This window comes from Microcaecilia unicolor, unplaced genomic scaffold, assembly GCF_901765095.1.
Source record: "Microcaecilia unicolor unplaced genomic scaffold, aMicUni1.1, whole genome shotgun sequence".
Taxonomy (NCBI): domain Eukaryota; kingdom Metazoa; phylum Chordata; class Amphibia; order Gymnophiona; family Siphonopidae; genus Microcaecilia; species Microcaecilia unicolor.
The window spans coordinates 1-144,179 of NW_021963132.1; the positions used below are offsets into that span (position 1 = coordinate 1).

The 144,179-nt window shown below is 47.0% G+C and overlaps 1 protein-coding gene across 1 annotated transcript; it reads left to right on the top strand.

Annotated features, from left to right (window-relative positions):
- Window positions 1-3: 3 nt before the first annotated feature.
- Window positions 4-99,989, top strand: LOC115458985 (equilibrative nucleoside transporter 1-like; the record flags this gene model as incomplete). The annotated part of the gene is made up of 7 exons (XM_030188842.1): window positions 4-87; window positions 25,191-25,284; window positions 34,489-34,583; window positions 64,680-64,791; window positions 80,813-80,898; window positions 97,351-97,550; window positions 98,994-99,989. Coding segments are annotated over 7 exons (783 nt in total), but the record flags the coding sequence as incomplete, so codon positions are not given.
- Between the last annotated feature and the right edge of the window lie 44,190 nt (window positions 99,990-144,179).

Here is a 144,179-nt window from a genome sequence, read left to right on the forward strand (position 1 = left end):
TTGGAAGAGAGTGCCTTTGGTTACTTCATTACTGCCTGTGTTGTCATTCTTCTGGCTATAGTGGCTTATATCGCTCTCCCAAAACTGGTGAGTGATCTTTACTCCCATGGAGACCTGAATGCTCACGTTATTCCTCACAGGGAATCCCTGACTCTCCTGAGGGGGAAAGCAGGGTGATTGAGGGCTACAGTTTTCCCTTGGTAATATGCAATGCCCAAGGTTGCCAGCTTGGAATCTTTCAAAAACATTCCATGGAGAGTTTTGAGCAAGAACGAGTTTAAAAATGGTAACTCTGTTGACTGGGTTAGTCGCATATTGAGTGCTGTGCGTTTGGAAACTCAGGGGCCCTTTTACTAAGCCGCGTAGGTGTTTACGTCCTACATGCGTCAGTTTGGAGTTACCGCCCGGCTACCGCATGACCCGGACGGTAATTTCGTTTCCTGCACGCAGCGGAAACCAGGCGGTAATGGTCATTCTATGTTCATAGACAATTACCGCACGGTTACCGCGTGAGACCTTACCGCTAAGTCAATGGGTGGCGGTAAGGTCTCAGACCAAAAAATGGATGTGCACGCGGCCAGAACACGCGCCTGCACTAGCGCAGCCCATTTTTTCAGCTCATCTTAGCAAAAGGACCCCTCATTACATTGTGTTAATTCGGGTGTGTTATGGCTTTGTGCTAGTTAAATTATTTAGAGCCTGATATTTAAAGAATTCATGATCGTAGCTTTGGGAATTATTCTTATAAATTAAGCTTCTTTGAAAATTTACTAGGGCCGAGTGCATACATTTATACTCAAAATTTCACTAAAACTCTCAAATTTAGGAGCCTAAAAAGTAGGTGGCAATGGGGCCAGATTTTGGGTAGGGAAAAAAGTTAAAGAGCTTTCCATGTGGGGCTGCAACATTGCTGACCAGGTGTGTGTCAATGACATCCATCCCCACCAGCATGCATACACCACTACCTTCTCGTACAGGAGTACACAGCTATGGAACGCACTACCCACAGCCCTGAAAACCAGGGATGATCTAAATAACTTTCGCAAATCTTTGAAGACGCATCTCTTCAACAAAGCCTACAGAGAGAACCCTTAACGACACAAAATCACCACAACAACCCACCCAGATATCAAAATACACCTCTTACACTACCCTATCTAACACCGTCTTCTCTAATTCCTCATCCAACCTCTGCTTATTACCGATTGTATCTAAGATCCTGTCATTTTTATTTTATTTTATTTTATTTTTTTTTTATTTATTTATCACTTTTACAGTTTAAATCAAGTACAATCTTGAGATCAGTAAAGATGACTATTAGTCATAACTATATACAGGAAATACAGAGAACAATCTAAATTCAATCACATCATGATCTATTGCTCATCTTTAGTCCACAATATGGAGGCAATACAAAACTATACCACAGGAAATTATCTTAATATTTGCTAAGGAAAAAGGTGGCAAAGCAGACGAGCCAAGTGTTAAACTTTTACGGCGTAGAAGTTATCACAGTCTTGGTAGCGAGACGGATGAGCCAGCTAGCTTAGATTCCAAAAAAGAGGTCAGTTGTTTAGAATCAAAAAATATATACAGTGGTGGAAATAAGTATTTGATCCCTTGCTGATTTTGTAAGTGTGCCCACTGACAAAGACATGAGCAGCCCATAATTGAAGGGTAGGTTATTGGTAACAGTGAGAGATAGCACATCACAAATTAAATCCGGAAAATCACATTGTGGAAAGTATATGAATTTATTTGCATTCTGCAGAGGGAAATAAGTATTTAATCCCTCTGGCAAACAAGACCTAATACTTGGTGGCAAAACCCTTGTTGGCAAGCACAGCGGTCAGACGTCTTCTGTAGTTGATGATGAGGTTTGCACACATGTCAGGAGGAATTTTGGTCCACTCCTCTTTGCAGATCATCTCTAAATCATTAAGAGTTCTGGGCTGTCGCTTGGCAACTCGCAGCTTCAGCTCCCTCCATAAGTTTTCAATGGGATTAAGGTCTGGTGACTGGCTAGGCCACTCCATGACCCTAATGTGCTTCTTCCTGAGCCACTCCTTTGTTGCCTTGGCTGTATGTTTTGGGTCATTGTCGTGCTGGAAGACCCAGCCACGACCCATTTTTAAGGCCCTGGCGGAGGGAAGGAGGTTGTCACTCAGAATTGTACGGTACATGGCCCCATCCATTCTCCCATTGATGCGGTGAAGTAGTCCTGTGCCCTTAGCAGAGAAACACACCCAAAACATAACATTTCCACCTCCATGCTTGACAGTGGGGACGGTGTTCTTTGGGTCATAGGCAGCATTTCTCTTCCTCCAAACACGGCGAGTTGAGTTCATGCCAAAGAGCTCAATTTTTGTCTCATCTGACCACAGCACCTTCTCCCAATCACTCTCGGCATCATCCAGGTGTTCACTGGCAAACTTCAGACGGGCCGTCACATGTGCCTTCCGGAGCAGGGGGACCTTGCGGGCACTGCAGGATTGCAATCCGTTATGTCGTAATGTGTTACCAATGGTTTTCGTGGTGACAGTGGTCCCAGCTGCCTTGAGATCATTGACAAGTTCCCCCCTTGTAGTTGTAGGCTGATTTCTAATCTTCCTCATGATCAAGGATACCCCACGAGGTGAGATTTTGCGTGGAGCCCCAGATCTTTGTCGATTGACAGTCATTTTGTACTTCTTCCATTTTCTTACTATGGCACCAACAGTTGTCTCCTTCTCGCCCAGCGTCTTACTGATGGTTTTGTAGCCCATTCCAGCCTTGTGCAGGTGTATGATCTTGTCCCTGACATCCTTAGACAGCTCCTTGCTCTTGGCCATTTTGTAGAGGTTAGAGTCTGACTGATTCACTGAGTCTGTGGACAGGTGTCTTTCATACAGGTGACCATTGCCGACAGCTGTCTGTCATGCAGGTAACGAGTTGATTTGGAGCATCTACCTGGTCTGTAGGGGCCAGATCTCTTACTGGTTGGTGGGGGATCAAATACTTATTTCCCTCTGCAGAATGCAAATAAATTCATATACTTTCCACAATGTGATTTTCCGGATTTAATTTGTGATGTGCTATCTCTCACTGTTACCAATAACCTACCCTTCAATTATGGGCTGCTCATGTCTTTGTCAGTGGGCAAACTTACAAAATCAGCAAGGGATCAAATACTTATTTCCACCACTGTATTTAACAGAATTTAATTTTATAACACATTTGCATGGAACGTTTAGCCAAAACAACGCTCCCAATTGCAATGCTTTGGGGTGAAGTTTAAGAAATTCTTGTCTTTTTTTCTGCGTTGCCTTTGAGACATCTGGGTACATTCTTATTTTACAACCAAGGAAATCCTGTGCTCTATGTAGGAAATATTGCTTTAGTATCCAATCTCTGTCGGGCTGCAGAATAAATGTAACTTTGAGTGTTGCTGCTGTAAGGCCTGCCGTATCATCCTCTATCATTTGTGTCAGATTTATGTCTCCAGACTCTACTGGGGTATTACTCTTTCTCGTTGTTCAAGATCTCTTTTCAGGAAAGGTGTTATGTAGAATATCTTTGAAATAGGAGGATATGACTGTTCAGGTACTTTCAGTATTTCTGTAAGGTATTTTTTAAAGGTAATAAGAGGTGGTATGAACGGCTGCTTTGGAAAGTTTAACAGTCTAAGCGTGTTTGAACGTTGATAATTTTCAAGCATTTCAACCTTATTTTGTAAATACAAATTTTCCTTGATCAAATTGATTTGCAACTGTTGGCAGCTTTGTATCGCTTTAGAGTTAGTTTCATTGTCTTTACTCAAAGTTTCCATCTTTTGATCTAAAGAAGGTAATTTTCCAGACAAGGATTCAATCTGCTGATTAACAAATGTGAGTTACAAACCAAAAGAAGCTTCTAGACAAACTAGAGCTTCCCAAATTGATTCTAAAGTTATCTCCTTCGGTTTTTGGGGTAATAAAGACTTACTTGGTAAGCCAAATTCAGCTGGGTTCTTCGGTAGTTGACTCCCTCCTATCGCCAGATTTTATCCGAAGGCACTCTCCCCCTGATCTCCCACCGATACAATCGCGGGAGCCATCGGCGTCTGTAGTCCTGTAGCAGCGCCCGTGCCAGGAGACCCCATTGACGATCGCGCGTCCCGAGTCTCCTGGGTTGCTTCTGGGATTTCCGCCGGCATCGGGGGAGGATTACGCTCCTCGGGGCTCCATGATGTTTCAGCTTCAAGCCACGGGTATGGGAGGCCCCCTTCCATACTCAGCGGCTGCGAAGACAACGCTCCCGAAATCACACTCGGCACCATGAAGCGGTCTAAAGTTCCAGCAGAGGGTATAGACTGCACCGACGGGCAGGTGCGTGGTCTACCTCTTCTTTTAGGCATGAGGAACTCGATTACAAGGTAATTCAGAATACAGAGCTGGAGCTGCTTCACTTGCGACTTACTCGGCCGCCATCTTGCCTCGTAAGATCCTGTCATGACTATGTCATAACAACACTCTGTAAGCCACATTGAGCCTGCAAATAGGTGGGAAAATGTGGGGTACAAATGCAATAAATAATAATAAAACTTTTCATTGGAAAGGTAACATATTAACATAGTAAATGACGGCAGAAAAAGACCTGCATGGTCCATCCAGTCTGCCCAACAAGATAAACTCATATGTGTATACCTTACCTTGATTTGTACCTGCCTTTTTCAGGGCACAGACCGTACAAGTCTGCCCAGCAGTATTTTCCGCCTCCCAACCACCAGTCCCGCCTCCCATCACCGGCTCTGGCACAGACCGTATAAGTCTGCCCTCCACTATCCTCGCCTCCCAACCACCAACCCCTCTTCCCCCCACCGGCTCCGCCACCCAATTTCGGCTAAGCTCCTGAGGATCCATTCCTTCTGCACAGGATTCCTTTATGCATATCCCACGCATGTTTGAATTCCGTTACCGTTTTCATCTCCACCACCTCCCGCGGGAGGGCATTCCAAGCATCCACCACCCTCTCCTCAAGGAAGTTGGCATTTCCAAATGCAATCTCTCTGTCTATTGAGAAATGTTTTGTCCTTCAAGCTGGGCTCTTCCCTCCCCCCCCCCCCCCCCCCCCCCCCCCCATCATTTTCCTCTTTCTGTCCTGAACTTGGGTAGAGAAGCAGAGAGTAGTAGAAAACAGAAAGACAATGGGGGCTGCCCCAGAGTTCTCCAGGGGCCACCACTGGCCCCTGGGCCTTGCATTGAAGAACACTGCAATGAGACATTGAGAAGGGGGGGGGGGGAATCTTTCTAACTGTCTTCTGTTGACAGCTCCAGTTGTTCTTGCTTCACATTGGAAACGTCAGGAGGTTCCCTCGGAAGAGAGCAGGTGGTCAAAGATCTGGGCCATAGTTGACGATGCCACCTTTTTGGTAGAGGGTGGAAAAAGAACGTCTGTTTGAATGATGGCATGGATGCATTTCACTGTGCCCCTCATAGAGCCCATTCCCCTGTGAAATACATAGGTCACTTGGGATGTTTGACAGCTGTGCGGAGGGAGTGGAAGCCCAGCAGGAGAGACAATACGCTCTGCTCATCTGAACACAAGACATACAGCTGACATTTCATGTTCATATCTGGCTACCATCTCATTTCACTGATCACTAACCTCTAATTCTGAGAAGGACAGGGCTCGGTGGAGGTTTAAATTTGTATTTATTTATTTATTTGTTGCACTTGTATCCCACATTTTCCCACCTCTTTGCAGGCTCAATGTGGCTTACAATACATCATGAATAGTGGAAATATATGAGAAAATATACATTTAGTAATAACAAAGGATCTTGAGTAACATACTAATGAAAAACATGATGGTTGTTTAGCACGCAAATATTGTAAAGTCACTTCTGGATGTGTGTATAGGAGTTCGTATTTGTTGGTCTTTGTTGTATGCCTCAAAAGGCTGAATTTGTTAGCAAGGTCACAGAGGCCGTGAAAGAAATTGGACTCCATCACCCACAGAGGAATGCAGTCCATTACTAAAATGTGAAATACTGAAAGTGGTAATCAGAGGCAAAATTATAAGGTAAAGCAGTCATTTGCAAAAAAAAAACAAAAAACATGGCACTGCAGGGAGTGCAAGTTAGTGAGATGGATCAGGGAGCAGGAGGAGAAACTTAAGGAAGACTGCTCTGATAACACCGTGAGCTGTCCAGGGCTCTGCCCTGCCTAAAAACTATGCAAATTGGTTAAATCAAAACAATCTCTTTACTGAGCAAACATTACTTGGGGGGGTGATTGTATCTGATGACCTTAAGGCGGCCAAACAGGTAGAAAAGGTGATACTCAAAGCCAGAAGGATGCTGGGGTGCATAAGGAGATGGATGACCAGCAGGAATAAAGAGATGATAGTGCCCTTGTACAAGTCTCTGGTGAGGCCCCATTTAGAATATACTGTGTGCAATTCTGGAGACCACAATTATGGAAAGATATAATCAGGATGGAGTCGGTCCAGAGGGCAGCTACAAAATTAGTCAGCAGTCTCGGTAATAAAACAACAGCTCATGAACCTCCTCAACACTGGAAGAGAGGGAATACGATAAAGACATTTAAATACCTCAGTGGCGTTAATGTACAGGAGGTGAGCCTTTTTCAAATGAAGGAAGACCCTGGAATGAGAGGGTATAGGATGAAGTTGAGGTGAAAACGAACCTGCCGATTGAAAAGAGCTAATCCAACAGAGAATATTGTCATCAACACGGGTTTAGATAAAACTGAAACGATAAAAAAAGAACAGTGATAATAACATGTAGACTCTGGAAATAATGGTCAGCCAGGGATTATCACGAGCATATACTGACGATGCTATGGTGCTGATAAAGGAAACGCTTCAAAAAATATAGACTAAATAATCCACGGATCACAACCCTCTCTTTTTAATGCTTAACAACCTACCGGGAATAACACACATGGCTCCAGCAAATAAAGTGCCAAAGACACTGTGGAACAATATCTGCAAGTAGATAAGAAGAACATAAGAGTAGCCCTACTGGGTCAGACCAGTGGTCCATCTAGCCCAGTATCCTGGCCAAGCCAAGTCACAAGCACCTGACAGAAACCCAAATTGTGGCAACATTCCATGTAGAACCCCAAAGAACAGCAACATTCCATGTAGAACCCCAAAGAATAGCAAGATCCCGGAATCCTAAAGAGTGACAAGATTCCATGCAGAATCTCAGAGTAGCAACATTCCATACTACAAATCCCAGGGCAAGCAGTTGCTTCCCATGTCTGCCTCAATAGCAGACTATGGATTTTTCCTCCAGGAATTTGTCCAAACCTTTTTTAAACCCAGATACGCTAACCGTTGTTACCACATCCTCCGGTGAAGAGTTCCAGAGCTTAACTATTCGTTGAGCGAAAAAATATTTCCTTCTATTTGTTTTAAAAGTATTTCCATGTAACTTCCTCGAGTGTCCCCTAGTCTTTGTACTTTTGGAACGAGTAAAAAATCGATTTACTTCTACTCGTTCAACACCTCTCAGGATTTTGTAGACATCTCCCCTCATCCATCTCGTTTTCAAGCTGAAGAGCCCTAACCTCTTTAGCCTTTCCTCATACGAGAGGAGTTCCATCCCCCTTATCATTTTGGTTGCTCTTCTTTGAACCTTTTCTAATTCCGCTGTATCTTTTTTGAGATACAGCGACCAGAACTGAACACAATACTCAAGGTGTGGACACACCATGGAGTGATACAGAGGCATTATAGTCTTTTTTGGTCTTATTCACCCAAGAGTTCTTACATATACTCTAGAGAGTTCCCTTAAAGTATAAGTACACTGTACCTGCAGCACTAACAGTTTTGAAAATCAGCTGATGAATAACTATGAGCTGAGGTGTTTGAGGACCAGACCCTGAAGCATGTTCCCAAAACAAAGACCATGTCGGTGTGGGTCTGTTTATGCTTGATTAAATCTGCTAATAAAGCTAAGTAGCTTTTACTTCTTAAAAAATTATAAAAAAGTTGGAAAACCAGTGACGATTGTTGTGAGCCTCTGGGCAGTGACCCAGTGTGAAACGAGTGACTGCTGAGATCTGTGGGATAATTTCCACAACTTTTAACAGTTTGAACTTATTTGACAAACCAGTGCAGGGTTTTTTCTGTCGCTTGGACTGATTGCCCCCACCTACATTGATGCAACAGGGCCAACCGACACAAAAGGCCCCCAAAGCGGCAGAATCCGTACCGCCACATTGCCGCACTCCAATCTCCTGGTTGTGCCTGCCCCCAATGCACACCATTTCCAGTGCGTCAGATTTTTTTCAATTGTTTTTTTTGAGCTGGGGGCTTGGACAGCGCCATACACTGCCTGGTTACCGCCAAGCTAACACAGGAGCGCTTCCTGCTCCTAAATAGGTGGGCGGCAGGGGCTTCCCCAGGAAATGGCTGTGTGGCAAGAGTTTCACTTACCGTACGGCTATTTCTGTCCACTGTCCGGAATTTCCTTTTTCCGGGTGGCAGTAAAAGTGGCCCATAGTGCGTCATATGTCAATAGTGATGTCACGTCACTCCAAAATTAAAACCCAACCAACCCGAAAGAAAAAAAAAGAAATATTAAAGAAAAAATGCTAAAAAAAAAAGAGAATGTGAAAAGTAAAACAAAAAATGTTAAAAGGGAAAAAAAAATAGAACATAGATGACGGTCCAAGGGCTAAGGGAAGAAAAGACTGATCCAACAGCAAGGAGCATCAATCAAAATGGAAGACTGAGTGATTGTAGTAGAAGCAGCGTTGGCATATCACCTCCAGCAGAACAAAGCGAAACACTCTGAGCCCTGTTTACTAAGCCATGTTATAGGCTCGTCAGTGGCATAGCTATGTGGGGCCACAGGGGCCTGGGCCCCTGTAGATTTGGCCTTGACCCCCCTGCTGACGACCCTCTCGACCCCCCCTCCCGCCGCCAACCCGCCATCACCATCGCCTACCTTTGCTGGCGGGGGACCCCCAACCCCCGCCAGCCGAGGTCGTCTTCTTCCTTCGTTCTGTTTCTGAGTCTGATGTCCTGCACATTGTACGCCAGCTGAGGTCCTCTTCTTCCTTCGTACGTTCAGGATTTCAGACTCACAGAAACAGAACGAAGCCTTGGAGATCAGCCAGCAAGGTCCTCCTCTTCCGGCGCAAGGCTTCGTCCTGTTTCTGTGAGTCTGACGTCCTGCACGTACAACCCCTGCCAGCCGAGGTCCTCTTCTTCCGGCGCAAGGCTTCGTTCTGTTTCTGTGAGTCTGACCTCCTGCACGTACAACGTGCAGGACGTCAGACTCAGAAACAGGACGAAGGAAGAAGACGACCTCGGCTGGCGGGGGTTACAAGATTCCGGAATCCCAATTAGTAGCAACATTCCATATAGAACCCCAAAGAGTAACATAGAGGGGCATAATCGGCGCCGCAAACAGCAGTCCCGAACTGTATTATCGAAAAAGATGGGCGGTCATCTTTCATTTTGATAATACAGTTCGGGCCGGCCAAATGTCAGAGATGGCCAGGTTTGAGATGGCCGGCATTGGTTTTCGCCGATAATGGAAACCGATGCCGGTCATCTCAAACCCAGCCAAATCCAAGGCATTTGGTCATGGGAGGGGCCTGCATTTGTAGTGCACTGGTCCCCCTGACAAGCCAGGACACCAGCCGGGCACCCTAGGGGGCACTGCACTGGACTTGAAAAATTGCTCCCAGGTGCATACCTCCCTTACCTTGGGTGCTGAGCCTCCCCAAAACCCACTCCCCACAACTCTACACCATTACCATAGCCCTTATGGGTGAAGGGGGGCACCTACACATGGGTACAGTGGGTTTTGAGGGGGGGGGGGTTGGAGGGCTTCATGGACCTGCATACTGCTGTCAGGGAGCTGGGGATGACATTTCAGGCTGGCATAAAGGCTGACAAAAAATATATATATCTTTTTTTTTTTTGGGTGAGAGGGGGTTAGTGACCACTGGGGGAGTAAGGGGAGGTGATCCCCGATTCCCTCCGGTGGTCATTTGGTCAATTGGGGCATCTTTTTGAAGCTTGGTCCTGAAAAAGAAGGGACCAAGTGAAGCCGGCGAAATGCTCGTCAAGGCCGGCTTTCTTTTTTCCATTATCGGGCGAAGCCAGCCATCTCGTACCACGCTCCCGTCCCGCCCCATCCCGCCTTCGCTACCCTACCAACACGCCCCCTTGAAGTTTGGCCGGCTCTGCGTCGGAAAGCAGTTGGCGCCGGCCAAAATCAGCCTTCAATTATACCGATTTGGCCGGGTTCAGGGGATCGCCGGCCATCTCCCGATTTGTGTCGGAAGATGGCCGGCGATCTCCTTCGTAAATAAGCTGGATAATAACATATAGTAATATAGTAAATGATGACAGATAAAGACCTGTACGGTCCATCCAGTGTGCCCAACAAGATAAACTCATTTACATGGTATGTGATACTTTATATGTATACCCGAGTTTGATTTTGTTTGTCCTTGCCATTCTCAGGGCACAGACCGTAGAAGTCTGCCCAGCACTACTGTTCTACTAAAAGTTCTGAAGATTCTGGAATCCTAAAGAGTTACAAGATTCTGGAATCCCAATTAGTAGCAACATTCCATGTAGAACCTCAAAGAGTAACATAGTAAATGACGGCAGATAAAGACCTTATGGTCCATCCAGTCTGCTCAACAAGATAAACTGATTTTACATGGTATGTGATACTTTATACCTGAGTTTGATTTGTCCTTGCCCTTCTCAGAGCACAGACCGTAGAAGTCTGCCCAGCACTATTCTTGTACTAAGTTCTGAAGCTAACACCGAAGCCCCTTAAAATTTACACTCCAGCCCATCCTTATCTATTCAGTCACGATCAGGGCGTAGACCGTAGAAGTCTGCCCAGCTCCCGTTTTGTTTCCAATTACCGGCGTCGCCACCCAATCTCCGCTAAGATTCCACGGAACCATTCCTTCTAAACAGGATTCCTTTGTGTTTATCCCACGCATGTTTGAATTCCATTACCGTTTTCATCTCCACCACCTCCCGCGGGAGGGCATTCCACATATCCACCACCCTCTCCGTGAAAAAATACTTCCTGACATTAGTCCTGAGTCTTCCCCCCTTCAACCTCAATTCATGTCCTCTAGTTCTACCGCCTTCCCGTCATCCGGAAAAGGTTCGTTTGCGGATTAATACCTTTCAAATATTTGAACGTCTCTATCATGTCACCCCTGTTTCTCCTTTCCTCCAGGGTATACATGTTCAGGTCAGCAAGTCTCTCCTCGTACGTTTTGTAATGCAAACTTAATGTAAGCAAATACAAGACAAGGCATTTGACCATATTTCTTAGAATGTTATATTTGCTCAGTTTTCCCTAAGATTATATTCTTTGGCTAGGAGCTTTCTTTTTTTTTTTTTTTTTTTTATATTTATTAACCTTTTCCAATATTTTACAAGACAATCCGCTTGTTCAGGAAAAGTATCTAGTAATTTACAAAATATGTAAAAAAAAAGAATAATAATACAAACAGGAAAAAAAAGTGAAGCTAGAGCTTCACAATAACAGGAAAACTATACTCAAGTCCATACATATGATCCAAGATTTCAGGAAAATGCTGGAGACAAATTATCTAAAGGTTTATCAAAAAAAGGAAATTATACAAATACTGTTAAGTAGAGCAAACATTTATAATTAACGCTTATCCGTTTTCACTGAGGTTATGAGTGAAGATACATGAGACGGCTCTGTAAATACATATTTTTTCTCCTTAAGCCTTATTATACACTTGCAGGGGTATCTTAAAAAAAAGGTACCCCCCAAGTGCAGAACTTCAGGCCTAAGGAGCAGGAATTGTTTCCTTCGTCGTCGAGTCTCCTTAGAGACATCAGGAAAAAGTAAAACTTTTAAACCCAAAAAGGGTTTATCTCTATTTCGGAAAAACAAACGAAAGATCCAATTCTTTGTCTGGTAATAATGCAACTGTAGCCACCAATGTAGCCGCAGTTGCTAGTTCGGTATCAGAAGTCTCAAGCAAGAGAGAGACATTAATCGGAGCTTCGGGTTGAGAGGTTCCTTTCCCAGGAATATAATAAACCATAATCATTGGTGGCAAATTCTGTTCGGAAATTAGTAAATTTTCACGCATGTAGCGTTTCAGCATATCCATAGGAGTAACATTTTGAAGTCTAGGAAAGTTGATAAATCTTAGGTTATGATTTTTAGTGTAATTATCAAAGGTTTCCATTTTATCTCTAAGACTCGTCAAATCTTTCACCATAGTAGGTTGTAGCGTTTCAAGCTTCATAATTCTCTGATCCAAATTAGCAAATTTCCTGTTCAGGTCTTTAATCTGTTCCTCTTGTACCCCTAAATTACTTTCCAGAGATTTAACTTTAGGCTGAAGATCATTTATCTGCTTAAGGAAAACTTGTCCTAGATTGGAAACCAAATCCCACAAAGCTTCTAATGTCACATCTTTTGGTCTAGTCATAAATTCTTTAGGTAGTTCAAACCTTACAGGCTGGTCTCGGTCCTCACTCTGCCCCTCTGCTTCTCTCCCCTCAGTTTGCGGCGTTTCCACGGGCAAACTGTTCTCCAGTCCCGCCTCTGTAGTAAGGGAGGCTTCGATTCGGCGTTCTTCTGGGCCCCTAACCTCTACGGGAGTGGACCCCGTCGAATCCAAGAGGAAAGAGCTGGCGCCAATCGGCTGGGGAGGAGGAGTGCGTTCGGCGGGGCTAAGGGTCACTTCAAAACCAGAGAGCGCCGAAGTCTCCGTTTCGCCGGCGCGCACCTCTGGAAGCGAACCGCCGTCTCGGTAAACTCCCTGCGATCTCAAATATCGATCCATCGGACCACGTAATGAGGGAGTTAGCGGGGAAGCCCTACCCGCTAATCTCCCTCTTCGTTTCGGCATTTTTTTTTTTAGGAGCGTGAGTCGCAGCAACCTAACAGCTTGCGGCCATCTTGGATCTTGCTGTGGCTAGGAGCTTTCTATCGAAACTTGAGAACTATGACTCTATGTGATTGAGACTAACAGGTGTTTTTTTTTTAATTTCTCATCTGAATGATTTATTGCTGTATAAACAAATTGCCTAAAAAAAAAAAAAAGAGAGAAAATTGGCTCCCTGGAAAATTATTTTTCAGGGAGGAAGTATGAGATCTTTCATAGCTGAGAAATTAATTTATGCCTTTTGGCTTCCTATGACTAGTAGCAATCAACTCAACTTCTCATATCTAAAAAGAGATACTTCCTTTGGCAATAATGTGCTGGAAGTGGCTGATTGGTATCAGCGTCGTTAGCTATTGTTGAAATTCCAAGAGATCGACTTCCTTCCAAATAGAAATATTATCTGTAGATCATATCCATATCAACAAATGGTCATTAAAAAGTGGGTGGGGAAGCATATTTCTCCTGGAAATTGCCCATATAGAACTTGGCAAAGCTGGGCAGCATTCTTCTGCCAGTTTAAAATGTTCTTTTCTACTTGTTGGGAAATTCTATCAAAGTTTTTTTTTTTTCAGCTAGGGACACAACGAAAAGTGTTGGGAGGATTTCTGAGCATAGGAGGGCCACACGTCCGATACGTACTAGTACAATTAACTAAATCAATTGGGGTACATTGCATTCAATGCTTACTGATACCAGGATGCAAATGTTTTATCATAGTAATACCTTAATAGTAATACCTTAATCATAAAACATTTAAAAAAAACCTCAACATAACAGTGTAATCAACTATAATAGACAACCAGCCAGCTCATTTTCGAAAGAGAAGGGCGCCCATCTTCTGACACAAATCGGGAGATGGGCGGCCAAATCGGCATAATCGAAAGCCAATTTTGGCCAGCCTCAACTGCTTTCTATCGCAGGGACGGCCAAATTCAAGGGGGCATGTTGGCAGTGTACCGAAGGCGGAGCAGGGGCGTGGTTAACAGATGGCTGTCCTTGGCCGATAATGGAAAAAAGAAGGGCGTCCCTGATGAGCATTTGGCCGACTTTACTTGGTCCCTTTTTGTTCACGACCAGTCCTCGAAAATGTGCCCGAACTTACCAGATGACCACCGGAGGGAATCGGGGATCACCTCCCCTTACTCCCCCAGTGGTTGCCAACCCCCTCCCACCCAAAAAACTAATTAAAAAACATTTTTTCCCAGCCTCTTTGCCAGTCTGAAATGTCATACCCAGCTCCCTGACAGCAGTATGCAGGTCCCTGGAGCAGTTTTTAGTGGGTGTAGTGCACTTCAGGCAGGCGGACCCAGGCCCATCCCCCCTCTATCTGTTACACTTGTGGTGGTAAATGTGAGCCCTCCAAAACCCACCTGAAGCCCACATCTAGGTGCCCCCCCTTCACCCTTTAAGGGCTATGGTAGTGTTGTACAGTTGTGGGTAGTGGGTTTTGGGGGCTTCAGCACCCAAGGTAAGGGAGCTATGCACCTGGGAGCAATTTGTGAAGTCCATTGCAGTGTCCCCTAGGGTGCCCAGTTGGTGTCCTGGCATGTGAGAGGGACCAGTGCACTAGGAATGCTGGCTCCTCCCATGACCAAAGGGCTTGGATTTGGCCGTTTTTGAGATGGCCGTCCTCGGTTTCCATTATAGGCGAAAACCGAGGCCGGCCATCTCTAAGGTCGACCTGCTGGGCAGACTTATACGGTCTGTGCCAGAGCCGGTGGTGGGAGGCGGGGCTAGTGGTTGGGAGGCAGGGCTAGTGCTGGGCAGACTTCTACAGTCTGTGCCCTGAAAAAGACAGATACAAATCAAGGTAAGGTATACACAGAAAGTAGCACATATGAGTTTATCTTGTTGGGCAGACTGGATGGACCGTGCAGGTCTTTTTCTGCCGTCATCTACTATGTTACCAAGTTTGCTCTATAACGTCTGAAAACAAATATAGTAATACCTCGGTTTTCGTTGACTTCGGTTATCGTCTGTTTCGATTTTCGTCTATTTTTTCCATGAAAATTTTGTCTCGGATTTCGTTAGCGAGTGCTAATACTACAGTTACATGCAAGTGATTACTGTGTATACAGTATTTGGTGTAATGTGTTTATTTTGCGTTTTTCAGTTAAATGTTCATTTATTCTTTACATTAGTCTTTTATATTCATATGGAAATAATTGCCTCGGATTTCGCCGATTGTTTTCGAACGGATTATCAACGAAAACCGAGGTATCACTGTACACCTAAACACAGATGTATCAACACAGGAGCGCTCACTTCCAAAATGGTTTTGCTGTGCATTTGTTGTGATTTTGGAAGTGAGCGCTCCTGTGTACATACATCTGTGTTTAGGTGTATTTGTTTTCAGACGTTATAGAGCACTGAGGAGTTAAACACTTCCACACTACAGGGACTCCTGAGAGAGGTCTTTGTGGCCGAAACACGATGCTGGTTGAGTCCATTGCATGCTTTGAATAAAACCTCTGACGCGAACTACCTGAGTCTGTTGGACATTTTGCTTTTCCATCATCTTCGGTGTCACCTCCGCTGTGTTTTCCTGCTTGCTTCTGTGTTTGTCAAGTTTGTTCCACTCGACAGGACCCTGCTACTGAGAAAATCCTCCTCCTTGTAAAGTTCAGGCTGAAAGAGCTGGAAGTTTGGTACTTCCAACATACAGGAGGCTTCCGAGTGAAGTGTTTGTGCAGGTTTATACCAATGCAAACAGTCAGATAGCGTGATGACTCCTGATACGGACTCTTACGAAGCGTCTGTTCACGCTTTCCAAAAATACTACGACTAGGGGGCATGCGATGAAACTACAGTGTAGTAAATTTAAAACAAATCGGAGAAAATGTTTCTTCACCCAACGCGTAATTAAACTCTGGAATTCATGGCCGGAGAATGTGGTGAAGGCGGTTAGCTTGGCAGAGTTTAAAAAGGGGTTAGACGGTTTCCTAAAGGACAAGTCCATAAACCGTTACTAAATGGACTTGGGAAAAATCCACAATTCCAGGAATAACATGTATAGAATGTTTGTACGTTGCCAGGTGCCCTTTGCCTGGATTGGCTGCTGTCGTGGACAGGATGCTGGGCTCGATGGAGCCTTGGTCTTTTCCCAGTGTGGCATTACTTATGTACTAAAGTCAGCAGTTAAAACCAGATCCTCTCTGATACAGTCAACCACTGCAGTTTCTTATGAAAAGGCGAAATATGTTCATTCGTAGACAACCCACATAACAGACAAATTGTAGAATTATGAACTATTTGCAAGACTGAATGCAAGTGGCTGGTAAAACCAATATACTCAATGTTGCAATAGTCGAGTCCTGTCCATACTAGGCTCTGTAGTACTTGTTGAAAATCTGTTTGAGAAATTAATGAAATCCCAGACAGAGTCGATCCTCTAGTCAAAATAAAGAAGATTTTTTTTTGCATGTATCTTGTCCATCTTTTCCAAACCCCTGAGCAAAATGGGCTCAAACAGCCCAACAAGCAGGTTGAATGGTTCTGGAGGATAGCTGGGAACCAGAGAAACCAGGGTTCAAAACCCACTGCCAGAGTTAGCTTGGCAGAGTTTAAAAAGGGGTTGGACGGTTTCCTAAAGGACAAGTCCATAAACCACTACTAAATGGACTTGGGAAAAATCCACAATTCCAGGAATAACATGTATAGAATGTTTGTATGTTTGGGAAGCTCGCCAGGTGCCCTTGGCCTGGATTGGCCGCTGTCATGCACAGGATGCTGGGCTCGATGGACCCTCGGTCTTTTCCCAGTGTGGCATTACTTATGTACACCTTGTAATCTTCAGCAAGTAGCACAGGTACCTTTCTTGCAAACATAACACAGCTAAATTTGAAAATACAGGAATAAATTGTTGCTTCCCCAACATAACTCTACCTTCAAAATTCCTCCACAGCCATGCAAACGAAAGTGTCCCTGCTGGAGATGATTTGATAAGCATTTCCATGTGAAGAAAGCATTGTGGAGGCAGAAATAGCCATTCACAAAATTGCCTGGTGTATCTGCATTTAAACTCATACATACACACCCTGTATATGCAGGGGTTGCTGTGACCCCAGCGTTGCCATTCCAGGGTGCGGGATTGTGACTTGTGCTCACAGTTTATAAAATGAATACATAGAATAAAGCAGGAAATGTATGCACACTTCAGCCCCAGCTGCATGTCTTTCCCATACGGTCAAAATACTAGGGAAATTATAGACACATGTTCCCTTTTTCAAGCTGGTGAAACTTTCATGTGCAAATAACCATTTGACCCGTCTAAGTAGCCATTTCTAAAGGCAAATATCTTTTCAAAAGTGTCCTGTGAGGGAGTAATTTGATAAATCATTTTCTGTGTGGAATTCCTCTCATATGAGGAAAGGCTAAAGAGGTTAGGGCGCTTCAGCTTGGGAAAGACACGGATGAGGGGAGATATGATTGAGTGGTGGAGAATGAGTAGAAGTAAATCGATTTTTTTACTGGTTCCAAAAGTACAAAGACTAGGGAACGCTTGAGGAAGTTACATGGAAATACTTTTAAAACAAATAGAGGAAATATTTTTTTCACCCAAAGAATAGTTAAGCTCTGGAGCTCGTTGCCGGAGGACGTAACAACAGCGGTTAACGTATCTGGGTTTAAAAAAAGTTTGGACAAGTTCCTGGAAGAAAAGTCTATAGTCTGCTATTGAGGCAATAGTTCTCTGGCAACCTGACAGCCTGTTGAATCTTTTCTTGCAGATCCTATGTGTTCTCTTACGTCTTTTCTCCCTATTATTGTTGTATTACTGTTCTGTTACTTTTTCGTTGTTGTTTTCATGTATGCTCTTATTGAAGTAGCAAGAAAAAGATTGAGGGCGGATATTTGCATATTGTATTGACTTTGAAAAGCTTTTGACTCTATATGGAACCCTGACCTCAACCTCCAAGTACTGTAAACTGGAATTGGGGGAAAACCTATGATATAATTAGATTAAGGAATTCATCTATCAATAAACAGAGAACGTCAGATGTGAGTGGAGGAGTGGCCTAGTGGTTAGGGTGGTGGACTTTGGTCCTGAGGAACTGAGTTTGATTCCCGGCACAGGCAGCTCCTTGTGACTCTGGGTAAGTCACTTAACCCTCCATTGCCCCATGTAAGCCGCATTGAGCCTGCCATGAGTGGGAAAGCGAGGGGTACAAATGTAACAAAAAAAAAAAAACAAGGGATGAGACAGGGATGTAGGCCAAGCTCATCAATGATCTTCAGCCCCAGGGCTAAAACATGGGTTAATAATTTCCAAACTTCCACAGAAAATGGAGATAATTTTAGAAGTTGCCGTTGGAGGTCGTGGCGGCCATTTTGACTGTGGAGGTGGCATGGGCAGGATTGAGTGGGGATTGCTCATGCCCCCACTCACCACTAGACTACTGGGCTGATATATAGGCCCATGGGGGGGGGGCTATGGGTGGGTACAGAAGAAGGGCTTTTTCTGTTCGGGGGGGAGAGCGAGGTAGTGGGAGATCTTTTGATTTGAGGGGGGGGACCATGGGGGGAAGGGGAGGAATGCTGGAATATAAATTCTTTCACTTAACATCCTCCCCTTTATTTTTTAGGGAAAATGCTATCTTGCTTTGTATTTATATGGGTTTCTATTGGAGTATATATGGTATCTAGCAATTTCCTTCCTATGCAAAATCCGACTTTGTAGTCTGATTTTATGAAGCTCACCCCAGCACATTAGTAATGTCGTTACAGCTTTGGTGGACCATCGGCCAGTGAAAATCTTAGTGAAATGTATTTAAACTAAGATTATCTGTCACCGCATTTTGGCACTGCTCCATTTTAACTTTCATGCTTCATAACATCGGCTCTCACAACTCTCCCCTGACGCACGTTTAAGTCTTTCGTCAGGCATGTACTCCATGTGCACACGTATCTTATTACCAAGTCCGTATGTACATCACAAGTCCGCCCCCTGGGAAGTTTACATGTATGACACGTAGTTGGCACGTGTGTACATTATATGTTATATAACATGTCTTATAGTCCACCATGTTCCTTATCAGTTCAAGGCGGGTTTCAGGAACAACTTTCTGGGAATTACAATAAGTACATAAGTAATGCCATACTGGGAAAAGACCAAGGGTCCATCGAGCCCAGCATCCTGTCCACGACAGCGGCCAATCCAGGCCAAGGGCACCTGGCAAGCTTCCCAAACGTACAAACATTCTATACAATCAAGCCATTGTGACATCACTAATGAGGTTGGCTCTTATTGGTGGAATGAGCCACTATGACATCACAATAGGTTAAATCACTGCTCTATGTAATAAAAGTGAGCCAAGTAGAGGACATAAGTACATAAGTAATGCCACACTGGGAAAAGACCAAGGGTCCATCGAGCCCAGCATCCTCTCCACGACAGCGGCCAATCCAGGCCAAGGGCACCTGGCAAGCTTCCCAAACGTACAAACATTCTATACAATCAAGCCATTGTGACATCACTAATGAGGTTGGCTCTTATTGGTGGAATGAGCCACTATGACATCACAATAGGTTAAATCACTGCTCTATGTAATAAAAGTGAGCCAAGTAGAGGACATAAGTACATAAGTAATGCCACACTGGGAAAAGACCAAGGGTCCATCGAGCCCAGCATCCTGTCCACGACAGCGGCCAATCCAGGCCAAGGGCACCTGGCAAGCTTCCCAAACATACAAACATTCTATACAATCAAGCCATTGTGACATCACTAATGAGGTTGGCTCTTATTGGTGGAATGAGCCACTATGACATCACAATAGGTTAAATCACTGCTCTATGTAATAAAAGTGAGCCAAGTAGAGGACATAAGTACATAAGTAATGCCACACTGGGAAAAGACCAAGGGTCCATCGAGCCCAGCATCCTGTCCACGACAGTGGCCAATCCAGGCCAAGGGCACCTGGCAAGCTTCCCAAACGTACAAACATTCTATACATGTTATTCCTGGAATTGTGGATTTTTCCCAAGTCCATTTAGTAGCGGTTTATGGACTTGTCCTTTAGGAACTCTGCCAGTAACACAATACAACATATTCCTTCCTAAACCATAACTAGAATCAAGTTCATGGAACTAAAAAAATGTTTAAACATTTTTCCTAAACAATGCATAATGTTGGCAACTTCACAAAAGTATGCGAAGTGAATTCCTTGATGAAGCCATCTGATAATAAAGTGAGGCAGAGAAACGTCTAACTTTTAAAGCAGTAGCCCTAGGAAATTGCAAGAAAAATTGGTTTCGTGTATTGGATCTACGAAGAAGATTCACAAGATGCATTATATACAAAGGAGCTGGACCTGACAGAACCTTAAATACCATTACACAGGTTCTGAATAGGATGCGTTCTTTGATTGGCAACCAATGTAATTTCAGAGAGTGTCCGCTCACTGAGTCCTAATGTGTCAGCCCATAGATTAATCTGACCGTCGTATTTTGCATGATCTGCAGTTGGTCTAAAAATAATACTCTGAACAGCCTGTTAGCGCTAAGTTACTGTAATCAAGAGGTCCTTTTCCTAAGCCATGTAGGCACCTACACGCACCCAACGTGCGTCAATTTGGAGTTCGGTAATTTCATTTTTTACGTGCGTCCTTTACGCGCACTGGCAAATAATTTTATTTTCTGCCGCATGGGGACGCTAATCAGCATTTGAACACACGCGTACACCATTACCACCCGGTTAACGCATGAGACCTTCCCGCTGAGTGAATGGGTGGTGGTAAGGTCTCAGACCCAAAATGGACGTGCGCCAATTTTTATTTTGTCACACGTCCATTTTCGGACAAATAAAGAGGCATTTTTTACAGGCACGCTGAAACATGGATCTGCGCGCATCCAAAACACACACCTATACTTTCCAAAAATACTAGGACTAGGGGGCATGTGATGAAGCTACAATGTAGTAAATTTAAAACGTATTGGAGAAAATGTTTCTTCACTCAGCGTGTAATTAACGTGCCAGAGAATGTGGTAAAGGTGGTTAGCTTAGCAGAGTTTTAAAAAGATTTGGACGGCTTCCAAGTCTATAGACCATTATTAAATGGACTTGGGGAAAATCCACTATTTCTGGGATAAGCAGTATAAAATGTTTTGTACATTTTTGGGATCTGAATCAACATTAATTCAATTCTGTAAAAGTGAGAATAGCTTTTTAGGATCAGGTTCACTCCCCACTAATTTGGAATAACTACTACTACTACTAAACATTTCTAGAGCGCTACTAGGGTTACGCAGCGCTGTACAGTTTAACAAAGAAGGACAGTCCCTGCTCGAAGGAGCTTACAATCTAAAGGACAAATGTCAAGTTGGGGTAGTCTAGATTTGCTGAGTAGAGGTATAGTGGTTAGGTGCCGAAGGCGACATTGAAGAGGTGGGCTTTGAGCAAGGATTTGAAGATGGGCAGGGAGGGGGCCTGGCGTATGGGCTCAGGGAGTTTATTCCAAGCATGGGGTGAGGCGAGACATAAAAAGTGTGTTTCTTAACTATCAAAAGAGCTTTATAGTTATGAATCTGCTTCCTCCATGGATACCCTTGCACGGTTTCAGAAGAGCCACTTTCCATTTCTAAAATATAAGAACATAAGAATAGCCATTCTGGGTCAGATCAATGGTCCATCTAGCCCAGTATCCTGTTTCCAACAGTGGCCAATCCAGGTCACAAGTACCTGGCAGAACCCCAAATAGTGGAAACATCCCATGTTACCAATCCTGGGGCAAGCAATGGCTTCCCCCAAGTCCATGTCAAATAACAGACTATGGACTCTTCCTCCAGGAACTTATCCAAACCTTTTTTAAACCCAGATACGTTACTCTATGCATCCCCTCAGCTTGCAAACCAAGCTCCGCCCAGGGGAATGTTTTTTTAACGTTTGTTAATCAGTGTCTTGTAAGCTAAAGTTGTGACCGGTGGTGGGTAGGTGCTTTGGAAGAAACCCAGTCAGACTTCAGTGCAGAGTTACACAGTTCGTTAGGAATTTTAGTATTCCAGCACATTACAGAATAGTTTAGTGATGATACAGTTAACACAAATTCCTCTTAGTGATTTCATTAGGGGTATCCCCATGTTTGTCGACTGATGATGTGAAAAGATCGCTTCTGATATCTCCAGTTGACATACTATGGTAAGTGCCTTCTAGAAATGAAATAAAAGGGTTAACGCACAGCATCTTATAAATCGGAGGACGTCACCAGCCCCCCCTGTGGCATCAAGTCCATGTGCTGCTGGATATAAAGTTACTGAGGGACACAGCAAACTGTGCTTGATTTAGACAAATTTAGGAACGAGTCAACTTCTTATTCTGGCACAGCATTTGAAAGTTACGCCCTGTCAAAGGACGGGGATTAAAATAAGCAGTCTGACAGAGCCTGGGGCTCCTCTCAGCAAAGAATGTCAGCCACAGGGCGGCAATGTGTGGCAGGTGTGTATCATCACACCCTGCTTGGTTCACCAGGGCTGTGCTAGAAATATTCCTAACCCCATATTCAAGCAAGGTGTGTCGTTCGTGCCCAGTGCAGCTCCCTGCCAAGCCATGAAATCACTGAAAAGCAAAAGCAATCTGTGGAATAAGTTCAAGTCTCCAGCTTCATGTTTTGGTTCTTCCTCTCAGCCAGATATTCACCTCTGGCTCCCTGACCCCCAGTCCCATCAGTTCTCTTGTCTTTTGTTTCAGCAGGGTGGTCTGGCATTTCAAGCTCTCCTTCCCCTCCGGACTCCATCTCCAGGGCTTTAACAAATACCTTTGTATCTGGAAGACCAAAGAGAATCCAGGAGTCGGCCAGGGCTGTTTTCCAGTTTCAAGTTTACTAAAAGCTTGATATACTGTCTATAAGTAGAACTTTCTAAGCAATATACAATATGTACTTCTCAAAAGAATGAAAAGGAAAGGAACTCCATTATAGGGTAGGAAAGGGATAGGCTGGAGGCAGGAGAGGAGTGAGTGGGGATCCTGCCCCCTTAAGGACCCTGCAGCTGTCAAGTAAGGTGGGAGAGATTGGGGGATAAGGCAGTAACCTGTAAAGGGGGGGGGGTCTACTTTACCGGCGAGTGGGTAGGACTTCATGGCCAACGATATGGATTCAAAGTAGCCATCTTTTTTTTCACAATTTAAAATCCGGGTTGCCTGGAGGGAGCATGGGCAGACATGGACCGTGGTCCACTAGGAATTTTTACAAAAGGGAAATCTTTAAAAGGCCCAACCAGTGTTCCCAGAAGACAGTAGCTAATTCTGTTCAGATATAGTCAACTTTCAAGAGTACTGCAAGCTTGCCAAATATTTTCATGAGTTGTGCTACTCCATTTGCATAATAATGAGTTGTTTTGCTTACATTTGCATGCAACATAGTTCATTACTTTTTAACTTGTATTACGGTGTATGTACTTTGTTATCCACACTGGAGACATGTGTTTCTGGATTTGTGTAATGTTCTGAAATAAATGAGGCAAGCAATCCCACAAAAGTCAACACAAGCAAGCCAAGGAGAGGGAATGACCAGGATGTTGAACCAAGGAAGGTAGAACGAGTCTTTATTGTAAAAAGTTCACTTAAAAACAGCACATCATAAGGTAAACCAGGCTTCACTGAAGCATGAACTACACCTTCTGTGTTTCATCAGGAGTCCAGGCAAATAGGACCAAATATAACACACAGCAGCAGGAACATCCAGGCATGCAATCGGTGAACACATAAATACCCCAAGTCTAACAAATCAACTCATACATCTCCTTAGGCTCAAATAATATTTTTTAAATTTTCTCTTAATGCAAGTAAAAACAATTCTACAAAAAAAATTTTTGTATATCAAAATGTGCTCAGTCCGTGCCTGGTGCAACCATTATATCCCCAGGGAGAATATGTGGTCATGTCACAGTTCCAACCATCACTGCACATTCGATGTTCCACCTCCTTAAATGTATGTACAAACACCCAAACCTAATGTAAGGCCTTCACCATATATAAGGTAGTATATTAAATTGAAATGATCACATTTTCATATTTGTTGACAAAACATTGCCCAACCTTCTTAGACCCTACTAACTTATTCCTACATTAAATATATGGAGGTACATGCATATTCAGTGACACTAATATAACTATCCCCACAAACAAAACAAACAGATCTGTCCAAAAGAATGCACAGCTAATATTATAATAATCACTTCCCTTAAGGATATCTCGTGCTCTTGTTGGTGCTCAAAACATACTCCTACATTCATCCATTCTTTCTCTCAATTTCAATCCATATTCCCTTTGACTCTGGCCGAGTTTCACACATCTTCATCAGAAAGGGAAATCATAACAAAACCATTATAATCCTGTAACGGTCAGCAACCCCGAGTGGGTTCGTATCTGGAACAACCCCCACACACCGGGAAGAGCCGGTGAAGCCAAGTTGCTATTGTAAACAGTCAAATACTGCTGGAGCCGATCGTATTTCTAGATGGACACTTGTGAACCGAGTATCATTGTAGGGAGATACGATGATACTTGGTTTGCAAGTATGCCCGGATTTTCCCAGTTCTGTGTGTTTTATTTGGTCCTATTTGCCTGGACTCCTGACGAAGGCATAGGCAGAAACACGAACAGTGTAGAGTCCATGCTTCAGTGAAGCCTAAAGACTTGTACGTTCCTCGGTTCATCGCCCTGGTCATTCACACTCCTAGGCTGCCTGAAATAAACGAGTAAATGTAGCAGGACTGGATATTGAGATTCATATGGGAATTTATCTGCTCAACTATCCTCGAGTGAAGAAATTGCTTCAGGGCACACTCAATGGGCCGTTTTAGTCTTTAATTCACTGTTATTTGCTGTACCGACTCTTCTCCTCCCATACTTCCTCAGCCCTCACTTCTGCCCCGTTCTCTCCTGTTACTGCATCCTCCGTCCAGACCTCACTTCTCTCCCATGACTGTGTCCTCCAGTTGAAGCTCCCTCCTCTCCCATTACTGCTTCCTCCACCTGGATCTCACTCCTCTCTCATTACTTTGTTTTCCCCACCTTCTACCTCGGTGACTCCTCTTCCCCTGTCCTCACCACTCATCCCTTCCCCCACTATTTCCTCTGTCCCCCTTCTCTCCAGTTAAATTCCTCCTCTCTTGCCTTCACCTTTTCCCCCACACTTCTGCTCACACTCTCTACCATTTGCACCTTCTCCCATTATTCCCCTCCTCTCCTCTCCCCTACCCTGCCCTGAAGCTACTCCCATTTTCCCCCCTCTCGCTGTTTCTCATGTAACTATGCCTCTCATTACCAACATCCCTCTGTTGCAGGAATTTTTCTGCTACCACGTTACGAAAGAGAAGACTTGCCAAAGCAATGAAGCCAATGCCGAACACGAGACAAAGATAAACCTGATGAACAAAGGTGAGACAGCCATCGTGGGGCGGAGGGGCAGGCAATGTGAGACTTTTCCAGTTTTTCCTGATTGCTTAGCAGCACAACCAGGTTACCCTCCCTGACAGGTAGAGTTCTGGATGACCCACTGGCACAGATCCAGCACAGATTTGCCCTCGCAGACGCCACTCAAGGGTTTCCACCTGCACAGACCTCCCTAATGGCACAGATACGGCACAGATCTCCCTATGGGCACAGGTGTGGTGCAGGGCTCGTCCCCAATATTTATTTATTTGTAACTTGATATACCACCTTAACTGTCGAACACAACAAAGCAGTTAACAAACGTAAAATATCAAAGAGTAAAAGAAAGGAACTGTAATATTTTGATAGAAAAAGTAATACATACATTCACAAGAGAACCCAGAAAAAATTAGCACAAGCATACCAGTTAAATAAAAAGTCATTCTTCTCACTCTCTCTCCCAGCCTTCTCATTTGCCAGTATAGGCCTGCTTAAATAGCCAAGCTTTCAACAGTGATTTAAATTTCTTTATATTGAATTCACCACATAAAGACAAAGGTAGAGAATTACAAATGAATATGGTAGAGAATTGGCAGCCAATGAGTATCCTTTGAAGCAGATGTAACATGATCTAATTTACTTAAATGACAGAGGAGGCAAATAGCTGTATTCTGCAATGTCTGAAGTCTTGTAAGCAAAGATTTAGAAATACCTAAATAGAAGCATAAAAACATGATAGCAGACAAAGGCCATATGACCCATCCAGTCTGCCCATCCTCTGTAACCCTTAATTCTTCCTGTTCCTAAGCGATCCCACATGCTTATCCCAAGCCTTTTTAAATTCTGGAACAGTCCTCGACTCCACCATCTCCACCGGGAGGCCAATCCACGCCTCCAGCACCCTTTCTGTGAAATACTTCCTTTGGTTACCCCTAAGCCTATTCCCTCTTAACTTTGTCATATGCCCCCTCATTCCAGAGCTCTCCTTCATTTGAAAAAGGCTCTCTTCCTGTACATAAATGCCCTTGAGATATTTAAACGTCTCTATCATGTCTCCTCTCTCCCAGCGTATACATGTTGAGGTTCATAAACCTGTCCCTATAATTTTTGCATTCAAGACCACTTACTAATTTCGTAGCCGCCCTCTGGACCGACTCCATCCTGTTTATATCTTTCCGTAGGTGAGGTCTCCAGAACTGCAGACAAATGGGGCCTCACCAGAGACTTATACAAGGGCACTATCACCTCCTTTTTCCTGCTGGTCATGCCTCTCTTTATGCACCCAAGCATCCTTCTGGCTTTGGCCGTCGCTTTTTCTACCTGTTTGTGTCTGACGACCTCAAAGCTTTCAATCACCCCCAAGTCCCGCTCTTCCTTCGCACACTGAAGCACTTCACCCCCTATACTGTACCGTTCCCTCGGATGATATTACAGTAGTCCAGATGAATCACCTAAAGAGAGAGAATTAGAGAATGAAACGTATCATGGTCAAAGAACAACTGAACTGATCTCCATTGACGCAATAGAACGAACTGGGATTTACATAAAGCAGAAACCTGTGGCTCAAATGAAAGACTAGAATCCAGAGGTACACAACTAAATATCGGAAGCTTGATACCGGAGTGATTAAAGTGTCAACTAATAAAAGAGGGGTAGTAGGAGCAGGCAAATGGTCAGTCAGACGCCACCATCTTGTCACAATTTAAAACAAGATGGAGGTCTGCAAGCTACCAAGTAATAGCTTGTAAACACCATTGCAGAAGATCTAAATTTGAGGGACTGACCTTATACAATAGTAAGATATCGTTGGCATATATGTGGAAACAGATACAGAATTCTTGAATGAGGGTAGCAAGTGGGCTTAAGAAAATATTGAACAAAAGACATAAAAGTATAGAACCCTGAGGTACTCCACATATTAAGACTTTATCAGAAGAAGTGGAGCAATTAGAAGTGACGAGAAAAGAACGATCTACAAGAAACGATTAGAACCACTGAAAAACTACTCCCGAGATCCCTAGTGGCTGTGAAAGTAATATAGAATGATCCACCAAGTCAAAGGCCGCCGACAAGTCAAGCGAAATAGCTAAGGTGAAGTAATAAAGCATCTAAATGAGACCTCAGTTCGCTAAGAACAGATGCCAGAATAGTTTCTGTACTACAAGTCGGCCTAAATCCTGATTGCCGGGGATGTAACACTAGTTTCTGCTCTACGAATTAGCTTAACTGTAGGAAGAAAACTTTCTCCATTAATACAGATTGGGACGGGTCCAGAGTGGCCTTCTTCAAGATTGCTCAAGCAGATGCTACTTTCCAATCCGGTCCAGGCCATGTACTATTCTTCAGTTTGTCAAATTGCCCCATTATAGCTTCCAGGTTTACAGAGATTTGATTCAATTTCTTGCACTGGTAAGAGGAGTGGCCTAGTGGTTAGTGCAATGGACTTTGATCCTGGGGAACTCGGTTCAATTCCCACTGCAGCTCCTTGTGACTCTGGGCAAGTCACTTAACCCTCCATTGCCCCTGGTACAAAATAAGTACCTGAATATATGTAAACCACTTTGAATGTAGTTGCAAAAACCTCAGAAAGGTGGTATATCAAGTCCCATTTCCCTTTCTCCCTTTCCCTTATGACATCACAATATCAGAAGTCAGCCAAGTATCGGGCAATCAAGCCATTGTGAAGCCATTGTGACATCACTGATAAGGTTGACTCTTACTGGTGGAATGAGTGGAGGAGTAGCCTAGTGGTTAGTGCAGTGGACTTTGATCCTGGACTGAGTTTGATTCCCACTGCAGCTCCTTGTGACTCTGGGCAAGTCACTTAACCCTCTATTGCCCCAGGTACAAATAAGTACCTGAATATATGTAAACCGCTTTGAATGTAGTTGCAAAAACCTCAGAAAGGCGGCATATCAAGTCCCATTTCCTTTTCCCCCTTTCCCTTATGACATCACAATATCAGAAGTGAGCCAAGTATTGGGCAATCTCAAGCCATTGTGACATCACTGATGAGGTTGGCTCTTATTGTTGGAATGAGTGGAGGAGTAGCCTAGTGGTTATTGCAGTGGACTTGGATCCTGGGGAACTGAGTTCAGTTCCCACTGCAGCTCCTTGTGACTCTGGGCAAGTCACTTAACTGTCCATTGCTCCAGGTACAAATAAGTACCTGTATATACTACACAAACCACTTTGAATGTAGCTGCAGAAACCACAGAAAGGCAGTATATCAAGTCCCTTTTCCCTCTTTTGAGATTCTAGATGGAATACTGCTAGTGGAGGAGTAGCCTAGTGGTTAGTGCAGTGGACTTTGATCCTAGGGAACTGGGTTCAATTCCCACTATAGCTCCTTGTGACTCTGGGCAAGTCACTTAACCCTCCATTGCCCCACGTACAAATAAGTACCTGTATATACTATGTAAACCGCTTTGAATGTAAATGCGAAAAACACAGAAAGGCAGTATATCAAGTCCTCTTCCCTATACGACGTCTTCCTTCGTGAAGACCAAAGCAAAGAATTAATTTAATCTTTCCACTATGGCCTTGTCTTCCCTGAGTGCCCTTTTTACCTCTTGCAGGCTCATTTTCGAAAGAGAAGGATGCCCATCTTTCAACACAAATCAGAAGATGAGCGTCCTTCTCACAGGGTCGCCCAAATCAGTATAATCGAAAGCCGATTTGGGCGTCCCCAACTGCTTTCCGTCGCAGAGATGACCAAAGTTCACGGGGGCGTAGCGAAGGTGGGACTTGGACGTGCCTAACACATGAACGTCCTTGACCCATAATGGAAAAAGAAGGGTGTCCCTGATGAGCACTTGGACGACTTTACCTAGCCCTGTTTTTTTTTACGATCAAGGCAGAAAAAGGTGCCCGAACTGACCAGATGACCACCCAGTAGTCACTAACCCCCTCCCACCCTCAAAACAAATCTTTCAAAATATTTTTTGCCAGCGTTTATGCCAGCCTCAAGTGCCATACTCAGCTCCATCACAACAGTATGCAGGTCCCTTGAGCAGTTTTAGTGGCTGCAGTGCACTTCAGGCAGACGGACCCAGGCCCATCCCCCCCTACCTGTTACACTTGTGGTAGTAAATGTGAGCCCTCCAAAACCCACCAGAAACCCACTGTACTCACATCTAGGTGCCCCCTTCACCCATAAGGGCTGTGGTAGTGGTGTACAGTTGTGGGTAGTGGGTTTTAGGGGGATTTGCAGGGCTCAGCACACAAGGTAAGGGAGATATGTACCTGGGAGCAATTAGTGAAGTCCACTGCAGTGCCCCCTAGGGTGCCCGGTTGGTGTCCTGGCATGTCAGGGGGACCAGTGCACTACGAATGCTGGCTCCTCCCACGAGCAAAGGGCTTGCATTTGGTCCTTTCTGAGATGGGCGTCCTTGGTTTCCATTATCGCCGAAAATCAGAAATGACCAAGTCTAGGGACGACCATCTCTAAGGACGACCTAAATTTCAGGATTTGGGCGTCCCCGACCGTATTATCAAAACAAAAGATGGACACCCATCTTGTTTCGATAATACGAGTTTCCCCTCCCCTTCACCGGGACGTTTTACGAGGACGTCCGCAGCAAAACTTGGGCGTCCCTTTCGATTATGCCCTCTTGGTCTTCTAACTGATTCTTTTATCAGCTTCTTGCTTCTAAGATACCTAAAAAAAAAAGTTTTTACTATATGTTTTTGCCTCTAACAGAATCTTTTTTTCAAAGTCCCTCTTTCCCTTCCTTATTTGCATTTGACTTGACATTCCTTATGCTGTTTCTTATTATTTTCAGTTGGTTCCTTCTTCCATTTTCTGAAGGATTTTCTTTTAGCTCTAATAGCTTCCTTCACCTCACTTTTTAACCATGCTGACTCATAGGAGCCAACTTTTCAACATTATTGGGGGTGCTACGTCCAATGGAAATAACCCTTCCCTGGGCACATCCAAGGAATTTTCTTAATATTGGGGGTGCTCAAGCACTCACAGCACCCACAGAGTTGGCTCCAATGTGCTGACTGTTGCTTGGTCTTCCGTCCTCCTTTTTTAATACGCAGAATATATTTGGCCTGGGCTTCCAGGATGGTGTTTTTGAACACCATCCACGCCTGATGTAAAGTTTTGACCCTTGCAGTCACTCCTCTAAGTTTTTTTTTCACCATTCTTCTCATTTTACTATATTCTCCTTTTTGAAAGTTAAATGCTAACATATTAGATTTCCTGTGTGAACTTAGTCCAGAGATAATATCAAATCTGATCATGTTATGATCACTGTTATCAAGCGGCCCCAGCACCATTACCTTCTGCACCAGATCATGTGCTCCACTAAGGACTAGGTCTAGAATTTTTCCTTCTCTCGTCGGCTCCTGTACCAGCTCCTCCATAAAGCAGTCCTTGATTTCATCAAGGAATTTTATCTCCCTAGCGTGCCCCGATGTTACATTTACCCAGTCAATATCAGGGTAATTGAAATCACCCATTATTATTGTGTTGCCCAGTTTGTTTGCGTCCCTAATTTCCTTTAACATTTCTACATCCGTTTGTTCATCCTGGCCAGGCGGACGGTAGTACACTCCTATCACTATCCTTTTCCCCTTTACACACGGAATTTCCATCCATAGGGATTCCAAGATGTATTTTGTATTTCCTGCAGAATTTTGTCTGTTCAGTTCAAGGCCCTCCTTACCGTATAATGCTGCCTCTCCACCAATTCGATCCACCCTATCACTGTGATATAATTTATATCCTGGTATGACAAGTGTCCTACTGGTTATCCTCCTTCCACCAGGTCTCAGGAGATGCCTAATCTTTTCATTTAGTGCAATTATATTCTAACTCTCCCATCTTATTTCTTAGGCTTCTGGTATTTGCGTACAGACGTTTCAAACAATGTTTGTTGTTACATAGTAACATAGTAGATGATGGCAGAAAAAGACCTGCACGGTCCATCCAGTCTGCCCAACAAGATAAACTCACATGTGCTACTTTTTGTGTATACCTTACCTTGATTTGTACCTGTCCTCCGGGGTGTCCACTCTGTTACAGATCTTAGTATCATCCGCAAATAGGCAAACTTTACCTTCTAACCCTTCGGCAATGTCACTCACAAATATATTGAACAGAATCGGCCCCAGCACCGATCCCTGAGGCACTCCACTACTCACCTTTCCCTCCTCCGAGCGAATTCCATTCACCACCACCCTCTGGTGTCTGTCCGTCAACCAGTTCCTAATCTAGTTCACCACTTCGGGTCCTATCTTCAGCCTATCCAGTTTATTTAAGAGCCTCCTGTGGGGAACCGTGTCAAAAGCTTTGCTGAAATCTAAGTAGATTGCGTCCATAGCTCGTCCCTGATTCAATTCTCCTGTCACCCAATCAAAGAACTCAATGTGATTCGTTTGGCACGATTTCGCTTTGGTAAAACCATGTTGTCACGGATCTTGCAACTTATTGGCTTCCAGGAAATTCACTATCCTTTCCTTCAGCATCGCTTCCATTACTTTTACAGTGATAATTTTGCCATCTTTAAAATCTGTGTGCTTTATATTTAAAGACATCTGGTCTACTATGGTCTCAATATTTGAAGGGTATTAATCCGCAAACAAATCTTTTCCGGAGATGGGAAGGCGGTAGAACGAGAGGACATGAAATGAGATTGAAGGGGAGCAGACTCAGGAAAGATGTCAGGAAGTATTTCTTCACAGAGAGGGTGGTGAACGCTTGGAATGCCCTCCCGCGGGAGGTGGTGGAGATGAAAACGGTAACGGAATTCAAACATGCGTGGGATAGGCATAAAGGAATCCTGTGCAGAAGGAATGGATCCACAGAAGCTTAGCTGAAATTGGGTGGCGGGGGGAAGAGGGGTTGGTGGTTGAGAGGCTAGGATGGGGGAGGGCAGACTTATACGGGGTCTGTGCCGGAGCCGGTGATGGGAGGCGGGACTGGTGGTTGGGAGGCGGGAAATACTGCTGGGCAGACTTATATGGTCTGTGCCCTGAAAAAGACAGGTACAAATCAAGGTAAGGTATACACATATGAGTTTATCGTGGGCAGACTAGATGGACCGTGCAGGTCTTTTTCTGCCGTCATCTACTATGTTACTATGTTTAACCTCGCTATCGGGATGCCCTGTCTTTCCTGTTTTGTTGACATCTTTTAAAGATACCTTGTTCTGAACCTTGTGCTTTTGAGCGACTGTCGGCCTGCACCCAGCTTCTAGTTTAAAAACTGCTCTATCTCCTTTTTAAATGCTGATGCCAGCAGCCTGTTTCCATCCTGGTTAAGTGGAGTCCATCTTTCCGGAATAAGCTTCCCCTTCTCCAGAATGTTGCCCAGTTCCTAACAAATCTAAAACCCTCCTCCCTGCACCATCGCCTTATCCACGCACTGGAGCTCTGCCTGTCTCCTGGGCCCTGCGCATGGAACGTGTAGCACTTCAGAAAATGCTACCCTAGAGGTTCTGGATTTGAGCTTTCTACCTAAGAGCCTAAATTTGGCTTGCAGAACCTCCCTCCCATATTTTCCTATGTCATTGATACCCATCACTGCTCTCCTCTTCATTATCATAAGTACATAAGTATTGCCATACTGGGAAAGACCAAAGGTCCATCGAGCCTAGCATCCTGTTTCCAACAGTGGCCAATCCAGGTCACAAATACCTGTCAAGATCCCAAAAATGTACAAAACATTTTATTCTGTTTATCCCAGGAATAGTGGATTTTCCCCAAGTCTATTTAATAACGGTCTATGGACTTTTCCTTTAGGAAGCCGTCCAAACCTTTTTTAAACTCCGCTAATCTAACCTCCTTTACCACATTCTCTGGCAATGAATTCCAGAATTTAATTACACATTGAGTGAAGAAAGATTTTCTCCGATTCATTTTAAATTTACTACATTGTAGCTTCATCGCATGCCCCCTAGTCCTAGTATTTTTGGAAAGCGTAACCAGACGCTTCACATCTACCCATTCAACTCCACTCATTATTTTATAGACCTCTATCATATCTCCCCTCAGCCGCCTTTTCTCCAAGCTGAAGAGCCCTAGCCGCTTTAGCCTTTCCTCATAGGGAAGTCGGCCCATCCCCTTTATCGTTTTCGTCGCCCTTTTCTGCACCTTTTCTAATTCCACTATATCTTTTTTGAGATGTGGTGACCAGAATTGAACACAGTATTCGAGGTGCGGTCGTACCATGGAGCGATACAAAGGCATTAAAACATCCTCATTTTTGTTTTCCATTCCTTTCCTATTAATACCTAACATTCTATTTGCTTTCTTAGCCGCAGCAGCACACTGAGCAGAAGGTTTCAACGTATCATCAACGACGACACCTAGATCCCTTTCTTGGTCCGTGACTCCTAATGTGGAACCTTGCATGACACAGCTATAATTCGGGTTCCTCTTTCCCACGTGCATCACTTTGCACTTGCTCACATTAAACGTCATCTGCCATTTAGATGCCCAGTCTCCCAGTCTCGTAAGGTCCTCTTGTAATTTTTCACAATCCTCCTGCGATTTAACGACTTTGAATAACTTTGTGCCATCAGCAATTTTAATTACCTCACCAGTTACTCCCATCTCTAGGTCATTTATAAATATGTTATAAAGCAGCGGTCCCAGCACTAACTACCCTTCTCCATTCAGAATACTGACCATTTAACCCTACTCTCTGTTTTCTATCTTGTAACCAGTTTTTAATCCACAATAGAACACTACCTCCTATCCCATGACTCTCCAATTTCCTCTGGAGTCCTTCATGAGGTACTTTGTCAAACGCCTTCTGAAAATCCTAACTGCTTTCCCTGCTTCCCTCTGCTTTTCCAGATACTCATCTCAGTCCTGCCCTTTCTGAGATCCCTTGTATGTTTGGTGAAACGTTTTGTCCGTCCTTTCAGTTAGTTCTTTTGAAAACCAGACCGGTGTCCTTCTTCTGTCTTGCTGTTGGTTTGCCATATGTTGCCCTTACCAGAACATGTTTTAATTTTTCTCACTGCTATCCTACTCCGCCCATGTGCTCCCCTTTTCCAGTACCTCCCTAAAGGCCTCCCCCATTTTAATCCAGTTACTCCTCTTGAAGTCCAGTACCTGATCCTGCGAGCATCCTCCTCTGTCTGTGCTGTTCTGTGGAAGTCTGGGCTCAATCTTAGACATTCATCATCCCATGCCAGGTGTAGTCGGGCCTTCAGAAATAGTCATAGTATCTTGCTCTCTCTCTGTCTACAGGGGAGGAGGAGAATCCAAATGGCAGGGAAGGAGTCTTGAGCACAACTGACAATAGTGATGGAAAGGAGCCGTCTGTAATCTTCATTTTTAAAAAGGTGAGTCTCCGTTGGACAGTTCTCCACTCCTCATCACATCTAAGTCCAGTTACTTACCATGTCTGTCAGGCATATACAGCACTGTACAAACTGAGAGGCTGATATTCAAAGTGATTTAAGTGGGTGGGAGAGGCTCCGCCCGCTTGAATCTCTTGTCGCTGCCTACTCCCCAATATTCAAAGGCATTAAAGCGGGCAGTGCCGCTGAATATCACTTCTGACCGCCGCCAAAAAAAGGGACAGGTCAGGGGTGGTATGGAGGAGCGGCATTAGGGAGGAGCCCGGGGTTATGCTCCAAAGCTGTCCTAAAGTTGCCTGGCCTAATTTACTGGGGCCCGCATGACTTTTGTTTCTTTTTTTGTAAAAAGGAAAAAAAAAACCCAGCGCCCCCTCCTACCCACCCCCGAAAGTAGCCCTCTTTCCTTCCCTCTCTCTGCAGCCCGCAATAAGAACCCCCCCCCCCCCCCCGGAGGGGGGTTCACGGCAGCCATTTTCCTTCAGCAGCCGCAAAGGGCAGGAGTGAAGGCCTGCACTCCTCCATGGACCACCAGTGCTATAGGCCTGGGGGTAGGGCCTACCTGGATGGCTAGGGGGGGGTGAGGGGCCCTCTGGAGGGGGTTCTTGCCACAGGCTGGTGGGAGAGGAGGAAGGAAAGACAGCCATTGTTGGGGGGCAGGAGGGAGCTCAGGGGCTTTTTTTTTTTTTTACAAAAATGCAGCTCTGGCTGAATATCAGTCAGGCCTGCATAAATTCTGGCAGCATGCCCGCCCCAAATTATCCCCCCCATGTTCAGTGCTGGTGCCCAGACATGGCCCGTCAGAGAATATTGTGGGATAATTTAGCCGGCGACGATCAGCGTTTAAAAATATGCTGATGGCCACCGGCTGAAAATCAGGTGCTTAGAATGTAGTCGAGATGCGCAGACAACGATAAAGCATTCAGGAAATGTATTAATTACAGTGAACATGATTAAATTGGCAAGGCTGTGATGATGGAGAATGAGGGTGTAAGAAGTCAGTTTTCAAAAGCCAATTCCTCACATAAATACTAATGTACTCAGATGATGTGCTGTGTGACAGTTGCTCACCCTTAACCTCTGTTCCCTTTCAGCTGAGCAGGAGTCCTCCAACTGGATTCCTGCCACTAGGGGGCGGTGCTTCAATCACTAGGAACAACGAGTTCCCTGGAGTCCCGCAGGGGTTACCTGGACATCCATATGGCAGATGAAATTTTTAATGTAGACAAATGCAAAGTGATTCAGATTGGGAAGAATAATCCGAATCATAGTTACCTGATGCTAGGGTCCACTTTAGGAGTCAGCACTCAAGAAAAAGATCTAGGTGCTGTTGTACTCTGAAATCTTCTGCTCAGTGTGCTGCGGCAGCCAAAAAAGCAAACAGGATGCTAGGAATTAATAGGAGAGGGCTGCAAAATAAGACCGATTTTACTCAAGCCTTTGCAAAGCCTACAGAGCAGTACTTCATCATATAGTCCTGTTCCATGTTATTATATCAATATTCACTCAGTGGGTAATAAATTGATATTGATTAAGGACTGGCTTGGGGAACATCAGCCGGGATGTTTATTTTTAACGTAGTAGCGTAGCCACAGGTGGGCCAGGGTGAGCCAGGGCCCACCCACTTAGGGTTCAGGCCCACAAAACAGTAGCACACGTTTAGTGGTAACTGGTGGAGATCCCAAGCTCTATCAACTGAAGACTTCCCTTTGATGGTAAGCCAAGGTGGAAAGTAGTGTATTCTCGTCAGCTGAGATATATTTTTGGTGGTGGGGGGGGAGAACACTTGGTGCCCACCCACTTCTTGCCTAGGCCCACCCAAAATCTGTTGTCTGGCTACGCCCCTGTTTTAACGGCTATTTTCTGAGGAAAATTCTCATGTTAAAGAACTTTGTCCCCCAGGTTATAGGGTCTTCTCTTTCACTTAGGAAGAATATAAGTGTTTTCTTGATATTTGTAACTTAGAACTGAAAGGTGTTAGCAGGATATAAGCCTGGATGTAATGTAATGTATCGCTCCATGGTGCGACCACACCTCGATTACGGTGTTCAATTCTGGTCGCCATATCCCCAAAAAGATATAGCGGAATTAGAAAAGGTTCAAAGAAGAGTGACCAAAATGATAGAGGGGATGGAACTGCTCCCATATGAGGAAAAGCTAAAGAGGGTAGGGCTCTTCAGCTTGGAAAAGAGACGGATGGTGGTGGGGGGGGGGGATATGATTGAGGTCTACAAAATCCTGAGTAGTGTGGAACAGGTGGAAGTGAATCGATTTTTCACTCATTCAAACAATACAAAGACCAGGGGTCACCCAATGAAATTGCATGGAAATACTTTTAAAATAGGAGGAAATATTTTTTCACTCAAAGAACAGTTAAGCTCATAGCTGGAGGATGTAGCAGGGGCGTAGCTACGTGGAGCCACGGGGGCCTGGGCCCCGTAGATTTGACCCTGGACCCCGCTGCCGACGACTCTCTCGACCCGCCGCCAACCCGCCGTCGCCTACCTTTGCTGGCGGGGGACCCCAACCCCCACCAGCCGAGGTCCTCTTCTTCCTTCGTTCTGTTTCTGAGTCTGACGAGGACGTCAGACTCACAGAAACAAAACGAAGTCTTGATCGCAAGGAATGTTGCTACTAATTAGGTTTCTGCCAGGTACTTGTGACCTGGATTGTCCACTGCTGAAAACAGGATACTGGGCTAGATGGACCATTGGTCTGAGCCAGTATGGCTGTTCTTATGTTCACTATTGAAAACGTGATAAGGACTGTAGGTTGAGGACTCCCTCTCAGCATAGAGGGCTCTCAGTTTATTTATTAGTCATCTATGCAGAACTGTGTCAAAGGCTTTGCTAAAATCTACTACTACTACTACTTAACATTTCTAAAGCACTACTAGGGTTACGCAGCGCTGTACAATTTAACAAAGAGAGACAGTCCCTGCTCAAGGAGCTTACAATCTAATAGACAAGAGTGAGACAAATATAGGACAATCAAGCCATTGTGACATCACTGATGAGGTTGGCTCTTAGGCATTGGTGGAATGAGGCATTATGACATCACAATCTCAGCTCTGGATACCAGAGACTGAAACTCTTCACACTAAGGGGGGAAGTGGGCCAAGTATAGGACAGTCGAGCCATTGTGACATCACTGATGAGGTTGGCTCTTAGGCATTGGTGGAATGAGGCATTATGACATCACAATCTCAGCTCTGGATACCAGAGACTGAAACTCTTCACTAAGGGGGGAAGTGGGCCAAGTATAGGACAGTCGAGCCATTGTGACATCACTGATGAGGTTGGCTCTTAGGCATTGGTGGAATGAGGCATTATGACATCACAATCTCAGCTCTGGTTAAATCACTGCTATATGTAATACTACTACTACTACTTAACATTTCTAGAGCGCTACTAGGGTTACGCAGCGCTGTACAAATTAACGAATAAGGACGGTCCCTGCTCAGAAGAGCTTACAATCTAAAGGACGAAATGTCAAGTTGGGGTAGATGAGATTTCCTGAGAAGAGATGTAGTGATTAGGTGCCGAAGGCGACATTGAAGAGGTGGGCTTTGAGCAATGATTTGAAGATGGGTAGGGAGGGGGCCCGGCGTATGGGCTCAGGGATACACCATATCTAGCGTTCTCCCGCTATCCAACTCTTTGGTTGCCCAATCAAAGAAATGAATCAGATTTGTCTGAAAAGACCTGCCTCTATTGAAACCGTGTTGCCTTGAGTCCTGTAATCCACTGGATTCCAAAAACTTTACTATTCTCTGTTTTAAAAGTGACACCCAAGTCCCGCTCCTCTGTTATGATCAAAATTTCTTCATCCCCTAAACTGTACTGTTTCCTTAGGTTTTTTTCAGCCCAAATGCATGACCCTGCATTTTTTAGCATTAAATCTAAGTTGTTAAATTCCAGACCATTCCTCTAGCTTCTTTTAAGTCCTGCCTCGTGTTATCCACACCAGCAGGGGTGTCTACCCAATCGCAGATTTTGGTATCATCCGCAAAGAGGCAAACCTTACCAGACAGCCTTTCAGCGATAGCGCTTACAAAAATGTTAAAAAGAACCGGTCCAAGAACCGAACCTTGCAGCTCACCACTGGCAACATCCTTTTCCTCAGAAGGAGATTCAATTACCGCTACCCTCTGTCGCCTTCCACTCAACCAATGCCTACCCCAACTGGACAGATTCAGCTTCAGTAGTTGGATAACGGAGCCAGTGCCGAGCAGACTTCTGCAGTGTGTTCTCCGATCATGGCTGGAGAGATTTGGGTGGGCTGGAGTGGGCTTTGATGACAGCTTCAGTAGTTGGAGAATAAGGCCAGGGCCGGGCACACTGCTATGGTCTGTGCCCTGAAAATACAAATTAAGATCAAGTATGAATATGTAGTATCATATCATACCTTATACTATAAGTTTATCTTGTTGGACAGACTGGATGGGATCATAAGGTCTTTTTCTGCTGTCATCTACTACATTACAGTGGGGCTCATTTTCAAAGCACTTAAACACACAAAGTGCCACAGGTTACTATGATACTTTGTATGTAAGTGCTTTGAAAATGAGCCCCTATGTTGCTTTAGAGCCCATACTGAGGACACTCAGTTTATTTATTAGTCATCTATGCAGAACCGTGTCAAAGGCTTTGCTAAAATCTAAATACACCATAGCGTTCTCCCTCGATCCAACTCTTTGGTTGCCCAATCAAAGAAATGAATCAGATTTGTCTGAAAAGACCTGCCTCTAGTGAAACCGTGTTGCCTTGAGTCCTGTAATCCACTGGATTCCAAAAACTTTACTATTCTCAGTTTTAAAAGTGTTTGCAGTAATTTACTTACCACCAGGGGTGTGCTGGTAAATTTTTAACAACAGGCTCTGCAGTTGGAAGGGCCAGGGGTGGCCGGGGGGGGGGGGGGGAGCAACACTTGCCTCTCTCTCCTCCCTCCCTTCGTGCGGGCACGCTAGGCATACCTTTGCTGGCAGCCAATAAATGGACTGCCACCACTCCCAATGTCTTGCTCTGAGCAGCATGCTGGAACTTCTCTCACATGCTCGAGAAGTCCCAGCCTGCTGCCCAGAGCTGGAAACAAGGAGCAGGGAGCAGCAGCAGTCTATTTACTTGGCTGGCAGGGCTCAGCATCGCCCACCAGCAAAGTAAGAGAATTCAGCAGGGGGCCCAAGCCCACATTTTGGGAGCCAGTTGTTAAAGTAGCCATGGAGGGCCCTACTTTAACAACCGGCTCCCAAAATTCTTAAAAACTTAACAACCGGCTCTTGCGAGCCTGTGAGAACCTGCTCCAGCACACCACTGCTTACCACAGAAGTCAGACTTAACTGGCCTGTAGTTCCCAACCTCTTCCGCTTTTGTGGAGAGAGGCCACGTTTGCTCTTCTCCAGTCCTCTGGGACCACTCCCGACTCTAGAGAAGCATTGTGGAGCCACTAGAACTTCCATAAGGTTCTTCAGTACCCTCGGATGGATGCCATCCGGCCCCATCGCTTTGTCCACCTTTAGTTTAGCCAGCTCCTCACGAACATGGTCTTCTGAAAATCGTTCAGGGACTACCACCCCTCCGTTCCTATTTGCGTTTGTCTTCTGCAGTCCTGGTCCCAGCGCTTCAGCCGTGAACACAGAGCAGAAATATTTATTAAGCAATTCCGCGGTTCCGCCTTATCAGCTTCTACATATTCCTCCCCTTCACCTTTGAGTGTCACAGTGCCACTTTTCCACTTCCTTCCATCACGAACATAGTAACATAGTAGATGACGGCAGAAAAAGACCTGCACGGTCCATCCAGTCTGCCCAACAAGACAACTCATGTGTGCTACTTTTGTGTATACCCTACTTTGATTTGTACCTGTGCTCTTCAGGGCACAGACCGTATAAGTCTGCCCAGCACTAGCCCCGCCTCCCAACCACCAGCCCCGCCTCCCAACCACTGGCTCTGGCACAGACCGTATAAGTCTGCCCAGCACTATCCCTGCCTCCCAACCACCAGCCCCGCCTCCCACCACCGGCTCTGGCACAGACCATATAAGTCTGCCCAGCACTAGCCCCGCCTCCCACCACCGGCTCTGGCACAGACCATATAAGTCTGCCCAGCACTAGCCCCGCCTCCCACCACCGGCTCTGGCACAGACCATATAAGTCTGCCCAGCACTAGCCCCGCCTCCCACCACCGGCTCTGGCACAGACCATATAAGTCTGCCCAGCATTAGCCTCGCCTCCCAACTACCAGCCCCGCCTCCCACCACCGGCTCTGGCACAGACCGTATAAGTCTGCCCAGCACTATCCCCGCCTCCCAACCACCAGCCCCGCCTCCCACCACCGGCTCTGGCACAGACCATATAAGTCTGCCCAGCACTAGCCCCGCCTCCCACCACCGGCTCTGGCACAGACCATATAAGTCTGCCCAGCATTAGCCTCGCCTCCCAACCACCAGCCCCGCCTCCCACCACCGGCTCTGGCACAGACCGTATAAGTCTGCCCAGCACTATCCCCGCCTCCCAACCACCAGCCCCGCCTCCCACCACCGGCTCTGGCACAGACCATATAAGTCTGCCCAGCACTAGCCCCGCCTCCCAACCACCAGCCCCGCCTCCCACCACCAGCTCTGGCACAGACCGTATAAGTCTGCCCAGCACTATCCCCTGTATCTACAAAAAACATCTTGTCCCCCATTTTACCGTATTGGCTATTTTTTCTTCCATTTGCATCTTGGCTTTCCTGACTATTTTACCAGCTTCTCTTCGCTTTTCCAGATATTATCTCCTGTCTTTCTCTTTCTATGATCTCTTATACAGTGAAACCTCGGTTTTCGTCGATAATTCGTTCGGAAATTATCGACGAAAACCGAGGCACCATGGCAGCGCGAGCAGTCTTCACGTAATCCTGGCCCCTATCTCTCAATCAACGCTGCCTGTACGCAAGGAGTTCCTCTCAACGCGAAGGCGGGGTTTTGTTCGCGTGTATGCAAAGTGAAGGAGCGTCCGGAAGTTCCCCAGATGTTGTATACTCGTCCCAACCCCTTGCTATATACAGTATATAGAAATTATTGAGGTAACGCCGACGAAATCCGAGACAAAAATTTTGCGAAACAAATCGACGATAACCGAAAACGACGAAATCCAAAGTCAACGAAAACCGAGGTTTCACTGTAGTCTATAAGGCTAACCTCTTTTCCCTTACCTTTTCAGCTACTACGATCCGCTAAGATCTCTAAATGAAAACCTTCCTCGTCCCAGTACGCTCTTAAATCCGGCCCTGTCGTAAACACATACAGTAAAGTCTCTGAATCCACGTGGGATGATGTGTGGGAACGGGTTACTTCTGTGCACACTGTGACATGAATGAACCTCATTCCTGTATTAGGATGTGCTTACGTCTCGTCTCAGTATATCAAACTCACTGCTAATTCTTGCCTCAGCATTTGGACTGTGCCAGAGAGAGCCCCCTTCTAAAGTTCATCTGTTGTAAAACGTACAGACAACACATCACGGTGTGCTTGGAAATTTTTTTTCATGACGCCGATGGTTGCCCATTATCTTTCCATCACATTTTCTTGTTGGTATTTCTCCACACATGGCATTGAATAGTCCCTTAGGTTTTCTCTTTTGCCACAAGGTTTTTATCTGTGCAGTTAGGAATTTCCCAGGTGGTCACAGCTTCTGCCTGCTCCACAGCTCTGCCTGGGCCTTGGTCCCAGTTCTGTTCTGTATATAAATATTACAGTGTTTACACAGTTGCAGGATGGACGAGACATTCTGCCTTACTGCACCCAGATGTGTTACTGGTTCCAGTTCAGTGCTACAGAATCCATATCTGTCTGTTTTACCGGTTTTTCCTGTGTGGCTGAACCGTCTCGTCTAGACGGACTCCACTATCCTGTTATCATTCTCTTGTGCTTAGATTTCAATTTGGACCATTCATGAATGAGGTTTTGATGTATTTTGATTTCTGAAGTAACCTCTTTAACAAGTTGGACCAGCAAACAAGAAAAAACTGGCTAGAGAACAAAGATAAAGTGCTGTGGCCAGTTTTTTTTTCTCGTTTGCTGGTCCAGCTTGTTAAAGAGGTTTTCCTCTTGTTTTGCACATCCTGTTGCTTTAGTAGAGTTGTCCGGGTTCACAGATGAAGATGGCTGTCACTGTTTGCTTTTCTGGTTCAGTACTTTGTGAGTGTTTAGGCCCTGCTGATGCTGTTACATATGTAGCTGTCACATTGGCTGTATCCAACTCCAGGTTGATAACTCCTTCGCCCTCCTGCATGAAACTGGTGATGGAAATGGCAAAGAGGCTGGTTGCTACTCAAACACAGTTCTCCACCCCAGTCCACTGCATGAAAACAGGGCCGCCGAGAAACTGAACTGGGCCCCCCACACACACACACAATCGTTGCCGCTGCACCCCCCCCCCCCCCCCCCCCCCCCCCAGATTGCTGCTGAAATATCTTGTTGGCTGGCGGGGATCCCGAAGCCCCGCCAGCAGAAGATGTGTTCCTCCAGCGCTGCTGTCCTGCCGATTGCCTGTCCCTGCGGCTGCTTTTTCTCCTGAGAGGATAAGCCACCACTCAGCTGGGCAGAAGAGCAGCGCTGGAGTTGCTCCTCCGGGTCCTCCCTAGCCGCCATGGGGGGCCCGGCTGCGGCGCCGGAGTTTTCTCTTTCCTCTTCTGTTAGGATGCGATCACTCAGGTCCTGGCAGGAGCAGGGTAGAACTTTGCCCCCCCCCCCCCCCCCTCCTCTCAGCTGCCCTGCATGAGAAGAGAAGCTGCTAGCATTAGAGACAGAGACTCAAGTTCTGTGTGATAGTGGACTAATGAGTGAGACTTGGCATGTCTGCATTTATAGCAGCACTGGTGGACTGTTGAGCCCATCTCCTGAAAGCAACAGCCACGAGCAGCAGGGCACATCCCTTGGAACCTGCCCCGTACAGGCCTACAGACATCGGGAGCAGTGGCAGTGTGCCATGGCACCCAACCCCTGCAGTTCTACTCAACCCCACCCAGAGAGCACTGGAGGATGTCTGTCCCCTATACGTCCACAGCCTTCGGGATTTGGAGCAGCAGGAGCATCTCACAGAACTCCTCCATGTAACATAGGAACTTTTATGAATTTTAAAAAAATGTTCTTAATAAATATTAAAAAATGGAAGGAAAAAGTTTCCGACTTCTTGTCAACATTCAAAAAGTTAATAACTTCCAGATAAATTATATCACAAAAAAAATTTTCCATTACATTTTATAAGTTTTTAATGCAAGTCTGAAAGCACAAGATTGAATTTTGGTGTTGTATAAAATCGCACAGTCTTTACTCCCTGAAGCAGTACGAAGCAAAACACTTGCCACCGTCAGTGGGACCATCATGTGATTCTCTTCAAATGACTCATACTTAAATATTTTGTGGTTATCATTAAAAATTTGTAAAATTTAATGAAAGGTTTTATTCGGTCAGTGACATAATTTGTCCTGACCTCATTAGCTTTTTCAGCATTGAGAAGAAGTCTAAGGCTCTTTCCTTCATTTTCTTATATTTATTAATAGAAAACAAAAAAAATCCTTTAAAAAATTCATAAACTCACGGATTCTATATATGATGCCCACAATTGCACATGTAAATTTATCCACCAACTTAAGTAATAAGCCAATAAATAGCAATAATTGGGTGCTAACAACTGATTACTGAAGTTTAATTGGCTCCAGTTAAGGATTTGCGCACATCATGCTAAGCACTATTCTCTAAAGATCCGCACCCAAACTTTATATAGCATTCAACTCAAAAGGGGATGTGGCCATGGGAGGGGCATAAGTAGATCAAGTCCACTAAAGATGCGCGCAGTTTAACTGAATACCGGGGATCCACGCCTAACTATTGCTCAAAGATTTACACCAAGTTTCAGTTGGTATAAATCCTCGTGCTTGAAGTTGGGTGCAGATCCCAGTGCTACACGGGCACCGATCCTGGAATGCCCTCTATAGAATACCATTCATCACTGATTTTTTTTTTCTATGTTGAATTTTGATCGTCATTTGAATCCAGCCCAAAATGTGTACTTAGTGGTAGCACTGCATACTTGCACAGGTGCAGCTGGAATGAAATTGTGGGTAACAGCAGGTGTATCCCATAGCAGTTTTGTCATACCCAGTAAGCCCACGGCCATTGTGAGCAGTGGTACAGTGAAGTCCCTTACAGCCTGCACCCTGCGGAGTCCCAAGACCTGTCCTACGCACTGACAGATGTGATGAAGAGAATTCAGTCTTAAGTTGCATATCCTTAGTTGTACAAAGGTGTCATCTGTACCCAGCTCTCTTCTGGTTTTTCTTTCCTATCTCATCAGCTCGTAACCTTGGGGTCATCTTCGACTCCTCCCTCTCCTTCTCTGCACATATTCAGCAGACTGCTAAAACCTGTCATTTCTTTCTCTATAATATCACCAAAATTCGCCCTTTCCTTTCTGAGCACACTACCAGAACCCTCATCCACACTCTTATCACCTCTCGCTTAGACTATTGCAACTTGCTTCTTACAGGTCTCCAACTTAGCCATCTCTCTCCTCTTCAATCTGTTCAAAATTCTGCTGCACGACTTATATTCCACCAGTGTCCCAGTGTCGTTATGCTCATATTAGCCCTCTCCTCAAGTCACTTCACTGGCTTCCTATCCGTTTCCGCATACAGTTCAAACTCCTCTTATTGACCTATAAGTGCATTCACTCTGCAGCTCCTCAGTATCTCTCCACTCTCATCTCTCACTACATTCCTCCCCGGGAACTCCGTTCACTGGGTAAATCTCTCTTATCTGCACCCTTCTCCTCCACCGCTAACTCCAGACTCCGTTCCTTTTATCTTGCTGCACCATATGCCTGGAATAGACTTCCTGAGCCGGTACGTCGAGCTCCATCTCTGGCCGTCTTCAAATCTAAGCTAAAAGCCCACCTTTTTGATGCTGCTTTTAACTCCTAACTCTTATTCACTTGTTCAGAACCCTTATTTTATCATCCTCACTTTAATATTCCCTTATCTCTTGTTTGTCCTGTTTGTCTGTCCTAATTAGATTATAAGCTCTGTGGAGCAGGGACTGTCTCTTCATGTTCAAGTGTACAGCGCTGCGTACGTCTAGTAGCGCTTTAGAAATAAGTAGTAGTAGTAGTCTTTCACTGGAATTCAGCAGTTTAAACTGGTGCCTTGTTTCTGCCTTCAGTCTTTTCTCACATTCTGTGTGTATGAGAGAAGGCTCAGAGTCCAGCCATAAGGTAGCACTTATGTAGCAGTACAAAGGAAACACTTCAGGGTTATTAAATTTACGGGAGTGTTCCAGCTATTAGCAGCCAGATGTTGGCCAAAATCCCAGTTTTATTTTTCTTCTGAAATGGACGTACTAATGACCCACCATGATTTGTCTCTGGGGTGTCCCCTGGTGGCAAACATCCTGCTTCAGGGACTGTTGCCTCCCTCTCCCCACCTTCCTCCCCCACCCCAGGGGCAGGAAGAAAGTAGTGAGAAAGGACCTGCTTGCCAGGAGAAGACTGGAACACAATTAACCCATTATGTGCTAGGGGGTGGGAGGGCAGCTGTGGACTTGTGGTTAGGAAAGAATCCACATGTCAGCTCTAGGTGACTGGGTCTCTTCAATACACGAATCACCAGAACTGTGACAGTCTTGGATCACCTGTTTTTTTTCGTTGCCGTGATTAACAATCAGCCTTTCAATGAAAAGCTCATCAATAGAAATCAAACAAAATAAAACATGGAAAAGAAAATAAGATGATACCTTTTTTATTGGACATAACTTAATACATTTCTTGATTAGCTTTCGAAGGTTGCCCTTCTTCCTCAGATCGGAAATAAGCAAATGTGCTAGCTGACAGTGTATATAAGTGAAAAACATTGAATGTTTTTCACTTATATACACTGTCAGCTAGCACATTTGCTTATTTCCGATCTGACGAAGAAGGGCAACCTTCGAAAGCTAATCAAGAAATGTATTAAGTTATGTCCAATAAAAAAGGTATCATCTTATTTTCTTTTCCATGTTTTATTTTGTTTGATTTCTATTGATAACCTTAAGAGTGGACTAACACGGCTACCACACTCCTCTACTTAATGAAAAGCTCAAGATGTGTGCTAGTAATGATATCAGATTACAAATTGACATCAATGAACAGTAGCTATTGATGATATTAGTTACAAAGAACACATGCCTAGCTCCAGATTCCATGTTCCCTCTGCAGGAAATATGTGTGAAAAAAATTGCAAATGGGTCAGATATGAGCTGGATGGCACACTCAGGCAAGCTCATGGCTTCAGTCTCACGCAGTAATTTCTGTCTCCACATCAGTTTTAAGTTGTCCATGGGGCATGCCAGCTGATTGTCAATGAGAAATGTACTTCGGAGTCACAATTAATCCCTTCATTCTATTATCTTCTGCACAGATTTTTGCGCTTCGCACACAAAATTGCAGAATCGTGCCAGTTATGCACATGTTAATTACCTAATTAGGTGCGAATTGACACTAACAACCAATAATCAGAAATAATTGCAGGTAATTTGCAGTTACTTGTAACTACACGTAGGTGCCATATCTAGTTCTAGGGAAGGGGGATGGGACTTGGGGGTAGATGCACTAAAACCATCGCTAAAGCCCTTCCCTTACCGATTCCTTAGTGAATTGGTAAGCAACGGGAATGCATCAAGAAAATCGCATGCAAATGAGCTGGTTGCTGCTAGCTCATTTCCATGGGATTTCCTTCCAAGTCAGTCGGCCAGCTGAGCATGCGCAGAGCAGCCAAGCTTTATGCTGGCTGCTCTGCGCATGCCAAAGACGTACTTTATGGACGTTCTTCACTGAAAGAAAAAAAAAAAGTTCTCCCCATAATCGTGAAGGAGATGAAAGGGCTACGAGGAGGCTCCCGATACTGCTGGCAGCTATCGGCGGCTTCTGCTCTGGCCGCCTTTCTGTCTGCCCCGGGGTGTTAGCAGCACGTCCGATGCCCCTCCTCCAGGTCTCTCTCAGCCAATCACAGCGCATTTAGCTGTCACTGGTGTCAGCTAAACGCGCTGTGATTGGCTGAGAGAGACCTGGAGGGGCATAATCGAAAGAGACATCCGACGTCCTCGCACGTCTCTCTCCGGCGGTGGTCATTACAGAAGGACACCCATCACTGAAAAATCTGGGGGAAAACCATCCAAGTGCTCGTCAGGGACGTCCCTTTTTTGTTAGTGAAGGACGTCCATGTTAGGCACTTTAGAAGGATGGCCCTGACGAGCACTTGGACATGGCTAGGCAAAGGTTTCCGGCTGGTTGCTTTTTTTTTTGTTGTTGTTTTGAGTGAAGGACGTCCATAAAGGACATCCCTGACGAGCACTTGGACGGTTTTTTTTTTAATTAAATTTATAGAAGTTTTTAGAGGCGGATAAATCCCACGCAGCCCCAACGAGAGGTACAGACCTCCCGTTAGATTTTCCACGGTTAGGCAATCGGAAAACGGTAGTGCACATCTCATAATACGATTTATACACATTATAATACTAATTTGCACATCTGCATTCCATTTTCGTTAGCTGCTACCGTGACAGGACAATGCCCTTTTGTGCATGTCCTGGTTTACTACTTGCACGTTAAACTGGCTAGAACCAATTTAAAACCTACGTTAATGGCTCATTAAGTTTGGTGCATCTAGCCCTTGGTACCTTTCTGTTGTTACAGTCAAAGCGGTTTGCATATTATTTTTGCAAAAACTTACCTGGGGCAACGGAGGGTTGAGTGACTTTCCCAGAGTCACAGTGAGCTACAGTGGGAACTGAACCCAATTCCCCTAGTTCTCAGGTCATTGCACAGGGCCAGAGCAACGCGGTAAGCATGTCAGGAGGACGCCGACCTCTGAAGGGCGCCACAAGCCACGCTTTCCGGCAGCCACAACTCCCTGTCCCCCCAGCCCTCTTCTCAGCTGCTAGTCCAGGCCCCAGCCGCAGCCCCCAGTCTCCACCCTCAGCTCCTTCGACAATCCCCCATCTCGTTTCTGCTGCCTGTAAAAGAAGCAGCTATCTGCGGGCCTTCCCTCTTATCCCACCCTCCTCTGATGTAACTTCCTATTTCTGCAAGGGTGGGACACAGAGAGGTAAGGCCTGAAGCAAGCTGCTGCTTTCACAGACGATGGCGCTGCACTGCCGGTTCAAAAGATTTTAAATGCAGGGGCGCCGGGCGGCAGAAACGAGAAGGGAGCTGTCGAGGGAGCTATTTATCTATTTATGCATGCTTATCAGGTGCATCATTAGTATTATGCTGACATCGTGTTAAATCTGTGTTATTTGAATGTTCTAATACGTTGCTTATTAGGTGTATCACTACTACTACTACTTAACATTTCTAGAGCGCTACTAGGGTTACGCAGCGCTGTACAAATTAACAAAGAAGGACAGTCCCTGCTCAAAGGAGCTTACAATCTAAAGGACGAAATGTCAAGTTGGTGCAGTCTAGATTTCTTGAGTAGAGGTGTGGTGGTTAGGTGCCCAAGGCGACATTGAAGAGGTGGGCTTTGAGCAATGATTTGAAGATGGGCAGGGAGGGGGCCTGGCATATGTGCTCAGGGAGTTTGTTCAACGCATGCGGTGAGGTGAGGCAGAAAGGGCAGAGCCTGGAGTTGGCGGTGGTGGAGAAGGGTACTGAAAGGAGGGATTTGTCTTGAGAGCGGAGATTACGGGTAGGAATGTAAGGGGAGATGAGGGTAGAGAGGTAAGGAGGGGCTGCAGATCGCGTGCATTTGTAGGTTAGTAGGAGAAGCTTGAACTGTATGCGGTACCTGATCGGAAGCCAGTGAAGTGACTTGAGGAGAGGAGTGATATGAGTATATCGGTCCAGGCGGAAGATAAGACGTGCAGCAGAGTTCTGAATGGACTGAAGGGGGGATAGATGGCTAAGTGGGAGGCCAGTGAGGAGTAGATTGCAGTAGTCAAGGCGAGAGGTAATGAGAGAGTGGATGAGAGTTCGGGTGGTGTGCTCAGAGACAAAAGGGCAAATTTTGCTAATGTTATAGAGGAAGAAGCGACAGGTCTTGGCTATCTGCTGGATATGCGCGGAGAAGGAGAGGGAGGAGTCGAAGATGACACCAAGGTTGCGGGCAGATGAGATGGGGACGATGAGGGTGTTATCAACTGAGATAGAGAGTGGAGGGAGAGGAGAAGTGGGTTTGGGTGGGAAGACAAGAAGTTTGGTCTTGGCCATGTTCAGTTTCAGGTGGCGGTTGGACATCCAGGCAGCAATGTCGGATAAGCAGGCCGATACTTTGGTTGGGTTTCCGCAGTGATGTGTGGTGTGGAGAGATAAAGCTGGGTGTCGTCAGCATAAAGATGATAGTGGAAGCCATGAGATGAGGTCAGGGAGCCCAGGGAAGAGGTGTAGATTGAAAAAAGAAGGGGTCCAAGGACAGATCCCTGAGGGACTCCAACAGAGAGCGGGATAGGGGTGGAGGACGAACCATGAGAGTGTACTGTGAAGGTACGATGGGAGAGATAAGAGGAGAACAAGGAGAGGACAGAGTCCTTGAATCCAAAAGAGGACAGTGTGTCAAGAAGTAAGTTATGATTGACAGTGTCAAAAGCGGCGGATAGGTCGAGGAGGATGAGAATGGAGTAGTGACCTTTGGATTTGACGAGGAACAGGTCATTGCAGACCTGTTATATACACCTAATCAGCAAATAGAATGTTAGGTATTATTAGGAAAGGAATGGAAAACAAAAAAGAGGATGTTATAATGCCTTTGTATCGCTCCATGGTATGACTGCACCTCGAATATTATGTTCAATTCTGGTCGCCGTATCTCAAAAAAGATATAGTGGAATTAGAAAAGGTGCAGAGAAGGGCGACAAAAATGATAAAGGAGGTGGGACAACTTCCCTATGAGGAAAGGCTAAAGCGGCTAGGGCTCTTCAGCTTGGAGAAAAGGCGGCTGAGGGGAGATATGATACAGGTCTACAAAATAAAGACTGGAGTTGAACGGGTAGATGTGAAGCATCTGTTCACGCTTTCCAAAAATACTAGGACTAGGGGGCATGCAATGAAGCTACAATGGTAAAATTATGTATCATACCTGATAATTCGCTTGGAATGCCCTCCCGCGGGAGGTGGTGGAGATGAAAACGGTAACGGAATTCAAGCATGCGTGGGACAGGCATAAAGGAATCCTGTGCAGAAGGAATGGATCCACAGAAGCTTAACTGAAATTGGGTGGCAGGGGGAAGAGGGGTTGGTGGTTGAGAGGCTAGGATGGGGGAGGGCAGACTTTTTATACGGGGTCTGTGCCGGAGCCGGTGATGGGAGGAGGGACTGGTGGTTGGGAGATGGGAAATACTGCTGCACAGATTTATACGGCTGTGCCCTGGAAAAGACAGGTACAAATCAGGGTAAGGTATACACATATGAGTTTATCGTGGGCAGACTAGATGGACCGTGCAGGTCTTTTTCTGCCGTCATCTACTATGTTACTATGTTACTATGTATTTTCTTTCCATTAATCATAGCTGATCAATCCATAGACTGGTGGGTTGTGTCCATCTACCAGCAGGTGGAGATAGAGAGCAAACTTTTGCCTCCCTATATGTGGTCATGTGCTGCCGGAAACTCCTCAGTATGTCGATATCAAAGCTCCATCCGCAGGACTCAGCACTTAGAGAATTACACCCACAAAGGGACACTCTGCCCAGCTCACTACCGCCGAAACGGGGGAGGGGAATTAACCCAGCTCATCCCCACACAAGTGGGGGAGGGGAATCCGTCCAGCTCATCCCCGCAGAGCGGGGGAGGGACACCACACCCGCCGATGCGGGGGGATCTGGCTTATCCTGCAACCGCAACCGCGGGAGGAGCTGACTGACCCTAGCACCGCCAAAGCGGGAGGGGTACAAAACTGCCCTACAACCGCACGAAGCGGGAGGGAGTGCCGGCAGAATTTATGTCTCAATCCAGCCCCGTAAAACGGAGGGGAGAGGAATGCAGCAGCTCACTGTAACACAAACTCGTCTCAACTCTTGAAGAATCCAAGTGAAAAAACTTGAACACGAAGTCTTCCTGAAATAACTGAAGACTAAACTTGAACCTGAAATGCAACCAGAATATAAACAGTACAGATATCTGGGCGGGGCTATGGATTGATCAGCTATGATTAATGGAAAGAAAATTATCAGGTATGATACATAATTTTACCTTCCATATCATCATGCTGATCAATCCATAGACTGGTGGGATGTACCGAAGCAGTACTCACCAGGGCGGGACATTGAAATCCCTGACCTCAACACTGAAGCCCCAAACCGGGCCTCCGCCCGTGCCGCCACAGTCAAGCGGTAATGCTTGGAGAATGTATGGGTCGATGCCCAAGTTGCCGCCTTGCATATGTCTTCCAAGGAGACGGACCCGGCCTCTGCCATCGAGGCCGCCTGAGCTCTAGTGGAGTGAGCCTTCAGCTGGATAGGCGGCACCTTCCCCGCGGCCACATAAGCCGCTGCAATGGCTTCCTTGACCCATCTTGCCACTGTAGGCTTAGCAGCCTGCAGACCCTTACGAGGACCTGCAAACAGGACAAACAGATGATCCGATTTCCGGAACTCATTGGTCACTTCCAAGTATCTGATGATGACTCGTCTCACATCCAGATATTTAAGAGCAGAGTATTCCTCTGGGTAGTCCTCCCTACGAAAGGAAGGGAGACAGAGCTGCTGATTCACATGGAAGCGAGAAACAATCTTGGGCAGGAAGGAAGGCACTGTGCGAATAGTCACTCCTGCCTCAGTGAACTGCAGAAAAGGCTCTCGACATCAGAGTGCCTGGAGCTCGGAAACTCTTCTGGCTGAAGTGATAGCCACCAAAAAGACTGCTTTCAACGTCAGGTTCAAAAGGCGGCTTCTGTAATGCTCTTAGCACCAGGTTGAGATTCCACGCAGGCACCACTGAGTGCAGAGGAGGGCGCAGGTGATTAACTCCCTTGAGAAAACGCACCACATCTGGCTGCGAAGCCAGGGAAGCACCCTTCAGGCGGCCCCTGAAGCAAGCCAGGGCCGCTACCTGGACTTTCAGGGAACTGAGCGACAGGCCTTTCTCCAGACCTTCTTGCAGGAATGCCAACACTAAAGAAATTGGAGCAGTGAATGGAGAAAATGAGCCTGCTTCACACCACGCTGCAAAGGTACGCCAAACCCTGGCGCAAGCAGTAGAAGTAGAGCGCTTCCTCGCTCTCAGCATAGTGGCGATGACCTTGTCTGAGAAGCCCTTCTTCCTCAGACGCTGCCGCTCAATAGCCAGGCCATAAGACCAAAGGGGGAGGAATCCTCCATCACCACGGGACCCTGATGTAACAGACCCTGCTCCACTGGCAGCCGCAGAGGATCGTCGACTGAGAGCCTGATCAAGTCCGCATACCAGGGACGTCTGGGCCAACCCGGACCCACCAGGATTATCCGGCCCGGATGCTTTGCCACTCGGTCTAGCACCCTGCCCAACATGGGCCAGGGCGGGAACACATAGAGAAGCTCTTGTGTTGGCCACTGTTGGAGGAGAGCATCTACTCCCAGAGATCGAGGGTCCCGTCCTCTGCTGAAAAAGCGCGGCACTTGGCAATTGGCCGATGACGCCATCAGATCTAGGCTCGGCTGGCCCCAGCGCTTCGTGATATCCAAGAACGCCTGAGCCGATAACTGCCACTCTCCGGGATCCAAGGTATGGCGACTGAGAAAGTCCGCCTTGACATTCATGACTCCGGCAATGTGGGCCGCTGACAGCTGCTCCAGGCTCGCTTCCGCCCACTGGCATAGATTCATGGCTTCCTTGGCTAGAGGGGCGCTCTTGGTACCTCCCTGGCGGTTGACATAGGCCACAGCCGTGGCATTGTCCGACAGGACCCGTACTGGCTTCAACTCCAGTACCGGGATGAACTCCAAAAGCGCCAACCGAATGGCTCTGAGTTCCAGGAGGTTGATAGACCACTTTGCCTCTGCAGGAGACCAGAGCCCCTGCGCTGTCCTTCCCAAGCAGTGGGCTCCCCAGCCCGACAAAGAGGTGTCCGTCGTGACGACAATCCACTCCACTCCGGGGTCACCAGAGGCATTCCTGCAGACAACTTGTCTGTCTGCGTCCACCAGCTCAGCGCCTTGCACACTGCTGGGTCCAAGGGAAGGCGCACAGCATAATCCTCCGACATCGGAGTCCAGCGCTGCAGCAGAGAGTGTTGTAGTGGTCTCATATGAGCCCTGGCCCAGGGCACTACTTCCATCGTGGCCGTCATAGAGCCCAACAGCTGCACATAGTCCCAAGCCCGAAGAGGAGAGGCTACTAGGAACTGGTCCACCTGAGCCTGAAGCTTGACAATCCGATTGTCTGGCAGGAACACTCTGCCCTCTTGGGTGTCGAATCGAACTCCCAGATACTCCAGGGACTGAGTTGGGCGCAGCTGGCTTTTCTCCCAGTTGATGATCCACCCCAGGGAGCTCAAAAGAGCAACCACCCGGTTCACAGCTTTGCCGCACTCTGCATAAGAGGGGGCTCGGATCAACCAGTCATCCAGATAAGGATGGACTTGTACTCCTTCCTTCCTCAGGAAGGCCGCGATGACCACCATTACTTTGGATAAGGTCCGCGGAGCAGTAGCCAACCTGAACGGGAGGACTCTGCACTGGAAGTGTCGGCCCAGTACTGCAAAACGCAGAAAGCGTTGATGAGGAGGCCAGATGGGAATATGCAAGTACGCTTCCTTGATGTCCAAGGATGCCAGGAACTCTCCTGCCTTCACTGCCGCTATAACAGAGCGGAGGGTCTCTATGCGAAAGTGCCGAACTTTCAAGGCCCGATTGACCCCTTTGAGGTCGAGAATAGGGCATACAGAACCTCCTTTCTTTGGTACCACAAAGTAAATGGAGTAACGTCCCTTGCCAAGCTGATTTTCTGGCACCGGAACGACCGCACCCAGGCGGATCAAATTGTCCAAGGTCTGCTGCACTGCCACAGCTTTGACCGGAGACTTGCAGGGAGAGAGTACAAACCCGTTTCTTAAGGGTCGGCAGAACTCTAGCTTGTAGCCGTCTCTGATGACTTCCAGCACCCAAGCGTCTGAAGTTATTGTGGTCCACTCGCCCAGAAACGAGGACAGGCGTCCTCCAATCTGCACTGGGGCGTGGACCAAGGCCCCGTCATTGGGTACGAGACCCTGGGGGAGGACCGGAGGGAGCACCTCCGGGACGGCGATCTCTGCGAAAGGAATGCTGCTTGGGGGAGAAGTTCCTCTTGAAGGAAGAGGGGGCAGAAGAGCCCGACCTGCCCGGGCGGTACCGACGGGCTTCCTGAAACCGTCCTCTGGAGGTACCGGGGCGAGTACTAGCCCGAGCCCTGACCTCTGGTAACTTCTTGCCCTTAGACGTGCCGAGATCGGTCACGATTTTGTCCAGCTCGACCCCAAAGAGCAGCTTGCCTTTAAAAGGCAATCTAGCCAGGCGGGATTTAGAGGCGTGGTCAGCAGACCACTGTTTCAGCCAAAGCCACCGCCGCGCAGAGATTGTCTGAGCCATGCTTTTAGCTGAGGCCCTCAAGACATCATACAGCAAGTCTGCCAAATAGGCCAAGCCCGATTCCAGGGCCGGCCAATCAGCCCTCAAGGAAGGATCCGAGGGGGAAGCCCGCTGCACCATAGTCAGGCACGCCCTGGCCACATAGGAGCCGCAAACTGAGGCCTGCAAAGTTAAAGCAGCCGCCTCAAAGGACGACCTTAAGGCCGCCTCCAATCTTCTGTCTTGGGCGTCCTTTAGGGCCGTGCCACCTTCCACCGGCAACGCCGTTTTCTTAGTCACCGCAGTGATTAAAGAATCCACGGTAGGTCACAGATAGGCCTCACGTTCACTTTCAGGCAAAGGATAGAGGCGGGACATAGCCCTAGCCACTTTAAGGCTCGCTTCCGGGACATCCCATTGAGCCGAAATTAAGGTGTGCATGGCATCATGCACGTGGAAGGTTCTAGGCGGGCGCTTCGTCCCCAGCATAATGGCAGAGCCAACAGGGGCTGAGGGAGAGACGTCCTCCGGAGAGGAAATCTTCAAAATGCCCATGGCCTGCACTAACAGGTTGGGCAAATCCTCTGAGCTAAAGAGCCGCGCTGCAGAGGGGTCATCCGCTCCATCCGAGCGGGGATCCATCTCCTCCAAGGAATTCGCAAAGGACCGTTGGGAGAACTCAGAAACGCTGCCCTCATCTACATCGGAGGAGACAAAGTCCTCCAAGGCCTGGGAATCAACCCGAGGGCGTTTACCTCCGGGGGCCTCAACCTCTTTACCAGACGAGGGAGCAGGGGCAGCGTTTTGCATAAGGAAGGCCTGATGCAGCAGCAAAACAAACTCGGGGGAGAAACCTCCCAGACTGTGCACTTCCGCCGCCTGGGCTACAGCCCTAGACGCACCCTCAACCGGCGCTCGCATGAGCGGGGGAGAGACATGCTGCGCATCCAAGATGGCTACCGGCGCGACACTCCGCGAAGGAGCCGCGCGGGAAGAACGGCGCTTAACTTTAGCCGCTTTTGTGCCGTCGCCCAAATTAAGGGCGTTCATGGCATTAACGTCTCCCACCTCAAGGGCGGCCCAAGAAGAAGCCGTCTGAGCCGCGTGGCCGGCCAAGATGGCGGAGGCGAGCAGCGGGGGATGGGCGTTTATGGCGGGAAAACCGCCACACCGGAGGAAGGACCGGGACACTCATCGGTCACGAAACTGTCACCCAACAAGGGCGAATCAGACTTTAAGACCCCCGCATCCCCTCTAGAAGCGCACAAGCGATCCGGGGAGCGACTCTTTGCGCCCTCGCCCTCCGACGCCATGGGCCACGTGGAGATCAATCGGGGAACCCCCTGCCCGCTATAAAAAGGTAAAAATTACCTGCTTTCCGCTCCGAGCTGTAACGACCTGGTGTCCCAGTGACTCTAGTGCAAGATGGCCGCCAGGTAGGAGGCTCCGTGTTGAGCTCCGGAGGTCCTAAGATTAGGACTTACCAGCGCTGTTCAGCGCTATCCTGGACCGTCCTAGATCGAACCGGAACGGACCGAGAGGAAGCACTGCGAAGAGCTCCGCTGAGAACCGATCGAAGGGTCGGTTCCCAGTGTCTCGCAATCGCAGCGTGAACCCCAGGACAGTAGCCAAGGAGGGAATCGCTCACGGAGTCAGCGCCTCCTACTGCCTCGTGTCGCTGTACGGATCGGCGTGGCTGTATCAGCGCACAAGCAGGCAGGAGGTCGAGAGCAGCGGTGGCGGGGCAATCGAAGCTGTGCGGCCCAGGACCGCGCGTCCACGTGGCAGCCGTCTCGTTCCGCTGCCTGGTGACCGGCACAGCGTGGGAGTTTGAGGTAGGGTGGTGAGTCGGCGGAGGGCGGCCGGGACCACGCGTCCACGTGGCAGCCGTTCTCCCTAGCCCATCTGAGAGCCAGGAGACCTGGGCAGCTGGCCCTGGTGTTAATCCTGCTGACGTGGGAGCTTGGGGAGCCAGGTGTCCACAGGCAGCTGTTCCCTAGGACCTCATGTTCATGTCCCGTGGCCCTCACTGGCTCTGGTCCTGCCTGTCTGCCGCCTGCCCTCTGTCCTGGCTTGCTCTGGCCCTTCAGCCTGCTCCGACCCGGCTTGCTCCAGCCCGCTGCTCTGCTCCCTCCTGCTCTGCTTGTCCCAATCTGTCTGTTCCAGCTTACTCGGGCCCTGCTACTCCTACTCCTGCCTGTTCCAGCTTGTTCCAGTCCATCCGTTCCAGCCCATCTGCCTGAGCCTGTTCCAGTCCATCCGCTCCAACTTGATCCAGGCCATCCGTTCCAGCTTGCTTAGTCCGTCTGTTCCGACTTGCTACAGTCCACCTGCACCTGCCTGTCCAAGTCCGGCTGTTCCTACTTGCCCCAGTACATCTGCACCTGCTTTTCCTAGCGTGTTCCAGTCCTGCGGTGCCGCTGTCTTCTGCTCCAACTTGATCCAGCTTATACCAGCCCATCTGGCCTAGCCTGTTCCAGCTTGTTCCAGCCCGTGTGCCAGCTCGTTCCTGCTCTAATGCTCCAGCTTGTTCCAGCCCATTCCAACCTGATCCAGCCCACTCCAGCTTGTTCCAGTCAATCCCTGCTTGCTCCAGTCAATCCGCCCCAACGTGTTCAAGCTTGTTCCAGTCCTCCTGATCCCAGTTTGTTCCAGTTCGCCTGACCCAGCTTCCCCCGCTTGTTCCACTCCATCGGCTCCAGCGTGTTCCAGCCCGCTTGTTCCAGTCCATTGGCTCCAGCGTGTTCCAGCCCGCCTGATCCAGCCAGCGTGTTCCAGCTCGTTCCAGTTCTCCTGAGCCCAGCTTGTTCCAGCCCGCCTGATCCTTCCAGTCTATCGGCTCCAGTGTGTTCCAGTCCGCCTGATTCAGCTTCTTCCGGCTTGCCCCTGTCCACCGGATCCAGCGTGTCCAGCTAGTTTCAGCTGCCGATCCAGCCTTCCCCTTGCTGTCCATCGGCTCCAGTGTGTTTCAGCCTGCCTGACCCAGCCTCTCCTTGCTTACTCCAATTCTTCTGCTCCAGCGTGTTCCACCTCGTTCCAGTCTTCCTGATCCCAGCTCGTTCCAGTCTTCCTGATCCCAGCTTGTCCGTCTGCTCATCCTGACACAGTTCATCTGTTCCTGCTTGTTCCAGCTTGTCCATCTGTACCTGCCTGTTCCGGCTTGTTCCTGCTTGCTTCAGCTTGTTCCGGCTTGCTCCAATCCATCTGACTGTTAACACATCGAGTAACCTGCCTGCCTGCTTGCGAGCCTCTCAGCCATTGACTTACCTACCTGCCTGCTAGCTTATCAGCCATTGACTTATCTAATCGCCAACCCAAAACCTAGCTTCAAGCCCTATCTATCTGCTTAACACCTCAGTCATTACATAGTCACCCATTAACACCTGTTAACTGCTTAACACCTCAGTCACTATATTGTCACCTGTTACACCTCAGTCACCACCTATGGCCCCTGTCCATGTTCTCTTCCTTGCCCTGTCCCTTCCTAATCTCCTTTCCCCCCCACTCCCACTGTCTACCATTAGAACTACTCGCTGCCCTCCCACCCTGCCCGCCACCGCTATACCCTATTCACCTCCATCCCTCACCTTACCATCCCTCTTGTCCCCCTCCTTCCTGGCTCTCAACCTTCGGCACTTCCTTCCTGCCATTAACCCATCCCCTTTCCTCCTCAGTACACCCCGTCTTCGTCGCCCAACCTCCCCCACCCTCCTCCGCACTCTCTTGCTCCTCCTCCTGCTATCCGCGGGAGACATTAACCCTAATCCAGGTCCCCCTCACCTGTCCCCGTCCTATCCTTGCGAACGATCCCGGGATGTCTCCAATCTCGTCTCTATTCCCCTCCTTCCCCCCTCCTCCCTCCCCTTCTCATGCGCCTTGTGGAATGCCCACTCAGTCTGCAACAAACTGCCTCTCACCCACGATCTCTTTATCTCTCGCTCCCTTCAACTGCTCGCCCTAACCGAAACCTGGCTCTCCCCGGAAGACTCTGCCTCCGTTGCAGCCCTCTGCCATGGAGGCTATCTCTTCTCCCACACGCCCCGCCCAATTGGCCGCGGCGGAGGCGTTGGGCTACTACTCTCACCCTCTTGTAGTTTCCAACCCCTCCACCTACCGCAGTCTCACTGCTTCTCATCCTTTGAAGCCCATTCCATCCGGCTATTCTACCCGCTACCACTCAGAGTGGCAGTCATTTACCGCCCCCCTGATAAATCCTTCCCTTCCTTCCTTACCGACTTTGATGCTTGGCTCTCTGTCTTTCTTGACCCCTCATCTCCGTCCCTCATTCTCGGAGACTTTAACGTACATGCTGATGACCTATCCGACCCCCATGCTTCTAAGTTCCTCACCCTAACATCCTCCTTCAACCTCCAGCTGTGCTCCACCACCCCTACTCATCGTGACGGCCATTGTCTTGACCTCGTCCTCTCCTCCTCCAGCTCACCCTCCAATTTCCACGTCTCAGCTCTTCCTCTCTCCGACCATCACCTGATCACATTCACACTTCTTCACCCCCCCCCCTCCACCCCGTCCAACTTTAACCACCACCTCCAGGAACCTCCAGGCTATTGACCCCTCCACCTTATCATCTACTATCTCTAATCTCCTCCCCTCCATCATGTCCTCCGAAACTGTCGACAAAGCGGTCTCCGCCTACAATACCGCTCTCTCCTCTGCTTTGAACACCCTTGCGCCATCCATCTCCCGTCCCACAAAGCGCACCAATCCCCAGCCCTGGCTGACTCCTTGCATCCGTTACCTTCGCTCCTGCACCCGATCCGCTGAGCGCCTCTGGAGGAAATCTCGTACCCTTCCAGACTTCCTCCACTACAAATTCATGCTATCCTCCCTCCACTCCTCCCTATTCCGTGCAAAACAGGACTATTACACCCAATTGACCAATTCTCTCAGCTCCAACCCTCGTCGTCTCTTCACCACCCTTAACTCCCTCCTAAAGTGCCCCCCGCTCCTACTCCCCCTTCTCTCTCTCCTCAATCACTGGCCGACTATTTCCGCGACAAAGTGCAAAAGATCAACCTTGAGTTCACGACCAAGCCACCACCTCCTCTTCACCCTTTAACCCTCTCCATCAACCAACCTACCCAGGTCTCTTTCTCCTCTTTTCCTGAGATCACCGAGGATGAAACTTCCCGCCTTCTTTCCTCCTCGAAATGCACCACCTGTTCCTCTGATCCCATCCCCACCAACCTACTCAACACCATCTCCCATACTGTCACCCCCGCCATCTGTCGCATCCTCAACCTCTCTTTCTCCACTGCAACTGTCCCTGACACCTTCAAGCACGCCGTTGTCACACCTCTCCTCAAAAAACCTTCACTTGACCCTACCTGCCCCTCCAACTACCGCCCCATCTCTCTTTTACCCTTCCTTTCCAAAATACTTGAGCGCGCTGTTCACAGCCGCTGCCTTGACTTTCTCTCCTCTCATGCCATCCTCGATCCACTTCAATCCGGCTTTCGCCCTCTGCACTCGACAGAAACAGCACTCTCTAAAGTTTGCAACGACCTGCTCCTGGCCAAATCCAGAGGTCACTACTCCATCCTCATCCTCCTCGATCTTTCCGCCGCGTTTGACACTGTCAACCATGATTTACTTCTTGCCATGCTGTCCTCTTTTGGGTTCCAAGGCCCTGTCCTCTCCTGGTTCTCCTCTTATCTCTCCCACCGCACCTTCAGGGTACACTCCCATGGATCTTCCTCCACTCCCATCCCACTATCTGTTGGAGTTCCCCAGGGATCTGTCCTTGGACCCCTTCTCTTCTCAATCTACACCTCTTCCCTGGGCTCGCTGATCTCGTCTCATGGTTTTCAGTATCATCTTTATGCTGATGACACCCAGCTATACCTCTCCACACCTGACATCACCGTGGAGACCCAGGCCAAGGTATCGGCCTGTTTATCCGACATTGCGGCATGGATGTCCAACCGCCACCTGAAGCTGAACATGTCCAAGACCGAGCTCCTCGTCTTTCCTCCTAAACCCACTTCTCCTCTTCCTCCACTCTCTATCTCTGTTGATAACACCCCTATCCTCCCTGTCCCATCTGCCCGCAACCTCGGAGTCATTTTCGACTCCTCCCTCTCCTTCTCTGCGCATATCCAACAGACTGCCAAGACCTGTCGCTTCTTCCTCTTCAACATCAGCAAAATTCGCCCTTTCCTCTCTGAGCACACCACCAGAACTCTCGTCCACGCTCTCATTACCTCTCGCCTTGATTACTGCAACTTACTTCTCACCGGCCTCCCACTCAGCCATCTATCCCCCCTTCATTCAGTTCAGAACGCTGCTGCACGTCTTATATTCCGCCAAAACCGATATACTCATATCACCCCTCTCCTCAAATCACTTCACTGGCTTCCGATCAGTTATCGCATACAATTCAAGCTCCTCCTCCTTACCTACAAATGCACTCAGTCCGCGGCTCCTCACTACCTCTCCACCCTCATCTCCCCCTATGTTCCCGCCCGTAACCTCCGCTCACAGGACAAAGCCCTTCTCTCAGTACCCTTCTCCACCACTGCCAACTCCAGACTCCGCCCATTCTGCCTTGCCTCACCCCATGCCTGGAACAATCTTCCTTCACCCATACGCCATGCCCCTTCCCTACCCATCTTCAAATCTCTGCTTAAAGCTCACCTCTTCAATGCTGCCTTCGGCGCCTAACCACTCGAGATATATAAAATACCCCAATCTATCCACCCTATCAGACTAACTGTTCACTCGTCCTCTAGATTGTTCACTTGTCTTTAGATTGTTTTCTTGTCTTTTAGATTGTAAGCTCTTTGAGCAGGGACTGTCCTTCTATGTTTAAATTGTACAGCGCTGCGTAACCCTAGTAGCGCTTTAGAAATGCTAGTTAGTTAGTTAGTTAGTTAGCTGCAATAAACGTTTAAATAAACGTCGAAATAAACGCCTTTAAGGACGATCAAAAATTTTTTTTTTTTTTTTAACGGAGACAGCGGGAGGGGGGAGAAAAGGAGGGACCTGGCGCCACCAGGTTTGCACTTGCTCAAAAAGAGCCCTCAACCCCAGGCACTCAACAAAACCTAAAAATTAGGCTTGGAGGCCTAGCCAGAGCTGCTGCTGTGTGTGACCACCACCTGCTGAGATAGAGAACATACTGAGGAGTTTCCGGCAGCACATGACCACATATAGGGAGGCAAAAGTTTGCTCTCTATCTCCACCTGCTGGTAGATGGACACAACCCACCAGTCTATGGATTGATCAGCATGATGATATGGAAGTAGTAAATTTAAAACGAATCAGAGAACATATTTCTTCACCCAACGTGTAATTAAACTCTGGAATTCGTTGGCAGAGAATGTGGTAAAAGCAGTTAGCTTAGCGGAGTTTTAAAAAGGTTTGGACGGCTTCCTAAAGGAAAAGTCCATAGACCGTTATTCAATGGACTTGGGGAAAATCCACTATTTCTGGGATAAGCAGTATAAAATGTTTTGTACTTTTTTGGGATCTTGCCAGGTATTTTTGACCTGGATTGGCCACTGTTGGAAACAGGATGCTGGGATTGATGGACCTTTGGTCTTTCCCTGTATGGCAATTCAATATATTCTTGGTATTTTGAATGGAATCTTTCTACTCGTTGGGGTTCTACATGGAATGTTGCTACACATTGGAATTCTGTATGGAATCTTGTTATTCTTTAGAATTCTAGAATGTTGCTGTCCTTTGGGGTTCTGCCAGGTACTTGTGACCTGGATTGGCCACTGTTGGAAACAGGTTGCTGGGATTGATGGACCTTTGGTCTTTCCCAGTATGGCAATTCAATATACTTGGGATTTTGAATGGAATCTTTCTACTCGTTGGGGTTCTACATGGGATGTTGCTACACATTGGAATTCTGTATGGAATCTTGTTATTCTTTAGAATTCTAGAATGTTGCTACTCTTTGGGTTTCTGCCAGGTACTTGTGACCTGGATTGGCCACTGTTGGAAACAGGATGCTGGGCTTTGGACCTTTGGTCTTTTCCAGTATGGCAATACTTATGTATTATGCTAACATTGTATTATATCTCTGATATTTGAATTCCAGTGCTCTTAAATGTGTTTATTTTTTATACTTTTTCACGGTAGTTCTATTATTAGGATTCAGTTTACTGGTTTCAGGTTTACCTCATTTATTGTATTTATGTTTATTCTTGGTTATTTTACTATTGTTATGCTGTTAACAAAATTGTAAGTTTTATGTTAAACTGCACCTGCTGTACACTGCCTTGGGTGAATCTCTTCGTAAAGACGGTTAATGAATTCCACTAAATAAATGTGTTCACATCTAAAGTTACCCACATAACTGCAGGCTTGTGCTAGTATTTTACAATGGCAGTGAAGTGCTTAATCACCGTTGGAGAATTTGCACTTAGTGTACACATTTCAGGTGTCTCATTTTAGATGACCTGTGCAGATTTACCCCCTAAGTGCATACTTTTTGCTATGTAGACTTTGCAAGATTTTCAGAGCAAAATTGTGCAAGTCTTCCCCCCACCCAGGGAAATTCTGTACTTCCACTTGCACCAGGGATTAAATTCTCAGCGTACATTTCAAATTTTAAAGTCTAGGGGTAGGTAGAAAACCCTTGCTGACCCCACCCTGGGGAATGTCTGCATAAACAGCAGGTAAACTTACGCCTGTGCGTTTATCCACATCTCTTGGAGGCTTTTCCTTAGGTGAAGCAGGCATCTGTCACAAAATTGCCTGCCTCAATCAGTTTGAAGATGTGTCCTCAAGGGCAGGAATAGGGTGGAATCGTGTCTATTTTAGCATGGAAACAGTTTGCATCCCCTGGTCAGCACATCCCTTTCCGGAATTGCTTTTGAAAGCAGAAGATCGTGCATGCATTCTGGTTTTGAAATCGAGCAGATTCCACATGGAGAAATATATTTATTTATTTACCACCTTTTTGAAGGAATTCACTCAAGGCGGTGTACAGTAAAAATAAATCAATCATGAGCAATAGGCAATTACAGCAGTAAAAATATTCAAATAATGATACAAAGTATGGCATAGAATACTACTTACAATGTCAACACAATACGTAATAGAACATTTTAATTGACAGTGTAGGGTAAATCAAAGATGTAACATATAGAAGGGTAAGAAAGTAGGAAGAGTTAGAAAGTAAGGTGACTAATTTAAAGAAAGTTGCACATGAGGTCAGAAAGATGGTTAAATATATGCACACATTTTATACCTATTCCCTTATCTCTTGTTTGTCCTGTTTGTGTGTCCTAATTAGATTGTAAGCTCTGTCGAGCAGGGACTGTCTCTTCATGTTCAAGTGTACAGCACTGCGTACGTCTAGTAGCGCTTTAGAAATGATAAGTAGTAGTAGTAATATTGTACAGCTGTAAACTAAAATTCCTCTTATAACAAACATCTAGGCAGCATAGGGTTGTAATCTAGGGCCGGAGAGGAGACAGGGAAATCCACTGCAAGACAGGAAGAAGAGAGCCCATGTTCTGTCCGTAGCGTTATCTGTACCTTCTGCTAACCGGCATTTCACTTGCTGTCTCTCCTCAGCTCTGGCCCATGGCGCTCTCTGTCTGCTTCGTGTTTACAGTCACCATTGGAGTCTTTCCTGCTGTCACTGCTGATGCAAGATCTACCATCGCAGCAGACACCAGCGCCTGGAGTAAGTACAGCATTGGGGGGGGGGGGAGAGGAAAGTGAAGTTACTTACCTGTAACGGGTTCTCTGTGGACAGCAGGATGAGTCAGCCACATATTCATCCAATGGGAGTCTTCAGGCGACATCATCTATATTTGACTGATGCATCCTGCTTCTTCTGGGGGGGGGGGGGGGGGGAGGCCTGGGAACAGATTCCACCCTAAGCAACAGTGATAGGAAATACAAATTTCAAGTGGCTTTATAGTACCCAGTTCCCCCAACTATACAATGTAGCTCAGGTCTCTCACTCTGCCACCAGCATCCTGGGCACCCTCGACCCAGGCTACATAACAAAACAGTTTCTTTCTTCTTACTTAATCACTTCGTTTTCTGAGCTGGGTGCAGACTGGGGTTGGATAAAATCTGGAAGGTCATAGGGTTTGAGCTGGTCTCTTTTACTCTGGTTTATCTTTTCAGTAGGGAGTCAATCGCTCTCTCACTCACACAATGAAAAGACTCCAGTCCGGGTCTTATGCAATCAACAGGAACTTTACTGAACTTCTCTAACAGGCAATCCAAACTTTCAAATGGAACCATTAATTTGTAACCCAACTTGATTTCTTGTAACAAGAATAAATCTAGAGCCAAACTCAAGGACAAGGTGTAAATCCTCTCGTTCAATTTGTAATTCCTACAGTATGTACATATTTACAGCTCCTTCTGTCCTTTACCCATCCCTTCTGGGCAGTGGCATAGGTATGTGGGGCCATGGGGGTCTGGCCCTCCCAGATTTCCTCTGGGACCCTGTTTTCCCTGACGGGGGTCCCCAACCCCCACCAGCCGAAGCCTTGTCTTACGCCAGTCTTCAGCGCCGCATTGCCTGCCCTGCTCTGTCTTCCCCTCACATCCGGCATGCACCTTTTAGTGAAACTGAGCATGTTCAATTTCACTAAAAGGAGTGTGCAGGACGTGAGGGGAAGACAAAGCAGGGCAGGCAAAGCTTCAGCTGACAGGGGTTGGGGATCCCCGCCAGCCAAGGTATCTGCTGTGGCAGTGGGTGGGGAGAGGCGGAGTGGCAGACCAAAATGTGCCCCCCCCACCTCGGGCTCTGGCCCCCTCTCACCGTGAGGTCTGGCTACGCCCTTGCTTCTGGCTGGAACAATCTAAGGCTGTGCCTGCAGCAATGATGAAACAAGTGATCTTCTCCCTGGACCAGACTCCCTCATCCATTCACTCCTTCCCCCAAGGTCTACCTCTCCAGGCTACTACATTAAGCTCCATAAGACTCTGTTCTGCTCCTGCTCCTAGGCTGGGATCTCCTACTTCCTACCTAGAGCACTGCACCCCCTCACGGTTACTGCTTTGGTAGAAACCTGAACCCATCCAGGACTCCCCCTTCTCCTCAAGGGTCCTGGCAGGGGTAGAGGGAACAAAAGACCTTGTGCTTTCTCCAACCACAACACCAGTTGACGTGAAAAAAATGCACGACCTAACCAACTTTCGGAAATCACTGAAGACTTGCCTCTTCAACAAGGAATACCACAACGATCCATCATATGAACTTTAACGCAATACCACTTTATCTCTTATTCCGAATGTGATCTCTTTATACTTGATTGCTTAATCTACTATCTCACTCATGATCTTTATGTAATACCACTTGTATCTCTCACTCTGGAATGGCGATCGCCATGACGGAACAATGTAAGCCACATTGAGTTTGCAAATAGGTGGGAAAATGTGGGATAAAATGCAGCAAATAAATAAATTAACTACTGTCACTCAACAACTAGGAACGTTTCCCTTAGCACTTTCCCACAAACGCTCCCCTAGGGGGTGGGCTTCTCATAACTCCATTACTAACCAATTTCCCTCCCCTCCCAAGTGACTCTAGGGAGGGGTTACTAGCACTTAGTAATTCCTATTGTAAAGGGGGATTACAAGAATAATATCTCTCCTTTCCCCACATATTAGCCCTGCCAAACCCTAATACATAAAGTCCACATCCCAAGTACATTTGCCCTCTGTACACAGCAGTGTCGTCCCCCCCCCCAATGCAATGTAGTTGATATATTGTGATATCCCCCTTCTCACTCAGGGTGACCTGGTTCTCAATATGCAGATCATATGCAAATTAGTGTGCTACCCCTTCTCGCTCAGGGTGACCTGGTTCCCACTAAGCAAATTAAACAGGTCTCACCAACTGCATATTTCTCAGGCAACTCTTTATTCCAGCACCTGGGCACACTTCTTCTAGCTTAATACTATATACTTTCATAGGTCTTCAAACTGAGCCTCCCCACACAGATACATGGGCTCAGTACTAGCTTCAATATTTTGGGGACTCCCAACCCCAGGCTTTGCAGCCTGCTTCTCTCAGTACTTTGGACACACAGTCCTCCCTTTGAACACACAGTTCTTTACCATTACTGGGGACACACAGCCCTTCCTCCTTTGAACACACAGTTCTATAAGTACTGAGGACACACAGTCCAACACTAATGCTTTAGGGACTTCTTACCCCAGGATTTTCTGCCTGCTTGTCTCCTTTGGACACACCGTCCACCACAAGTCCATAGGGTTAGCCAGTATCTTTCAGGGGGATCTCTCTTCTTCTGCTGCCAGCTCCCTTCTCTTCCTTTCACCCTCAGGTGGGGTATAAAGTGGTTAATTAGCTACACAGGACCCAGCCCATAACCTCCTACACCTGTGGACCTCCCAGGGCTCTCCCCGGTCCTAGCGACCTCCACCTATTCTCCTAGCGCCCTCTAGTGGCCTACCCCGGATAGGACAGCCTCTTCCTTATCACAATATGAATATATCTTCTAATGCTGAAAGGAACAGTTGAGAGTAAAGTCATAAAGCTCTTTTAAAAATGTGTGCTACGATGCAGAGGAATTTGGATGGTTTGGGTCACTGCAGAGGCAGCGTTCAAAGCCCCTCTTGGTAAAGGAGTCATGGTCATTGCACCGGGGTGACACCTAGGGGTCCGGTAGCGCTATAGAAATGATAAGTAGTAGTAGTAGTAATTCTATAACTGAGCATCTCCATTTCGGAGCCCAGAGGGTGCAAGGAAGGAGTGTATTCTAAAACAGAATTTAGGCATCTAGATTCCATTAGAGAAATACTGCCGTACCTTGGTATCGACATACCTAACATCCTGGTCAGTCCTGAATTAACCATTTAGCAAATAAGCACATGCTTAGGGTACCAAGGGAAGGGGGACACCATGGAGGTTTTCCCCATAGCTGTCATGCCCTTACCTCTTTCACTGCCATCTGCCACAACCATTATCCAATGTGAATTTCAGTGTTTTCTAATCATTATAAATACGGTCTTGAATGCAAAAAATTATAGGGACAGGCTTATGAACCTCAACATGTATACGCTGGAAGAAAGGAGGGAGAGAGGAAACATGATAGAAACGTTTAAATATCTCAAGGGCATTTATGTACAGGAAGAGAGCCTTTTCCAAATGAAGGAGAGCTCTGGAATGAGGGAGCATATGACAAAGTTAAGAGGGAATAGGCTTAGGAGTAACCTAAGGAAGTATTGTTTCACAGAAAGAGTGGTGGAGGCATGGAATGGCCTCCCAGTGGAGGTGGTGGAGTCGAGGACTGTTCCAGAATTTAAAAAGGCATGGGTTAAGCATGTGGGATCGCTTAGGCACAGGAAGAGTTAGGGGTTACAGAGGATGGGCAGACTGGATGGGTCATATGGCCTTTATCTGCCGTCATGTTTCTATGTTTCTATATGATGTTTTGTTTCGTACAATAATATTTCTCAGCTCTTATTGAGTCTTAATGTCTTGTCAGTTAAGCAATGGAAGGACCGAGGGGCACCAGTGTTGGCCCATGCTTAGGACGTCATGGGTGCTCACGCTTTTGCCAGACGTAGAGCCGGTGTAAACGTGAGTTGCGTTCATGGGAGCTGAGCCCACACTGAAGCCCCGCATATTGCCCACTTTGAAAATACACGCTATGTAAATTAAGTGGACATTCACCGAATAACCCTTCGGCAGATATTTGCATTGACAGATGAAGGTGTCCATTATTCTAAGCATTTACAGCAGTAGCGTAGCCACGTGGGGCCATGGGGGCCTGGGCCCCCGTATATTTTGCCCTGGACCCCCCTACAGATAACCCTCTCGACCCCTCCAATCCCGCCGCCAACCTGCCATCGCTGTCGTCTACCTTTGCTGGCGGGGGTCCCCAACCCCCGCCAGCCAAGGTCCTCCTCTTCCTGCGCAAGGCTTCGCTCTGTTTCTGACGTCCTGCACATTGTATGTGCAGGACGTCAGACTCACAGAAACAGAACGAAGCCTTGCGATCAGCCAGCGAGGTCCTCTTCTTCCAGCGCAAGGCTTCGTTCTGTTTCTGTGAGTCTGCATCAGACTCACAGAAACAGAACAAAGTCTTGCAGATCAGCCAGCGAGGTCCTCTTCTTCCAGCGCAAGGCTTCATTCTGTTTCTATGAGTCTGACGTCCTGCACGTACAACATGCAGGACATCAGAAACAGAACGAAGCCTTGCGCGGGAAGAGGAGGCCCTCAGCTGGCGGGGGTTGGGATCCCCCGCCAGCAAAGGTAGGCGACAGCAGCGGGGTTAGGTTGGCGGCGGGAAGGGGGTCAAAGTTGTTGGTGGTGGTGGCGGGGGGGGGGGGGGTCGGCAATGGCCGGGGGGGTCAGCGACACCGGGGGGGGGGTAAAATGTGCCCCCTCATCTCGGGCTCTGGACCCCCCCCTCCCGCCGAAGTCTGGCTACGCCCCTGATTTACAGGTATATTTGGGTGCCCAAGTTATAGCCCTTCCAGTGTCATGATTTTAGGGTGCTGAAGAGAACCTCAGTGCATAGCAACTGGGAGGGGGATACAGTAGGGGAATATCCCTGGTTATCAGTGAACGAAGGCTGATAAAACCAGATACCAGCCAGTGAGCTGGAAGTACAAAGGAAGAGGAGGAAATTGTGGGGTCAAAAGAAAAGAGATGCAAGGGAGCAGTGCATGATGGGAGGGTGATAATATCAGTGATATTGTTTTTAATTATGTGGTGTATTAAAATGTGTTGTATGTGGCTCTTGCACAGTGCTTTGGCTGAATCTTGACTCAACATTCTAGTCTATGAATGAATAAATAAAATGAAATGATTTCCAGTGGGGAAAGGCAGTAGCCAGAGCTGAAGGGGTGCCTGGGTACCCTGGGAAAGGCACAACTAATGAAACAAGTGGGCAAAGCATGCAGAGTATGGCTCATGGAATTCTTTCCAGTACCTTTGTGAGCACATGTGTGTTTAGGTGTGTCTGTGTTCACTCTGTATGTGCCTGTGACCCAGAGGGGAGAGACAGAATGAATGGAGTGGTACCCAAATATTCCAAATAATAAACTGAAAGAAACCAAGTATGATTGTAGATCTGACCATTATATTTGACCGCTGACCGATTTGAAAGGATGGATTTAACATTTAAACTACAGGGTGCCAGTGTACCAAGACAACAGGCGTCGCCATGTTTCCCCACCACTAGGAGGCAGTGTACAGAGGAGGCAGTTCTACAAAGGACATTAAGGGATAAATTCTATATATACTGCCAAAAACAATTGTTGCCGAAAAAAGCACTATTCTACAAAATGCATTTAAAGTTAGGTGCGATTTGTAGAATAGCGCTTATGCCCGGGAATCTCACCTAAGTTTTGACGCAGCCATTTGCAACAACTAAAACATGATGCAAATACCCGTGCATAAATTTAGGTGTGGATAGCCCTTATTTCTCTAACTTAAAGGAATACTCCCAACCCACCCATGACCTTCCCATTTCCACACCCCTTTTATGCCTTGTGCGTACAATTTACCTGCACACATTTCAATTAAACCTAATTAGTGTCAATAATTGCTTGTTAGCCAATTATCGGTGTTAAATTAGCTCATTATTCAATTCAATTGCACGTTCAAATTGGGTACAAACCCAAATTTGGATGTGCAATTTTTAGCGATTTTTATAGAATTACGGGGTAAAAGACGCCCAAAATCTAGGAGCTAAGCCAGTATTATATAACAGCAAATTTGTCAGCGATTAGGCTCCACCATTGTTCCCCACCATGGGCAAACCTATAATACCCCTAGTTAAATCTGTGCTTCGCTGTCACATCTCCTCCAGACCACCACACCCAGTGAATAACTAAGCCAGTTCTGCAGGGATGGGGTGTGACCAAGGAGATTGAAGAAAGCAGGAGACGGGGGGTGACGTCAAAAAGTTGAAGCCAATTTGGTTAGTCGCTGACTCTCCCATTCCCCGCACGCAGCCGTCATCTAGTACACTCAAAACAAAGCAAGCAAACCTATGAGTTGCTGCAGTCTCGTTGTCGTTCTTTATCTTTGGTAGCATTTGTATTTAATCTCACTTATATTTTCAAACATGCCGGCTTGTGCAGCATACGGATGTACACAAAAGGAAGTGTTGGTTTCATTGGTTAGCATACTAATTTCTTCTACTTTTTAAATCATTGTGTCATTTGGAGGGGCTGGTTATAGGGACACCTGTATTCCTCCAGAGAGGTTTTCACCTAGTAGAAGGAATGGATCCTAAGGAGCTTAGCCGAGATTGGGTGGCAGAGCTGGTGGCAGGAGGTGGGGGTAGTGCTGGGCAGACTTATACGGTCTGTGCCAGAACCGGTGGTGGGAAGCAGGGCTGGTGGTTGGGAGGCGGGGATAGTGCTGGGCAGACTTATACGGTCTGTGCCAGAGCTGGTGGTGGGAGGCGGGGCTGGTTGGGAGGCGGAGATAGTGCTGGGCAGACTTATACGGTCTGTGCCAGAGCTGGTGGTGGGAGGCGGGGCTGGTTGGGAGGCGGAGATAGTGCTGGGCAGACTTATACGGTCTGTGCCAGAGCTGGTGGTGGGAGGGGGGACTGGTAGTTGGGAGGCGGGGATAGTGCTGGGCAGACTTATACGGTCTGTGCCAGAGCTGGTGGTGGGAGGCGGGGCTGGTTGGGAGGCGGAGATAGTGCTGGGCAGACTTATACGGTCTGTGCCAGAGCTGGTGGTGGGAGGCGGGACTGGTAGTTGGGAGGCGGGGATAGTGCTGGGCAGACTTATACGGTCTGTGCCAGAGCTGGTGGTGGGAGGCGGGGCTGGTGGTTGGGAGGCAGGGATAGTGCGGGGCTGACTTATACGGTCTGTGCCCTGAAAAGGACAGGTACAAATCAAGGTAAGGTATACACAAAAAGTAGCACATGTGAGTTTATCTTGTTGGGCAGACTGGATGGACCCAGCAGGTCTTTTTCTGCCATCATCTACTATGTTAGTAAAGGGCCACTATTTACAATAAAAAAAAAAAAAAACATTAATTAGGTTGAAACTGAGAGCATTAACATCTTTTTTTCCTGTGACTACATCAAAAGGAAAAGATGACATTTGGGACCTTGCTCCTTTTTGATTTGTGGAATGCAGTGGTATATTATAAAAATGCCCTTGCTTTTTTTTTTTTTGTATTACTACTATTTCACAGATACATATTGAATAATGAGGTACGGGCTTCCTTCATGCAGAAGTTCTGTCCAGAGGCAGTCTAAATGTGCCAACACATTTCATCACACTGTTAGCCGCCAAGTTCATGCAAAGTTAATTATGTTCAATGGAAAATAAATCTCTTGGCTCAGGCTACTTGCTATGTGAATATTCCATCACTGTTTCGTTATTGATACCAAATATTATATATTAAGGTCATTTCCTATAAATTTTGTTTTAATTCATTTATCCAGTCCTTACATTCACATAGTTTTGCTTTTTAAACCCAAAGGTGAATCCTAAGGGTGGTTGAACAATTAGGTATATACTGTGTTGTTGTTGTTGTGTTTGTTTGTTTTTTGTTTTGGGTTGTTATTTTTTTTTACTTGTTTTGGACTGCTTTGGTTCCTGCTGATCTGTACCTCTGTTGTCTGGAATTTTTGAAGATGGAAATGAGAAAATAAAAATTAAATTTTGGATGTACACTGTAGAAGTTGTTGTTTACTTTTCCAATGTGTGTATGGATGCCTGTTCTGGTGTTTGCCTGTGATAATATTTGAATAACTGTCTATACTTATGGCTATGATTTAGGTGGGATATAAAAACAGGAATAGAATAGACTAGAATATATTTACAGCAGCACAAACCCGTTGGTATTAACAGCAAGTACCACATTTTGGAAAAGATGAGAATTGAGGGGGTGACTCAGGTGAGGGTGGGGGAGAGTGGAGGAGTCTGGAGATGGGAGAGAGGAAGGGGAAGGCTCAGGGAGGGAAGGAGTGGGAGAGAGTGAACCTGTGGGTTTTGAAAAATAAGCTTTTCATTAGACTAAAGCCATTTCATAAGTACATAAGTATTGCCATACTGGGAAAGACCAAAGGTCCATTGAGCCCAGCATCCTGTTTCCAACAGTGGCCAATCCAGGTCACAGATACCCGGCAGGATCCCAAAAATGTACAAAACATTTTATACTGCTTATACCAGAAATAGTGGCTTTTCCCCAAGTCCATTTAATAACGGTCTATGGACTTTTCCTTTAGGAAGCCGTCCAAACCTTTTTTAAACTCCGCTAAGCTAACCACCTTTACCACATTCTCTGGCAACGAGTTCCAGAGTTGAATTACACGTTGAGTGAAGAAACATTTTCTCCGATTCGTTTTAAATTTAATACATTGTAGCTTCATCGCATGCCCCCCTAGTCCTAGTATTTCTAAAGGGCTTTTCTAGAGCTAGTCACTCCTGTATTCAGTTAGTCCTATAGGAAGGGCTCATCCGCACCCAGGGGAAAATTGAAAGCAAAACATGGTAATGAAGAAGTCTCTTTAGCTTTATGGTTGGAAGTTCTAGAGAACCCTCAGAAAGTCACCATAACTACCAGTCAACAATTCTATACTGTAGGTGAGGGCATCAACTGAATTAACCCCTTGTAGACTGTACAGCATGACTAGACATGAAACAGGGTGATCTGAGAGACTGATCATACTCCACATGCCCTGGCCTAGGAGTGAGGTTTATTCCTGTCATAGTACGTGCAAAACTAACCCGTTTGGAGAACTTGCCCCCTGAAGCCTTGATCGGTACATTTCTTCTTGTGATGTGGCTGTTTGTAGAGATAAAGCTTATGCCTATTTGTTCTGCCATGATATTACGAGTGCAATTCTGTTTCAATAGATCAAACATCCAGTGTCTTTAATGTTTGGTATTTTCTCTTGGTTTGACATTTCCTGTTAACATACAAACATAAGATTAGCCATACTTGGTCAGACCATCTAGCCCAGTATCCTGTTTTCCAAACAGTGGCCAAGCCGGGTCACAAGTACCTGACAGAAACCCAAATTGTGGCAACATTCCATACTACAAATCCCCAGGCAAGCAGTTGCTTCCCCTGTCTGTCTCAATAGCAGACTATGGACTTTTCCTCCAGGAATTTGTCCAAATCTTTTTTTTAAACCCAGATGAATACGCAAATGAACCTTTTCCGGAGAGGGGAAGGCGGTAGAACGAGAGGACATGAAATGAGATTGAAGGGGGGCAGACTCAAGAAAATGTCAGGAAGTATTTTTTCACGGAGAGAGTGGTGGATGCTTGGAATGCCCTCCCGCGGGAGGTGGTGGAGAGGAAAACGGTAACGGAATTCAAACATACGTGGGATAAACATAAAGGAATCCTGCTCAGAAGGAAGGGATCCCCAGAAGCTTAGCCGGTGGTGGGAGGCAGGGCTGGTGGTTGGGAGGTGGGGATAGTGCTGGGCAGACTTATACGGTCTGTGCCCTGAAAAAGACAGGTACAAATCAAGGTAAGATATACACAAAAAATGGCACATGTGAGTTTACCTTGTTGGGCAGACTGGGTGGACCGTGCAGGCCTTTTTCTGCCGTCATCTACTATGTTACTATGTTATGTTACAGATACGCTAACTGCTGTTACCACCTCCTCCGGCAAAGAGTTCCAGAGCGTAACTATTCATTGAGTGAAAAATATTTCCTCCTATTTATTTTTAAAGTATTTCCATATAACTTCCTCGAGTGTCCCCTAGTCTTTGTACTTTTGGAACGAGTAAAAAATTGATTTACTTCTACTCATTCTACACCACTCAGGATTTTGTAGACCTCAATCATATCTCCCCTCAGCTGTCTCTTTTCCAAGCTGAAGAGCCCTAACCTCTTTAGCCTTTCCTCATACGAGAGGAGTTCCATCCCCTTTATCATTTTAGTCGCTCTTCTTTAAACCTTTTCTAATTCCGCTGTATTTTTTTTTTTAGATATGGCGACCAGAACATGATACTCAAGGTGCAGACCCTCCTTTAGAATAAGAGTCAAGGCTGTGTTATCTTGAGAGGGAGCAATGGCTGACCTCTGGAGTAGTTTCAAGGGGAAACCTTCCTCTTTCTCCCCTTCCGTAACACAGTGACATTGTTAACTATTAGAAATCTTTTGAGAAGGTACCTGGAGCTTCTGTGTTTCTCTATATACTGACAGAGCTGCCAAGGGGGCACAATTTTTTGAGATGGAGTTTTTAGTACACAACCCTAGCCTCACTCCACTCTGCCTTGGCCATGCCCCTCTCTACCTCATGGTTCCACCCCCTGGCACACCTCAGTTCCACCGCCATTCCAGAAAATACCTTATTTACACCAGTGACAGCAGAGATGGGTAAAAGGAATTGTTTCAGTGCACTCTTAAACCCCCCTTTCCAGCATCTGTTCTTCCCAGGGGCATAACCATGAGGCCCCCCCCCCTACTTTAGACTTAAGATCCCTCCAATATTGCAGCACCGGTTGAATCACTGGTGGAGATGCCCAAGCCCCACCAATCAAAGAGGTCCACTGCCCAAGCCCCCTACCATTCTGTTTGAGCAGTGCAGATGTTGACAGTGTGCTTCAGCTGCAAATGACAGCACCCCTGCGCATGCTCAGTTCAGGCGATTGAAAATGGAAATTAAGATGATACCTTTTTATTGGACTAGTACTTTTTTTCAATTAGCTTTCAGAGGCCAAAACCTCCTGCCTCGGATCAAGTCACGACAGTATACTGCTGATACAGTATCCTCTCCTAACCTGAGAAAGGAAATGTTGGTCTCTGAAAGCTAGTCAAAAATGTATTAAAATTACTCCAATATAAAGGTGGCATCTTATTTTTCATTTTGTGTTTTATTAACCTTTATTAACACAACTACCACATTTCTTTATCCTAACTTAAAAACAATTTTTTTTTTCTGCCTTTGTTGTCTGGTCATTTACTTTTTCTGATTGTGTTGGTCCCAGTCTCTGGTTTCTGCTTTTCTTTGTCTTCTCTTAACACACTTGCCAGGGCTTCCTGTCCATTTGTCATTTTTCTCTCTTCTCCTTTTTCTTTCAGTTTTCTTCAATTTATTTTTCTGCCTCTGTCCACATTTAATTCTTTCGTACTATCCAGTCTTTAATTTTCATCTTTTTACTTCATCTACCTACAGCTTTTCATCTATCTCTCACCTTTGTTCTCCCCTATGCCCCCTTCCTCTAATTCTCTAGATATTCACTATCTGCTCCCCCCCCCTTTCCATCCAACATCTCCTCTCTCTCTCACCACCCTTCCATCTAGTGTCTCCCCTCTCTCTCCCCATCCTACTATCCAGCATCTTCTCTCTCTATCCCTTTTCCATCCAGCATGCCCCCTCTTTCCACTCATCTTCTCTCTCTCTCTCTCTACCCTTCCCTTTCAGCATCTCCCCTCTTCTATCCATCATTTCTCCCCTTCCATTCAGCATCTTTCCTCTTCCTTCCCGGGTCTACCAGTGGTATCTTCTGTTTCCTTTGTCCGCTGTTGCTTCTCCTGATGAGCAAAAGCAGTAGCAAAACAACAAAAAGCTGGTGCAGGGCCGCAGTGTTCAAGCACGCTCTGTCGGCTATGCCCGTCCCCTGCCCCCTCTAATGTCAACTTCCTGTTTCAGGGCAAGGGACTGGCAGAGCCAACAGCACATGCCTGAAGACTGAAGCCCCGCACCGACTTCTTGTTGTTTTGATCTAAGTGACATTGTAGACAATACGCTGAAATCTTCTGCCCAGTTTGTGGCGGCAACCCAAAAAGCAATCAGAATGCTAGGAATTATTCGGAAAGGGATGCAAAATATGACCATGAATATTATAATTCCTCTGTATCGCTCCATGGTGTGACTGCACCTTGAGTATTCCGTTCGGTTCTGGTCGCCATATCTCAAAAAAGACAGAGTGGAATTAGAAAACTTTCGAAAAAGAGCAACCAAAATGATAAAGGGGATGGAGCTCCTCCCATATGAGGAAAAGCTAAAGAGCGGAGGGTTCTTCAGCTTGGAAAAGAGACGGCTAAGGAGGGATATGATCGAGGTCTACAAAATCCTGAGTGGAGTAGAACGGGTAAAAGTGAATCGCTTTTTCACTCTTTCTAAAAGTACGAATACCAGGACACACTCGATGAAATTACATGGAAATACTTTTAAAGCAAATAGGAGGAAATATTTTTTCACTGAAAGAATAGTTAAGCTCTTGAACTCGTTGCCAGAGGATGTGATAACCGAGACTAGCATATCTAGGATTAAAATAGGTTTGGACAAGCTCCTGGAAGAAAAGTCCATGGTCTGTTATTGAGATGCGCAAACAAGCCAAACCACCACAAGGGTGGAGGTACACAAATTCCTATGAAAAGTAGAATCTGAGGAAAGGGGGAGTAGGAGGAGTAGGCTCTTGAACAACACTAGTAGGCGACGTAGATTAGGAACAATCTCTTTATTTAAATATACACTCGACTCAACACAGCCGTGTTTCGGCGCTACAGACGCCTTCTTCAGGAGTCTTGTGATATATAAATATACGAATATTAAGCTCAAAGAGAATGAAAGCAAGGCTTCTGCTACAATTGTAATCCATTGCCGATGCAGAAGTGCAATTGAATACGCTGAGCTTTTTTTCCTGCATCGGCAGTGGATTACAATTGTAGCAGAAGCCTTGCTTTCATTCTCTTTGAGCTTAATATTCGTACATTTATATATCACAAGACTCCTGAAGAAGGCGTCTGTAGCGCCGAAACACAGCTGTGTTGAGTCGAGTGTATATTTAAATAAAGAGATTGTTTCTAATCTACGTCGCCTACTAGTGTTGTTCAAGAGCCTACTCCTCCTACTCCCCCTTTCCTCAGACTGTTATTGAGATGAACATGGGGGAAGCCACTGTTTGCCCAGGGATTGATAGAATGGAATGCTGCTGCTCTTTGAGATTCTGCATGGAATCTTGTTACTCTTTGGGATTCCGGAATCTTACTATTAATGGGTTTCTGCCAGGTACTTGTGACCTGAATTGGCCACTGCTGGAAGCAGGATACTGGGCTTCACGGACCATTGGTCTGACCCAGTATGTCCATTCTTATATTTTTATGCTGCTTGTTGTTTTGACGCTGCTGCTGCTCATCGAGAAGAGCAGCGGCAGTGTGAGAGAGAGGGGAAAGGTTACCATGTGCCTATGCTGGTCAGCTGAATATCGACTACTACTACTTATCATTTCTGTAGCGCTACTAGACGTACACAGCGCTGTACACTAGACATGAAGAGACAGTCCCTGCTAGACAGAGCTTACGATCTAATTAAGACAGACAAACAGGACAAACAAGAGATAAGGACAAAGGGTAGCAAGATTCCGGAATCCCAAAGAGTAGCAGGATTCTGAGCGGAATCCTAAAGAGTAGCAACATTCCAGAATCCAAAGAATAGCAAGATTCCGGAATCCTAAAGACTACTACTACTACTTATCATTTCTATAGCGCTACTAGAAGTACGCAGCGCTGAACACTGGACATGAAGAGACAGTCCCTGCTCAACAGAGCTTACAATCTAATTAGGACAGACAAACAGGACAAACAAAAGATAAGGGAATATTAAAGTGAGGATGATAAAATAAGGGTTCTGAACAAGTGAATAAGGGTTAGGAGATAAAAGCGGCATCAAAAAGGTGGGCTTTTAGCTTAGATTTGAAGACGGCCAGAGATGGAGCTTGACGTACCGGCTCAGGAAGTCTATTCCAGGCATATGGTGCAGCAAGATAAAAGGAACGGAGTCTGGGGTTAGTGGTGGAGGAGAAGGGTGCAGATAAGAGAGAGTTACCCAGTGAACGGAGTTCCCGGGGAGGAATGTAGGGAGAGATGAGAGTGGAGAGGTACTGAGGAGCTGCAGAGTGAATGCACTTATAGGTCAATAAGAGGAGTTTGAACTGTATGCGGAAATGGATAGGAAGCCAGTGAAGTGACTTGAGGAGAGGGCTAATATGAGCATAGCGACACTGGCGGAATACCAGTCGTGCAGCAGAATTTTGAACAGATTGAAGAGGAGAGAGATGGCTAAGAGGGAGACCTGTGAGAAGCAAGTTGCAATAGTCTAAGCGAGAGGTGATAAAACAGTGTGGATGAGGGTTCTGGTAGTGTGCTCAGAAAGGAAAGGACAAATTTTGGTGATATTATAGAGAAAGAAAACGACAGGTTTTAGCAGTCTGCTGAATATGTGCAGAGAAGGAGAGGGAGGAATCGAAGATGACCCCAAGGTTACAAGCTGATGAGACGGGGTGGATGAGAGTGTTATCCACAGAGATAGAGCATGAAGGAAGAGGAGAGGTAGGTTTAGGGGAAAAGATAAGAAGCTCAGTCTTGGTCATGTTTAGTTTCAGATGGCGGTGAGACATCCAGACAGCAATGTCAGACAGGCAGGCTGATACTTTGGCCTGGATTCCTGCTGAAATTTCTAGTGTGGTCAAGTGTACTGGCTCCCGGAAAACATTTATGAGAGTTATAACATATGATACATTTGCAAGGGAACTCTACATAATAAGTAGCTCCTAATTGGATAACTCCAGGTCAGAGCAAAAGAAATTGCTTCCGCCTCTTTTGATTTTCACAAGAAACATCCAGGAATACCAAATTGTTTTGTCCCACACCTCAGTGGCATATTTAATCAAAGTGCATGTGTTGCGTACGCAACCTATCAGACCCGCCCCCCCTCCAACCACTACATCCATGCCTTAAAATCATCTCTGCTCCAGTCTTTGCTCTGGCATTTATAGGCTGCCTGCACTGGGACTTTCTCTCTGAACCATGCCCCGCCCCTTCTGATGCAACTTCCTGTTTTGTGAAGGGTGGGGATGGTTCAGAGAGAAAGTCCCCGGTGCAGGCCGCAGGCAGCCTTTTACATGGAATTACTTTTAAAACAAATAGAAGGAAATATTGTTTCACTCAAAGAGTAGCTAAGCTCTGGAACTTGTTGCTGGAGGATGTGGTAATGGTGGTTAGCTTATCTGGGTTTAAAAATGGTTTGGACATGTTCCTGGAGGAAAAGTCCACAGTTTGTTATAGAGATGGGCATGGGGAAGCCACTGCTTGCAGTGGAATTGGTAGCATGGAATCTTGCTACTAATTGGGTTTCTGCCAGATAACCTGTGACCTGGATTGGCCACTACTAGAAGCAGGATACGGGGCTAGATGGACCGCTAGTCTGACCCAGTATGGCCAGTTTTATGTTCTTATGTGTGCCGCTGCCGAAACAGAGAAGATATTCAGCTCTCTGTTCACCGTTGTTGGAGTCGAAATGTGGAACTCTCTACCTATTGCCATCAGAACAGAAAACAGCTACCTCAGTTTCAGGAAGAGGCTAAAAACCTCTCTCTTCCCAAAGACTGCTTCATTACGATCCATTGACGTCTATCTCCTAGTATCATCCATTATCCTTTCCTTAATGTTTTTAGTCTCATACATTAATCCAATGGTCTCTAATATTTCTCAAACCTCACACTAACAATATTTGCTTTTGTCTCACCTAGAATGTAAACCGTACTGAACCCTGGAAAGGGGGTATTAGCGGTATACAAGAATTGATTTGAATTGAATTTTAAGGTACTGGAGGGGGGGTGTGGGAGATGTACACCCTGTTAAAAGTTCCTGGCTACACCACTGCCACACCTTAAACTTGAAATAAGATCTTAACGAAAAGTCTCTATCGTACTTATTATAAAATGAAACTACCAATGTCCCACTGATATTTCCTGAACTTTCCCCATCCAGGTGGATATTTCATCCCCGTCTCCTGTTTCCTGCTTTTTAACCTCTGTGACTGGGCTGGACGAAGCCTTACCGCAGTATGCATGTGGGTAAGTCTCTGGGATGTGATACGGGTGACAGGGTGCATGGGGGTCTGTCCTGCCAGGATTCTTAGGCCCCTTTGAGAAGAGGGAGCTACAGGCAGTGATCATGGTGCTGTGGTGTGCGAGGGAGCGAGTTTGTGCAGACTCAGTAGTGAATGTGAATGGGAGGGGGTGGCTAGGAGGACACCTGCAGAGGTTTCTATCCAGACGTATTTTGGAAATCTACTGATTTCTGGTTTCCTGCCCTGGAAATGGTATGTTGTGATTTGTGGTGAGGAGCGTCTGTCACCCTCCCATGAATAACATAAACAGGATCTTTGTGGGCTCTGGCCTTGCAGTGTGGCAATACTTATGTAGTTATGGCTCTTTCTTGAAAGGGGTAGGGGGTTCGTGTGACTGGGGTGCTCATGGAAGCCTCGCTGTGGCTTTCTGTGCAGCTGTGCCCAGGGTTCGGCCATCCAGCCACAGGAGGCTCTCTCCAGGGACCTCTCTAATTACCTGAACCACAGAGCTGATGGGGAACCGCCCCCCCCCCCCCTCTCCCCACAGTAATGTGTTTCCTCAGTAAATATAGAACTTGCTTTCCAAACTGCAATAACCCTGCCTCGGGCCTGAGCCCGAAACCTGCCCTGTTCCCTTCCGAGGAAAAGCATCTGATGTTTGTGCAGGAAAATTCAGGATTGGGAAACTTTATGGGTGTGACAGTTGGTATGTGTTTTGCAAAGTAATACAGGAAGGGGCTCATTTATTGAAACATTTTCTCCACGAGCAGCACGTTTTACATGTAGAAATGGGCTTGTACAGTAGTGGAGCTAAATAAGCCAAGATGGCATACTTATATGCTCACCCTGTCAAGGGGAGGGGGTAGATCAACAGTGTGGAGCACACATGTACACACATTAAGAACATGCACACATTTAACCCTTTGGAGCAGGTAGAAATTTTGCAGACTGTCGGGGTCCTCGTCCAGGCCTAGTTCTTAAAGGTACATAGATACTTTATGGACATTTACAGAGGTGCCCTGGTATGAAAGTACCCTCAGAGGATACGTATAAGTACATAAGTAAGTACATGCCACACTGGGAAAAGACCAAGGGTCCATCGAGCCCAGCATCCTGTCCACGACAGCGACCAATCCAGGCCAAGGGCACCTGGCAAGCTTCCCAAACGTACAAACATTCTATACATGTTATTCCTGGAATTGTGGATTTTTCCCAAGTCCATTTAGTAGTGGTTTATGGACTTGTCCTTTAGGAAACCGTCTAACCCCTTTTTAAACTCTGCCAAGCAACGAATTCCAGAGTTTAATTACACGTTGGGTGAAGAAAAATTTTCTCTGATTTGTTTTAAATTTACTACACTGTAGTTTCATCGCATGCCCCCTAGTCCTAATATTTTTGGAAAGCGTGAACAGACGCTTCACATCCACCTGTTCCACTCCACTCATTATTTTATAGACCTCTATCATGTCTCCCCTCAGCCATCTCTTCTCCAAGCTGAAAAGCCCTAGCCTCCTTAGTCTTTCTTCATAGGGAAGTCGTCCCATCCCCGCTATCATTTTAGTCGCCCTTCGCTGCACCTTTTCCAATTCCACTATATCTTTCTTGAGATGTGGCGACCAGAATTGAACACAATACTCAAGGTGCAGTCGCACCATGGAGCGATACAACGGCATTATAACATCCTCACACCTGTTTTCCATACCTTTCCTAATAATACCCAACATTCTATTTGCTTTCCGCGAATAACGTGGCTAGATTGCTTGTTTGAAAATTCACCTCCCTCTCCCTCCCACTGTGCAGCCCAAAAGGGCATGCACTGCTTTCCAATGTGCCTGATTTTAGCCATGCCAGAAAAGAGTAGGGTGGGGGGGGGGGGCGGTGAAGGATGAGGGCCCGATGATCAAAACCAAATGCTATTCAGGATAGCTCTCTCAAAGTACCGCCATTCCACTGCCGTACTAGCGCAGAACAGCAGCGCGGTCATGATCAGAGTTAACCTACGCAGATATAAACAGAGCTGTAATACACCCTCTCTAAACAGTGTGATAAAATATGCAAAGCAGCCGTGTCGCACGTGCACTAATTTCACGTGCTAAAAGAAGCCAGGAACAACGCACATGTGCATAGGCGGGGCTCACCATTGTGTGCATCCTTGCACAGTACAGCTCGTCGGTGTGTCGTAAAGTCAGCACCCTGCCGTAAAGCACCTCAAGAGATGCTGTCTGAAAATGCCGTGAAAACTTAGCTTGCCCTGTAGTTCTATCGGTGGCCCTAGTCTTTGCATTGGTTTTGTACCTCGTTTGTCTGTGCTTGTAGGGCTTTCCTTCGGGCTTTTTTGGTCACATCACAGACCAGTTTGAGTCAGGGGCGTAGCCAGACCTCGGCGGGAGGGGGGGCCAGAGCCTGAGGTGGGGGGGCACTTTAGCCGCCTCCCCTGCCACCGACCCCCCCCCCCCCCCCCCCGCCACAAATGCAACCCCCCCCCCCCCCGCCGTCACTGCTGCAAAAAAAAACCCACTGCCACGGCCGCCCACCCGCTCCCTGCCCCGCCGCCGCATCAGGTATCTTGTTTGCTGGCGAGTGTCCCCAATCCCCACCAGCCGAAGAGTCCTCTTCAGCGCCGGTCAACTCCAGCACCTTCAATGTGTGATCATCTGTTTCTGACACTTACGTCCTGCACGGGGCTACATGAACGGTGCAGGACGTAAGGCATCAGAAACAGATGATCACACAACGAAGGCGCCGGAGTTGACCGGCGCTGAAGAAGACTCTTCGGCTGGCGGGGATTGGGGACCCCCGCCAGCAAACAAGGTACCTGATGATGATGCGGCGGCAGGGCGGACGGCGGCAGCGGGGGGGGGGTCAGATGTAGAGGGGGCAGGGCGTAATCTGTGGGGGCCGATGCCCCCGTGGCCCCACATAGCTACACCCCTGGTTTGAGTTAAGTGACTAGACGTGTATTTGAGTAAACCCATCGTTTGTGTGGGAGGCTTAAAAGCAATGCTTTTTTGTTTTCTGTTTTTCTGATGCCCATCCTTAAGTACATAAGTATTACCACACTGGGACAGACCAAAGGTCCATCAAGCCCAGCATCCTGTTTCCAACAGTGACCAATCCAGGTCACAAATACCTGGTAAGATCCCAGAAAAGCTCGATTCATTTTATGCTGCTTATCCCAGAAATAAGCAGTGGAGTTTCCCCCAAGTCCATTCTAATAATGGCCTATGGACTTTTCCTTTAGGAAGCCGTCCAAACCTTTTTTTTTTAAACCCCGTTAAGCTAACCGCCTTTACCACATTCTCTGGCAACGAATTCCAGAATCCTTGCTCACATTGGTGGTCCCCTTTGCCTTATATATATGTATAATTTTTTTTTTAGCACAGATGGGACATGTTTGACAGTAACTCCAGCCATGACCTGACGTTATTTTGCGGGGTTGTGTACTGTCTAACGTCATTCAAGACCTCTGTTTGTTGCGGCGCTGGTTTTTGATCATTGAGGAGAAATAGGAAATGGCCTTATTTACATGAGATTGACTACACTTACATGCTACCTGCACAAATGCCTGGTGCGCTCACTGTTTACGGCGGTAACCCCCACTGATCATCCTGCGTTTGGTGAGTGTGTGCACTAGAACGGCGTTAATGGCCTTCAGCGCTCGTGTTTACTTTTGATCATCTGCCCATAGGGTGGGGGAGGGAGAGCCCCAGCGGGCTGAGGTTTATTTTGGGGAAAAGAGCTGCAGATTTCGGAAGGGAAGCTGTGTGAGAAATTCACCTTTAAAAAGGCAACCCCCCGATGCCCATGTACTAACCTCATCCTCCATCCCCACCACCACACTCTCCAACTTATTTTCGAAGGAGATCGCCGGCCATCTTCCGACACAAATCGGGAGATGGCCGGCGATCTCCTGAACCTGGCCAAATCGGTATAATCGAAAGCCGATTTTGGCCGGCGCCTACTGCTTTCCGTCGCGGAGCCGGCCAAACTTCAAGGGGGCGTTTTGGTAGGGTAGCGAGAGCGGGACGGGGTCGTGGTTACGAGATGGCTGGCTTCACCCGATAATGGAAAAAAGAAAGCCGGTCCTGACAAGCATTTCACCGGCTTCACTTGGTCCATTTATTTTTAGGACCAAGCAGGGCCGTGCCTAGGGTCTCCGGCGCCCCCCTGCAGTTGCCCCCCCCCCCCCCCAAAAAAAACGATTGCTACACTACCCGCCCTCTTCTCCCCAGATCCTTTTCCTTTTTTTTTTTTGTTTAAATTTACCTCTGTCCGGCGGCAGCGTAGCGTTAGTGAGAAGGAGGCGGCGCTGCCCGCCCCGACGTGTCAGTCTTCCCTTCGCTCAGTTCCGCCTTCTTCTGACATCAGAAATGACATCAGAAGAAGGTGGGACAATGAGCGAAGGGAAGACTGACACGTCGGGGCGGGGGAGCGCCGCCTCCTCACTAACGCTACGCTGCCGCCGGACAGAGGTAAATTTAAACAAAAAAAAAAAAGGAAAAGGATCTGGGGAGAAGAGGGCGAGGTAAGCATGGTGCGGCGGGGTGCCCCCCAGAGGATGGCGCCCTCCTGCCATGCTTACCTCGCTTACCGTGTTGGCACGGCCCTGGGACCAAGTCTCAAAAAAGTGCCCCAATTGACCAGATGACCACCGGAGGGAATGGGGGATGAACTCCCCTTACTCCCCCAATGGTTACTAACCCCCTCCAACCCTAAAAAAAATGTTAAAATATTTTTCCAGCCTCTATGCCAGCCTCAATATCATACCCAGCTCCATGACAGCAGTATGCAGGTCCCTGGAGCAGTTTTAGTGGGTGCAGTGCACTTCAGGCAGGTGAACCCAGGCCCACCCGCCCACCTGTTACACTTGTGATGGTAAATGTTGAGCCCTCCAAAACCCCCTGTACCCACATGTAGGTGCCCCCCTTCATCCCTTAGGGCTATGGTAGTGGTGTACAGTTGTGGGGAGTTGGTTTTGGGGGGGCTCAGCACCCAAGGTAAGGGAGCTGTGCAGCTGGGATCAATTTGTGAAGTCCACTGCAGTGCCCACTAGGGTGCCCGGTTGGTGTCCTGGGGGGGGCCAGTGCACTACAAATGCTGGCTCCTCCCACGACCAAAAGGCTTGCATTTCACCGGGTTTGAGATGGCCGGGCCCGGTTTCCATTATGGCCGAAAACCGAAGCCAGCCATCTCTAAACCCGGCAATCTCAACACTTGACCTAAATGTTGAGGTTTGGCCAGCAACAACCATATTATGGAAAGAAAAGATGGCTGGCCATCTTTTTCGATAATACGGTTGGCACCGCCCCTTTAGGGCGCTGGCCATATAGATGGCCAGCACCAATCGATTATGCCCCTCTCTGTCACTTTCAAATTGCTGCCAAAACAGGCAACTTTGTAAGGAATTTAGGGCGTCTTTTACTAAGGCTAAAATTGTGGGCGCGCTAAACGTTAGAGACGCCAATACGTTCCTATGGGCACTAAAAACGTAAGCACGCCTTAGTAAAAGATCCCCTTAGACAGGTATCCAAGGAGCTCACCCAGCTAGACTGGCCCCGTGGAATACTTCCCAAGTACGAACAGCTGAATTTGGTTTGGAGGGAGGGGGATAAAGGGAAGAAAATACATGTGCATCGTATGCTTACCCCTTCCCCCACCCAACCACTGAATCCATTTGCCCCCCTTCCCGACAGCCTCACAGAACCCCTACTCAATCCCCAAGATGGCTATTAAGTCCCATTTCTCTCCCCCCTCCCAAGACCTCTCTCCCACCCACACCCACAATGCCCTGCTCGTGGACCCTTTAACTAGCTAGAAAGTTCCTGGAAGCATTACACTGCTAAACATGGACCAGTATGCAGGGCTGGAGCATTTCGCCAAATTTTTCCACTTCCCACCCTGCGCAGTTTGACACTTTGCAGGGCATAGGAGCAGGGCCGCCAAGAGACTGGGCCGGGCCTGGGGCAAGGCCACCCCTGGGGCCCCGCCCCTGCCGCCCCGAGGTCACCGCCGCCGCTCCCCCCCTCCACCCTCCCAGGTCGCCACTGCTCTCCCCCCCCCCCCGAGATTGCTGCAGCCACTGCTCCCCCCTCAACCCCCCTGAGGTCGCCGCCGCTCCCCCCTCCGTCCGCCACCGGGCCGGGCCCCCTGCATTGAAATCGCAGTCTCACCTCCATGAAAACAGCGCTGCAAGCAGCAGAACGCCTCCCTTCAGCCCTCCTTCCCTCCTTTTGTCCCGCCCTCGCGGAAGTTACGTCAGAGGAGGGCGGGACACAGGGAGGGAAGGAGGGCCAAAGGGAGGCGTTCTGCTGCCTGCAGCGCTGCTTTCACGGAGGTGAGACTGCGATTTCAATGCCGGGGGCAGACGGTCGACGACGGAGGGCGGGTGGCACTGTGGTGCCGGGCCTCCCCTTGGAGGCCCGGGGAATTTTGTCCCCCCTGCCCCCCCTCTCGGCAGCTATGCATAGGAGATGTGCAGTAACCAGTTCAGGCATCTGATTGGCTGAATTTCTCCCAGTGTCATTTACTAGTATAGAATAAAATTATGCATCTTAGCAGTAACTGAATACAAGTCTGAGCAGAGGAGGAAAAAACAGCAAGGGAAGGAAACAGGTTTACCAGGTATAGTTGAGAGCTTTTTTTAATGGACTAAACCCAGTACATCTGTGGCAGGCTTTTGCAAGCTCGGTATAATTATAGCTGAGAAGTCGAGCCCCCTCTCCCCTCCATCACACTTATACAGTACATGCAGGGGGGGTCGGGGTGACAGCTGTAAGCCATGTACAGGATGTGTATGTCTATCCCTCTGTCTGGGAAGGAGGGAGGACAGCATACAGCTAAGTTTTCCTGTTTGCTTGCAGGGTGTGTGGGGCCAGCTCACTTCCCTCCCCTTGGTGCGTAGGCAGGGGTGTGCTGGAAAATGTTTAACAACAGGCTCTTTCTCCAGGCATAGCCAGCCGTAGAATGTGTGTGGGGGGGGGGGGGAGAGGCTGAGGTGGATTGGAGGGCAAAGCACTCCTTACTCTCCCCGCCGCCCCCCATGCGAGCATGCAAGGCATACCTTTGCTGGCAGAGATGCCGACTATCTTTCTCTTTTGATCTAGGCACAGGAAAAAAAAAAAAAAGATTTTAAACGCTCCCAGGTTTCAACCTAATTCATGTTTAATGCGGGAATATAAATGTCATAAATAACTTAAAATAAGTAAACCCAACTCTCTGTACCTGACTACCAAAGTCTACTCCACCACGAATGAACTTTAAAGCAATATCACTCGATCTCTAATTCCGAATATGAACGCTTTATACTTGACTGTTTAATCTATTATGTCAATCATGATCTTTAATTTAATACCGCTTGTATCTCTCACTCCGGAAATGGCGATCGCCATGACGGAACGGTGTAAGCCACGTTGAGCCTGCAAATAGGTGGGAAAATGTGGGGATACAAATGCAACGAATAATAATAATAAGTAGATAGAAACTCTGGATGTTGAGCACCTGATTCTCATAATATGATATCTGTTTTTGTGGCTCTTTCCAGGAGAAAAGAAAAATCTCTGCATGAATACAGCACGTGCTAGAGTGTCCCTATAACCAGCCCCTCCTCCAAATGACACACTAATTACGATTTATAACAATGTACTACTCTACCTGTGAAAAGCTGGCATGTTTGAACATATAAGTGAGATTAAATAAACGTGTTACCAACATTAAAGAACGACAACATGGATGCAGCAGCTCAAAGGACTGTTTGCTTTGTTTGGGACGATGGCTGCGCGGGGTAGGGGAAAGAGACAAACCTGAGGAATCTTGACTTAATATGTCTTTGAGCTGCAGCCCTGCGTTCACTGTTGCCGGCTTCCTTTCTTCTCCCGGGCCGGTACTTCGGTGGCCTGAAGCAAGAACCTTGAGCTGCGATCCTCATGCTTTTTGGCAGGCAAAACAAAAAAAAAAACAGTATGAAACCGTGGCGCTGCTGCCAGCTTCCTCCTCCTCCCTCCCCTCAGGATGTAACTTCCTGTTTTGGAGAAGGAGGAGGAAGGGAGCCGGCAGCGGCGCGTGCAGGGCTACGACCCCGCGCACGGTTTCATGCTCTTTTTTTTTGTTTTGCTGCGAGGGTCGGACTTGGAGTGAGATGTCCGGCCACAGGGCAGCTGGAGCTGACGCTGCCAGGAAGGGACCTGAGCCACCCCAGCCCAAATTTTGGGAGCCGGTTGTTAAAGTTTAACAACCGGCTCCCAAAATTCTTTAAAAAATGATAAAGGGGATGGGACGACTTCCCTATGAGGAAAGGCTAAAGCGGCTAGGGCTCTTCAGCTTGGAGAAAATGCGGCTGAGGGGAGGTATGATAGAGGTCTATAAAATAATGAGTGGAGTGGAACGGGTAGATGTGAAGCGTCTGTTTACGCTTTCCAAAAATACTAGGACTAGGGGGCATGTGATGAAGCTACAATGTAGTAAATTTCAGACGAATCGGAGAAAATCTTTCTTCACTCAACGTGTAATTAAACTCTGGAATTCGTTGCCAGAGAATGTGGTAAAGGTGGTTAGCTTAGCGGAGTTTAAAAAAGGTTTGGACGGCTTCCTAAAGGAAAAGTCCATAGACCGTTATTAAATGGACTTAGGGAAAATTCACTATTTCTGGAGTAAGCAGTATAAAATGTTTTGTTCTTTATTTGGGGATCTTGCCAGGTACTTGGTGACCTGGATTGGCCACTGTTGGAAACAGGATGCTGGGCTTGATGGACCTTTGGTCTGTCCCAGTGTGGCAATACTTATGTACTTATAAATAACAAACGGCTCTGGTGAGCCAGTGCGAGCCGGCTCCAGCACACCACTTTGCGTAGGCAGGAAATTATGTCTGGTTATGAGAGTTTTCTGTTCATTCTTGACTTTTTTTCAGAGTAGCTCAGAATATGCAGACCCCTCTGCATTGCTAGTGTGACAGGGTAGGCAGGTGACTTTACTGACCTAGGTGGAGGTCACTGAGGGGCCGATGCAAAAAGCCTTGCAGTAGAGCCGGCTCAGAATGCGGCTTCTATCGGGAAATCAGCATGCAAAAAATACCACGGCATGCTGTAAGCTATGAGCATGTAAATTGACGCGGTGGTAATCCATAGCTCATTGCAAAATGTCCCTGTTCCTGTCAGTGCTTGAGTGGTGATTAGTTCAGGGACATTTAAAAAAACAAAACAAAAGCCGCAGCAAAATCTCTGGTAGTCGACTGCCCCCCCCCCAAATAGTTGCTTTCTGCATTGGCCCCTGGCATGAGCCTCCCCAAAACCCTGGTAGTCCAGGGGCCACCTCCTCCACCTAACCTGATGTGACCCACCCATCCCCCCCAACCTACTACAATAATTCCCTGTTCTCTTGAAGCCTTCCTCCCTTACTCTGACCCAACCCCCTTCCCCCAACTTAAAAATATTAAATCCCTGATGTCTAGGTTACCCCCCCCCCCCCACTACCCCCAAAGCATACTTTAACAGAGGCAGGAGTGATGCTTACTCACTCCTGCTTCCAGCGCCGCCATCTTGAAAAATGGCAGTGTTCGACCTTATGCAATGTATCCTGGGAAGCACCAGGCAGGGTCAGTCTGCCAAGTGGGATTTCTATTTTTAAACTGGGGAAAGGAGGGTTGGGTCAGGTAGAGTCAGGGGGCCACTATATACCAGGGAATTATTATTATTTTTTTTTTTTTAAGTCAGGGGAAGGGGGATCAGTGGCAGGGGAGAGGGGGGTCAGTAGGTTGGGTCAGAGGGAGGGAGGGGGCCACTAGACAGCAGAGACCAATGCAGAGCATTATTGGGAGCAGGTGGTTTGGGTGGGGGGCAGGGAGGGAATTCCTCTCAACCAACCTTTCTACACTATTCTAGACCTCACGAAATGTTTTCGTATTGCGTGCGTGTGAAAAGCGTTGCTGGGGAATTGGTAATGACTGCAGTTACCCTTCATTTTAACGTAGGGTGCGGCCATGTTTACTGCACAAGTTCATAGCCAATGCTCGACCCCTTTTCGCATTGCTCAGTCAATAAGTTCCACGTAAACTCTTAGGTAACCGCCCGAAACCTCCGCTCACAGGACAAATCCCTCCTCTCAGTGCCCTTCTCCACCACCGCCAACTCCAGGCTCCGCTCATTCTGCCTCGCCTCACCCTATGCTTGGAATCAACTTCCTGAGCCCTTACGTCAAGCCCCCTCCCTTACTCAAAGCCCACCTCTTCAATGTTGCTTTCGGCACCTAACCTTTATACCTTTTCAGGAAATCTTGACTGTCCCAATTTGACGACCCCTACTTGACTGACTGTACATTTAGTAACATAGTAACATAGTAGATGACGGCAGAAAAAGACCTGCACGGTCCATCCAGTCTGCCCAACAAGATAAACTCATATGTGCTACTTTTTGTGTATACCTGACCTTGATTTGTACCTGTGCTGTTCAGGGCACAGACCGTATAAGTCTGCCCAGCACTATCCCCGCCTCCCAACCACCAGCCCCGCCTCCCAACCACCGGCGCCCAGCACTATCCCCGCCTCCCAACCACCAGCCCCGCCTCCCAACCACCGGCGCCCAGCACTATCCCCGCCTCCCAACCACCAGCCCCTCCTCCCAACCACTGGCTCTGGCACAGACCGTACAAGTCTGCCCAGCTCTATCCTCACCTCCCAACCACCAGCCCCGCCTCCCAACCACCGGCTCTGGCAGAGACCCTATAAGTCTGCCCAGCTCTATCCTCGCCTCCCTACCACCAGCCCCTCCTCCCGATCCTTTAGATTGTAAGCTCTTCGAGCAGGGACTGTCCTTCTATGTTAAATTGTACAGCGCTGCGTAACCCTAGTAGCGCTTTAGAAATGTTAGTTAGTAGTAGTAGTAGTGGTTTGGCTGGTGGTAGCTTTCTATATCGTCCCCTCAGAGAACACAACGCTCACACCTGACTCCACAGGACCTTCTTTAGCCCAAACTGTCAACTACAGAATGACACAGGGACAAAGTTTGTCCCCGTGGGCTCTGTCCTCATCTGCAGAAGCCTCAAAACACTTATGATTTTATATTTAAATCTTTTTATTAAAGCATAAAAAGGAACAATATGCTGTGCAACTGTTGTGTATAAATTAGAAATAGAAAACAATAATAAGAACGAACTATTGGCCAGTGTAAGAAAAGAAAACATCTCCTCTGCATTTGCTGACCCCTATGCCCTCAGAAGAACCCTGAGAGCTTAACCCTCCGGACGCAGGAAGAAACCATCTATCACTTTTAATCACTTAGGCTCTGTGCCAGGCAGGGCCACCGAGAGACTAGGCCGGGCCCGGGGCAAGGGCGCCCCGCCTCCGCCCCCTCGCCACTGCCGCCCCCCCCCCCCCCCCCGTCGCTCCCCCCACCACTGCCACCCCCTGTCGCTCCCTCCCGTCGCTGCAGTCCCCGGCCTCACCTGCCTGCCTCCTTGGCTCTGGGCCCCCTGCATTCAAGGCGGCAGTCACAGATCGCCTCTCTTCTGGCCTTCCCTCCCTGGGTCCCGCCCTCGTCTGATGTAACTTCCGGTTTCCGCGAGGGCGGGACACAGGGAGGGAAGGCCAGAAGAGAGGAGATCTGCGACTGTCGCTTCAAATGCAGGGGGCCCGGAGCCAAGGAGGCAGGCAGGTGAGGCCGGGGACTGCAGTGCCGACGGCCTGACCCCGGCGCCAGGCCCCCCTTGGAGGCCCGGGGAATTTTGTCCCCCCTGTGCCCCCCCCTCTCGGCGGCCCTGGTGCCAGGAGGGCACCACTGAAATACACTGAAGTAGGCTGAAGCTCTGTGGATGGTGGCTTGAAAGGGGGAGGGGATTTGGAAGGTAAGCAGACTCAGGGGATGGGAGCTACAGGTGGACAGTATCTCCATGTGGTTTGCAACTCTGGACCAGGGGCCTGGACCCCCCTGCCGACGACCCTCTCCACCCCCATCCTGCCGCCAAGCCGCCATCGCCTATCTTTGCTGGCGGGGGACCCCAATCCCCGCCAGCTGAGGTCCTCTCTTCCATTGCAGCAAAGCTTCCTGTTCTGAGTCTGACGTCCTGCACGTACAACGTGCAGGATGTCAGACTCAGAATTTGAAACTGAAGGAAGCTTTGCTGCAACGGAAGAGAGGACCTCGGCTGGCGGGGGTTGGGGTCCTCCGCCAGCAAAGGTAGGCGACGGCGGCGGGGGAGGGTTGGCGGCAGGAGTGGGGGTGGAGAGGGTCGTTGGCGGGGGGGGGGGGCTAAAGTGTGCCCCCTCACTCTGGCTCCCCCCTCCCGCCGAAGTCCAGATGCGCCTCTGCTTCTGGACCTAGGTTAGCTCTGCCTAGCACTGGAACTCAGCACTGTTTGTGCTTAAAGTCCTTTTCCCACCCCTGGTGCAACCTCCTTTTTAGGATCCTAAATTTTGACACCCTGTGATTTTAGGCATTCAAATGTACGCACTGAAAACTCAGAAATATTCCAGCTGATATTTAAAGAGAGTTAACCGGCCAGAAACGGCTGCAGCCCGGTTAAGTGACTTGGATGCAGCTATCCGGTTAATGGTGCTGAAGTGGCCTGTTAGCGCCAAAATGGAAGCCAGCTACATCAGGGTCGGAGTCCTATTAGCTACCAATATTCAGGGCTATAAATATAAATAGGACCTGATAAATACCTGTCCTATTTTTAATAGCCCATGGCCAGTAAAGTCTGAATATTGACTTCACCAATTATGCACTAAGCGGCTTTCATGAGTTTTCTTATTCTGTGTGTTATGTTGTTAGCTGCTTAGTTTTAAGCAGGGTATAAGTTTTAAAAATAAATAAATATGACAAAGCCCACACAGGGCCTGCCATTGAATTTCTGGTTTTAGTGCCATTGGTGGACAAAATAACGCTGTCCGCCGTTGGCTGATTATCAGCTGGATTCAGTTTTCTAAACACCTCGAAAACTGGCCCAGTAAGTTAGGCCAGTGATTCCCAAACCTGTCCTGGCTGAACTCCAGCCAGTCAGGTTTTCAGGAATTCCACAATGAATATACATGAGATAGAGATTTGCATAGCAAATGGAACCAGAGTATGCAAATCAATCTGACAAATAGGGCAGGTTTGGGAAGCCCTGGGTTAGGCGGAGACAAGCCTAATCTTAGGTGTGCTCTGCTCCTTCAAAGGTTAGGTAAAATTTCAGTTTTTCGTGAAGATTTTTTTGTCTTTTTCCCCGGAAAATAATCATTTTGTCTTCTCCAGCTTTACTTGTAAGACTCATCTAGCAATTTAAATTCTCTTCTGAGGTAGAGAATAGAATGACCGCATCACCTGCGTATATCAAGCATTTAATTTCTGAGTCATTGAGTTTAGGCCGTGGGGCTGAGGATCTCTGCAGGGGGTAAGGTTTCCAAATAGGATATGATTTGAGGTTGAAGGGGACAGACTCGGAAATAATGTCGGGAAGTATTTTTTCACGGAGAAGGTGGTAGATATTTGGAGTGCCCTGTCACGGGAGGTGGTGGAGATGAAAACGGTAATTAAAATTCAATGCGAAGAAATTCAAAGTGATGCACTTAGGGAATAGAAACCCCTCGGGAGATGTATGTGTTAGGCGGGGAATATCTGATAGGTACGGACGGGGAGAGGGATCTTGGGGTGATAGTATCTGAGGATCTGAAGGCGACGAAACAGTGTGACAAGGCGGTGGCCGTAGCTAGAAGGTTGTTAGGCTGTATAGAGAGAGGTGTGACCAGCAGAAGAAAGGGGGTGTTGATGCCCCTGTATAAGTCGTTGGTGAGGCCCCACCTAGAGTATTGTGTTCAGTTTTGGAGGCCGTACCTTGCGAAGGATGTAAAAAGAATTGAAGTGATGCAAAGAAAAGCTACGAGAATGGTAAGGGATTTGCGTTACAAGACGTATGAGGAGCGACTTGATGACCTGAACATGTATACTCTGGAAGAAAGGAGAAACAGGGGTGATATGATACAGACGTTCAAATATTTGAAAAGTATTAATCTGCAAACGAACCTTTTCCGGAGGTGCGAAGGCGGTAGAACGAGAGGACATGAAATGAGATTGAAGGGGGGCAGACTCAAGAAAAATGTCAGGAAGTATTTTTTCACGGAGAGAGTAGTGGATGCTTGGAATGCCCTCCTGCGGGAGGTGGTGGAAATGAAACGGTAACAGAATTCAAACACACGTGGGATAAACATAAAGGAAGTATAAATGTGTGGGGTATAATTAGATCATAGGATTTTTCTCCAATTTTTATTAATTTTATTAATGTCCATTTATATACCCTATCTTATTGCAACAATTCCAGCTTGCTGTTACTTGAGAGCCAGACGGTGCTGTCAAATGCAATGAAAAGCTCGACTGATAAATCATGCAAATGTTTCCCTGAGGGGGTGGGGGGTTTTACATGTGGTTGGTGCTTTGGAAAGACTTTTGCAGTTGGTTAGCAATTATGGTAGGGTAGGGAAGGACAGAAGTGTTTACTTACACTGCTGGCTCCCTGCTCTACCTTGTCTGTCTGGCAGAGCTGTCCTAGCCAGTAATGGATGCCAATCCTGTGACCGGGAGGACAGCCAGGAAGGAAGTTCACCAGCATGCCTCTTTAGGAAAGACAGTCCCTCACTTTGGTCAAAGAACAGCCTCTTTCTTACCACAGCAATTATAAAAATGTTTCCTCAAAATAGCCTTTAAATGTTGGCTACCGTAGCAGAAAGCTTCCTACCATGGCAACCGACTGGTTAATGAAACCTTCAGCAGAATCTGCTGTGCAAGAATAGTAAACCAAAGCCAGCCCAGAAGTAAGCTAAAGCACTGAACCCCCCCCCCCCCCCCCCCCCCCCCCCAGTGACTGAGCACGGCCAAGAAGAAGGAACCCCAGGCAGTGGCCAGAGTGAGAGAAAAGAAGCCCCGGGCAGTGAGCATAGCCAGGAAGAAGGAAACCAAAGCAGTGAGCACAGCCAGGGAGAAGGAAACCCGTATTATCGAAACAAGGTGGGCGTCCATCTTTCGTTTCGATAATACGGTCGGGGACGCCCAAATCACGAAATTTAGGTCGACCTTAGGGCAGTGAGCACAGCCAGGGAGAAGGAGCCCCAGGCATTGAGCACAGTCAGGGAATTCGTTGCCAGAGAATGTGGTAAAGGCGGTTAGCTTAGCGGAGTTTTAAAAAGGTTTGGACGGCTTCCTAAAGGAAAAGTCCATAGACCGTTATTAAATGGACTTGGGGAAAATCCACTATTTCTGGGATAAGCAGTATAAAATGTTTTGTACTTTTTGGAGATCTTGCCGGGTATTTGTGACCTGGATTGGCCACTGTTGGAAACAGGATGCTGGGCTCGATGGACCTTTGGTCTCTCCCAGTATGGCAATACTTATGTACTTATGTAATAGGAAACCAAGCAGTGAGCAAAGTCAAGCAGAAGGAGCCCCAATAGCAAATATACCCAGAGAGTGAGAACCCCAACCTGTAAATACAGCCACAGCATGGAAACATCAAGCAACTAGTACCGTCCAATAATGGGAAACCAAGCAGTAAGAACCACTAATGGACGGGAGCCCTGGCTGTGCTGATCTAGGTTAAGGAATCCCAGGTAGTGAACACAATGAAATCATGGGAAACTCAGGCAGTGAACACAACCACAGAGTGGAGGAGTGGCCTAGTGGTTAGGGTTAGGGTGGTGGACTTTGGTCCTGGGGAACTAAGGAACTGAGTTCGATTCCCGGCACAGGCAGCTCCTTGTGACTCTGGGCAAGTCACTTAACCCTCCATCGCCTGCCGCATTGAGCCTGCCATGAGTGGGAAAGCGCGGGGTACAAATGTAACAAAATAAAAATAAACCACAGAGTACGAACCCCCAGCAGCGAAAAAGCCAAATCATGGGAATTCCATGCAATAAGCCCATAGATACACATACACCAAACAAGAGGCCCAGCTGAATTATGGGAACCCAAGCAGTGAGCAGAGTCCGAGAAACGGTTCCCTCGCAGTGAGTACAGACAAAGTGTGGGAACATCGAAAACTGGGCAGAACTGAGAGATGTGAGAGCCCTGTGGAGTGAGTCCAGACGGACAAAGGAGGTCAGGCAGCGAGTACAGGCAAATCAAGGGAAGCCCAGCCAAGAGCAAAGCCTTAATTGGGAATAGCCGCACACACTCAGCCTCATCACTGCCTCTGTCCCTGTCGTGCATGCTTAATCCTTTTGCTGCTACCCATCGCCCCTCCCCTTTTTCTGATTTCCCTTTCTGCTGCCATTTCTACATGATTTCTGGCTTTTTTTTTTTTTCACATCTTGGTCCCTTGTTTCTCTCTTCCTCCTGGTTGCCTCGCTCTTTCTTTCCTCCCCACAGTCACTCAGGTACGATGTGGGAACAGAGCACCGTCAGGGTTAGAAAGTGGCATTGATCAGCAGAAGAACTTGCTAGGGTCCCCTGCTAATATTATTTCCATTGCCTCTTCTGTCTCCCCCACCCCCCCATCTGACCAGCCTGGGAAGGACAGCATCCTGCTCCACATTCTGGTGATAGCTCGGATCATCTTCATCCCGCTCTTCATGCTGTGTAACATCCACCCTCGTCAGTACCTGCCCGTGTTCTTCAGCCACGATTCTTACTATATCGTTGTCATGATCGTCTTCGCCTTCTCCAATGGATACCTCGCCAGCCTCTGCATGTGCTTTGGACCTAAGTAAGTACTTGATATGCGAAGGAGTTACCTCGCCTTTCTCTGTCTTTGCTGGTCTCTATAGTAAATACATGGTGTCAGGTGTGTAGCCAGATGTCAAATTTTTTTTTTTTGGGGGGGGGGGCACATTTTGTCCCACCTTTCCGCTGTTCTTCTCCTCCTACCACAACCCTCCATTCCTGGGCTGGCGGGAATCCTCAAATCCCACCAACTGAAACCTTCCTCCAGCGCTGCTCGCTGCCATGCCCCCCCCCCCCCCCCCCGCCCTGCTTTCCGTGGCATGCATGCTCAATTTCACTAAAACCGAGCATGTGTGCGGTGGGGGGGGGGGAAGGAAAGTAGGGCAGGTAGCATGTGGCGAACAGCCCTGGAGAAAGGCTCTTGTGTTGGCGGGGCTTGGGGATCTCCACCAGCCAAACCAGACCTTTGGGGGCCCTAATCCAATTTGGGGGAGGGCCCAGGCCCCCAAGGACCCCCCATGGCTACACCACCGCATGGTGCGTAAGAGAATTAGCTCTCCTTTCTCTGTCTTTTCTCCTCTTTGTATTAAATACAGATCCATTCCTTTTATCTCGCTGCACCTCACGCCTGGAATAGACTTCCCGAGCCTGTACGTCTAGCCCCGTCTTTGGCCGTTTTCAAATCCAGGCTAAAAGCCCACCTCTGTGACGCTGCTTTTGACTCCTAACCACTACTCACTTTCCCTGTACCCTTTTATCCCAAACTCTTTAATTCCCTTACCTCTTAGTTGTTCTGTCTGTTTGCCTGTCCTGTTTAGATTGTGAGCTCTTTGAGCAGGGACTGTCTTTTCATGTATGGTGTACAGCGCTGCGTATGCCTTGTAGCACTATAGAAGTGATTAGTAGTAGTAATGTAGAAGCCTGCCCTTGCAGATCAGCAACGCGGCCGCGCAGGCTTCTGTTTCTGTGAGTCTGACGTCCGTACGTGCAGGACTTCAGACTCCCAGAAACAGAAGCCTGCGCGGCCGCATTGCTGATCTGCAAGGGCAGGCTTCTAAATGGAATGTTGCTAGTGGAGGAGTAGCCTAGTGGTTAGTGCAGTGGAACATGGGATGTTGTTACTATTTGAGATTGTACATGGGACGGCAGTAGCTCCAGGTTAGCATGTGGTAAGCTGCGTTTGACAGCCATTTTGGTGATGTGTGAAATAAGAAACCATGTATTATTATTACTATTATATCCATCGTGCACTGCTGTGTACATCCAGTCGTGCTACACGATTGATACATCTTATTAGTCGGGGATATAGTGTGGCACAGCAGCTGCAACATCGCTTGATACCAGAACTTTCTCTCAGGACACCTGGCCCTAAGAACATAGAAGTGGAGCTTGGGAGGAATTGCTTTTCTTTTTTTTTTTTTTCTTTGCACTGTGATTGAAAAACAGGAAGACATGCTGTGCTTCTGTGTCTGTGTCCTCTCTGCAGGAAGGTGCTTGCACATGAAGCTGAAACAGCTGGCGCTATAATGGCATTCTTCCTCTCCCTGGGCCTGGCCCTTGGAGCTGCCTTCTCTTTCCTCTTTCGTGAACTGGTGTAACAGACTAGGAATATCGCCATAACCTCCAGGAATCGGGGGAGATGCTGACGGGGAGCTGCCGGTCTCAACAGGAACAGTCAACCGAAGTTTTTTTCATAAAGAGACTTGTAAAACTGTACACACTCTCTCCCGCGATGGAGCAGTCTCTCCAGAGAGAGATCTCTCTCTCTCTGTGCTGCTGTCCCTTTGCCCTCTCACTGGTTTACACTCTTCTCCATGAAAAAACTTTCTGTTTGTCTCCTTGTGTAAAGTATTCTGCCTCCCTCAGGAACGCTCACTTTATATAGTGAGTGTAAACTTGGTCTTCCACTCCAAAGCGTTCTTACTATGGCTCGTTTTCTCTCACTGTGCTGCACACTCACTCTCTCTCACCAAGCTGTGTTCTCACTGGTGTTGCCTGCTCACTCTCGTTTTCCAAGGAGCTTGTGACTTCATGTTTTTATAGGAGTAGCCTTCCAGAGCCATGTGTTTTTTTCACAAGCCCAACTCAGGACTGTCGTGCGCTCACAGGGAGAAGGCAGTGTACACGTGGGGGTCATTTTTCAAACCATGTATTAACCTACAAAGTCTATGGGAACTTTTCACATACACTAATTCTGAAAGAAAAAGTGAGCACATTTTCACTTTGAAAACTGCCCAAGGAGAAAAGCACCTCCACAAAAGTGCACCTCTGTTTTTTTTTCTGTGTGGATACATTTTTCAACTACAATATTGCACACAACTTGTGCTGTACAAATATGTAAGTACATTGAAACACCTCCCCTCTTGTGTGTGTGTGTAAAAGCGTGTGCACCTCAGCACTAGGTCACTGCTTTTACTGACATGTAGGCTGAGCACTAGACGGCCAAATTACAAGGGTAAATGTTTTTTACCCGTAGAATTCACTTTGACAATTGAGTTTTTAATGAAAGCCCATCCTCTACAGCAATCTATACAACTCACATACACACTGAATAGCCACAGCTTTCAGTGTATGTTGTTTGCACATATATCACCAGCTTTCAGTGTATGCTGTGTGCATCCATGCCTCAAGCTTTCAGTGACTGCTGTGTGCACACATGCTACCAGCTTTCAGTGTATGTTGTGTGCACACCTACTGCCAGCTCATGCTGCCAGCCTTCGGTGTATGCTGTGTGCATCATGCCTCAAGCTTTCAGTGACTGCTGTGTGCACACGTCGCCAGCTTTCAGTATACATTCTGTGCATGCATGCCACCAGCTTTCAATGTATAATGTACACATGCATGCCCCCAGCCCCCCAGCTTTCATTGTATGTTGTGTGCACATATGCTACTAGCTTTCAGTGTATGTTGTGTGCACACATGCTACCAGCTTTCAGTGTACCTCATGTGCACATATGCTACTAGCTTTCAGTGTATGTTGTGTGCACACATGCTACCAGCTTTCATTGTATGCTGTGTGCACATATGCTACTAGCTTTCAGTGTATGTTGTGTGCACACATGCTACCAGCTTTCATTGTATGTTGTGTGCACACATGCTACTAGCTTTCAGTGTATGTTGTGTGCACACATGCTACCAGCTTTCAGTGTACCTCATGTGCACACATGCTACCAGCTTTCATTGTATGTTGTGTGCACATATGCTACTAGCTTTCAGTGTATGTTGTGTGCACACATGCTACCAGCTTTCAGTGTACCTCATGTGCACATATGCTACTAGCTTTCAGTGTATGTTGTGTGCACACATGCTACCAGCTTTCATTGTATGTTGTGTGCACACATGCTACCAACTTTCATTGTATGTTGTGTGCACATATGCTACTAGCTTTCAGTGTATGTTGTGTGCACACATGCTACCAGCTTTCAGTGTACCTCATGTGCACATATGCTACTAGCTTTCAGTGTATGTTGTGTGCACATATGCTACTAGCTTTCAGTGTATGTTGTGTGCACACATGCTACTAGCTTTAAATGTATGTTGTGTGCACACATACTGCCAGCTTTCAGTGTATGTTGTGTGCACACCTACTGCCAGCTCATGCTGCCAGCCTTCGGTGTATGCTGTGTGCATCCATGCCTCAAGCTTTCAGTGACTGCTGTTTGCACACGTCGCCAGCTTTCAGTATACACTCTGTGCATGTGTGCCACCAGCTTTCAATGTATAGCGTACACACGCATGCCCCCAGATTTCAGTGTATGCTGTGTGCACACATGCTGCCAGTTTCCACACACTGTACACTGTATGTACACGTATTGACAGCTTCAAATGTCCATTTTGCAAGCAAATGTCACAAGCTCTCGGTATGTATTATTGGGGTAAGTCTATGAAGAAGGTGCCTCCTACACAGGTAAATCACTAGACTACAGACAGCTACATGCGTATGTGTGTACATACTAGAATATAGGCAGATAAGTAAATGTGTATGTGTGCACATATTCATTAGAATACAGGCAGAAAGAATGCATATGTGTGCACTTATTCACTAGAATAGAGGCCGATACATGCATATGTGTGAACGGATTTCTAGAATGGAGGCAGGTACATGTGTATGTGTGCACAGATATAGTAGAATATAGGCAAATAAATGCTTATGTGTGCACAGACTCATTAGAATACAAGGCAGATAAATAAACGCATATGTGTGCACATTTTCCCTAGAATACAGGCATATTCACGCCTATGTGTGCACATATGAAGGTAAACGCTGAAACTCTACTTAAGTGCTCTTTTGTAAACGCGCACATTTCTTACGTAGCGTGAATTTGACAGAGAGGTGGAGCCTGGGTGGGACTTGGGCGGGACTCACACACACTTGTAACTTGTAGAACGCTAGAAGTTTCCTGTGTATTTTCAGCCCGTGCAGCAGCTCCGTGTCCTGCATAGTTTCTTGCATTTAACTGCGTACGCATGAATTTGCCCAGTTATGCTAATTGTCTATAGAACAGGCACCACATGTTACAGTATTACCCCCTGTAGGCACGCATAGCACGTGCTTTCAGCATACACCGTTGCACTGTGCATCTGCACACCACGAGCTTTCAGTGCACACTGCCCGCATGCATCTCCAAGCTTTTTAGAGAATGACTGAACTAGGACTGTTAACTTTTCACTTTACAGCGAGCTCTGAAGCAGTTCCGCAGGCGTCTCCTAAGCGGGGCTTGTGTAGTGAAAGTGAGGTTGGTGATAGCCAAACACCTCACGGACTCCAGGCCTTTGTAGTACCCCTGTTCTTGCTGCAAAATAGACTCCAGAGAGAAATTAGCAGAGGGGAGTCTGTGGAGGGAGGGCAGCATCTAGACAACCAGAAAAAAAAACATGCAGCAGTGCCCTGGAAGACTGGCACCTATCCCCGGTCCTCATATTCAGCAGTGCCTGGAGGGGAGGGAATGATGCCTCTCGCCAAGTCTCTGAAGGGGGAGTGAACATCCAGTGTGGACAATGTCCAGCTTTAAGACAAAGAGATCCAGCCTCTGCCAACAGGAGGTGCTGTAAGGAGTGGTACAGGAGCTCAGGGTGTGGGAGTACTCTCAGCGCGTGCAGTCCCAGCCTCTCCCTGCAGGAGGCACTGTAAGGAATGGCACTGGAGTGCTGGCGTAGGGTGCTGCAAACCCAGGTTCAGGGGTGTGCTGGTAAATTGTTAACAGGGGGCTCTCTCTCGCCAGCAAAGTAAAAGAGAATTCAGGAGGGGCCCAAGCCCACATTTTGGGATCCATTTGTTAAAGTAGCCATGGAGAACCGGCTCCCAAAATTCTTAACAAACGGCTCTCGAGAGCCTGCTCCAGCACACCACTGCCCAGGTTCATCCTGCAGGAGCCACTGTACGGAATGGTGCAAGAGCACTGGAAGGCCAATGCAGAAAGCTGTGGGAAGCTTAGCCACGGGGTTGTATGTGCATGTGAATGGCCATGCAGTGCACAGAAGGGTTGACCGTGGGTGCTACAGATGGCCACAGATTGAATTATAATGCATGGTAACGAGGCCATTAAGTATTCCGTGGCATGCAGAGGGGGACGCAGTGGCTTTTGCCATGCGGACAACACAAGAAATTTTTTGCTAGATCTGAGGCAGTGAAGAAGACTTAGCAGAGAGGATTTAATGGCAGGTTTTAAGCCTTAACTGCCAGTTTTGTCTTCTCCAGCCGGAAGTGCCTGAGAGGAGATAGCAAGAGCGTATGTCGGAACAAAGTACAAAGTCTCAGCATCCTTCGGCACTTGTCCTTCTGCGCATCAATAGCCGCCTTGCGGAATGTTTACGTGCTGGAAGTGTTTGCGAGGCTGTTATTTCTATGCAGAAGAACAGACGCTACGGTGTGCTGACGCTTCCATTTTTTGTTTTGACATGCATACAAGAAGCTACACTTACAGCAAAACCCGCCCCCTCCAATTGGCTTGCATAATATTTGCATAGACTTAGTTTCCGTGCACGCCCCTGGTAGAAAACTGACTTCCGTGCACGGCCTACCCATGGCTTTCTGCATCGGCCTCCTGGGTGCGGAGGAGTGCACTGGACCTGCAGTATCATCCTCCCACAACAGGAAGTAAAGTAGTAGATGATGGCAGATAAAGACCTGTATGGTCCATCCAGTCTGCCCAACAAGATAAACTCACATCAGCAAGGACTATGGCATCTTGGACAGCATGCCTGGAGGAACATTACTAGATGGGAATAATTGCAGTAAGGAATGGTGCAGGGTGTGGGCCAGTGGTGTAGCTACAGGGGGCCTGGGCCCCCTCCACAACCAAATACCTGTTAAATGCCTGGTGGGATGTCCAGTCCCCACCAGCCGATGAGGTCTTCTGCCCAGTGCTGCCTTGCATGAAGAGTGCTGGCATCAGGCTGGAAAGGAGGCCACTGATTTTTTTCCCTGCTGAGGCAACTCTGGGCACTGGATCTCATCGGCTGGTGGGGACTGAGCATCCACGCCAGCAAAGGTAAAATTATTAACATGGTGGCGGGGGAGAGGGAGTAGAGGGAAAAGGTGTTGGCCCCTCCCCTTCAAAATTGAATCCTGGCTACGCCCCTGGACTGTGGGGAAAACACAGCTCCTGCAATCCCAGCAGGAGGCAGAAGGTGCAGACCTGGTTTTGCCCCATAGGACACAGGGATTAGTAACACCCATTTTCCCATTGATCCCCCCCCCCCCCCCCCTGGAACTGTAAAGTCTGCATGCTATGGGGCAAACCCAGACTGGATCAGTGTGTTTGGCTGACCTGGGGTGAAGTGGCAACCCTGCTACCATGAGCACTCGTGCAGAAACTGAAAGCACTGTGCCAGTGTGTTATAACTATCTCTTCCCGTCCCTTTGTTTATTGTTCAGTACCTGTACATACAGTGGTGTGCTGGTAAATTTTTAACAACAGGCTCTCTCCCCAGTCCACCTCGGCGCCCCCCCTCCCCCGTCCACCACTGCACCCCCCGTCCACCTCGGCGCCCCCCCAAAATTGCAGAGCTGGCTATAGCCGGGGGGGGGGGGGGGCAATGCATTACTCTCTCCAGGAAAAAAATTTAAATGATCCCAGGTTCCAATCTAATTCACGTTTAATGTGGGATAAAATGCCATAAATAAATATAAACTTTTAATGTTGAGCACCTGATTCTCAAAGTGAACATATTCCAAACACTATAATGAAAATAAAATGAGTTTTTTTCTACCTTTGTTGTCTGGTGACTGTTTTTCTGATCATGCTGGCCCAGTATCCGATTCTGCTGCTATCTGTCCTCTTAACTCCGTTTCCAGGGCTTCCTTTCCATTTATTTCTTTCCTTTCCTCCTTTCTTCTTCATTTCTGGTCCTCAGCTTCTGCCTATTTTCTTCATCCATGTGCAGTTTTTCTCCTCTCTTCCTTTTCCCTCATCTCATCTCCTTCCTCACTCTTCTCTCCCCTCCATCCATGTCCAGCATTTCTTCTCTCTCCCCTCCTCTCCCCTGCCCTGCATGCACCCATGTCCAGCAGTGACCCTCCTCTCCCCTGCCCTGCATGCACCCATACCCAGTGACCCTCCTCTGCCCTGCATGCACCCAGATGTCCAGCAGTGACCCTCCTCTCCCCTGCCCTGCATGCACCCAGATGTCTAGCAGTGACCCTCCTCTCCCCTGCCCTGCATGCACCCATGTCCAGCAGTGACCCTCCTTTCCCCTGCCCTGCATGCACCCATGTCCAGCAGTGTACCCTCCTCTCCCCTGCCCTGCATGCACCCATACCCAGTGACCCTCCTCTGCCCTGCATGCACCCAGATGTCCAGCAGTGACCCTCCTCTCCCCTGCATGCACCCATGTCCAGCAGTGACCCTCCTTTCCCCTGCCCTGCATGCACCCATGTCCAGCAGTGTACCCTCCTCTCCCCTGCCCTGCATGCACCCATACCCAGCGACCCTCCTCTGCCCTGCCCTGCATGCACCCAGATGTCTAGCAGTGACCCTCCTCTCCCCTGCCCTGCATGCACCCATGTCCAGCAGTGACCCTCCTTTCTCCTGCCCTGCATGCACCCATACCCGGGGACCCCCTCCATCCACCCATGCCCAGCAGCGACTCCCTTTTCCCCCATGCCACCCCCTCCTGAGTTATTTTGTGAATTCTTCTCCTACCCTCCCTCCCGATCCGGTCCCTCACCGCCCACTTGTTTTTTGAATTCTTCGGGGCAGGCAGTTTTGCCTGCCCACTTCCAGCGCCGACTGTCCTCCCTTGCCGACTCGCGCTTCAAAATGGCCGCCGAGACTTCAGCCGAAGTCTCGGCGGCCATTTTTAAAGGGCGAATCGGCAAGGGAGGACAGTCAGCGCTGGAAGCGGGCAGGCAAAACTACCTGCCCCGAAGAATTCAAGAAACAAGTGGGCGGTGAGGCGGATCCTGAGGGAGGGAGGAGAGCCAGAGCCGGCTCGCTATTTTCAACAACTGGCTCGCAAACCGGAAGAAAATTTAACAACCGGCTCTTGCGAGCCGGCTCCAGCACACCATTGTGTACATATATCATTTGATAATGACTGTATAAATAATGCATTTAAGAATGGAAATAAACAGACAGGTCTCGTTTTCACAGGGGTCGGGTTGAAAGAAGCTTTTTCTGTGTACTCACACTGGCTTGTAATGCAATATACTGTATATCTGCATATCCTCAGACTGGACACCCAGTTTCACCCTGGGGTTTGAGAAGTGGTTATTCGACCCTCTTCGTTTCTTTGAATGAGATACCGATGGGTTTTGGAGTTTGCCCAAACTGCTTGCCTCACCTTTATGGTACAGAAGGACACCAAAGGAACTCATATGAGGTTTTGTAGAAAGAGAGAAAATTCAGCTCGCAGCAAAGTTCTCCTCATTCCCCTATCTCTTCCCCATGAGCGCTGGTGGCCACCCACTTTAGCATTGTCAATTTTTGGAGCAGGACTCTCCGGATCTGAATTATACAGAACAAGCGGGTCCCCAGGAAGTCCCACTCCCACAGAACTTGCATAGTAACATAGTAAATGGCAGATAAAGACCTGCTCGGTCCAGCAAGGTGGCCAGAGTTAAATCTGGCACTCTGCAGAGGTTCCACCTCTTCGTGATTTAACATTGGTATACTTGGGCATTCCATATAATGTTTCATTCCAATTTTGGATGTTTTGCAGAACACATCCAAAAATCCAGTAGTACAGACCAAAGGTCCATCAAGCCCAGCATCCTGTTTCCAACAGTGGCCAATCCAGGACACAAATACCTGGTAAGATCCCCAAAAAAGCTCAATACATTTTATGCTGCTTATCCCAGAAATAAGCAGTGGATTTTCCCCAAGTCATTTTAATAATGGTTTATGGACTTTTCCTTTAGGAAGCCGTCTAAACGTTTCTAAAACCCCGCTAAGCTAACCGCCTTTACCACATTCTCTGGCAACCAATTCCAGAGTTTAATTACACGTTGAGTGAAGAAAAACTTTCTCCGATTCGTGGCCATTTTCAAACCAGAAAAAAAGTCCAACATTTTGTTCTGAAAATGGCCATTGCTAGATGTTTTTGTGCTCAATGTATCTATCCCCAGTATCTCTCCACACTCGTCCTTCCCTACACCCCTTCCCGTGCACTCTGTTCCCTGGATAAATCCTTCTTATCTGTTCCCTTCTCCACTACTGCCAACTCCAGATTTCACCCCTTCTGTCTCGCTGCACCCTACGCCTGGAATGGAATTCCAGAGCCCCTACGTCTTGCCCCATCCTTGACCATCTTTAAATCTAGACTGAAAGCCCACCTCTTTAACATTGCTTTTGACTCGTAACCACTCGCCTCCACCTACCCTCCTCTCTTCCTTCCCGTTCACATTAATTGATTTGATTTGCTTACTTTATTTATTTTTTGTCTATTAGATTGTAAGTTGAGCAGGGACTGTCTTTCTTCTGTGTTTGTGCAGCGCTGCGTACGCCTTGTAACGCTATAGAAATGCTAAATAGTAGTAGTAGTAGTATCTTTTAGGACCATTTCTGAAAAAAACAAGTCCAAGGGAAAAACACACAAAAACAAGCCATTAGGATGGATGAGGGGCCAGCATTCATAGTAGGCTGGTCACACAGACATCCCAGCAGAGCAGTGGGGCACTCTAGGGGGCACCGCAGTGGCCCTCACATAAAAGGTCCCAGGTACACATCTCACTGTTGCCCCCTTATATTGTATGGTGAGCCCTCCAAAACCCACCAAAGACCTGTACCCAACTATACACCACTACAATAGCCCTTATATCTGCAGGTGTCACCTATATGGAAATTGGACTTGATAGGATGTGTATGATGGTTCCCTGACAAGAGCCAGGAAGTAGATGAGATCAATGTTTTTAACATAGTATGAAAGTCATAGCGTCCCTGCAGCATGTGACAGACAGGCTGGGGTTTTTTTTTTCTGAATCTGTGGGATAAATGAGAGCCAGCCCAAAGCTGTGCCAGTTCATCCAAATTCACGGGAAAGTTTAATCATAGCATGAGTGAGTAAACCCTGGTTAGCCCACAGCTGTGCTTGTCAACAAGGACCGGGGAACGCCTCTTCCCGGGAGGATAGAACTCATTTCCACAACCATTCCTGGCAGCTTTCAGCTTGTGGCATGAGAGAAGAGTGGCAGGAGTTAAGGGGTAATAAAAGAAGAAATTTTGAGCGGGGACGATGTCCTTGGTTTTTGCCTCTGACTAGGGTACCTAATGAACTCTGGTTGTCTGCAAGGAAGGAGAAGGAGGATCCTGGAACATTTACAATTGAGCATGAAATTAAAGAGCAGTTACTGCCATTCTCACAATAACTGGAGAAGATATAGTGGGATTAGAGAAGGGCAATGAAAATGATAGGGATGGGAGGACTTCCCTATGAGGAAAGCCTAAAGCGGCTAGGGCTCTTCAGCTTGGAGAAAAGGCGGCTGAGGGGAGATATGATAGAGGTCTATAAAATAATGAGGAGTTGAACCGGTAGATGTGAAGCGTCTGTTTACTCTTTCCAAAAATACTAGGACTAGGGGGCATGCGATGAAGCTACAATGTAGTAAATTTAAAACGAATCAGAGAAATGTTTTCTTCACTCAATGTGTAATTAAACTCTGGAATTCATTGCCAGAGAATGTAGTAAAAGCAGTTAGATTAGCGGGGCTTAAAACAGGTTTAGATAGCTTCCTAAAAGAAAAGTCCATTATTAAATTGGACTTGGGGAAAATCCACTATTTCTAGGATAAGCAGTATAAAATGTTTTGTACTTTGTTGGGATCTTGCCAGGTATTCGTGACCTGGATTGACCACTGTTGGAAACAGGATGCTGGGCTTGATGGACCTTCGGTCTGTCCCAGTATGGCAATACTTATGCACTTATGTAGGAATAAGAGCTCTGGAAGGATTGGGGACTCCTACTCAGGAAGGGGATGTAGAGCAGAAGAGCGTCTGCTCAAGGCCGGGGTGTGACCCAGCAAGGTGAACTCGAGGAAGGAGGACAACCCTAAAGGGGTTTGTGCCTGATGGAAGAGAAGAGATTGGGAGCAGGAGAAATAAAGCCTTTGTAAATTAACACCTGGCTACTAGGATAGGTATGGGCAGTTCCTAAACCCTGAAGGAGGAAAGAACCCAAACAGGAGTTCCAGCAAACATTATTAGTTTTGGCACTGAAGCTTTTTGAGAGTTGAATCATTTGGATTGTATTGAAGGACAGTTCAAGTTGTTAACTGCCTGTTGCAGCCAAGGTAATAAAAGTTAAGTTTGTTTATAAAACCCCCTGAAGTGCAGCATGGAGCAGAACCCTGTTTGATGAAGTGTCTCCCAAACCCCTGGATCACTATTCTGGACGACTGACCCACTCCCAGCTCAACTGGAGTTTGAGTGAAGGCTGGAGTATGGTAAGAGTGGCCTGAATGAGCAGTGATTGTTTTATGGACCCGGGCGCAGAGGTAGAGCCGGGTGAGACCCGGGCTACAAAAGAACGAGCCAGAAAACTGTGTATAATCCCAGGGAAAGAGGATAATATAGAAACAGAAATGTATTTTCGCCTGTACTGTACAAAATACAAAGAGATCAGAGATACACATTTCCCAGAACTATCAGAGAAAATCAAAGAATAAACAGTACGATATACATCCTGACGATACTCAACCACTAGATGGAGAATTTTGGGTGTTTCAGCCTGCTGCACAGGGGCGTAGCCAGATATCGGCGGGAGGAGGGTCCAGAGCCTGAGGTGAGGGGGCATATTTTAGCCCCCCCCTGGCGCCGCCGCCACCACCAACAACAACTTTGATGACCCCTGCCAACGACCCTCTCGACCCCCCCTCCCACTGCCAACCCTCCCCTGCCATCGCCGTGGGCTACCTTTGCTGGCGAGGGACCCCAATCCTCGCCAGCCGAGGAGGTCCTCTTCTTCCCATGAAAGACTTTGTTCTGTTTCTGACGTCCTGCACGTTGTATGTGCAGGACATCAGACTCACAGAAACATAACGAAGCCTTGCAGATCAGCCAGCAATGCGTGAAGGACGTCAGAAACAGAACGAAGCCATCGCGGGAAGAAGAGGACCTCAGCTGGCGGGGATTGGGGTCCCCCGCTAGCAAAGGTAGCCCATGGCGGGGGAGGGTTGGCGGCGGGAGGGGGGTTGAGAGGGTCGTCAGCAGGGGGGATCCAGGGCCAAATCTACAGGGGCCCAGGCCCCTGTGGCCCCACATAGCTACGCCCCAAATGAAATGGACCAGAATAGCAGTGGTCAGTGGCCAATAAATCTATTCAGGGCTGCTGAGTGTCACATTCATAGTAGCACTGAGTATATGTATTAATTGAAACTGTGTCGCTGGCATTTAAATTACAACACTGTCCACTGCTGCTCAGTATTACCCCACAATGTACGGAAAAGACCTTAACAAAGGCAGTTCCCAGGTGCTGGTGTCTATCTGTATTGCCCCGGGGCAGGTTACATTCATTCAGATTCAAATGCTGAGGACCTCAGAGGTTGACATGGTGCTTCATGGTACCCTGACCAGCTACAGGGGGTGTACCACAAATACAGAAAGTAACAAAGATGCTACAGCGACAACACAGGGCAGTGAAATCTGTGGCTACAATGCAGCACAACCTGAAGGTGCCAGGTGCCCAGTCTTTGACACAAAGGGGGTAATTCTGTAAGGAGTCACCTAGTTCTAGGTGCAGGAATGTGTGTGCCTGACACTGCCAGGCAAAACGGTAGAGACTATTATAAAGATCAAAATTACAGAGCATATGCGTAAGCATGGATTAATGAGACAGCATATTTTCAAAGCACTTTGGGAGGCTAAGTTCCATAGGTTTCTATGGAACTTTGGGAGGCTAAGTGCTTTGAAAATGAGCTTGTTTAAAGCCAACATGAATTTAGTGAAGGGAAATCTTGCCTCAACAATCTACTACATTTCTTTCAAGGGGTGAACAAACATGTGGATAAAGGGGAGCTGGTTGATATTGTGCATCTGGATTTTCACAAGGCGTTTGACAAAGTACCTCATGAAAGACTCCAGAGAAAATTGGAGAGTCATGGGATAGGAGATAGTGTTTTATTGTGGATTAAAAACTGGTTAAAAGATAGAAAACAGAGCGTAGGTTTAAATGGTCAGTATCCTCAATGGAGAAGAGTAGTTAGTGGGGTTCCCCAGGGCTCTGTGCTGGGACCGCTGCTTTTTTACATATTTATAAATGACCTAGAGATGGGAATAACTAGTGAGGTAATTAAATTTGCTGATAACACAAAGTTATTCAAAGTCATTAAATCACGGGAGGATTGTGAAAAATTACAAGAGGATCTTACGAGACTGGGCATCTAAATGGCAGATGACGTTTAATGTGAGCAAGTGCAAAGTGATGCACGTGGGAAAGAGGAACCCGAATTATAGCTATGTCATGCAAGGTTCCACGTTAGGAATCACGGACCAAGAAAAGGATCTAGGTGTCGTCGTTGATGATACGTTGAAACCTTCTGCTCAGTGTGCTGCTGCGGCTAAGAAAGCAAATAGAATGTTAGGTATTATTAGGAAAGGAATGGAAAACAAAAATGAGGATGTTATAATGCCTTTGTATCGCACCATGGTGCAACCGCACCTCAAATATTGCGTTCAATTCTGGTCACCGCATCTCAAAAAAGATATAGTGGAATTAGAAAAGGTGCAGAGAAGGGCAACGAAAATGATAAAGGGGATGGGACGACTTCCCTATGAGGAAAGGCTAAAGTGGCTAGGGCTCTTCAGTTTGGAGAAAAGGCGGCTGAGGGGAGATATGATAGAGGTCTATAAAATAATGAGTGGAGTTGAACGGGTAGATGTGAATCGCTTGTTTACTCTTTCCAAAAATACAAGGACTAGGGAGCATGCAATGAAGCTACAAAGTAGTAAATTTAAAACAAATTGAAGAAAATAGTTCTCATTCAACGTGTAATTGTACTCTGGAATTCGTTGCCAGAGAATGTGGTAAAAGCAGTTAGCTTATCAGGGTTCAAAAAAGGTTTGGATATCTTCCTAAAAGAAACGTCCATAAGCCATTATTAAGATGGGAAAATCCACTGCTTATTTCTAGGATACTCACAAGTGGTAGAACATAAAAATCTCGGTGCTGGTCTGTATTGGATGGAATGGAGAAGTCTCATTCAGTCACTCAAACTGCTTAGGCTACTGTTTTTATCACCGTTCAGGTGAGCCTATATAGCGTGACGGTCTGTAATCATCTACCTCAGGGATCACAAACAAACTTTCTCTGAGAAGAAGCTGATTGGCTTGAATAATTCCTTTATGCAGTGGCGTACCAAGGGGGGGCGGTTCGCCCCGGGTGCACACCGCTGGGGGGTGCCACGGCGCGCGCCTGCTGCGAGAGTTCGCTAACTTCTCTCATTCGCTGCCGCTTCCTCTGCCCCGGAACAGGTTCCTGTTCCGGGGCAGAGGGAGCTGCAGCGAACGAGTAAAGTTAGTAAACTCGCAGCAGGCACGCGCTGCGGCACCCCCCCCCAGCGGCATGCACCTGGGGGGGGCTCTTTCGCAGGGGGGTCTTTTGCCGGGGGGGTCCACGCTGCATCGGGGGGGGCGCTGCACCCGGGGGCAGGGGCGCCACCCGGGTGTCCGCCCTCCTAGGAACGCCACTGCCTTTATGTATGCACGTGGTTATAAAAACAAGTTAATTCACAGAGAGAACAAAAGACCAGACAACCGATCAGCAAACACCATGTGACAGGATGGATTAACTTGTTTTTATAACTACGTGCAAATATAAAGGCAGTGGCGTTCCTAGGGGGGTGGACACCCGGGGCGGCGCCCCGGCCCCCGGGTGCAGCGCCCCCCCCCCCCCCCCCGATGCAGCGTGGACCCCCCCCAGCAAAAGACCCCCCCCCCCCACAGGTTACTTCCTGTTCCGGGGCAGAGAGAGCAGGGAACCAGCGGAGCCGACGCAGCTCCGAGCGACGTGCACTCGGGGCGGATCGCCCGTCCCCCGCCCGTCCCCCGCAAGTAAGAATGCGCCGCGGAGGGGGGGTGCATGCCGTGCTGCACCCGGGGGGGGGGTGCGCAGCGGCGACCCGCCCCGGGTGTCAGGCGGCCTTGCTAAGGCACTGCTTCTTGGATTTGGTCTGTAATCATCGACAACCTCCAACCATCCATAATATCGTGAAACGTGCAACTGTGACTAGTGATCTTTTATCCAATTTAGTAATATTTTTTTGCTTCTTTTAGTTGAATTTCACACTTCATTTATAACACGCACTTCTTCACAAATCAGCACTCATGTCATCTTTGCGCTTTACATTTCCAAATGTCCCAGAGATGGCTTGCATGTCTATGCACCTCTCTTACATTCAGGTATTGTGAATTACACTCATTTCATGTTGGAGACGTGGAGCTGAGTTAATACTACTTATCTTTACACGCTCCCAGATATGGCTGTGATCCCGACAGGTGCCTGTTTCGCATTCGATGCTTTGTCAGGGGAATAACCAGCGTGTACAGATTCACTCGATCTGCATTGATCTCCTGCCGAGAATGTTGGGTATTATTAGGCAAGGTATGGAAAACAGGTGTGAGGATGTTATAATGCCGTTATATCGCTCCATGGTGCGACCGCACCTTGAGTACTGTGTTCAATTCTGGTCGCCGCATCTCAAGAAAGATATAGCGGAATTGAAAAAGGTGCAGCGAAGGGCGACTAAAATGATAGCGGGGATGGGACGACTTCCCTATGAAGAAAGACTAAGGAGGCTAGGGCTATACAGCTTGGAGAAGAGACGGCTGAGGGGAGACACGATAGAGGTATATAAAATAATGAGTGGAGTGGAACAGGTGGATGTGAAGCGTCTGTTCACGCTTTCCAAAAATACTAGGACTAGTGGGGATGCGATGAAACTACAGTGTAGTAAATTTGAAACAAATCGGAGAAAATTTTTCTTCACCCAACGCGTAATTAAACTCTGAAATTTGTTGCCGGAGAACGTGGTGAAGGCGGTTAGCTTGGCAGTGTTTAAAAAGGGGTTAGACGGTTTCCTAAAGGAGAAGTCCATAAACCACTACTAAATGGACCTGGGAAAAATCCAAAATTCCAGGAATAACATGTATAGAATGTACGTTTGGGAAGCTCGCCAGGTGCCCTTGGCCTGGATTTGCCGCTGTCATGGACAGGATGCTGGGCTCAATGGACCCTTGGTCTTTTCCCAGTGTGGCATTACTTATGTACTTACCCTGAAACTCTGATCGGTTTATGGCCCTCCAGGACTGTCCGTGAATTTCACTGTCCTTCATTATATCATGTCTTTATCACATCTCCTCCTACAGCCGTCCAAATAAGGGAAGTCATCTGTGTATACACCGCAGGGATAGCCTAAGAACAGTCCTCCAACAGATAGTGGGTTAAGATCTGAGGCTAAACCAGTTATCAACCCAGGCCTCGGGACACACATAGTAACATAGTAGATGATGGCAGAAAAAATACCTGCACGGTCCATCCAGTCTGCCCAACAAGATAAACTCATATGTGTTAGTTTTTTGTGTATACCTTACTTTGATTTGTACCTGTCTTTTTCAGGGCACAGACCATATAAGTCTGCCCAGCACTATCCCTGCCTCCCAACCACCGGCTCTGGCACAGACCATATAAGTCTGCCCAGCACTATCCCCACCTCCCAACCACCAGCCCTACCTCCCACCACCGGCTCTGGCACAGACCGTATAAGTCTGCCCAGCACTAGCCCACCTCCCACACCCAGCCAGTCAGGTTTTTAGGATATCCCAAAACAAATATTCATGAGCTAAATTTGCATGCAGTACCTCCATTGTATGCAAATTTATCTCATGCATATTCATTATGGGTGTCTTGATTATCTCCTGAATGGGTTGAGAACCACTGGGTTATACACATCTAATCAGTACAGTTTGCAAAGGTTTTCTTTACACACATGGCCTTGAGCTATAAAAGCAGAGGCGTGAACTAACTCTAAATAAATAAATGCACTCCCCACAAGCTGTGATTCAATGATGAAAAAGGTCTAGCAGGAAAAACCAGATTGATATTTATTTATTGCATTTGTATCCCACATTTTCCCACCTATTTGCAGGCTCAACGTGGCTTACTTTGCTTCTGAGACGGGATGGAAAATTTCCAATGGATGAATACCTGGAATTTTATCCTTAGTAAACACTCTACAGTCCCATGCTGTGAGGCTGGCCCCGTCTTCTTCATACAAAGCTCAGCATCTATTTATAATCCACATTTCTTTCCACATACTGCAAAGTACTTTAGCATCTGAGGAATTGAGTTTTTTATCCCATCGGTTTTCTCATGTTTCATGAGTTTTTACGTTGGGGTTTTTTTCTCTCTTGACTCTCTTAAATAGAACCTATGATAGTACTTTACTCCTATTGAAGCAGGGGTTTAGCAATAATTTTGTATGATTCCCTGCTAGGAGGTTTGAGGTTCATTTTGTTAATATTTTTCATCAATCCAAAGGGACACCTTCACACCATCTCTTTATATGATTTAATAATTAAACTCCTTTTGATAGGTTAAAGAAAGGCATGCCATAGCTGCAGTCCTCCAGTGCCAGATGTAATATGAGGCGTGATCTCTGTCTCCCTCTGCAGGTCATTTCTAGTACTGCCTCAAATTTATCAATAGCTACTATCAGTTGTTAAAAAGGCTGCACAATCATTAAAGTCCACACAACCAAATCACACAGCCTCCCACAATACCTTATGAACATTAATATCTAGAGCAGGGGTTCCCAAACCTGGTCTTGAAGGCACCCTAGCCTGTCAGGTTTTCAGGATATCCACAATGAATATTCGTGAGAGGGATCTGCATGCACTGCCTCCACTGTATGCAAATCTCTTTCATGAATTATGCATTGTGGGTATCCTAAAAACCTGACTGGCTGGGGTGCCCCCAGGACCATGTTTCAGAACCACTGATCTAGGTTTTGGTTTTTTTTTACCATCAGAGTTTCGATTCCTGGAGTCCCTCTACAGCACTTAATCCTTTGTTTCATTCTTCATTGTATGTGCACTATCGACTATATCACAATAAACATTATGTTGAAAGCATGTGAAAAATGACTTATCTAAGAATATTGATTCACTCAAGCTCATTTATTGTTGATCAAAAAATGAGAAAAAACATAGCTTCACACTCACTGTGTTATATATTAGGTGCACGACACGCTTCAACTCTGCAATAGCAGTGTCTAAATTACTTTCTTAAAAGTGGAGAAAAAAAGGCTTCAGTAATCGCCACCCAGAATAAACTGACTATAAGGCATAGATACTGCGCACCATCAAATCGCCCAAAAATACTCCACTATAATCAATATCTGTACTTCCACAGTGTTTCATATCTATAAGCGTCTCAATATTCCACAGGTTTAAATGTTTATCCAATTTGAATGTCAATATCCTTTACTAATATATGACACGTGATAAACGCCAGTTACTTAACTAAAGTCCAAATTGAACCGGCTCGCTCGCGTCCATCTTCACCCAACAGGGAATCCCCGTTTCGCTGTCGCTGCTTCAGGGGTTCGCTACAATAATTGAAAGGTTTCGCATACTTTTCTCATCTATCCTGTGTCTAAGAATATATCAGAAATGACCATCTATCCTCTGACATGAATTTATATTTCATTAAAATTGCTTCAGGGAGGGTGGTCACCTCATCAGCAATTCTGCCAAGTTTACTCTTAGTTCATCTAATATGAATTGATGTCTTTTTAAAATTGATGACTCCCCACTCGTCCTTCCCTACACCCCTTCCCGTGCACTCCGCTCCATGGATAAATCCTTCTTATCTGTTCCCTTCTCCACTACTGCCAGCTCCAGACTTCGCGCCTTCTGTCTCGCTGCACCCTACGCCTTGAATAAACTTCCTGAGCCCCTACGTCTTGCCCCATCCTTGGCCACCTTTAAATCTAGACTGAAAGCCCACCTCTTTAACATTGCTTTTGACTCGTAACCACTTGTAACCACTCGCCTCCACCTACCCTCCTTTCCTCCTTCCTGTACACATTAATTGATTTTCTTACTTTATTTTTTGTCTATTAGATTGTAAGCTCTTTGAGCAGGGACTGTGTTTCTTCTATGTTTGTGCAGCGCTGCGTACGCCTTGTAGCGCTAGAGAAATGCTAAATAGTAGTAGTAGTAGTAAAACTACTTCAGGGAGGGTGATCTGATTAAAACAAAAATAGAGAAAATAACTCCTCACTCCCTAACTGCTGACTAACTCAACATCTCATCTCTAGTCATTCTGTGACACCTTTCAGATCCAGCTCCTTCACTCACTTTTGATGTATCTACTTTCAAGCTTCTTCGCTCACCTAGTGATGTCTCCATTTCCTAATTCCTCCAGTAACCCCTTAACCTCTTCTCTGGTGACTTGCCCATCTTGTCACTGCCACACTGAGGCTTCAGCATATGCCACTTCACTACCTCTTCCACACTACTGACGCTTCCGTTTTCTTGCTATATTTCTCCTCCTCTTCCTCTTTCTTACCCCAATGCAGGGACCCACTATCCCATCCTTTTCCTTCCCTTCCTAACAGAACCTGGTGCAGATTTTTCTTTTCATCCACCCTCACTTCTCACACCCCCTTACCAGTCCCCAACATTCCTGACCACGAGTGTAAGATATTTAAGGGTCCAGGAAAATGGGAGCCTGGACAAGCATCTCACAAGAGGGAATAAGTGTCATTGGGTGGATGACCCAATGGATGAGGAGGTGGGTTGTAGTGGAGAGTTGAACATTGAAGCAGAAGGTGAGCCCCTGGCGTTGGTGGGTGGATGAGCACTAGGAGATGATAGGAGAGGACGGAATAGACCTGTAACTGGGAAGGGGTTATCAGCCTGTGAAGAAAAGCAGACGTCAGTTTAGGGGTGCAGTGAAGCAGTACCTGGGGAGATTCCAAACAAAAAATTATTTAAAAAAAAATTTTTTTTTTTTAAACCCCACCTACAATGGTCTCTCATACCTCATCGGCAATTGTATGAAATTTACTCTTAGTTCTTCCTACTCACAAAGATGGCGGCTTGGTACTTCTAATCACCACACATAATCACATGACCAAATCCAGCCAATGCCAGGTTAGATCAACATCAACCACTCAATCTCCGTATTCAACCCAAATGGCATTATCATATTCATTTTTAAAAATCCAATCTTCCTCCTTAAAAAGCGAGATTATGCTCGCATTGCTCTCCCTCGTTAAGAAGCGCTATTTTACCATGACAGAAAAAAGGAAGGAACACCGAACTTCCTCCGCAAACAAAGGAGAACAGGAAGGAGTGGGAGAGTAACATTCCAAGGACGACAGTCAAACAAGAAGTTCACAGCTTCTCAAAACTCCTTTTTGATTTAGAGTTGGCAGGAGAGAGCGTTAGGAGTCACTCATTCGGCAGCAGATTGTCGTCGCATTCAATATTCATACTAGTCTTTTTGAAGACTTTATTGTCTACTAGTAAACAAAGGCCCGTTTCTGAGTGCAATGAAACGGGCGCTAGCAAGGGTTTCATGGCTGCATGGCTCGTCGCGGTTTTACCTGGTTCGTGGCATGCACCGCTGCTGTTTCCGTTGTAGCTCTGTGTGGGTGGCGGTTTTTGTGGCCCGCCCTCCACGTCATCGCGTTTTGACGCGAGGGCGGAGCACAGCTACAGTGTGGAAATCTGGAGTTTGTGGCCTGAGCAGATCGTTGGAGGTGAGAATCTGCTCTGCCCTCAACGTCATAACGTTTGACGCGAGGGCGGGGCCGAGAGACTGTGATTTTCGTGGCTTCAGAGCTTCGAACATACGAACCTTGGCTTCAGTGACGTCAGCAGACAATAGAACGTTGAGGGTGAGTTTTATATGTATAGATGATCCATTGCTGTTATTTGGATGACACATGCTCCACCTTGGTATCTCTGTGCATTAAAGGCCCGATTTCTTAAGCTTTCTTTTCTCTTAAAAACGGAACGGGAAAGCACCTTCAGTAATGAGATCGTAAAGGAGCTGCATAGACGACTACTACTACTATTTAGCATTTCTATAGCGCTACAAAGCGTACGCAGCGCTGCACAAACATAGAAGAAAAATAGTCCCTGCTCAAAGAGCTTACAATCTAATAGACAAAAATAAAGTAAGCAAATCAAATCAATTAATGTGAACGGGAAGAAAGAGAGTAGGGTAGGTGGAGGCGAGTGGTTACAAGTGGTTACGAGTCTAAAGTAATGTTAAAGAGGTGGGCTTTCAGTCTAGATTTAAAGGTGGCCAAGGATGGGGCAAGACGTAGGGGCTCAGGAAGTTTATTCCAGGCGTAGGGTGCAGCGAGACAGAAGGCGCGAAGTCTGGAGTTGGCAGTAGTGGAGAAGGGAACAGATAAGAAGGATTTATCCAGGGAACGGAGTGCACGGGAGTGCACAGGAAGGATGAGTGTGGAGAGATACTGGGGAGCAGCAGAGTGAGTACATTTATAGGTTAGTAGAAGAAGTTTGAACAGGATGCGAAAACGGATAGGGAGCCAGTGAAGGGTCTTGAGGAGAGGGGTAGTATGAGTAAAGAAACCCTGGTGGAAGACGGGCAGTTTTGAACCGACTGGAAAGGGGAGACCTTAGAGATGATTCCCCCCCCCCCCGCACCACCTTCCTACCCCGCTCTTCAATTTTTGTGGAATCAATGGAGGGTAAAGGGTAGTGAAAGGTCTCAGTTTTTGGCTGCAAAGAAAATTTATTGAAGGCCTGTTATAGCTCCTCTGTGGTAGGTTCCAAATTAGCAGTGACCACCCAAGAAAAGTATGTAGATGTATTCTGGATAATATGCCGAAATCCTCTCCTGAGACCAGGGCAGTGGCCAAAAAAAAAAGCAAACAGAATGTTAGGAATTATTAGGAAAGGAATGGAAAAAAAACCAAGAACATTATAAAGTTTCTGTATTACTCTGTGCTTCTGTCAAGATACAGATAAAGGCAACCAAAATGATTCAGGGGACAGAACTCCTCTCATATGAGGCAAGGCTTAAGAGGTTAGGGCTCCTCAGCTTGGAGAAGAGACAGCAGAGGGGAGATATGACAGAAATCTATACAATCCTGGATAGAGTGGAATCGATTTTTTTACTCTCTCAAAAAGTACAAAGACGAGGGTCACTCCCTGAAGTTACACAGAGGGGCATTTTCGAACGGCACCGGCCATCTCCGGGGCCAGCTCTGCAAGTGGGCAGAGCCAACCGTATTTTCAAAAAAGATGGCCGGCCGTCTTTTTTTTCGATAATACGGTTGGAGCCACCCAAATGTCAGAGGTGGTTGGGTTTGAGATAGCGGGACTCAGTTTTTGCCCATAATGGAAACCGAAGCCGGCCATCTCAAACCCGGCCAAATCCAAGGCATTTGGTTGTGGGAGGGGCCAGGATTCGTAGTGCACTGGTCCCCTTCACATGCCAGGGCACCAACCGGGCACCCTACGGGGCACTTCTAAAAAGTAAAAAAAAAAAAATTAAAATAGCTCCCAGGTGCATATCTCCCTTTCCTTGGGTGTACAGCCCCCCAACCCCCCCCAAACCCACTCCCCACAACTATACATCACTACCATAGCCCTAAGGGGTGAAGGGGGGTGCCTACATGTGGGTACAGTGGGTTTCGGGTGGGTTTTGAAGGGCTCCCATTTCCCATCATAAGTGTAACAGGTAGGGGGGGGGATGGGCCTCGGTCTGCCTGCCTGAAGTCCAGTTCACCCACTAAAACTGCTCCAGGGACCTGTATACTGCTGCGATAGACCTCAGTATGACATTTGAGGCTGGCAAAAAAAGTTTTTAAAGTTTTTTTTGAGGGTGGGAGGGGGTTGGTGATGACTGGGGGAGGAGTCAGGGGAAGTGATCCCCGATTCCCTCCAGTGGTCATCTGGTCAGTTTGGGCACTTTTTTGGGACTTGGACCTGAAAAAAAAAGGGACCAAGTGAAGCTGGCGAAATGCTCGTCAAGGCCAGCTTTCTTTTTTCCATTATCGGGCGAAGCCGGCCATCTCAACGCACGCCCACGTCCCGCCCACGTCCTGCCTTCGCTACTGTGCCAACATGCCCCCTTGAAGTTTCGCCGGCCCCGCAATGGAACGCAGTTGAAGCCGTCCAAAATCGACTTTCGATTATACCGATTTGGCCGGCCATCCCCAGATTTGTGTCAGAAGATGGCCGGTGATCTCCTTCGAAAATAAGCTGGATAGTAATACTTTTAAAACAAGAGAAAATATTTTTTTCTCACTCAATGCATAGTTAATCTCTGGAACTTGCATAAAAATGAATAATGACTACAAGGTCCAAGGTGCACTATTGAATTTAGCATTTTCAACCTTTTTCATCTCACGGCACACTTACATGGTGCTAGAATTGTCAAGGCACACACCCACAAATGGCCCAGCATTTTACCTTCTATGCCACCCCCACCCTGACAAATGACCTTGCATTTTACCTTCATCCCCCACCTGCACCCCCACACGAGGTCCAGCATTTACCTTCTCTTCCTCCCCCCTCCCCCCACACACACAAATAGTCCAGCATCTCTCCCTCCAGTTCCCTCTCCAGCCAGCAACCGGGCATCTTCCTTTGTCTCTTCACCCCCCCTCCCTCCTGTGTACCTTTTCAAAGTTTGCTTGTCTCTAGCAGTCGGTACCAGCGAGCAGCGATTCAAACAGCCTTCTCATGCCAACTCCAGAGCTTTCTCTCTGACGTAACTTCCCGCTTCCTGCCTATGTGAAAGCAGGAAGTGACATCAGAGAGAAAGGTCTGGGGTTGCCACGAGCAGGATGTATGAATCGCTGCTTGCTGGTATCGACCACTAGAACAAGAAAATTTTGAAAAGGTACACTCCGTTCCAGCACAAATTAAGCTGGCCCTACTAATAATTGACCCTCAACTCCCGTGGCACACCTGTAGACCAGACACAGCACACTGCTTGAAAAACGCTGGACTAGATTCTATATATCAAGCCTACTTTATAGAATAAGCCTAAATTTCCACATGGTTTATGGAATACACAGAGCACCCATCTGCGCGACCAAATTTAGTCACAGGCACATACACAAAGTAAAACTTGGTATACATGCCGATGACTAAATTACATGAGGACTGGGTTTATTCTATAACAACACGCATAGATTTTAGAAACGCCCACGACCCGCCCATTCCACACCCATGGTCATGCCCCTGTTCAAATATGCTACTTAAAATTTACGAAGAGAATCCACTTGAGTGGAGAACTCAAAAGATCCCACGGAGTATCTCAAGGAGAAAGAAAAGTGGGAACTAAGGCCACGGTTTCCAGAGACTGGAGCACATAATATCTTGGGTTGAAACAAGACTTTATTGGAAATCAAAAGCGACTCAACACAACGTTATGTTTCAGCCGAATGGCCTGCATCAGGAGTGTGAAACAATGTATATGCATGTACATATAAATAAATAATATAAAACATATACATCACTTGACTGAGTAACCTCTTTCTCTTTAACCCTTATGTTGAATATGGTTTCTCTACAGTCGATGACCTAATGTATGTTACAATCCTATCTATCACGTAGGAATCAACATGCAATACCATAATGCATTCTTCTTTACCATGTATGTAAGCACCTTAATGCAACGACTTTTGTACTCTGTTACCCGGAAATGGCAACCGCCATTACGGCAAATGTAAGCCACATTGAGCCTGCAAATCGGTGGGAAAATGTGGGATACAAATGATACAAATAAAAATAAAAAAAAACTAATGTGACTTATTAGCGTAATGTGTGAAGATGATTCCATGTGCTATCAGAAACTCTAGGTAAAAATGGTCTACTGAAAATGAAACCCAGATCTAGCATACACAGTAAAATTCAAATGAGGGTAGGCATTAACAGACAGACAGGCTCATTTTCGAAAGAGAAGGACGTCCATCTTTCGACATAAATCAGAACATGAACGTCCATCTCCCAGGGACATCCAAATCGGTATAATCAAAACCCGATTTTGGACGTCTCCAACTGCAGTCCCTCACAAGGACATCCAAATTTCGAGGGGGCATGTTGGAGGTGTAGCGAAGGCAGGACTTGGGCGTGCCTAAGACTTGGACGACTTTGAACCATAATCAAAAAAAAGCAAGGACGTCCTAAAGTAAAACTTGGACGTTTTCACCCGGACGTGTTTTTTTACAAAATAAGGTACAAAAAGGTGCCCTAAATGACCAGAGGGAATTCCCGGAGGGAATCGGGGATGACCTCCCGTTACTCCCCAAGTGGTCACTAACCCCCTCCCACCCTCAAAAAACATCTTTAAAAATATTTCGTGCCAGCCTCAGATGTCATACTCAGCTCCATGACAATGCATGCAGGTCCCAGGAGCAGTTTTAGTGGGTACTGCAGTGCACTTCAGACAGGCGGACCCAGGCCCATCCCCCCCACCTGTTACATTTGTGGAGGAAACAGCGAGCCCTCCAAAACCCACCACAAACCCTCTGTGCCCCCCTTCACCGGTAAGGGCTATGGTAGTGGTGTACAGTTGTGGGTAGTGGGGTTTTGGGGGACTCAGCAGACAAGGTAAGGGAGCTATGTTCCTGGGAGCATTTTATGAAGTCCACTGCAGTACCCCCTAGGGTGCCCAGTTGGTGTCCTGGAATGTCAGAGGGACTAGTGCACTACAAATACTGGCTCTTCTCATGTCCAAATGGCTTGCATTTGGACATCTTTGGTTTAGAAAATCGCCGAAAGTCAAAGACGTCCAAATCCAAGGACATCCAAATTTAAGGACTTCCTTGGATTTGGACGTCTTTGACAGTATTTTCGAAACGAAAGATAGATGTCCATCTTTTTTCGAAAATACGGTTTCCCCGACTCCGGATTTGGACGTTTTACAAAGATGTCCAAATCCAAACTTAGACATTTCTTTCGAAAATGCCCCTCAATGTGTACTAAATATGACGTAACATTGTGCATAATTCATAAAATGAGAGCCAAAATAAAAGTAATGTGCAATTAAATAATTAAATGTATAAAAACAAATAAAGCAAGCGAAATTCCACTGACCTGTGTTTAAAACAAGAATCAAAAACGTCTAACAGTAGAAATCATAAAACCCATAATAAAAACAGTGAGGTTCTGTGAAAATGAAAACAGAAGAGAAAGAAAGTTACCACAGATATATACAATACGAAACGAGTGCAGCAATGTAACAGATACTACTACTACTACTTGACATTTCTAAAGCGCTACTAGGGTTATGCAGCGCTGTACAATTTAACATAGAAGGACAGTCCCTGCTCAAAGGAGCTTACAATCTAAAGGACAAATGTACAGTCAGTCAAATAGGGGCAGTCAAATTGGGGCAGTCTAGATTTCCTGAAAGGTATAAAGGTTAGGTGCCGAAAGCAACATTGAAGAGGTGGGCTTTGAGCAAGGATTTGAAGATGGGTAGGGAGGGGGCTTGGCGTAAGGGCTCAGGAAGTTTATTCCAAGCATAGGGTGAGGCGAGGCAGAATGAGCGGAGCCTGGAGTTGGCGGTGGTGGAGAAGGGTACTGAGAGGAGGGATTTGTCCTGTGAGCGGAGGTTACGGGCGGGAACGTAAGGGGAAATGAGGGTAGAGAGGTAATGAGGGGCTGCAGACTGAGTGCATTTGTAGGTAAGAAGGAGAAGCTTGAATTGAATGCGGTATCTGATTGGAAGCCAGTGAAGCAACCTGAGGAGAGGGGTGATATGAGTATATCGGTTCTGGCGGAATATAAGACGTGCAGCAGAGTTCTGAATAGATTGAAGGGGGGATAGGTGGCTAAGTGGGAGGCCAGTAAGGATAACATCTGTGTTTGAACATAGCGTGGCTGGGATATACAGAAACCAGAGAAGTGGGCAAGTGAAAACATGAATAGTGATATGAATAAAAATATACCATGGAGCGTGATAAAAAAGTGATGGAAGTGTAAAGTTAATGAGGCATAATGTAATCAGAAAGTCTGAAAACGCTTAAACAAGTCAGGACATGATATCATAAGCTAGCATATAAATCAGCGAAAAATCAAGTCTCATGTGATTGCAAAAATGAAGTGACAGTAGAGAGATGGATGGATGTGCAAAGAAACCAAAAGTGAAAAGTGGATATCCATATTGTGCAAAAGTAACTGACTTAGCTTTAGAAAGACCATGGTCGTGTAACAGTGCTGAATGCTGGGATTGTAAATCTTATAGAAAGATAGGCGGCGGCAGGTAAAAACCGCCTTATGAAAAAGAAACAGCGCCAAAAAGTAATGAGAGGATGTGACATCTGCAACTACAGTATGTATGCCAGAAATGAAGAACCAAGAGTAACAAAGTAATAAAGATCAAAAAGCATGTGCGAAAAAAAAACAGCTCTGCGGAATGGAACCGAGAGGCAAAAATAAAATGGAAAACCAAAAAGATGTAAAAGAAAAAGTAAGTAACGTATGTACAAGATCCCTATAGGCACCTACACGGTTAACATGCACGCTAACTGTAGGTGTGTTAAAAATGCTAACGCACCACAAGCAGTTAGTGTAACTTGGTTTAAAAAAGGTTTGGACAAGTTCCTGGAGGAAAAGTCCATAAATCATTAGCCGCCTTTATAAAGAGATTCACCCAAGGCGGTGTACAGCAGGTACAGTGTAACATCAAACTTACAATTTTGTGAACAGCATAACAAGAGTAAAATAACCAACAATAAACATAAATACAGTAAATGAGGTAAACCTGAAACCAGTAAATTGAATCCTAATAACAGAACTACCGTGAAGGGGAAAAGGATAGTGATAGGAGTGTACTACCGTCCGCCTGGCCAGGACGAACAGACGGATGCGGAAATGTTAAAGGAAATCAGGGACGCAAACAAACTGGGCAACACAATAATAATGGGGGATTTCAATTACCCGCATATAGACTGGGTTAATGTAACATCTGTACACGCAAGGGACATAAGATTTCTTGATGAAATCAAGGACAGCTTCATGGAACAGCTAGTTCAGGAGCCGACAAGAGAAGGAAAAATACTAGACTTAGTCCTTAGTGGTGCTCATGATCTAGTGCAGGGGGTAACGATACGAGGGCCGCTTGATAACAGTGATCATAATATGATCGGTTTTGATATTGGCATTGAAGGAAGTGAAACTAGGAAATCAAGTACGCTAGCGTTTAACTATAGAAAAGGTGATTACGACAAAATGAGAAAAATGGTGAAAAAAAGACTGAAAGGAGCAGCTCGCAGAGTAAAAAACTTGCATCAGGCGTGGATGCTGTTTAAAAACACCATCCTGGAGGTTCAGGACAAATATATTCCACGTATTAGAAAAAAGGGAAAAAAGACTAAACGTCAGCCGGCGTGGCTAAACAGTAAGATAAAGGAAATCATTAGAGCCAAAAAACAATCCTTCAGAAAGTGGAGAAGAGAACCAACTGAAAGTAACAGGATAGATCATAAGGAATGCCAAGCCAAATGCAAAGCGGAGATAAGGAGGGCAAAAAAGGACTTTGAGAAGAAATTAGCGTTGGAAGCAAAAATACATAGTAAAAATTTTTTAGATACATTAAAAGCAGGAAACCGGCCAAAGAGTCGGTTGGGCCGCTGGACGAAAATGGTGTTAAAGGGGCGATCAAGGAGGACAAAGCCGTAGCGGAGAAATTAAATGAATTCTTTGCTTCGGTCTTCACCGAGGAGGATTTGGGGGGGACACCGGTGCCGGAAAGAATATTTGAAGCGGGGGAGTCGGAGAAACTAAACGAATTCTCTGTAACCTTGGAGGATGTAATGGGTCAGTTCAGCAAGCTGAAGAGTAGTAAATCACCGGGACCTGATGGTATTCATCCCAGAGTATTAATAGAACTAAAAAATGAACTTGCGGAGCTACTGTTAGAAATATGCAATCTGTCCCTAAAATCGAGTGTAGTACCGGAAGACTGGAGGGTAGCCAATGTTACTCCGATTTTTAAGAAGGGTTCCAGAGGAGATCCGGGAAATTATAGACCGGTGAGTCTGACGTCGGTGCCGGGCAAGATGGTGGAGGCTATTATTAAGAATAAAATTGCAGAGCATATACAAAAACATGGACTGATGAGACAAAGTCAGCACGGATTTAGTGAAGGGAAGTCTTGCCTCACCAATCTAATGCATTTTTTTGAGGGGGTAAGCAAACATGTGGACAATGGGGAGCCGGTTGATATTGTATATCTGGATTTTCAGAAGGCGTTTGACAAAGTGCCGCACGAAAGACTCCTGAAGAAATTGCAGAGTCATGGAATCGGAGGTAGGGTATTATTATGGATTAAGAACTGGTTGAAAGATAGGAAGCAGAGAGTAGGATTGCGTGGCCAGTATTCTCAGTGGAGGAGGGTAGTTAGTGGGGTCCCGCAGGGGTCTCTGCTGGGTCCGTTGCTTTTTAATGTATTTATAAATGACCTAGAAATGGGAATAACTAGTGAGGTAATTAAATTCGCCGATGACACAAAATTATTCAGGGTCGTCAAGTCGCAGGAGGAATGTGAACGATTACAGGAGGACCTTGCGAGACTGGGAGATTGGGCGTGCAAGTGGCAGATGAAGTTCAATGTTGACAAGTGCAAAGTGATGCATGTGGGTAAGAGGAACCCGAATTATAGCTACGTCTTGCAAGGTTCCGCGTTAGGAGTTACGGATCAAGAAAGGGATCTGGGTGTCGTCGTCGATGATACGCTGAAACCTTCTGCTCAGTGTGCTGCTGCGGCTAGGAAAGCGAATAGAATGTTGGGTGTTATTAGGAAGGGTATGGAGTCCAGGTGTGCGGATGTTATAATGCCGTTGTATCGCTCCATGGTGCGACCGCACCTGGAGTATTGTGTTCAGTACTGGTCTCCGTATCTCAAAAAAGATATAGTAGAATTGGAAAAGGTACAGCGAAGGGCGACGAAAATGATAGTGGGGATGGAACGACTTTCCTATGAAGAGAGGCTGAGAAGGCTAGGGCTTTTTAGCTTGGAGAAGAGACGGCTGAGGGGAGATATGATAGAAGTGTATAAAATAATGAGTGGAATGGATCGGGTGGATGTGAAGCGACTGTTCACGCTATCCAAAAATACTAGGACTAGAGGGCATGAGTTGAAGCTACAGTGTGGTAAATTTAAAACGAATCGGAGAAAATTTTTCTTCACCCAACGTGTAATTAGACTCTGGAATTCGTTGCCGGAGAACGTGGTACGGGCGGTTAGCTTGACGGAGTTTAAAAAGGGGTTAGATAGATTCCTAAAGGACAAGTCCATAGACCGCTATTAAATGGACTTGGAAAAATTCCGCATTTTTAGGTATAACTTGTCTGGAATGTTTTTACGTTTGGGGAGCGTGCCAGGTGCCCTTGACCTGGATTGGCCACTGTCGGTGACAGGATGCTGGGCTAGATGGACCTTTGGTCTTTCCCAGTATGGCACTACTTATGTACTTATGTACTTATGTGAAACAGTATAAAAAATAAACACATTTAAAAGCACTGGAATTCAAATACCAGAGATATAATACAATGTTAGCATAACACTAATGATACACCTAATAAGCATTAGAACATTCAACTAACATAGAGCCCCTTGTGGAGGAGGAGTGGCCTAGTGGTTAGGGTGGTGGACTTTGGTCCTGGGGAACTGAGGAACTGAGTTTGATTCCCACTTCAGGCACAGGCAGCTCCTTGTGACTCTGGGCAAGTCACTTAACCCTCCATTGCCCCATGTAAGCCACAATGAGCCTGCCATGAGTGGGAAAGCGCAGGGTACAAATGTAACAAAAATAAAATAGATACTATTGGAGATTCTACATGGAATGTTGCTATTCCACTAGCAACATTCCATGTAGAAGGCTGCGCAGGCTTCTGTTTCTGTGAGTCTGACGTCCTGCACGTACGTGCAGGACGTCAGACTCACAGAAGCAGAAGCCTGCGCGGCCACATTGGTGATCTGCAAGGGCCGCCTTCAAATAGTAGCAACAGTGGAGGAGTGGCCTAGTGGTTAGGATGGTGGACTTTGGTCCTGGGGAACTGAGTTCGATTCCCACTTCAGGCACAGGCAGCCCCTTGTGACTCTGGGCAAGTCACTTAACCCTCCATTGCCCCATGTAAGCCGCATTGAGCCTGCCATGAGTGGGAAAGCGCAGGGTACAAATGTAACAAAAATAAAATAGATACTATTGGAGATTCTACATGGAATGTTGCTACTATTGGAGATTCTACTTGGAATGTTGGAGATTCTACATGGAATGTTGCTATTCCACTAGCAGCATTCCATGTAGAAGGCTGCGCAGGCTTCTGTTTCTGTGAGTCTGACGTCCTGCACGTACGTGCAGGATGTCGGACTCACAGAAGCAGAAGCCTGCACGGCCACATTGATGATCTGCAAGGCCGACTTCTACATGGAATGTTGCTAGTGGAATAGCAACATTCCATGTAGAATCTCAAATAGTAGCAACAGTGGAGGAGTGGCCTAGTGGTTAGGGTGGTGGACTTTGGTCCTGAGGAACTGAGTTTGATTCCCACTTCAGGCACAGGCAGCCCCTTGTGACTCTGGGCAAGTCACTTAACCCTCCATTGCCCCATGTAAGCCGCATTGAGCCTGCCATGAGTGGGAAAGCGCAGGGTACAAATGTAACAAAAATAAAATAGATACTATTGGAGATTCTACATGGAATGTTGCTACTATTGAGATTCTGTTGCTACTATTGGAGATTCTACATGGAATGTTGTGGTTCTAAATGGAATGTTGCTATTCCACTAGCAACATTCCATGTAGAAGCCTGCGGCCACATTGGTGATCTGCAAAGGCCGACTTCTACATGGAATGTTGCTAGTGGAATAGCAACATTCCATGTAGAATCTCCAATAGTAGCAACAGTGCAGGAGTAGCCTAGTGGTTAGGGTGGAGGACTTTGGTCCTGAGGAACTGAGTTTGATTCCCACTTCAGGCACAGGCAGCTCCTTGTGACTCTGGGCAAGTCACTTAACCCTCCATTGCCCCATGTAAGCCGCATTGAGCCTGCCATGAGTGAGAAAGCGCAGGGTACAAATGTAACAAAAATAAAATAAATCCTGGGGAACTGGGTTCAATTCCCACTGCAGCTCCTTGTGACTCTGGGCAAGTCACTTAACCCTCCATTGCCCCTGGTACAAAATAAGTACCTGAATATATGTAAACCGCTTTGAATGTAGTTGCAACAAAACTCCAAAAGGTGGTATATCAAGTCCCTTTTCCCTTTCCCTTTATAGAATAAGGCCCTATGACAATTGTCATGTTCTTAGGTGGCCACTAGATGTCACCAGCTGCTCACAAAAAGCACAGCAGCAAATTCTGCAATCTGCACCAGCATTTTCAGCTGAAATGGAAACATGGCCAAATCGATATTTGGGGCAGGATTTGGTGCTGAAGGAAGCCTACTACTACTACTACTACTACTTGACATTTCTATAGCGCTACTAGGGTTACGCAGCGCTGTACAATTTAACAAAAAAGGGGGGGCAGTCCCTGCTCAAAGCAGCTTACAATCTAAAGGACGAAATGACAAGTTGGGGTAGTCTGGATTTCTTGAATAGTGGTTAGGTGCCGAAGGCGACATTGAAGAGATGGGCTTTTACCAGGGATTTGAAGATGGGCAGGGAAGGGGCCTGGCGTAAAACAGTTTATTTAAAAAAAACACTACATTTTACAAAGTTAGAAAGGCTCTAGAGTGATACTCCTACCTTCCCCATCCCCTTTGGAAATAAAAACGCCAAGGACAACACCTCTCCCCATGACTCCCCCTCCCCGGTGAAAAAGCCTCAGGTTGTTTGACTATAAAGGAAGCTTTAATAGACAGGTAAATAGAACATGCCACAGCAAGCAACACAAAAAGTTATTTTCTAGATGTTCTGAAATTGCCAGTGGAAGAATTATTCAATATCATCTAAGTTATATTTTGTTCTTAACATAAGACATAAATATATGATAGACTGGGACAAAACTTTCAATAAACAATTAGATGATACGACATGGCATCAAATCCAGCAGTACATGTTTAAATGTTCAATCTCTCTCATCCCAGGGCTAGTCTGTCAGTCTATCAAGTAAGTCTGGGCAGCAACAGCTCCTGCATTAGACTATACTCCAGTGGCAAATGCGTGGAATAGCGAGCTTCCTAAGAACGGAAAGACATCAGCGGATTGAAACTTCAACTCAACAGAGCTCACATCCAGTTAGTCTTGTCTCTGTTCAGTCTGAATTTGAATGCTTGAGTTATTAAGGTGTTTATTTCTGATGTGTCTTGACCAAATGGGATGTATTATGGATACATCATCTGCGTAGATGAATGGGTTGAAGCCCTGCTTTGATAGTGTCCTTGCCAGTGACATCATCATTATGCTGTACTGTGCAGGTGAGATCGCTGAGCCTTCTGGTCCCCCACAGCAGTGGCTTAGCTATGTGGGGCCACGGGGGCCAGGGCCCCCGTAGATCTGGCCCTGGACCCCCTGCCGACAACCCTCTCAACCCCCCCTTCCGCCGCCAACCCTACCTTTGCTGGCGGGGGGACCCCAACCCCCCCGCCAGCCGATGTCCTCTTCTTCCGGCGCAAGGCTTCGTTCTGTTTCTGTGAGTCTGACGTCCTGCAAGGGTAGTGGCGTAGCCAGACCTGACATTTTGGGTGGGCCCAGAGCTAATATGAGTGGGCACTATACGAATAGGTATGAATAGTGTTTCTTGTGATATTACAAAATAATGCCTTAGAATGCAGTTGACGATGAATTTCTAAGTAGTCTGTCCAACAGCTGCCTTGCGTCAACATAAACCACATACATACACAGTGGAAAAACAAATATTTTAACATTTTTAAACTTGACCAGATATAAAGTCGAGTATAATGGCAAACATCTCAACACACACATGACAAGATCCTGCAATATAATGACAGCAATGTATTACAATTCTGGTAGCACCTCAATAATAGCAACACAAAATCCCTTCGCTGCCAGGTACTTTGTTAAGTGACACCAAGAGGCAGATGGACTAAGCTTTAATGACCCTTTAACGACCCTCTAACGAAGAATTTTTGAACCGTGGCATGCATTAAAGGCCATTTTCCGACCACAGTAGCAGAAAACGAAAACGGAGTGCAGATGAGCAAATTGTGTAGAAACCCCATTGAAACGAGATGCATCAAAGTTTTCCGACAACCCTAATGTAGGAAAAGTGCCAGAAAGCTAACGACAGGTCTGTACCTGTCGTTAAGGCTATCTGACTGAAAACTATATTGTAAAAAACAAAACAAAAAAGCAAGGGGGGCGAAAACGCGCGTCAGGTGCGTCTTTTATTGACGCCTGAGGTTACTGTTGCTCCCCGCTCCCCCTGCATCACTATAAAACTGAAAAAAAAAAAGTTTGGGAGGGGCAAAGGCGCTCGTCAGGAGCATCCTGTATGGACGTCCTTGCCCCCCCCCCCCCGCCCATGGTCGCCGCTGCTGCTCCCCGCTTCCTCCGCCAGCATTAAATAAAAGAAAACAAAAATCAAAGCTTTGGCTCCCCCCTCTCTTCCTGTCTCTCAACTCTTTCTTTCCCCACACAGCTCCACCTCCCGCCATCCTCCACCCCCATGCCCCGCCCCCACCCCCCCTGAGATCATCGCCGTCGCTCCCCCCCTCCACCGCCCCCCCCCCCCGCATTACCGGGCCGTACAGAGCCTCTCACCTCTGTAAAGCCAGATGCACTAAGCTTTAACGAGCCAAAAATGAGCCTTTAAGGAAGAAATTTCAAACCGTTGCATGCACTAAAGCCCAGTGGCGTACCTAGGGTAGTTGACACCCGGGGCCGGTCATTTTGTAACACCCCCCCCCCCCCCCCCCAAATCCAGTACTAGGCATGCCGAGAATACAAAACACTCAGGACCTATAGAGCAATTCTACCATACCATAAGCAGTAATTTGTACGAGTCACACAAGGAAAAGGAATGCATCTTAAACACTACAGTGAGCACTAGAACATCAATTCACCTATTGTAAAACGAAACCAGACAGAATAGTACAGATCGTAGATCCTGCACAGTCAATGCCAACTGAAAGCCATGTCTTTTTCACAAACACAGATACACCCTAATCCACTATAGAATAAGTAATCATAAACTTTCTATTTAGACAAAAATTAAACTGAACCCCCAATGCCAGACTCTGCATACAATGCAACACCACAGAAACAGAAACTGTCCCCTAGTACTGTGCAAAATATAAAGACAGCAGATGTAAATTTGAAAAAAACTAACAAGTACCAATCACCACTTTACAAATTAACAAATAGAAATAAAACAAATATAGAAAGTAAAATAATACCATTTTATTGGACTAATACATTTAGCTTTCAGAGGCCAAAACCTCCGTCCTTGGGTCAGTACAGTATAGTGCTGTTACAGTATCCTATCCTGACCTGAGGAAGGGGGTTTTGTTCTCCGAAAGTTAGTCAAAATGTATTAAAATTAGTCCAATAAAAAGATTACCTTATTTACATGTTCTATTATAAACATTTAACACATCTACAATACTTTATCCTAAAGCAAAAAAAAATAAAAAAAATATATTTTATTTACAGTTTGTTGTCTCTGGTTTCTGCTTTCCTCATCTTCTTTTCACCGTCTTCCTTCCATCCAGCATCTGTCTTCACTCTCTCTCTCTCTCTGCCATCCAGTGTCTGCCCTCTCTGCCGTCCCTTCCATCCACTGTCTGCTCTTTCTTTCTGCCCCTTCAATCCACCATTTGCCCTCCCTCTCCCATCCATCCAGGGTCTGCCCTCCCTCTCGCTCCCCCTTCCATCTGTCCCCTCTCTCTCTCTCTGCCCCTTTTTTCAGCCCCCAGTTCCAGCCCCCTTCTCCCCTCTGAACCCCCCCCACTCCAGTCCCCTTCTCCCCTCCCCTTCTCCTGTCTGAGACCCCCACCACAGTCCTCTTCTCCCCTCCCCTGTCTGAGACCCCCACCTCAGTCCCCTTCTCTCCTCTGAACACCCCCATCCCAGTCCCCTTCTCCCCTCCCCTGTATGAGACCCCCCACCCCAGTCCCCTTCTCTCCGCTGAACACCCCCATCCCAGTCCCCTTCTCCCCTCCCCTTCCCTTCTCCCCTCTGAGATCCCCACCCCAGTCCCCTTCTCCCCTCCCCTTTTCCCCTCTGAGACCCCCACCCCAGTCCCCTTCTCCCCTCTGAACACCCCACTCCAGTCCCCTTCTCCCCTCCCCTTCTCCTGTCTGAGACCCCCACCACAGTCCCCTTCTCCCCTCCCCTGTCTGAGACCCCCACCCCAGTCCCCTTCTCTCCTCTGAACACCCCCATCCCAGTCCCCTTCTCCCCTCCCCCTCCCCTGTCTGAGATCCCCACCCCAGTCCCCTTCTCCCCTCCCCTTTTCCCCTCTGAGACCCCCACCCCAGTCCCCTTCTCCCCTCTGAACACCCCCACCCCAGTCCCCTTCTCCCCTCCCCTTCTCCCCTCTGAGATCCCCACTCCAGTCCCCTTCTCCCCTCACCTGTCTGAGACCCCCACCCCAGTCCCCTTCTCCCCTCTGAACACCCCCACCCCAGTCCCTTTCGCCCCTCTCCTTCCCCACCTCAGTCCCGTTAAAACTGGCGAAGCAGCGTCGCAGGCAGCGCCTCGTGCCCTGCTTGTAAAAAAAAAAATCAAATCTCCTTCCTTCTCCTCGTCTTGACGTCGACTCGGGCCTTCCAATCAAGGGAGGCAAAGAGGAGAGGGAATCGGGGAGGGGAGCCCTCCTTTATTTTCTGACCTGGGCCAAGTAGGTCTTACAACAGTCCTAACCCTTGCTGTATAGCTGGTGAGGATTCCCAGGCATCCCCAGCTAAGGACCTCCTCCAAAGGTGGCCAGAACTCCCTTCTACCAAGCTCTGGCAACAGCATCCTTGAGCCATCGACAGCTAAGCATGTGTGGGGTGCTGGCATCAGTGGCTTAGGGTCATTGCTGCTGCCTGCCAAGCTTGGTAAAAGAGAGTTCTGGCCACCTTCAGAGAAAGTCTTCAGCTGACTGAGCTTGAGGATCCTCATTAGCTAAAGTATTTATATTTTGAGGTGGAGGTAGGGCGGAGCAGAGAAAATTTTGTGCCCACCCACTTTGGGCTCAGGCCCACCCAAAACTGGCTGTCTGGCTACGCCACTGAGTAGTAGTAGTAGTAGTAGGATGCTGGGCTCGATGGACCTTTGGTCTTTCCCAGTATGCCAATACTTATGTACTTCCCTTCCCTACCCCCCATCCATCCCAGTGGCCTGGCATCAGCTTTTCCCTTCCCTAACCCCCCCCCCCCCCATCTATCCCTGTAGCCCAGTAGTAGCCCCACCCTTCCCCACCATCCATCCCATAGCTAAGCATCAACCCTATCCTACCTTCCTACCCCTCCCTGTAGCCTAGCGGCCCTGTCCTACTCCCTACCTACCCCCATGGAATTAAATATAAGACTTTTTTTTATGTCCTGGGCACTGCAAAGCCCACCTCCACTGGTTCCCCCCCCCCCCCCCCCCCAGAGAAAACCACCTACACATTTTTTTTCTTTTTAATTTTAACCTAGGCACTGCAGAGACCATCCCCACCCAAAAACCCACCAACATGAGAAATAGACAACCTTTTTAAAATGAACCTGGGCACTATTAAAATTTATCTCTGGTGATTTTCTGGGTGGGGGGTGGGCTCTTCACTGTCTAGGACAAAAGAGATATATATGTTTATGGAAAAGGTGGTGGGTGTGTAGAACACCCTCCCGGTGAAGTGGTGAAGATGAAGGATTGTATCTGAAATCAAGAAATCACGGGATAAGCACAGAGGATTTCTAAGGGAGAGGAAGGGATTGTACAGACAGGGCTGTTGGTTTTCTTCCAGACAGGCAGACTGGATAGGCCATATTGTATTTTTCCGATATCATTTTTCTATCAGCCTGATCTTCAGCAACAGTAGTCAGGGTTCATTTTAACCACCGGGTCACTGTGGTCAAGCTGTACCCAGATATTGAATGCAGAAAAAGAACAAAGCAGATCGTTGAGAGACAAAATGTAATTTATTGATAAAAACAATTAAAACATATCTCTTTATATAAAACGCACCTCCAACGTTCTAATGAAGCCTCAAGTCTCCAAACGTTCTAAAGTTGTAGTTGTGTAGATCACCGTTCCTCCATGAGTGTCTGCCCCGTCCTCATGTCACAACGTGATGACGTCGAGTGCGGAGCACTGACACTCAACGAATCGCATTGCCCACCCGATCCTATGCGAAGAAACGTGACATCAAACGCAACGCAAACCTATGTGAACGACCTGCAAGAAAGAAGAGAGGACTACCATCGCTCCGCCCGTTCCTACGCGACGAAACGTAACGTCAGATGCATCGCGAACCAAAGCGAACAACCTGCAAGAAAGAAGGGAGGACTACCATCGCCCCGGCCTCTCGTCACAACGCGATGACGCCGAGGGCAGAGCACTGACACTTTGGAGGAAGCAAGGGAGGAAAGCAGCCCGAACGTGGGAGAGAGGGAGCGAGCCAGCCTGAACGTGGGAGGGAGGGAGGGAGCCAGCCTGAACGTGGCAGTGGGAGGGAGAGAGGGACCCTGAACGAGGGAGGGAGGGCCACGACCCTGAAAGGCAGAGGGAGGGGGGCCATGACCCAGAAGCTGGGAGGGGGGAGGGGAGGGAAGACAGGGGGAGGAGGAAGGAGGGCGGGAGACGGAGGGGGGGCCCCTGCCGCATACTCTCATTCTTTCTCACACACACACACTCATTATCACACACACTCACACAGACAGCCTCACTCTATGTCACACACACACACACACTCGCACATTCACTCTGTCTCTCTCTCTCACACAGTCACTCTCACACACACTCTCTCTCAAACATACACACTCCGAGGAAAATCTTGCTAGCGCCTGTTTCATTGGTCTCAGAAACGGGCCTTTTTTACTAGTGTGTATATAAACAGCCCGACACAGGCCGTGTTTCGCCCAGCAGGGCTGCTTCAGGGGCTACAAAAGAAATAATATAATAAAAACATATATATTGTATATCAAATGCATATTAATCAAATATGAAAATTTCAAAAATTACATATATATGTGTATGTATACATATCATACAATAAAATTCACATAAATACAAATATAAAAAATAAGATACAATATAACACCAATATCCCACATTGGAATGATTACATAGATCTAACTGAATGCCCAACCAAGGGCTGAACTGTATATTTGGTGGAAGGCGGGGATAGTGCTGGGCAGACTTATACGGTCTGTGCCAGAGCCGGTGGTTGGGAGGCGGGGCTGGTGGTTGGGAGGCGGGGATAGTGCTGGGCAGACTTATACGGTCTGTGCCAGAACCGGTGGTGGGAGGTGGGACTGGTGGTTGGGAGGCGGGGATAGTGCTGGGTAGACTTATACGGTCTGTGCCAGAGCCGGTGGTTGGGAGGTGGGGCTGGTGGTTGGGAGGAGGGGATAGTGCTGGGTAGACTTATACGGTCTGTGCCAGAGCCGGTGATTGGGAGGCGGGGCTGGTGGTTGGGAGGCGGGGATAGTGCTGGGCAGACTTATACAGTCTGTGCCAAAGCTGGTGGTTGGGAGGTGGGGCTGGTGGTTGGGAGGAGGGGATAGTGCTGGGCAGACTTACACGGTCTGTGCACTGAAAAGGACAGGTACAAATCAAAGTAGGGTATACACAAAAAGTAGCACACATGAGTTGTCTTGTTGGGCAGACTGGATGGATCATGCAGGTCTTTTTCTGCCGTCATCTACTATGTTACTATGTTATGCATATCAACTATAAAATATACAGTTCAGCCCTTGGTTGGGCATTCAGTTAGATCTATGTAATCATTCCAATGTGGGATATTGGTGTTATATTGTATCTTATTTTTTATATTTATATTTATGTGAATTTTATTGTATGATATATGTCGGGCTGTTTATATACACATATGTTTTAATTGTTTTTATCAATAAATTACATGTTGTCTCTCAACGATCTGCTTTGCTCGTTTTCCGCTTTGGAGTTTGCAGATCGTCTGCCTTTGTGCTTTCTTGGACCCCCCCCCCAGATATTGAATGCCAATACATGGACACCACACGCAGCATTAGGAGTTACCTAATGGCGAGATTCCTCACCAGTACCAGATAACGTGTGAATACTGCTGCTGAATCGAAGCAAGCAACAACAGGAAATATCCCACATTTTCCCACCTATTTGTAGGCTCAATGTGGCTTACGTTATGCCGCAATGGTGATCACCATTGATAAATACAGAGAGGTGTTACAATCAAGGTATATGAAAATATCACGTAGATTAGACGTAAAAATAAAATATCAAGTGTATTAGAAGACATAGATAAATGATTCATAACAGGTGTATAAGAATAGAACAAGATAAAACGTTCAATAATATTAATGTGAATTAAAGTAACCAGATTGAAGGAATCAATGTTAGTTTGTTCTGATGCATTTTAGATGTCAAGTCTTTTACGAAGGATTCTTGTTGTAAGTCTCTTTGAATAGGTTTGTCTTCAGTAGCTTCCGGAAGGTTATCAGCTCGTGTGTAATCTTTATAGCATTCGGTACTGCGTTCCGTAGTTGCGTGCAGACGTAGGAAAAGCTAGACGCATATATTGATTTGTATTTTAAGTCCTCTGCAATTAGGATAATGGAGGTTTTAGAAAGTTCGTGAAGATCTGACCTATAAATGTACTCACTCTGCTGCTCCCCAGTATCTCTCCACACTCGTCCTTCCCTACACCCCTTCCCGTGCACTCCGCTCCATGGATAAATCCTTCTTATCTGTTCCCTTCTCCACTACTGCCAACTCCAGACTTCGCGCCTTCTGTCTCGCTGCACCCTACGCCTGGAATAAACTTCCTGAGCCCCTACGTCTTGCCCCATCCTTGGCCACCTTTAAATCTAGACTGAAAGCCCACCTCTTTAACATTGCTTTTGACTCGTAACCACTTGTAACCACTCGCCTCCACCTACCCTCCTCTCTTCCTTCCCGTTCACATTAATTGATTTGATTTGCTTACTTTATTTTTTGTCTATTAGATTGTAAGCTCTTTGAGCAGGGACTGTCTTTCTTCTATGTTGGTGCAGCGCTGCGTACGCCTTGTAGCGCTATAGAAATGCTAAATAGTAGTAGTAGTAGTATCCAAGAACAAGAAAAAGTAAAGAAGAAAACAGAAGTAACAGATCTGGGAGTATATGTACGGAGATCCCACACAGGCAACGATCCAGGGAAAAACACCGTTACTGGCACTGTAGCATGACAGACAGACTTCTTTTCCAGCAAGGAGCTCCTTCACCACTCCAGCCAGCAACACAAAGAATCCATCTCAGATTTACTATTAATCCGGTCTAAGTAATAAGTCAGACTTTCTGACAATATTTCTCTTGTGGCACATTTCCCTCCCTAAAAACTGCCTTTTAACATTATTGCATGACCTGTATTATAAATAAACCTTTTCAAGTTAAATATCTGGTCTTTATGTTCTGAGCACATGTTCTTAAACCTTACAGTGCAGGTCAATATAATTCCTCAAATATATCCCTTTATCCCCCCCCCCCTTTCTTTTAACGGCAGCACTATGGACCCGACACAGGGCCTCGTTTCGGCAAGACAAATCCACCTGACTCAGGGGTCGTGGAAACACTGGCAGGTGTTAGATATTGGAATGTGGAAATTAAAAAGAGTAAGACCTTTCTTCCCAAGGAATGTTTTCCGTAACCTGGTACAATCAATGGTGCTCAGTCATCTAGACTACTGCAACGTCACTCTACGCCGGCTGTAAAGAGCAAATAATCAAGAAACTTCAGACAGCCCAGAACACTGCAGCCAGACTCATATTTGGTAAAACTAAATATGAAAGTGCTAAACCCCTACGAGAAAAGCTACACTGGCTCCCACTTAAAGAACGGATCATGTTCAAAATCTGCTCCCTAATTCACAAAATCATTCATGGAGACGCACCAGCCTACATGTCAGACCTGATAGACCTACCACCCAGGAACGCCAAAAGATCATCCCGCACATTCCTCAACCTTCACTTCCCCAACTGCAAAGGTCTAAAATACAAACTAATGCATGCGTCAAACTTTACCTACTTGAGCACACAGTTATGGAACGCACTACTGCGCAACTTAAAAACGATCTACGAACTAACCAACTTCCGCAAACTACTGAAGACCCATCTCTTTAATAAGGCATACCACAAAGATCAACAAATGTGAACATACATCACTCCTCCGCATATACTCAGAACTGTCCTATAATATCTGCTTGTTATATTACTATCATGTTTTATCATTATCATGTAACCCAAGATTCTTCTGTAACACTAAATGTCTATTTTCTAATTTAATTCCACCATTCATGATGTATTGTAAGCCACATTGAGCCTGCAAAGAGGTGGGAAAATGTGGGATACAAATGCAATAAATAAACAAGTCTATAATCCTGTAGCGAATGACATTTATGAAATGTAGAGAAACGCAGCTCACGTGGTGCAGCAAATAGCAAAAGCTTGTGAGCTGCGTTTGTCTACATTTCATAAATGTCATTCGCTCCAGGATTATAGACTTGTAACAATATCTAACACCTGCCAATGTTTCCACGACCCCTGAGTCAGGCGGATTTGTCTCGCCAAAACGAGGCCCCGTGTCGGGTCCATAGTGCTGCCAATAAAGGTGTTTTTTCCTGTGTGGGATCTCCTCATTTATACTCCCAGCGCTGTTACTTAAGCCGAATATCACCTCTCTCTGGGTAACTCTTGGTTCTGCCCAGACTCTGCCCCCAGAGATCCCTGGTGTTATCTGAATATTGCCAGGATAATGCCACTATAAATCTGGATATGGACCTGGTTACACTGCCTATCAGAGGAGCAGCACCTGCTGCACAAATAAATAGCTTTGAACATTGGGACATATGTTACTATGATGCCTGTGCTGTACCTGTTCTCTGCTGGAACAGTGTGTGTTATGTTGTGTGTGTTTGTGCATGTGCGTGTGTACCTCTTCTCTGCTGAAAGTGTGCGGTTCTGTGTGTGTAGACCTGTTCTCTGCTGGGACAGTGTGTGTTATGTTGTGTGTGTTTGTGCATGCGTGTGTGTACCTGTTCTCTGCTGGAACAGTGTGTGGTTGTGTGTGTGTGTGTGTGTGTGTGTGTGTGTGTGTGTACCTGTTCTCTGCTGGGACAGAGTGTAACATAGTAACATAGTAGATGACGGCAGAAAAAGACCTGCACGGTCCATCTAGTCTGCCCACGATAAACTCATATGTGTATACCTTACCTTGATTTGTACCTGTCTTTTTCAGGACACAGACCGTATAAGTCTGTCCAGCAGTATTTCCCGCCTCCCAACCACCAGTCCCGCCTCCCATCACTGGCTCCGGCACAGACCCCGTATAAGTCTGCCCTCCCCCATCCTAGCCTCTCAACCACCAACCCCTCTTCCCCCCGCCACCCAATTTCAGCTAAGCTTCTGTGGATCCATTCCTTCTGCACAGGATTCCTTTATGCCTGTCCCACGCATGTTTGAATTCCGTTACCGTTTTCATCTCCACCACCTCCCGCAGGAGGGCATTCCAAGCGTTCACCACCCTCTCCGTGAAGAAATACTTCCTGACATCTTTCCTGAGTCTGTCCCCCTTCAATCTCATTTCATGTCCTCTCGTTCTACCGCCTTCCCATCTCCGGAAAAGATTCGTTTGCGGATTAATACCTTTCAAATATTTGAACGTCTGTATCATATCACCCCTGTTCCTCCTTTCCTCCAGAGTATACATGTTCAGGTCAGCAAGTCTCTCTTCATACGTCTTGGAACGCAAATCCCATACCATCCTCGTAGCTTTTCTTTGCACCGCTTCCATTTTTTAACATCCTTCGCAAGGTACGGCCTCCAAAACTGAACACAATACTCCAGGTGGGGCCTCACCAACGTCTTATACAGGGGCATTAAAACCTCCTTTCTTCTGCTGGTCACACCTCTCTCTATACAGCCTAGCAACCTTTTCGCTACGGCCACTGCCTTGTCGCACTGTTTCATCGCCTTCAGGTCCTCAGATACTATCACCCCAAGATCCCTCTCCCCGTCCATGTCTATCAGGCTCTCCCCACCTAACACATACGCCTCCCTTGGATTTCTACTCCCTAAGTGCATCACTTTGCATTTCTTCGCATTGAATTTTAATTGCCAAACGTTAGACCATTTTTCCAGCTTCTTCAGATCTTTTTTCATGTTTTCCACTCCCTCCGGGGTGTCCACTCTGTTGCAAATCTTGGTGTCATCCGCAAAAAGGCAAACTTTATCTTGTAACCCTTCGGCAATATCACTCACAAATATATTGAACAGAATCGGCCCCAGCACCGATCCCTGAGGCACTCCACTACTCACCTTTCCCTCCTCCGAGCGAACTCCATTCACTACCACCCTCTGGTGTCTGCCCGTCAACCAGTTCCTAATCCAGTTCACCACTTCGGGTCCTATCTTCAGCCCTTCTAGTTTATTTAAGAGCCTCCTGTGGGGAACTGTGTCAAAAGCCTTGCTGAAATCTAAGTAGATGACGTCCATAGCACATCCTTGATTTAATTCCTTGAGTGTGTGTGTGTTGTGAGGAATATGGGGACAGGGAAGGAGGAGAGGTCAGGTGGGAAAGGTATAAGGCACGGCGAGAAGAAGGGAAGCCCGCCTACAGGCAAGGGAGAACCCGTTTCCTCACTGAAAGGGACCAGCCAACCTGGGAGGATAGGGAAGTTCTGTCGCCAAGGTAGAGGAGTCGAGGTAAAAACTACCCCTCTCATCAGCTCTTGAGGGAGACACACATTAAGAACTCAGACTGCGATTCTCAGAGAGACCTGAAGGGGGCCCATCACAGGGTTAGGGACTTCCCTTCTCAAGATCCCCTGGAGGGAGCTCTAGGAAAGGCAACTGAAGGTAGCTCGCAATATCAGGCCCGGAACGAGGAAGGGGACGGAGGATGGGAGCCGAGATAATCAGGGGAATGGAGACCAGCTGGGGAATAGGTGGGGGGAAGAGCCCATGGAGTGGCAAGGGGCAGAGAAAAGGGAGAAAGGGGAATCAGAGGAACCGATGGAGATTACAGCTCTGTCAAAATCACGAGGGAAGGAATTTGGAAGGGAAGTAATTGAATAGTGTGAAGGTTTGGTGAGAAAAGGAAAGCGATGGTTATTGTAGAGTTTTTTTGCGTTCACTAGGGTCAAGGAGGATGGTGGTCAAGCGTGGAAACTGACGGGGAAAGGGTGGGACCCTAGAACTCTCCTTGGGGGGGAGGCTTTCTTATGTTTTGAACAGCTGTGCTTTAACTACAGTGCTTTTTGGCCTGGTTATGTTTTGGGTTGCTGTACGTTAACCCGCAGTGCTTTTGTTTAAAAGACTATGTTTCAAAGTGCTGCGCTACTGAACGGCTTGGTTTTTGAACGGAGGAGGGTTTTAAAACTGTAGTGCCTGAAAACTGATTACGATACCAGGGGCGTAGCCAGACAGCAGATTTTGGGTGGGCCTAGGCAAGAAGTGGGTGGGCACCAAGTGTTCTCCACCGCACCAAAAAAATATCTCAGCTGGTGGAAAACTGCTTCTCTCCACCTTGGCAATCTGCAGCAGACATGCGCTGAAAAATGAGCATGCGTAGGTGCCAGTATCGTGGAGAGCAGCATTTTTGTTACCATTAGGGGGAAGTTTTCAGCTGGCAGAGATTGGGATCCCCACCAGCTACCGCTAAACGTATACTACTGTTGGGTGGGCCTGAGCCCTATGTGGGTGGGCCCCTGCCCACCCAGGCCCACCTGTGGCTACGCCACTGTACAATACTTGTGCACTATCCTGCTGTGGAGAACAGTTGTTCTACTTTTTTTTTCTTTTTTTCTTTCGTCTCCCTTTTGAACTACCTGATTCTGAGGCAGTGGTTTTGGTGGCCCTACCTGGGGGGGGGGGGGGGGGGAGCAGCCTCCTAGAGGATTGCAACCCTTTCCTTTGCTATGGTGGGTTGCAGTAAGGGACCAAGGTGAGCCTGTGGAGGACCAGAGCTTCTGCAAGAGTACAGGTGGAAAGAAGCCTTCCGTGGAGGAGAGCCTTTACAATGTGTACCTGTTCTCACCTGGAACAGTGTATGGTTGTGTGTGTGTACCTGTTCTTTGCTGGAACAGTGTATGGTTGTGTGTGTGTGTATGTG